Genomic DNA, 133,669 nt, shown 5'->3' on the forward strand with positions numbered 1-133,669 from the left:
TGGTGTTTGGAAACTTTTACTGAGGGCTATACAACTCCGATCCCTCAGAAAGCGACTTAGGGATTCTCTTTCTTAAAAAATAATTTTTATTGGACTTTTTTGAAAAATATATATGAACAGAACAATAACAATAATAAACACCCCCGGCACCCGTAACAACGCATATAACAACCCCCCCCCCCCCCCCCTCCCTCCACCTCCCGAACCCAACAAACAACAAAATAAATTAACAAGAAGCAAATTAACTTAAACACTATCCTGCAACTTACTGCGGATGCGTCAATAGGAAACAAAAACAGAAAACACAGGACAGTCTCAGCAGGACTGACAGCCTCTGTGGAGAGAGATGGCAAGTGTCGTTTCGAGTCTGGGTGACTCTGTCGAAGCTGGACAACTGGATCTTTGGTTAGGTTTAGTTTGGCGGTGGGGGTGGGGGGGAGGGGAGCGTGAAGCATTGGGCCTCGACAGACGGCCAGCGATGTGTGGAGAATAACAAAAATGTGTTGGGTCGAAAGAAAAAGGGAATGTAAATGTTTCTAATCAGTGTTAAGAACGGTGCTGACAGAGGCGATTAGAACATTAGAATGTGTTAATGGCAGATGACAATGAGGAACAAGGGGCGGATTTCCCAAGAGGGATGCGATTGGCTAGGGGAATGGGGAGGGGGAGACAATGGGAGAGGAAGAGATATCAATGGAAGCAATAAAAATAAGTTGATGGAAATCAACATGTGGTGAAGTGGGAAGAGTGATTTCACGGTGCGAAGTTGTTGAGCGTACTGTAAAATCCGCAAGGCTGTACCGAGCCCTTTCGGAGGATGGGGTGCTGTTCCTCGGCGTTGTGCTGAGCTACATGGGAACATTGCAGCAGGCCAAGATCGGACATGTGGACATGAGAGCAGGACAGTGAGTTCCAATAGCAAGCGATAGGAGAGTCTGCCACCAGCTTGTCGATGGAGCGAAGGTGTTTTGCAAAGCGGTCACCCAGTCGGCATTTAGTCTCTCCAATGCAGAGAAGATGGCATTGGGATCAGCAAATGCAACAGGCCAGATTGAAGGATGTCTTGTAGTAATGTGTACTGAAAAGGACAGACACAAACGAGACTGTAACTGACTGAGAGGAAATGCCAGAGACTTAACTGAACCAGCTTTGGTGAAGAAAAAACGGTCTTCCTGATGGAGAAACAGGAAAAGCCACTGTGGGAATCCAGGCTCAAAGTTGATTTGCAATTACCGCTCCTTTCCTATACGTGAACGGTATTTAGGCTGCAGCATTTTACACACCAAAACACAAAGAGGTCAAATATAAGAAACACATAGTTGTCAATTCTTAAACTCAACTCAAGCATTGAATAAGGAACAAATATTGTGTAAAGTCGGTTGTTTTTTTCTGTAGGATTTAAGAATGCTGCACTAATAACAGAAGAGAGCATTTCGCCGTTAGAGATTTGCTGAACACATGCTTCAGTTCAATATAGGTTCTTCTTTTGGCTTGTAAGTTTAGATATCTATTTTTATGAAACAGACGTGTTCTTGTAAGAAGTGACATGGCCTCTCAGCCAAACCATGCGAAGCTGCAACAAGGCAGTTGAGTTGAAGGAGACACAGGTCCGTTGGAGTGTGCGCTGCCAGCTGTTTCTGTAGTGTAGTGGTTATCACATTCGCTTTACACGCGAATGGTCCCCGGTCCGAAACCGGGCAGAAACATCTGGTGTTTCCAGTTTAGTCTGTCGCTAAATATCACCTCAATCTCGTAACTGGTCTTCATCATCGAGGAATAGTAAAAAACTATAACTGCTGTGGGCCAGTGGCGCAATGGATAACGCGTCTGACCACGAATCAGGAGATTCCAGGTTCGACTCCTGGCTGGCTCGCACTTCCTAGTTTTGGCGTCCCCTTTAGTTCAGTGTGTTGGACAGCTGGTTCCCGATGCAGAGCAAAGTGAGCAGGGCATCATCAATTCTCGTTTCAGCTGTGGTTACTTATGAAAGCCCTGCCCTCTCAATTTAACTTCAAGCAAAACATAACTTATCTCCGGTTCAGCAAAGTTCAATATCTAATCTTTTTATAAGTTGAGACATCAGTTTTAAAGAAACGGCTTCTTCCAATAAGTTACATGGCCTCTCAGCGGAACCGTTAGAAGCTGCAACAGTACATTGAGGTTCAACATTGCACAGAGCCACTGATTGCGATGCTACCAGCAGTTTCTGTGGTGTAGTGGTTATCACATTCGCCTAACACGCGAAAGGTCCCGGTTCGAAACCGGGCAGAAACATCGCGTGTTTCTCATTTTGTGTGACGAATGAAAAATGAAAATCGCATATTGTCATGAGGAGGCTTCAATGAAGTTACTGTGAAAAGCCCCTAGTCGCCACATTCCGGCGCCTGTTCGGGGAGGCTGTTACGGGAATGTTTGCACAAAATACCTTTCTTCCTCAATCTCGCACGTTCCAGGAACATGAGATTTGGTCTCTCATGAGATGTTAAAATTCCTGCAACAAAGTCAGAAATACGGAATATTCAAGACGCCAGGGGAAGAAAAGCCTTCCCTATTTTGCCACGATTCGGATATTAGCAGTTTGTTCATCCACCACAGAATCTTTTGGGTTCACAGACACAGTTGAACATATTTAATCACCATTTCAAACATGTCTAAATGTACCATAAAAGCAACTTACTGCGTATGCGTCAATGGGAAAGAAAAACAGAAAACACAGGACAATCTAATCAGGTCTGAGAGCCTCTGTGGAGAGAGATGGCAAGTGTAGTTTCGAGTCTGGGTGACTCTTTGTCGAAGCTGGACATCTGGATCTTTGGTCAGGTGTAGACTGGCGAAGTGTGTGGGGGAAGTGTGGGGGGGGGGGGTGGTGAGCGTGAAGCATTGGGCCTCGACAGACGGCCAGCGATGGGTGGAGAATAACAAAAATGTGTTGGGCCGAAAGAAAAAGGGAATGTAAATGTTTCTAATCAGTGTTAAGAACTGTGCTGACAGAGGCGATTGGAACATAATTGTCAATTCTTACACTCAACTACATCATTGAATAACGAAACAAATATTGTGTAAAGTCGGTTGCTTTTTTCTGTAGGATTTCAGAATGCTGCATTAATAATAGAAGAGAGCATTCCGCCGTTAGAGATTTGCTGAACAAATTCTTCAGTTCAATATAGGTTCTTCTACTGGCTTGTAAGTTTAGACATCTGTTTTAAAGAAATAGACGTGTTCTTGTGAGAAGTGACATGGCCTCTCAGCCGAACCATGCGAAGCTGCAACAAGGCAGTTGAGTTGAAGGTGACACAGGTCCGTTTGGAGTCTGCGCTGCCAGCTGTTTCTGTAGTGCAGTGGTTATCACATTCGCTCTACGCGCGAATGGTCCCTGGTTCGAAACCGGGCAGAAACATCTGGTGCTTCCAGTTTAGTCTGTCGCTAAATATTACCTCAATCTCGTAACTGGTCTTCATCATCGAGGAATAGCAAAAAACTATAACTGCTGTGGGCCAGTGGCGCAATGTATAACGCGTCTGATTACGAATCAGGAGATTCCAGGTTCGACTCCTGACTGGCTCGCAGTTCCCAGTTTTTTGAAAGGTGATGGTGAAAGACGAACTTTGTTGTCCTGTCGACAACTGCCGCCTGACTACTGAGATCTTGGAGTACTTTTGGCGTTCTCCGCAGATGTTAGATTGACTTTCGATGGCAACGACAGTATGCTTTGACTCATTTCGCGGGGCTCGTTGGTCTAGGGGTATGATTCTCGCTTTGGGTGTGTCGCTGTCGGAATTTGCGAGAAGTCTCGGGTTCAAATCCCGGACGAGCCCTTCGATGAGGTTTTCCGTTGGTCAAACCGCAGGTTTTCTTCATTTCTTTGCGGCGGAGACAGCGGGATTCATTCACATTGGGTTTGCTTTGAGAAGCTGAGCTCAAACTGCATGGAACCAATACGTTCCCGAGAAGCTTGTCGATGTGTGGGCGTTCACATTTCTATTGACTAATTCTGATGGACTCAGACAGCTCTTTGTCCCTTTCATTTTATCAGTTCAACAACTTCAGACAGTGAACTCTCACTTCCCCCTCCACCACATGTTTTTTCCATCAACTTTTCATTCCGTCCATTGCCCTCAACATTGCCCCCCTCCCCCCAGCCCATACCATCCTACTTGATCAATCAGATCCCTGTTTGTAATTGTTCTCTGACGCACTGCTTACCTTTGTTCTGCCATTAACACATTCTGACCGCTAAATGCACCATCAGCACCATTCATAGCCTTGATTAGCCTCATTTACATTCCCTTTTTCTTTCTGCCCTAGACATTTTCGTCATTTCCCACCTATTGCTAGCCCTCTATCGAGGCCCTTGACTGGAAACAACAGCTGCCATTTCGCTCCCCAGACGCTGTCAGACCTGCTGAGATTGTCCAGTATCTTCTGTTTTTGTTTACGTTTGAAGCATCCGCAGTAAGTTGCAGTTGTCACACATTTAGACATGTTTGAGATGGTGATTAAATATGTTCATTTGTAAATCGCTGAAACTCTGTTGTGGATGAACTAGCTGCAAATATCCGAGCTGTGCAAGGTCTGAAAATTCTTCACCTCTCATTGCCTACCGAAAATTCAGTGCTTGGGCCTTAATGTTCAATTCAGTGTAGTGGCTCATGTGAGACGAAATTTCATAGTCCTGGAACACACGAGATTCCGGCAACATTCAGGAACAGAATTATTTTGTGACCAATAATTGTGCAAACTTTTCTCACACGAAATGGTCGATGTTTCTGCCCGGTTTCGGACCGGGGACCTTTCGGGCGTGAGGCGAATGTGATAACCACTACACTACAGAAACCGCTGGCAATCAATGGACGTGCGGAATGTACAACCTCACTGTGTTGCTGCAGATTCTGATGGTCTGTTTGAGAGGCCAGGCCCCTTGTTACAGACGACAGCTGTTTCTTAAATTAACAGATGTCTCAACATATAAAGCCGTGAGATGTAGAAATTATATCGAAATTAACATAAGATATATTTTGCTTAATGTCGGTCTCAAATTTGTGCTCTTTGGTCTCGAGGTCTGGTTCTCGTTTAGGGATTTTCAATCAATGCCTATGGGAGCGGTCGTGGGTTTAAATCCAGGACAAGCCCTTTACTGCAGGTCAGAGATTATGAATTGTTTGCGATGCTGACGGCGGGGTTGATTTACATTGGCCCACTCTGAAAAAGATTTCTCAGGACTCGGAATGTTTACGTCGTTTCTCTCCCCACAGATGATGCTCGAGAGAGAGACAGTGTCTGAGCTGGAGTGCGTTTGGATAAAATTGATGCTCCAGATCTGTGTTAACCACAGGGACGTGACCCATCTGATCCACAGAGCCAAAGTGGAGAATTGAACTGGCTGGAGAGCTGGATCTTAACGCTGACATCCCGGACCTCGGCGTCGTGAAATGTTCCAAAGAAGCTCAACAGACACTCGAGGAACAGCAGCGCATCTTTCCACTGGGCTCAATACAGCTTTCACACTCAGTGTGTGTTCACAGTTTCACACTGTAAATGCTGCACCCATTTTGTGTGTCCTTACATCGCAGACTTGGGTTTCAATCTTGTTTCCACTTGTTCTTTGTGTCCAGGCGGTAGTTGTTGATCAATCTGCCATCGATAGCCACTCGAGACATACCTCTTGTTTCTTTGTTTCTTCCATTCCGCTAACAGGGAGCTGGCACAGACACGGCGGCCGGAATGGCCTCATACTGTTGTCTCATTCTTCTCTGATTTGATGCTAACCTAACTCTGTGGCCAGGGTCCCATGGCCTCTTCTCGTTTAATCTCTCCTGACTTGCCCCCTATTAGAGCCCTTTCCTGTTGTTCTGTTTCATCCCTCTGAGAGTTCAATTGGTTAAGACGTACTACATTTCTAACCTGTCCCGGTTTTAATGAAAGGTGATGGTGAAAGACGAACATTGTTGTCCTGTCGACAAATACCGCCTGATTACCTGAGATGGTGCAGTACTTTTGGCGTTCTCCGCAGATGTTAGATTGATTTTCGATAGCAATGACAGTATGCTTTGGCTCTTTTCGCGGGACGCGTTGGTCTAGGGGTATGATTCTCGCTTTGGGTGTCTCGCTGTCGGAATTTGCAAGAGGTCCAGCAGGCCGTATCCTTCAATGGTGCGGCGATCCCAATACCGCAGCCGGCTCACGGTACTTGTTATCACAACATTATCACATCTTGCTTTATTGCAGCAGAGAAATGCATTCCTCTGATTGCCAGTGACACGCCAGTGAAAGACAAGGCCAGTAAAATTGGGAGGCCAATACCTGGACATAAATATGTACGTAGAAATCCTGGAAGTTTGTCACTCGCGGAATTATTATAGTGTCAGGAATGTTATAGCAATCAGAATCAGAGATGCACAGAACCAAGCAATTCAGATGAGGCCTTCCGGTCAATTGAGTCTGCACCAACATGTGAAAAATACAGGACTAACTACAGGACCTCATTTGTCAGCACGTGTTCCATAGCCTTGAATGTGAAGACGTGCCATGTGTTCAGCCAGGTACTATTTAATGGATGTGAAGTACACTGCCTGTACCACCCTCCCACGTAGTTTACTCCAGACAGTCACCATCCTCTGGCTAAATAAGATTTTCCTCAAATTCACCTTAACCTCCTGCCCCTCACCTTGAACTTGTGTCCCCCCGTAACTGACCCTTCAACTAAGGGGAACAACTGCTCCCTAACCACCCTGCCATGCCCCTCATAATCCTGTACACCCAAAACTATGTAACGTCTCTTCATAACATAAATGGCGAAGTATGTCCCTGATCTGCGTGGGAATCGAACAGAAGACATGTCGTGTCAACAGAAATTTCAGGTATTTTCGATCGAAAAATTGATTTCTATTAAAGTCTAAACCTGGCACCATGTGCTTCCCATGTCCCAACTGATAGTAATTCTCATGTTGCTTGGCGGTTATTATACATTAAGCGTACATTGTCGTAATAATAATCTTCACTAGTGTCATAAGTAGGCTTACATTAACACTGCAATGAAGTTACTGTGAAAATTCCCGAGTCACCACACTCCGGCCCCTGTTCAGGTACCCAGAGGGAGAATTCAGAATGTCCAATTCACCTAACAGCACGTCTTTTCGGGACTTGAGGGAGGAAACCGGAGCACCCGGAGGAAACCCACGTAGACACGGGGAGGACGTGTAGACTCCGCACAGATAGAGAACTAAGCCGGGAATCGAACGTGGGTCCTTGGAGCATGAGGCAGCAGAGCAACCCACTGAGCCAAAGTGCCGCCCATTAAGTACCGTGTACATTTTATACCGCAGTACGTATTGATCCATTCTGCTTATCGTTAAAAGAACAGGTAACGAGGAGTCTTTGTCCTTGGACTTTCTGCAAGAGAAGGCCATTATTTTCGTCCATCTCCTCAGTTGATTGCCACCCTCTGCTGGTATGTAGATATTCTGGTTTTAAAGTTACAATACAATTTGCGGTATGATAGACCATAATAAGACCATAAGACTATTAGACATAGGAGCAGAATTAGGTCACTTGGCCCATCGAGTCCGCTCTGCCATTCAATCATGGCTGATATTTTCAACCATAGCTCTCAAGATTTCCCAAACTATTCCTCTCTTGATCTACACAAGGACAGAGACATGTCCGGTAAATAGACATGATTGCTTGCCTGAGCCTGGGATCAATTCCTTCTCGGAAAGGAACCTCAGTGATGCTGTAAACACTCACTCAGGGTTATGTACGGGGCTTTAGGTTTTCTCGAACGCTGTTTCTCAGTGCGCAGTAATAGACCTCCCCATCCTCCACATCGAATGCGCTTATACTGAGGTAACCGTTCTGTTTAGATCTGTCAGCAAACGCCAGATATCGTCCTGAACCCACATCTTTCTTCATTGCTGAGTTGTTGGTGATAATCCATCTCAGTGGCTGTGCCGGTTTCTCCTGATATCATTGCATTTTGTACATGTTGGGGCCTTTATATTGGCAATTTAACTTCACCGAAGCCCCTTCTGAGACTGTTATTGTCACTGGTGACTGAGCTACTGGATTGAACATTGCCGGCCTGCGAAAGTGAAGGACTGAAATGAACAGATTGTTGTTCCTTTATAAAGTTAGAGTTTGTTCAATTAAGAGGTGCTTTTTAGCGTGGCTAGTCCACTTAGCCTGTACATCTAGGTTGTGGGAGTGAGAATGTTCAAACACCACACGGACAGTGATCTGGGACCGGGATCGAACCTGTGTCCTCAGTGCAATGAGGCAGCAGTGCCAACCATTGCGCCACAGTCCCGCCCTGAGTTTAAACAGAGTTGATACAAATTTGCTTGTATTTGCGGCATTTTCTGGGACCTCTGATGAAGGCACTTCTTAGACATTCCCGATCGTTAATTATACTCTAGCCTATGTGTATTAATATGCTAATCTGGTTTAATTAACACTATAACTACTTACTGTGCCAAAGCGCCGCCAGTATTATCACAACCATGTCTGACTGAATCTCTCTCAGTGAACTGGACTGGACTGAGTCAGGGATTGTGTTGGAGAGAGGGAACTGAGTGCAGTGCAGGGAGAGGGTCTATTGTGACATCACTGGCCTCCCATCCTATCGGCTTGGCCGACACCATCAGGTGAGTTTCTGACGCCCGTGCTTGAATTTGGCGCCCTCTGCTGCCGGATTCGGTTTACTCCGTGTTAGAATTCGGCTGTTGAGTGGATTCAGTGTTGACTGCAATGCATATCAGGGCGAGAAACCTGGACAGAAATCTAAATTTCAGCTGTTAATACACTATCTTTGTCACTATAGGTGTTTCTAATCAAAAAATGATGCTTAATCTGTAGTTCTCGGTTCACACCATGGATGCGATGAAGTCGAAAGAATGCCAAGATTTTGGTGGACATGCGGAGGTTAGAACTCAGAATAATAGCAGTTTATTGTGGTTCTGACGAAGAAGGTACAAAAGGTGAACTGCTCTGAACATCGCTTTTTTCAGAGACCAGATTATCTGGGATTATTTTTATTATCTGAAGGTTAAATGTCCTATAAAGAAGATAGGTGAATGATATTTCATGCTGCAAGTGTTTGCGAGACAATTATTCTGAGTCTTTGAATGGATCAGCACCGAGGCACGGGCGGGATTTGAACCCGCGATTTTTGGTTTACGAAACCAACGCCTTTCCTCTTGGCCACCGCACCTTCTGCAAGCAAGTGAGGTTGATTGCACTGTGAGTTGTTATCATTTGGAGTCTGGCGAAACAATTGATGAGAGAAGAAGAATCAATAGAACATTTCAAAAAGCATTGTCAGAACTTGAGAACGGAAAACCCCGCGGGATTTAAATGCAGGTTGAAAAGGGCAATAGAAAAAGTTATTTCAAATAGGCGCAGGTAGCGTCAGTTCAATCTGCCCCCACCCCTCCGACACTATATTGTTCTCAGTGAGTTGAGCAGGTGCAGGACGGTCACGGGATGCTGGGTGCTCAACTGTCGCTATTTCCGCCCCATCACTTGTGACTGCAGCTGATGACCGCCGCACAATTTTCAGCTTTGAGTCTGCGGTGCCCCGGTCACAGTTTCCGTGTGATGCCCTCGCTCCAACACCATTGGGATATTCTAGACATTGCTGCCGCTGCTCGATTCCTGTCATTGGTTGGATCAGCAATGCAGTGGGACCTGAATCTGGATTGCTGCTCTGACAGATAATTGCCTGCCCTGAAGAGCGATTGATTCAGGAACGATCGCGGGGAACTGCCTCGTCACCCTCTTCGTTATGATCTTGCTACTCAGTATTTCCTTCAATGCAAAACCCCCATTCTCCCCTTACTGAGTAACCAGATATTATTGTTAATTAAATAATAATGAGTATGGTGCAGGTGACCGTTACGTTGGTCAATATGAGGCTGATTCTGAATTTTGAGATTATTATTGTTTTCTGTTCGTTTCTATCAGACTGGAGCCACCAAGACCCAGTGGAACATCTGGACGCTGAAATGAGGGTTGAAGAGGATACTGACGCCACACAGCAGTACAATCGATACTGACGATCCTGATACACAGTCAGCATCCGGGCAGCCTGCACGGTTCATATTCCGTCTGATTGGAGAGAATCTGCGTAGCAGCAAATGTAGAAGTGATCGCAATATGACACATATATAGAGAAATACCAGCACACAAATATAGAGATCCCTATATGTGTCTGTGCCGTCAATCACATTATAGCAGAAAGGCAGTGGGTCCCAGAAACAAACCGACACCAAGAGGGGTAGGAGTATATGTGTGTGTGTGTGTGTGTGGTGGGGGGGGGGGGGGGGGGGGGCTGATATTCATCTCTCAAGGTGGATGCGAGAGGGCGGTCAGAAAGACCATCGCCATTTAAGATTATGTGAAAATGGAGCAAGACGGGTTATTGGATTGGATTTGTTTATTACCGAGGTACAGTGAAAAGTATTTTTCTGCAAGCAGCTCAACAGATCATTCAGTACATGGAAGAAAAGGGAATTAAACAAATTTCAAGAAAATACATGGGACTACATAATAGGGCAACACAAGATATACAATGTAACTACATATGCATTGGCATCGGTTGAAGCACACAGGGTGTAGTGTTAATGAGGTCAGTCAATAAGAGAGTCATTTCGGAGTCTGGTGACAGTGGGGAAACTGCTAACCATCTCCACCTCGTCCACGTTGATGCTGATAGGGGTGTGTACAGTACTTTGCTTCCTGAAGTCGATGACCAGCTCTTTAGTTTTGCTGGCATTGAGGGAGAGATTGTTGTCGGTACACCACTCCACTAGGTTCTCTATCTCCCTCCTGTATTCGGACTCGTCGTTATTCAAGATCCGGCCCACTCTGGTCGTATCGTCAGCCAACTTGTAGATGGAGTTGGAACCAAGTTTTGCCACGCAGTCGTGTGTGTACAGAGAGTAGAGTAGGGGGCTAAGTACCCAACCTTGCGGGGCAACAGTTTTGAGGACTATTGTGGAGGATGTGTTGGTGTTCATTCTTACTGACTGTGGTCTGTTGGTCAGAAAGTCAAGAATCCAGTTGCAGAGTGGGGGTGCCAAGTCCTAGGTTTTGGAGCTTTGATATGAGCTTGGCTGGGATTATGGTGTTGAAGGCGGAGCTGCAGTCAATAAATAGGAGTCCTTGTTTTCGAAATGCTCTCGGGATGAGCGTCGGGCCAGGAAAATGACGTCTGATGTGGACCGGTTGCAACGGTATGCAAATTGAAGTGGGGCAAGGCATTCCAGGAGTATGGAGGTGATGCGCTTAATGATCAGCCTCTCTAACCCGCTTGGTCTGCTTTCAAAGCCAGCGATTTAGCCCTGTCTTAAACAGATATCATCCAGGAGTGGAACAACAATTCGTTTCTGGGTGGGATCGAACCACCAACCTTTCGGTTAACAGCCGAACGCGCTAACCGATTGCGCCACGGAGACGACCACAGGATCACAACTCTGTGCATTTCAACAGTGACCGCCAATCCTCTGATTGCCAGGGACCGAATGAGAATGCTGGCAATATTGGTCCCCTGAGGCAGTGCGGAAAATATCTGGAAGGAGCGTACACATGGTCCCGCGGGCATGGACATTTGTGAGACGTGGAATCATTACAGGCCCGTGGATTTTACAGAACTCACTTGGACAGCACCGCACTTTCGTTGAAACACGTCCCTTATCTGGGAACCTCCATAACAGAAAGCAGGAAATGTCAACATAGATTTGATGTATTTTCGATCAGAAAGTCGATGTTCCGCTGAAGACTACTGCGGGCTCAGACTCATTGGCATAAGGTCGACCTAAGTTAACGGTCCTGGAAGATTTTATTATCCCCACATCTGAGAACTTCCATTACTGCTGCTCGGAAGTGGATATTCCAAGCTTAAATTTACTGTGCATCGCGACATGCAGATTAATCTCACGAATCCGAAACGGCTTCTCTATTGACCTATACAAGGACAGAGACGGCAATGCAATTGTGGAGAAATAGACCTGAGTATTTTTCTGAATCCAGATCAAACCATCCTCCGGTACTGGATTGGAAAATACTCTCTGAGGCTTCCGTACGTGGTTGTAGCTGCTTTGTGACACTGTGCTCATTGCACAGTAATAGACCGCTCCATCCTCCACACTGAGCGCGTTTATATTGAGATAACCATTCTTTTTAGATTTGTTGGCAGCCGCCAGGTATCGTCCCGAGATCTCCTCTTTCTTCATCGTCAATATGTTAATGATAACCAATCTCGGCGGCTGTGCCGGCTTTTGCTGATACCATCGCATGTGGTACATCCGATCTGTATATCCGCAATCTAACTGCACTGAACCACCTTCTGATTTCTAACCTGTCCCGGTTTTTATGAAAGGTGATGGTGAAAGACGAACTTTGTTGTCCTGTCGACAAATGCCGCCTGACTACCTGAGATGGTGCAGTACTTTTGGCGTTCTCCGCAGATGTTAGATTGATTTTCGATGGCAATGACAGTATGCTTTGGCTCTTTTCGCGGGGCGCGTTGGTCTAGGGGTATGATTTTCGCTTTGGGTGTGTCGCTGTCGCAATTTGCGAGAGGTCCCGGGTTCAAATCCCGGACGAGCCCTTCGATGAGGTTTTCCGTTGGTCAAGCCGCATGTTTTCTTTATTTCTTTGCGGCGTAGACGGCGGGATTCCTTCACATTGGGTTTGCTTCGAGAAGCTGAGTTCAAACTGCATGGAACCAATACGTTCCCGAGAAGCTTGTGTGGCATTCACATTTCTATTGACTAATTCTGGTGGACTCAGACAGCTCTTTGTCCCTTTCATTTTATCAGTTCAACAACTTCAGACTGTGAACTCTCACTTCCCCCTCCACCACATGTTTTTTCCATCAACTTATCATCCCTTCCATTGATATGTTTTACCCTCAGCATCGCCCCCCTCCCACCAGCCCATACCATCCTACTTCAGCAATCTGATCCCTGTTTGTAGTTGTTCTCTGACGCACTGCTTACCTTTGTTCTGCCATTAACACATTCTGACCGCTTGATGCGCCATCAGCACCTTTCATAGCCTTGATTAGCCTCATTTACATTCCCTTTTTCTTTCTGCCCGAGACATTTTCGTCATTTCCCACCTATTGCTAGCCCTCTATCGAGGCCCAATACAGCACTCCACCACCCCGACCCCCACCCCGCACCCACAATCGTCTGAATCTCCAATTCCAGTTCTCCAGCTTTGACAAAGAGTCCACTTGACTGGAAACGACAGCTGCCATTTCGCTCCCCAGAGGCTGTCAGACCTGCTGAGATTATCCAGTATTTTCTGTTTTTGTTTCCGTTTGAAGCATCCGCAGTAAGTTGCATTTGTCACACATTTAGACATGTTTGAGATGGTGATTAAATGTGTTCATTTGTAAATCGCTGAAATTCTGTTGTGGATGAACTAGCTGCTAATATCCGAGCTGTGCCAATATATGGAAACTCTTCACCTCTCATTGCCTGCAGAAAATTCAGTGCTTGGGCCTTAACGTTCAATTCAGTTTGATGGCTCATGTGAGACGAAATCTCATAGTCCTGGAACACACGAGATTCCGGCAGCATTCAGGAAACAGAATTATTTTGTGCCCAATAATTGTGCAAACGTTTCTCACACGTGCCTATTCAGAGGATGGGGGCTGTTCCTCGGCGTTGTGCTGAGCCACATGGGAACATTGCAGCAGGCCAAGATCGGACATGTGGACATGAGAGCAGGACAGTGAGTTGAAATAGCAAGCGCCAGGAGAGTCTGCCAGCAGCTTGTCGATGGAGCGAAGGTGTTTTGCAAAGCGGTCACCCTGTCGGCATTTAGTCTCTCCAATGCAGAGCAGATGGCATTGGGATCAGCAAATGCAACAGGCCAGATTGAAGGCTGTCTGAAAGTAATGTGCGCTCAAAGGGACAGACACAAACAATACTGTAACTGACTTAGAGGATGTGCCAGAGACTTAACTGAACCAGCTTTGGGAAAGAAAAAACGCTCTTCCTCATGGAGAAACAGGAAAAGCCAGTGTGGGAATCCAGGCCCAATGTTGATTTGCAATTACCCCTCCTTTCTTCTACATGAACGGTATTTAGGCTGCAGCATTTTACACACCAAAACACAAAGAGGTCAAATATAAGAAGCACATAATTGTCAATTCTTAAACTCAACTCAAGCATTGAATAACGAAACAAATATTGTGTAAAGTCGGTTGCTTTTTTCTGTAGGATTTCAGAATGCTGCATTAATAATAGAAGAGAGCATTTCGCCGTTAGTGATTTGCTGAACAAATTCTTCAGCTCAATATAGGTTCTTCTACTGGCTTGTAAGTTTAGACATCTGTTTTAAAGAAATCGACGTGTTCTTGTGAGAAGTGACATGGCCTCTCAGCCAAACCATGCGAAGCTGTAACAAGGCAGTTGAGTTGAAGGTGACACAGGTCCGTTGGCGTTTGCGCTGCCAGCTGTTTCTGTAGTGTAGTGGTTATCACATTCGCTTTACACGCGAATGGTCCCCGGTTCGAAACCGGGCAGAAACATCTGGTGTTTCCAGTTTAGTCTATCGATAAATATTACCTCAATCTCGTAACTGGTCTTCATCATCGAGGAATAGCAAAAGCTTGCAACTCCTGTGGGCCAGTGGCGCAATGGATAACGCGTCTGACTACCAGGAAGTTCCAGGTTCGACTCCTGGCTGGCTCGCAGTTCCTAATTTTGGCGTCCCCTTTAGTTCAGTGGGTTGGACAGCTGGTTCCCGATGCAGAGCAAAGTGAGCAAGACATCATCAATTCTCGTTTCAGGTCTGGTTGCTTATGAAAGCCCTGCCCTCTCAATTTAACTTCAAGCAAAACATAACTTATCTCCAGTTCAGCAAAGTTCAATATCTGATCCTTTGATAAGTTGAGACATCAGTTTTAAAGAAACGGCTCCTTCCAATAAGTTACATGGCCTCTCAGCGGAACCATTAGAAGCTGCAACAGTACATTGAGGTTCAACATTGCACCGGGCCACTGATTGCGGTGCTGCCAGCAGTTTCTGTGGTGTAGTGGTTATCACATTCGCCTAACACGCGAAAGGCCCCCGGTTCGAAACCGGGCAGAAACATCGCGTGCTTCTCATTTTGTGTGACGAATGTTTGCACAAAATACCTTTCAACCTCAATCTCGCACGTTCGAGGAACATGAGATTTGGTCTCTCATGAGATATTAAAATTCCTGCAACAAAGTCAGAAATACGGAATATTCAAGATGCCAGGGGAAGAAAAGCCTTCCCTATTTTGCCACGATTCGGATATTAGCAGTTTGTTCATCCACCACAAAATCTTTGGGTTTACAGATGCAGATGAACATATTTAATCACCATTTCAAACATGTTTAAATGTACGATAAAAGCAACTTACTGCGCATGCGTCAATGGGAAAGAAAAACAGAAAACACAGGACAGTCTCAGCAGGTCTGACAGCCTCTGTGGAGAGAGATGGCAAGTGTCGTTTCGAGTCTGGGTAACTCTTTGTCGAAGCTGGACAACTGGATCTTTGGTCAGGTGTAGACTGGCGGAGTGTGTGGGGGAAGTGGGGGTGGGGGGGGTGGGGGCGGTGGGGGGGGGGGTGGGGGGAGGGGGGGAGGGTGGGGGGGGGGGTGGGGGGTGGGGGGAGGGGGGAGGGTGGGGGGGTGGGGGGAGGGGGGAGGGTGGGGGGGAGGGGTGGGGGGGGGTGGGGGGGGTGGGGGGGGTGGGGGGAGGGGGTGGGGGGGGTGGGGGGGGTGGGGGGGGGGTGGGGGGGGGGGGGTGGGGGGGGGTGGGGGGGGGGGTGGGGGGGGGGTGGGGGGGGGGTGGGGGGGGGTGGGGGGGGGGTGGGGGGGTGGGGGGGGTGGGGGGGGGTGGGGGGGGGGTGGGGGGGGGTGGGGGGGGGGGGTGCGGCGGGGGGGGGGGGGGTAGGGGGGGGAGGGGAGCGTGAAGCATTGGGCCTCGTTAGACGGCCAGCGATAGGTGGAGAATAACAAGAATGTGTTGTGCTGAAAGAAAAAGGGAATGTAAATGTTTCTATTCAGTGTTAAGAACGGTGCTGATAGAGGCGATAGAAGATTAGAATGTGTTAATGGCAGAGGACAATGAGGAACAAGGGGCGGATTTCCCAAGACGGATGCGATTGGCTAGGGGAATGGGGAGGGGGAGGCAATGGAAGAGGAAGACATATCAATGGAAGCAATGAAAATAGATTGATGGAAATAAACATGTGGTGAAGTGGGAAGAGTGATTTCACGGTGCGAAGTTGTTGACCGTACTGTAAAATCCGCAAGGCTGTACCGTGCCAATTCAGAGGCTGGGGGCTGTTCTTCGGAGTTGTGCTGAGCTACATGGGAACATTGCAGCAGGCCACGATCGGACATGTGGACCTGAGAGCAGGACAGTGAGTTCAAATAGTAAGCGACAGGAGAGTCTGCCACCAGCTTGTCGATGGAGCGAAGTTGTTTTGCAAAGCGGTCACCCAGTCGGCATTTAGTCTCTCCAATGCAGACTAGATGGCATGTGGATCAGCAAATGCAACAGGCCAGATTGAAGGATGTCTGAAAGTAATGTGTACTCAAAAGGACAGACACAAACGATATTGTAACTGACTTAGAGGAAATGCCAGAGACTTAACTGAACCAACTTTGGGAAAGTAAAACGGTCTTCCTGATGGAGAAACAGGAAAAGCCAGTGTGGGAATCCAGGCTCAAAGTTGATTTACAATTACCCCTCCTTTCTTCTACATGAACGGTATTTAGGCTGCAGCATTTTACACACCAAAACACGAAGAGGTCAAATATAAGATACACATAATTCTCAATTCTTCAACTCAACTCAAGCATTGAATAACGAAACAAATATTGTGTAAAGTCGGTTGCTTTTTTCTGTCGGATTTCAGAATGCTGCATTAATAATAGAAGAGAGCATTCCGCCGTTAGAGATTTGCTGAACAAATTCTTCAGTTCAATATAGGTTCTTTTACTTGCTTGTAAGTTTAGACATCTGTTTTAAAGAAATAGACGTGTTCTTGTTAGAAGTGACATGGCCTCTCAGCCGAACCATGCGAAGCTGCAACAAGGCAGTTGAGTTGAAGGTGACACAGGTCCGTTGGAGTGTGCGCTGCCAGCTGTTTCTGTAGTGTAGTGGTTATCACATTCGCTTTACACGCGAATGGTCCCCGGTTCGAAACCGGGCAGAAACATCTGGTGTTTCCAGTTTAGTCTATCGCTAAATATTACCTCAATCTCGTAACTGGTCGTCATCATCGAGGAACAGCAAAACTCTATAACTGCTGTGGCAGTGGCGCAATGGATAACGCGTCTGACGACGAATCAGGAGGTTCCAGGTTCGACTCCTGTCTGGTTCCTAGTTTTGGCGTCCCCTTTAGTTCAGTGGGTTGGACAGCTGGTTCCCGATGCAGAGCAAAGTGAGCAGGGCATTATCAATTCTCGTTTCAGCTGTGGTTGCTTATGAAAGCCCTGCCCTCTCAATTTAACTTCAAGCAAAACATAACTTATCTCCAGTTCAGCAAAGTTCAATATCTGATCCTTTGATAAGTTGAGACATCAGTTTTAAAGAAACGGCTTCTTCCAATAAGTTACATGGCCTCTCAGCGGAACCGTTAGAAGCTGCAACAGTACATTGAGGTTCAACATTGCACAGGGCCACTGATTGCGATGCTCCCAGCAGTTTCTGTGGTGTAGTGGTTATCACATTCGCCTAACACGCGAAAGGCCCCCGGTTCGAAACCGGGCAGAAACATCGCGTGCTTCTCATTTTGTGTGACGAATGTTTGCACAAAATACCTTTCAACCTCAATCTCGCACGTTCGAGAAACATGAGATTTGGTCTCTCATGAGATATTAAAATTCCTGCAACAAAGTCAGAAATACGGAATATTCAAGATGCCAGGGGAAGAAAAGCCTTCCCTATTTTGCCACGATTCGGATATTAGCAGTTTGTTCATCCACCACAAAATCTTTGGGTTTACAGATGCAGATGAACATATTTAATCACCATTTCAAACATGTTTAAATGTACGATAAAAGCAACTTACTGCGCATGCGTCAATGGGAAAGAAAAACAGAAAACACAGGACAGTCTCAGCAGGTCTGACAGCCTCTGTGGAGAGAGATGGCAAGTGTCGTTTCGAGTCTGGGTAACTCTTTGTCGAAGCTGGACAACTGGATCTTTGGTCAGGTGTAGACTGGTGGAGTGTGTGGGGGAAGTGGGGGTGGGGGTGGGGGGGTGGGGGGGTGGGGAGGGGGTGGGGGGTGGGGGGGGGTGGGGGGGGTGGGGGGTGGGGGGGGGGGGTGGGGGGGTTGGGGGGGGTGGGGGTGGGGAGGGTGGGGGGGTTGGGGGGGGGTGGGGGTGGGGAGGGTGGGGGCGGGGGAGCGTGAAGCATTGGGCCTCGACAGACGGCCAGCGATGGGTGGAGAATAACAAAAATGTGTTGGGTCGAAAGAAAAAGGGAATGTAAATGTTTCTAATCAGTGTTAGGAACGGTGCTGACAGAGGCGATTAGAAGATTAGAATGTGTTAATGGCAGATGACAATGAGGAACAAGGGGCGGATTACCCTCCTTTCTTCTACATGAACGGTATTTAGGCTGCAGCATTTTACACACCAAAACACAAAGAGGTCAAATATTTAAAAAAACATAATTGTCAATTCTTAAACTCAACTCAAGCATTGAATAACGAAACAAATATTGTGTAAAGTCGGTTGCTTTTTTCTGTAGGATTTAAGAATGCTGCATTAATGATAGAAGAGAGCTTTTCGCCGTTAGAGATTTGCTGAACAAATGCTTCCGTTCAATATAGGTTCTTCTTCTGGCTTGTAAGTTTAGACATCTGTTTTAAAGAAATAGACGTGTTCTTGTAAGAAGTGACATGGCCTCTCAGCCGAACCATGCGAAGCTGCAACAAGGCAGTTGAGTTGAAGGTGACACAGGTCCGTTGGCGTTTGCATTGCCAGCTTTTTCTGTAGTGTAGTGGTTATCACATTCGCTTCACACGCGTATGGTCCCCGGTTCGAAAGCGGTCACCCAGTCGGCATTTAGTCTCTGCAATGCAGAGAAGATGGCATTGGGATCAGCAAATGCAACAGGCCAGATTGAAGGATGTCTGAAGTTAGTGTGTACTCAAAAGGACAGACACAAACGACACTGTAACTGACTTAGAGGAAATGCCAGAGACTTAACTGAACCAGCTTTGGGAAAGAAAAAACGGTCTTCCTGATGGAGAAAAAGGAAAAGCCAGTGTGGGAGTCCAGGCTCAGTGCGGAATTACTGTCAGGCCTCCTTTCTCATACATGAACGGTATTTAGACTGCAGCATGTGACACACCATCCGGTATGGAACCTTTGCTATTTTGAATTAATCCTGCCGTCTGCGCCGCAAAGAAATGAAGAAAACATGTTGCTTCATCAACGGTCAACCTCATCAAGGGATTTGAACCCGGGACCTCTCGCAAATTCCGACAGCGAGACACCCAAAGCGAAAATCATACCCCCAGACCAACAAGGGAGCATCTGAAGCATGCTGATATTGCCATCAAAAGTCGATCTAACATGTGCGGTGAAACTACTGCAACAACTCAGGGAGTCAGGCAGCATTTATAGAATTTACAGTGCAGAAGGAGGCCACTCGGCCCATCGTGTCTGCACTGGCTCTTGGAAAGAGCGCCATGCCCAAGGTCAACATCTCCACCCTATCCCCATTACCCAGTAACCACACCCAACACTAAGGGCAATTTTGGACACTAAGGGCAATTTATCACGGCCAATCCACCTAACCTGCACATCTTTGGACTGTGGGAGGAAACCAGAGCACCCGGAGAAAACCCACGCACACACGGGGAGGATGTGCAGACTCCGCACAGACAGTGACCCAAGCCGGGAATCGAACCTTGGACCATGGAGCTGTGAAGCAATTGTGCTATCCACAATGCTACCGTGCTGTCCATTTGTAAGTTTAGTGGTGAAGAAAGGCAAAGCTAGGCATCATAGATCTAAACGGCTCAACAAGGCTTCCTCAACAGGACCTTCCAAACCCAGGACCACTACCAGCTGGAAGGTCGGGGGTTGCAGATGGTCAAGGAACGCTGTCACCTCAAATTCCACCCCCAATCCACACACTACACCCATATGAAACTATAATCACCTTTCTTCTGGAGTTACTGGGTCAAAGTTCAGGTGAACAGCAAAGATGTGAATGTTAGGTGTATTGACCATGTTACAAAACTGTTCAGTCCTGTCCAACGATGTTCAGGTTAGGTGGATTATCCATGTTAAATTCCCCCTCAGTGTGAGGGATATGCAGGTCAGATGATGTTACGGAGATAGAGTCGGAAATGGATAGGAGTAGAGTGCACATTTAGTAAATCGGGGGTAACACGATGGGCTGAATGGTCTCCTTCTCCACTGCTGGCATTCCAAAATAAATACTGGCCCAAATGGTGTTGCTTGCAACCCAGGACAGATTAAATCGCAAAGTCGTTATCTGGTATTTAAATAAATATTTTATTTCCACGAGGAATAGTGATAATGTGGGACTTTATCACATGCAGTGCCTACGGTGAGTAGTGGCTAAGATTTTCAGGCGTGGGCGAAAATAATAGACGGCTGTTCTGAAAGATTGGGAATAGGCTATGTTGGGGGAGGGGTTGATGAACGCCAGTATCAGCCCAATAGGTCAAATGGCCTGTTTCTGGGTTAACAAATTCAATGTGATTGCATCAAGTGTTATTCATCCACCCTCAACCCCCCACATGGCGGGTATTATTTCATGTTGCAGATGTTGCCCTGGCGAGCCAGCAGGTCACCCAATCTCCGCCTAGGCTGCTGGCGATGGAAGGCTCCTCCGTCACCATGAACTGCAGCACCAACATCTTGCTGAGTTTCGTACAGTGGTACCGATATCGTCGAGGGGGGAATCCACGACTGCTGGCCACCTCCAAGGGCAGCGCGGTGCCAACAGAGAGAATAGGGGCTACCCTCCACCGAGCCCAGAAACGCAGCAGTCTGACCATCCGAGATATCACGGGGACGGATACAGCCAGCTACATCTGTGTAGTCATAAGCACCGTGCTGCCACCTGAGGGAGAGACAATACAAAAACTCTGAAAGAGTAGAGCAAGTATCAACATGAGAAAGCAAGGCAGCTTGTCCTCTCTGACTATCACACTAAAAGGGAAAATGTAGAGAATGGGCCAGTTACTGTCTGTAGAGGATTGAACATCTGTTAGTTCCATTAATTACCATGTCCATACCATTGGAACTGGCCGAGGTCTACTCTCTACACCCAGTCAATATTATTTGGTAATAAAATGGCTGTAATGAGGAATAACTTTTCCTTCGCAAACTCCACTTCCATTAGTTATGCCATACTTGGAGTGTAGTGTTCAATTCTGGTCGCCACACTACCAGAAGGATGTGGAGCCTTTAGAGAAGGTGCAGAAGAGATTTACCAGAATGTTGTCTGGTATGGAGGGGATTAGCTATGAGGAGCGGTTGAATAAACTCGGTTTGTTCTCACTGGAACGACGGAGTTTGAGGGGCGTCCTGATAGAGGTCTACAAAATTATGAGGGGCATAGACATAGTGGATAGTCAGAGGCTTTTCCCCAGGGTAGAGGGGTCAATTACTAGGGGGCATAGGTTTAAGGTGCGAGGGGCAAGGTGTAGAGGAGATGTACGAGGGAAGTTTATTTACACAGAGAGTAGTGGGTGACTGGAACTCGCTGCCGGAGGAGGTGGTGGAAGCAGGGATGATAGTGACATTTAAGGGGCATCTTGACAAATAGATGAATAGGATGGGAATAGAGGGATACGGACCCGGGAAGTGTAGAAGATTGTAGTTTAGTTGGACAGCATGGTCGGCACGGGCTTGGAGGGCCGAAGGGCCTGTTCCTGCGCTGTACTTTTCTTTGTTCTTTGTTCTTTTTATTAATTTCCTTATCTTTCTTTCTATTTTGCTACCAGATTTCCAAGTCTATTATCTCCGAATTTGCAGATGATACAGCGTTGGGTGGGAGGGTAAACTGTGCAGAGGATGCATAGATTCTCCAGCGGGAGTTGGACAGGCTCAGTGAGTGGGTGTATGAATGACAGATGCAGTATATTGTGGATACACGTGTGGTTACAAATAGGAAGACAGATTATTGCATGTATGTGTGTAAATTGAGAGAGGGAGCGACTCATCAAGACCTTATTGACCACATCGCTGAAAGTAGGCACAGGGGTACAACAGGCTGTAAAGAAGGCAAATGGTACGTAGGCCTTCATAACCAGAGGATTGGAGTATAGGAGTAGATGTGTTTCACTGCAATTGTATTGGGCACTAGTGAGGCTGAACTCGCCCGTTTTGATGTCCTTATGTGAGGAAGGATGTTCTTGCTAAGGAGGGAACAAAGGTTGACCAAGCAAATTCCTGGGATGGAGGGACTCTCATATGAGGAGAGACTGCGTCATTATGGATTAGATTCCTTTGCATTTAGAGGGGATTAGGCTGGGTAGATTCAGAAAGAGTGTTCGCGATGATGGACGAGTCCTGGACTCGGGGTCAAACTTTGAGGACTGAAGTGAGGAGAACTGTCTCCTCCCAGAGAACATAGAAAATACAGCACAAAACAGGCCCTTCGGCCCACGATGTTGTGTCTTAGATTAAGAACAAATTAATCTACACCCCATTATTCTACCCTAATCCATGTACCTATCCAATAGCCGCTTGAAGGTCCCTAATGTTTCCGACTCAACTACTTCCACAGGCAGTGCATTCCATGCCCCACTACTCACTGGGTAAAGAACCTACATAGAACATAGAACGATACAGCGCAGTACAGGCCCTTCGGCCCTCGATGTTGCACCGACATGGAAAAAAAAACTAAAGGCCATCTAACCTACACTATGCCCTTATCATCCATATGCTTATCCAATAAATTTTTAAATGCCCTCAATGTTGGCGAGTTCACTACTGTTGCAGGTAGGGCATTCCACGGCCTCACCACTCTTTGCGTAAAAAACCCACCTCTGACCTCTGTCCTATATCTATTACCCCTCAATTTAAGGCTATGTCCCCTCGTGCTAGCCACCTCCATCCGCGGGAGAAGGCTCTCGCTGTCCACCCTATCTAACCCTCTGATCATTTTGTATGCCTCTATTAAGTCACCTCTTAACCTTCTTCTCTCTAACGAAAACAACCTCAAGTCCATCAGCCTTTCCTCATAAGATTTTCCCTCCATACCAGGCAACATCCTGGTAAATCTCCTCTGCACCCGTTCCAAAGCTTCCACGTCCTTCCTATAATGAGGCGACCAGAACTGTACGCAATACTCCAAATGCGGCCGTACCAGAGTTTGGTACAGCTGCATCATGACCTCATGGCTCCGGAACTCAATCCCTCTACCAATAAAGGCCAACACACCATAGGCCTTCTTCACAACCCTATCAACCTGGGTGGCAACTTTCAGGGATCTATGTACATGGACACCGAGATCCCTCTGCTCATCCACACTACCAAGAATTTTACCATTAGCCAAATATTCCGCATTCCTGTTATTCTTTCCAAAGTGAATCACCTCACACTTCTCCACATTAAACTCCATTTGCCACCTCTCAGCCCAGCTCTGCAGCTTATCTATGTCCCTCTGTAACCTGCAACATCCTTCCGCACTGTCTACAACTCCACCGACTTTAGTGTCGTCTGCAAATTTACTCACCCATCCTTCTGCGCCCTCCTCTAGGTCATTTATAAAAATGACAAACAGCAACGGCCCCAGAACAGATCCTTGTGGTACGCCACTCGTAACTGAACTCCATTCTGAACATTTCCCATCAACTACCACTCTCTGTCTTCTTTCAACTAGCCAATTTCTGATCCACATCTCTAAATCACCCTCAATCCCCAGCCTCCGTATTTTCTGCAATAGCCGACCGTGGGGAACCTTATCAAACGCTTTACTGAAATCCATATACACCACATCAACTGCTCTACCCTCGTCTACCTGTTCAGTCACCTTCTCAAAGAACTCGATAAGGTTTGTGAGGCATGACCTACCCTTCACAAAACCATGCTGACTATCCCTAATCATATTATTCCTATCTAGATGATTATAAATCGTATCTTTTATAATCCTCTCCAAGACTTTACCCACCACAGACGTTAGGCTCACCGGCCTATAGTTACCGGGGTTATCTCTACTCCCCTTCTTGAACAAAGGGACCACATTTGCTATCCTCCAGTCCTCTGGCACTATTCCTGTAGCCAATGATGACCTAAAAATCAAAGCCAAAGGCTCAGCAATCTCTTCCCTGGCTTCCCAGAGAATCCTAGGATAAATCCCATCCGGCCCCGGGGACTTATCTATTTTCACCTTGTCCAGAATTGCCAACACTTCTTCCCTACACACCTCAATGCCATCTATTCTAATAGCCTGGGTCTCAGCATTCTCCTCCTCAATATTATCTTTTTCTTGAGTGAATACTGACGAAAAGTATTCATTTAGTATCTCGCTTATCTCCTCAGCCTCCACACACAACTTCCCACCACTGTCCTTGACTGGCCCTACTCTTACCCTAGTCATTCTTTTATTCCTGACATACCTATAGAAAGCTTTTGGGTTTTCCTTGATCCTACCTGCCAAAGACTTCTCATGTCCCCTCCTTGCTCGTCTCAGCTCTCTCTTTAGATCCTTCCTCGCTTCCTTGTAACTATCAAGCGCCCCAACTGAAACTTCACGCCTCATCTTCACATAGGCCTCCTTCTTCCTCTTAACAAGAGATTCCACTTCTTTGGTAAACCACGGTTCCCTCGCTCGACCCCTTTCTCCCTGCCTGACTGGTACGTACTTATCAAGAACATGCAATAGCTGTTCCTTGAACAAGCTCCACATATCCAGTGTGCCCAACCCTTGCAGCCTACTTCTCCAACCAACACATCCTAAGTCATGTCTAATGGCATCATAATTGCCCTTCCCCCAGCTATAACTCTTGCTCTGCGGGGTATACTTATCCCTTTCCATCACTAACGTAAAGGTCACCGAATTGTGGTCACTGTCTCCAAAGTGTTCACCTACCTCCAGATCTAACACCTGGCCTGGTTCATTACCCAAAACCAAATCCAAAGTGGCCTCACCTCTTGTTGGCTTGTCAACATATTGTGTCAGAAAACCCTCCTGCACACATTGTACAAAGAACGACCCATCCAATGTACTCGAACTATATCTTTTCCAGTCAATATTAGGAAAGTTAAAGTCTCCCATAACAACTACCCTGTTACTTTCGCTCTTTTCCAGAATCATCTTCGCCATCCTTTCCTCTACATCTCTAGAACTATTAGGTGGCCTATAGAAAACTCCCAACAGGGTGACCTCTCCTTTCCTGTTTCTAACCTCAGCCCATACTACCTCGGAAGAAGAGTCCCCATCTTGCATCCTTTCTACCACCGTAATACTGTCCTTGACTAGCAGCGCCACACCTCCCCCTCTTTTGCCCCCTTCTCTGACCTTACTAAAGCACCTAAACCCCGGAACCTGCAACAACCATTCCTGTCCCTGCTCTATCCATGTCTCTGAAATGGCCACAACATCGAAGTCCCAGGTACCAACCCATGCTGCCAGTTCCCCTACCTTATTTCGTATACTCCTGGCATTGAAATAGACACACTTCAAACCACAGACCTGAACACTGCCGCCCTCCTGCGAAGTCAAAACTGTGCTCCTGACCTCTCTACTCTCAATCTCTCGCACCCCAAAACTACAATCCAGGTTCCCATGCCCCTGCTGAATTAGTTTAAACCCCCCCAAAGAGTACTAACAAATCTCCCCCCCAGGATATTGGTGCCCCTCAGGTTCAGATGTAGGCCATCCTGTCTATAGAGGTCCCACCTTCCCCAGAAAGAGCCCCAGTTATCCAGAAATCTGAATCCCTCCCGCCTGCACCATCCCTGACATCCCCCTATATCTTCCACCATTCACCTTAAATTTATGTCTCCTTGTAATGGTTTGTTCCACCCGGGGAAAAGGTCTCTGACTGTCTACTCTATCTATTCCCCGGTCATCTTAAAAACCTCTATCAAGTCGCCCCACATCCTTCTCCGTTCTAATGGGAAAAGGCCTAGCACCCTCAACCTTTCCTCATAAGACCTGCTCTCCATTCCAGGCAACATCCAGAGAGTGGTGAATCTGTGGAATTCGCGACTATAGAAAGTAGTTGAGGCCAAAATGTTGTGTAATTTCAAGAAGGGATTAGATACAGTTCTTGGGGCTAAAGGAGTAGGGATGTGTTATTGCAATTGAATAGGCATTGGTGAGGCCACACCTGGGCTACTGTGTCCCCTTTAGATATCCTTATCTGAGGAAGGATGTTCTTGCTATGGAGGGAGGGGAGGTTGACCAGGCTGATTCCTGGGGTGGCGGGACTGTTGTATGAGGAGAGACTAAGTCATTATGCTGGGCATTGCCCCGCTGTCTCTCCCCCCTCCTCCCCCTTCCAGAAAGTCTGATCTAAAGAGGGACTGGAACCTCCACTCAATTGTCTCCTCTGTCCTGCAGGCACCCTGACTGAATCAGCAGCCATTGACCAGCCAGAGGTAGAGCTGAGTGTCCAGCAGGGAGGCAGCGTCACCATCACCTGCTCCTACACAGGGGTGCGGAGAGCTTGCCTGTTTTGGTGCCGGGGCCCCCTCTCCCTGGGGGGGAGCCTCCAGTACATTCTCATCCGCTGCACAGATGGATTCAGTGACAGTGCCGGCTACTCCAGGAGCCGCTTCACCTCGTCCCTGACCAAAACCTACAGAGTCGTCAGTCTCACAGTCTCCCAGGTGTCGGCCGCGGACTCCGGGATGTATTTTTGTGTCTTAAGCACACAGTGGTGCATTCAGGGAAACAGACTGTACATAAACTGAAGGTGCTTCTCCCAGACAGCGAGAACTCTGGACCACATGTGTAATCCCAATGCCCAGTGTCAGTGTGTGGGCCTGTTGTAATGGTCCAGCGTGGACACGGGGATAGACAGGCAGACAGACAGGCAGATAGATTCGCAGACACTTAGAGAGAGCCACAGACACAGAGAGATTCAGACACTTAGTGGGATTTAGATACTTAGAGAGATTCACAGGCACTGAGAGAGATTGAAAGACACATAGAGAGATTTACAGACACTTAGAGAGAGACACAGGCACTGAGAGAGATTCACAGACACTGAGAGAGATTCACAGACACTTAGAGAGATTCACAGACACTTAGAGAGAGTCACAAACACTGAGAGAGAGTCACAGAAACTGGGAGAGAGTCACAGACACTTAGAGAGAGTCACAGAAACATAGAGAGATTCACACACACTGATAGAGAGTCACAGACACTTAGAGAGAGTCACAGAAACATAGAGAGATTCACACACACTGAGAGAGAGTCACAGACACATAGAGAGATTCACACACACTGAGAGAGAGTCACAGACACATAGAGAGGGTCACAGACACTTAGAGAGATTCAGACACTGAGAGAGAGTCACAGACACTGAGAGAGAGTCACAGACACGTAGAGAGAGTCACAGACACTTAGAGAGAGTCACAGACCCTGAGAGAGAGTCACAGACACTTAGAGAGAGTCACAGGCACTTAGAGAGAGTCACAGACACTGAGAGAGAGTCACAGACACAGAGAGATTCAGACACTTAGAAAGATTCACAGACACACCGACCGATGCGTTAACACACTAAACAGATATATGGTCACGACACAGATGGATATGTAGACACACCAACTGATGGATTATCAACCGAAGGAGATTTGGAGGGGATTTGTGAAGAAGTCCTTTTGTCCCATGGGGTACAGGGAGATTGGAAGCCACTGAATGAATGGCTGACAGAGGAGGAATCCTCACCACATTTAAGAAGTATTTCAAACGCCATAGCAGATAAGGTTAAGGGGAAATGCTGGAAACAGGAATTCAGAACGGATGGGTGTTTGATGATCCCTAACCATAGTTCTTGTCACAACATCTGACGAAGGAGCAGTGCACCGAAAGCTTGCGATTTCACATCAACCTGTTGGACTTTAACCTTGGGAGACTTCTCTGTCTGCAGCCTGAAACCCCCCCCCCCTTGCAGTGTCGAGTGGAGAGCGGTAGATGGCGCCGTCGCCCATGGATTTGTGGCGTCTCCACCCGCCCAATCCATCGCGCGGTGGATTAACACCAGCGATGTGTGAGTGTCGATATGGCGATTATTTTCTTTTATGAATTTAGAGTACCCGATTCATTTTTTCCAATTAAGGGGCAATTTAGTATGGCCAATCCACCTACCCTGCACATCTTTGGGTTGTGGGGGCGAAACCCACACAGACACGGGGAGAATGTGCAAACTCCACACGGACAGTGACCCAGAGCCGGGATCGAACCTGGGATCTCAGCGCCGAGAGGCTGCAGTGCTAACCCACTGCGCCACCCGTCTGCTCTTGATGTGGTCATTATCAACAATGAGAATGCGCTGGATTTGTTTAACAGAGACTTAGCTGACACTGACTCTGCATTGATGAGGATGTGGTCGAGTGTTGACAGTGTCTCCCAGTTCTGGCAGCCAATAGTGTGTGTCTTGTCAAACCCGCCCTCTCTGTACAAACCCTTGCGAGTGGAGGATGAGGATCCATCGATCTGCCCAGTGCTCTGTTCTGTGAGTGACTGGAGGGAGGCATAGAGGGGTGTGCCTCAACACAGGCTCTAGGAGCATGGAGTCAGTCCTAACTCTCAGTGTCTTTCTTCCCTTCTTAACCTGTGAGTAGATGGATATTTTCAAAGAATTTGCCACCTGTCTGTTTTGCATTAACCGCTCCTTGAGGAGTTACACAAACTGGATTCACCTCACTTTAATGTTTGCTTCTTCACTATTACAGGTATCCAGGCGGAAGTGGTGTTGACCCAGCCTGAGGCAGAGACGGGGATCGCAGGGAGTACCCTGACCCTGTCCTGTAAGACCAACGGGTTTGACCTTGGGGACTACGACATGTACTGGTACCGACACATTCCCGGGAAGGGCCTGGAATGGTTAGCTTATTACTATTCTGAAAATGACAAGAATTACAATCCAGCCCTTGATGGACGAGTTACTGCTTCCAAGGACCTTTCAAACAACATATTCTCCCTCTCTATCAGGACATTAACAGTAATAGACAAAGCTACTTACTACTGTGCACGTTGGCACAGTGAGACAGGTCACGTCCAGCCCTGTGCAAAAACCCACAATGAGGAAATGTGGTCATTTCCCGCAGTATCTCACAGCAATCACTCCACCATCCATATCATTTCATAGAAACAAATCGACCAGCTGGAGTTGACGGTTTAGTTTCAAAGAACAAAGAAGAATTACAGCACAGGAACAGGCCCTTCGGCCCTCCAAGCCTGCACTGATCCAGATCCTCTATCTAAAACTGTCGCCTATTTTCTAAGGATTTGTATCCCTCTGCTCCCCGCCCATTCATGAATCTGTCTAGATACATCTTAAATGAAGCTATCGTGCCCGCCTCTAGCACCTCCGCTAGCGATGCATTCCAGCCGCCCACCACCCTCTGCGTAAGGAACTTTCCATGCATATCTCCCTTAAACTTTTCCCCTCTCACCTTGAACTCGTGATCCCTAGTCATTGACTCCCCCACTCTGGGAAAAAGCTTGTTGCTATCCACCTTGTCTATACCTCTCATGATTTTGTAGACCTCAATGAGGTCCCCCCTTCAACCTCCGTCTTTCTAATGAAAATAATCCTAATCTACTCAACCTCTCTTCATAGCTAGCGCCCTCCATACCAGGCAACATCCTGGTGAACCTCCTCTGCACCCTCTCCAAAGCATCCACATCCTTCTGGTAATGTGGCGACCAGAACTGCACACAGTATTCCAAATGTGGCCTAACCAAAGTCCTATACAACTGTAACATGACCTGCCGACTCTTGTACTCAATACCCCGTCCGATGAAGGCAAGCGTGCTGTATGCCTTCTTGACCACTCTATCGTTTGTATGTTTCGCTCTATTTCGATGCAACTTTTGCCTCCCCACCCTAATAACGCCCAGCTGTGGGGAAGATGTGCTCAGCTTTGGGGAGCCAATAAACAAAGTATAGTCATTTTAAAAAAACAAATTAGGGACAGAGGGATTTGTGGACAAATCATTCACCCAGAGAGTTGGGAACCTGAACCTCTGCCTTGAAGGCAGGGTTTCAGGTTGCATGGACATTTGAAACATCATAGTGTATAAGGCTATCCAGTGTTGGGAAATAGGATTAGAGTAGAGAGTGTTTGATGGTCCCCAATCACAGCTATTCTCTTGGCAGCTATCTGCTCAATCTAGAAGATGCTCAACAGGAACGTCGAAAGGCACACGAGGCAAACCGTTCAGAACCATCGCCACTGCCATCTAGAAGGACAAGGGCAGTAGATACCTGGGAACAGCACCAACTAGAGGTTCCCCTCCGAGTCACTCACCAGGGGGACTAATAATATTCCCCAGACTCTCCACATAACTGCAAAATACAAGGTTTGTTGGCACAGTTGGGATACGGAATTCCCGAGCTAAATGGATGGTGGAGCAGATTCAGCAATAACTTGCATTGAATATTAAATATACGGTTGAACAGGTCAATTTTGTTGCCGGAGTGGGGTCTAATGCCCATCGAAGTTTACTTGTGTATCTCTGACAGATACAAACAGTAATTTTGATCTGACTGTAATTTTAACACCAAGCCGCATTAAAACATTCGACTAACACAGACGTGCACCAGTCACTAAAGGAGATTTAAGTTCCTGCTGGTATTGTTAACTGGAACATTAGGAATGTGCTTCAAATCGCTTCATTTAGCAATGGGTTATTGCTGACCTTATGTAACAGAGACTTTGCTGGGGCTCGCTCAGTATTGATGAGGATGTGGTCGTGTGTTGACAGTGTCTCCATGTTCAGGCAGCCAATAGTGTGTGTCTTGCCAAACCCGCCCTCTCTGTACAAACCCTTGCGAGTGGAGGATGAGGATCCATCAACCTGCCCAGCGCTCTGTTCAGTGAGTGACTGGAGGGAGGATAGAGGGGTGTCTGCCTCAACACAGGCTCTAGGAGTATGAAGTCAGTTATATCTCTCAGTGTGTTTCTATGCGTCTTATCCTGTGAGTTGATGGATATTTTCAGAATTTGTAAAGTCTCTGTGTTCCATTAATCTCTCCTTAGAGAGTTACAGAAACTGGATTCACCTCACTATAATATGTGCCTTATCCATTTTACAGGTGTCAAGGCGGAAGTCGTGCTGACCCAGCCAGAGGGAGAGAAGGGGGTCGCAGGCCAATCACTGACCCTGTCCTGTAGAACCAGCGAGTTTGACCTTGGGAGCTACTCCATGTACTGGTACCGACACAGTCCCAGGAAGGGCCCGGAATGGTTAGCTCGTTACTATTCTGAAAATGACAAGAACTACAATCCAGCCCTTGATGGACGAGTTACTGCTTCCAAGGACCTTTCAAACAACATATTCTCCCTCTCTATCAGGACATTAACAGTAATAGACAAAGCTACTTACTACTGTGCACGTTGGCACAGTGAGACAGGTCACGTCCAGCCCTGTGCAAAAACCCACAATGAGGAAATGTGGTCATTTCCCGCATTATCTCACAGCAATCACTCCACCATCCATATCATTTCATAGAAACAAATCGACCAACTGGAGTTGACGGTTCGATTTCAAAGAACAAAGAAGAATTACAGCACAGGAACAGGCCCTTCGGCACTCCAAGCCTGCACTGATCCAGATCCTCTATTTAAAACTGTCGCCTATTTTCTAAGGATCTGTATCCCTCTGCTCCCTGCCCATTCATGTATCTGTCCAGATACATCTTAAATGAAGCTATCGTGCCCACCTCTAGCACCTCCGCCGGCAATGCATTCCAGCCGCCCACCACCCTCTGCGTAAAGAACTCTCCACGCATATCTCCCTTAAACTTTTCCCCTCTCACCTTTAACTCGTGACCCCTAGTCATTGAGTTCCCCACACTGGGAAAAAGCTTGTTGCTATCCACCTTATCTATACCGCTCATGATTTTGTAGACGTCAATGAGGTCCCCCCTTCAACCTCTGTCTTTCTAATGAAAATAATCCTAATCTACTCAACCTCTGTTCATACATAGCGCTCTCCATACCAGGCAACATCCTGGTGAACCTCCTCTGCACCCTCTCCAAAGCATCCACATCCTTCTGGTAATGTGGCGACCAGAACTGCACGCAGTATTCCAAATGTGGCCTAACCAAAGTCCTATACAACTGTAACATGACCTGCCGACTCTTGTACTCAATACCCATCCGATGAAGGCAAGCATTCCGTATGCCTTCTTGACCACTCTATCGTTTGTATTTTTAGCTCTATTTCGATGCAACTTTTGCCTCCCCACCCTAATAACGACCAGCTGTGGGGAAGATGTGCTCAGCTTTGGGGAGCCAATAAACAAAGTATAGGCATTTAAAAAAAATAAATTAGGGACAGAGGGATTTGTGGACAAATCATTCACCCAGAGAGTTGGGAACCTGGAACTCTGCCTTGAAGGCTGGGCTTTGAGGTTGCATGGACATTTGAAACATCATAGTGTATAAGGCTATCCAGTGTTGGGAAATAGGATTAGAATAGAGAGTGTTTGATGGTCCCCAATCACAGCTATTCCCATGGCAGCTATCAGCTCAATCTAGAAGATGCTCAACAGGAGCGTCGAAAGGCACACGAGGCAAACCATTCAGAACCATCGCCACTGCCATCTAGAAGGACAAGGGCAGTAGATACCTGGGAACAGCACCATCTAGAGGTTCCCCTCCCAGTCACTCACCAGGGGAACTAAAAATATCCCCCAGACTCTCCACATAACTGCAAAATACAAGGTTTGTTGGCACAGTTGGGATACGGAATTCCCGTGCTAAATGGATGGTGGAGCAGATTCAGCAATAACGTGCATTGAATATTAAATATACGGTTGAATAGGAGCTCAATGCTGTTGACGGGGTGGGATCTAATGCCCATCGAAGTTTACTTGTGTATCTCTGACAGATACAAACAGTAATTTTGATCTGACTGTAATTTTAACACCAAGTCGCATTAAAACATTCGACTAAGACAGACGTGCACCAGTCACTAAAGGAGATTTAAGTTCCTGCTGGTATTGTTAATTGGAACAGTAGGAATGTGCTTCAAATCGCTTCATTTAACAATGGGTTATTGCTGACTTTATGTAACAGACTCTTTGCTGGGGCTCGCCCAGTACTGATGAGGATGTGGTCGTGTGTTGACAGTGTCTCCCTGTTCAGGCAGCCAATCGTGTGTGTCTTGCCAAACCCGCCCTCTCTGTACAAACCCTTGCGAGTGGAGGATGAGGATCCATCAACCTGCCCAGCGCTCTGTTCAGTGAGTGACTGGAGGGAGGGATAGAGGGGTGTCTGCCTCAACACAGGCTCTAGGAGTATGGAGTCAGTCATATCTCTCAGCGTGTTTCTATGCGTCTTATCCTGTGAGTTGATGGATATTTTCAGAATTTGTAAAGTCTCTGTGTTCCATTAATCTCTCCTTAGCGATTTACAGAAACTGGATTCACCTCACTATAATATGTGCCTTATCCATTTTACAGGTGTCAAGGCGGATGTGGTGCTGACCCAGCCAGAGGGAGAGAAGGGGGTCGCAGGCCAATCACTGACCCTGTCCTGTAGAACCAGCGGTTTCGACCTTGGGAGCAACTACATGTACTGGTACCGACAGATTCCCGGGAAGGGCCCGGAATGGTTAGCTTATTACTATTCTGAAAGTATCAATAATTACAACCCGGAGCTTGGTGGACGAGTTACTGCTTCCAAGGACCTTTCAAACAACATATTCTCTCTCTCTATTGGGAAACTGACAATAGCAGACAGAGCTACTTATTACTGTGCTCAGAGACACAGTGGAATGTATCACACTCAGCCCTGTGCAAAAACCCTGAATGAGGAAATGAGGTCATTCAATCTGATCATCAAACAGCAATCACTCCACCGCTGATATAATTTGTAGAAGCAAATTTCCGTGTTGGAGTTGAATCTTCTGACTCTTTATAACGTTTGCCTCCCCGCTCAAATAGTGACCAGCTGTGTCGAAGATGTGTCCCATTCTGGGGAGCCCAGAAATATTGTAAAGTGATAGAACAAAAAAGAAATCGCAATCGGCAAATTAAAGACATATGTGTTTACCGAGCAACCTGTAGGTGGATCTGCATTGTTACCAGCCAGGATACGGACCACGTGTTGGCGAATGGTATTCAAATCAGCGCCTAGTTTCATTTGATTGATTGATTTGATTTATTGTCACATGTACCGAAGTGCAGTGAAAAGTATTTTTCTGTGGCCGAGTGATCGTACACAGTCCGTACATAGTAGACAAAGTGAAGAATCCACAGAGTACATTGACTAATGGTACATCGACGAACAGTGATTGGTTACAGTGCGGAACAAGGGGCCAAACAAAGCAAATACTTGAGCAAGAGCAGCATAGGGCGTCGTGGATAGCGTTCTTACAGGGAACAGATCAGTCCGAGGGGGAGTCGTTGAGGAGTCTTGTAGCTGTGGGGAGGAAGCTGTTCCTATGTCTGGATGTGCGGATCTTCAGACTTGCATTTTTCTCTGCATTTTGGTCAATGCCCACCCGATAGGCTGAATGGCCTCTTTCTGAACCGTAGCCTCACAGACAATGACAAGCCGGGAATCGAACCTGGGACCCTAGAGTGTGTGAGTCCACACTGTGCTCCCGTGCTGCCCTTACAAGCCACATAGTTGAAGGGGTTGGCAACAGGCCTATCAGAGATGTACACATCCCATTAATGTACATGCGTTTGTTTCTCAAAGTGGAATATAAAGCCCTATGTTATCACAGTGCTGTACAGTAAGTTGATTCCATTAGGGACATACATTCTTGCTCTTATTATAGATGCGCTGGTACCAATGTGACTGCAGAGCTCGGAGTGTATCCGTCCCATGAAATGGTGAATAAAGTGGCCCATTCCTTCATACAGGAGAACTGATGGCGGTGTTGTAGATTGTGAAAGGGAGGGTAGATGCTGGGAAGCACCTTCCACATGTGGAGACGATCAAAACAGAGGTGTGGTTATTCAACATTGTAAAGAACCAATGCAGAGAGTGTTCCTGGAGGAACTTCCTTGCACAAAGAGTAGCGAGAACGTGGTAGGGTCTCTATGTGAAATGTATTATGGCTGATTATTTGGATGCATTCGTGGGGATGTCAGATGAACACATGGAATCACCACAGTGATATTGGAGGCCATTCAGCCAATCAAAGCTATACCGACCCTCTGAAAGAGCACCCTGACCCCAGGTCCCCACAACAGCCGTATCCCTGCAGCTGCAAATATCCTTTGTGGACATTTAGCTTGACCGCTCCCCCTGCACAACGTTGGACTGTTGGAAACCCTCACAGGCTCTGGGAAAACGTGCAAACTCCACGAGACAGTCACCTGTCATGATATGCAGACATGCAGATAATGATATACACACAGGCACAGGCAGGCAGCTAATGGACACACAGAACAGGACATGACCAATGAGCAGGCAGGACATTCAGGGGTGGTATCTCACTATAAATGGCACGAGGCACTCACACTCCGCCTCTTTCCACTGATGAACATCTACAGAGTGAGTCAGGGTGGATTTACAGTATCACACCTCACTCACGAGCTCGTCTGGTTCAATCAGAGAGTAACCACACTTAGGTTAGGAGAGATTCGAACTCATAGAGAACTGTGCTACAGTTTCAATAAATCAGATTGAAATAACTTCAAGATCTGGAGTACCTTTTCGTTAAAGCTGCATCTAGTTGCAGCCCGTGTTATCGCAGAATACATAACATGACATCATCCAAGGTTGGAATCGAACCCTGGCCCCCAGACTCTGTGAGGCAGCATCGCTAACCACTGAGCCACCGTGACGCCTGATAAGGCAGTAAAGAATAAAATGACATAGATATGGGATAAAGTAGGGAATGTGATGAGGCTCATGTGGAGTATTTTCAGCAACATATTAAATAAGAACTGCAATTGCTCATTCGTCACTTCGAGGTTGCAATGTTATTTAATAAGATTGTGGATGACCATCTGCAGCAAATCCACCATCGTGAACTCTCCCCGATCTGAAGGCTCCTTTTCGGAGGACGGGGGCTGTTCCTCGGCGTTGTGCTGAGCTACACGGGAACATTGCAGCAGGCCAAGATCGGACATGTGGACATGAGAGCAGGACAGTGAGTTCAAATAGCAAGCGACAGGAGAGTCTGCCACCAGTTTGTCGATGGAGCGAAGGTGTTTTGCAAAGTGGTCACCCAGTCAGCATTTAGTCTCTCCAATGCAGAGAAGATGGCATTGGGATCAGCAAATGCAACAGGCCAGATTGAAGGATGTCTTATAGTAATGTGTACTCAAAAGGACAGACACAAACGATACTGTAACTGACTTAGAGGAAATGCCAGAGACTTAACTGAACCAGCTTTGGGAAAGAAAAAACGGTTTTCCTGATGGAGAAACAGGAAAAGCCAGTGTGGGAATCCAGGCTCAATGTTGATTTCGAATTACCCCTCCTTTCTTATACATGAACGGTATTTAGGCTGCAGCATTTTACACACCAAAACACAAAGAGGTCAAATATAAGAAACACATAATTGTCAATTCTTAAACTCGGCTCAAGCATTGAATAAGGAAACAAATATTGTGTAAAGTCGGTTGTTTTTTTCTGTAGGATTTAAGAATGCTGCATTAATAATAGAAGAGAGCATTTCGCCGTTAGAGATTTGCTGAACAAATTGAAATGAAATGAAATGTAATCAAAATTGCTTATTGTCACGAGTAGGCTTCAATGAAGTTACTGTGAAAAGCCCCTTGTCGCCTGTTCGGGGAGGCTGTTACGGGAATCGAACCGTGCTCCTGGCCTGCTTGGTCTGCTTTCAAAGCCAGCGATTTAGCCCTGTGCTAAATAGCCCATGGATTTCATCATTTCAATATAGGTTCTTCTACTGGCTTGTAAGTTTCGACATCTGTTTTAAAGAAATAGACGTGTTCTTGTAAGAAGTGACATGGCCTCTCAGCCGAACCATGCGAAGCTGCAACAAGGCAGTTGAGTTGAAGGTGACACAGGTCCGTTGGCGCTTGCGTTGCCAGCTGTTTCTGTAGTGTAGTGGTTATTACATTCGCATTACACGCAAATGGTCCCTGGTTCGAAACCGGTTAGAAACATCTGGTGTGTCCAGTTTAGTCTGTCGCTAAATATTACCTCAATCTCGTAACTGGTCTTCATCATCGAGGAATAACAGCAGCCAATAACTGCTGTGGGCCAGTGACGCAATGGATAACGTGTCTGACTACGAATTAGGAGATTCCAGGTTCGACTCCTGGCTGGCTCGCAGTTCGTAGTTTTGGCGTCCCCTTTAGTTCAATGGGTCGTACAGCTGGTTCCGATGCAGAGCAAAGTGAGCAGGGCATCATCAATTCTCGTTTCAGCTGTGGTTAATTATGAAAGCCCTGAGGACTTCCGGTTGTGGCTATGACCAGCTAAGTCGCACGTTTGGCTGCTCCTGTTAGGAAGGTGTTTTCGGGCCGATTGGAGGGCCCTTAACGGCGCTGGAACGGCGATTCCCGGTGGGGGAAGGTTCCCAGAGGAGAACCCCGTCAAATTTATGGTCGTCACCCGAAGTGGGGCAGGAAAAAAACCGGCAGCAGCTCCCCGAAAAAAGCGGGGGAAGAAATCCAAAATGGCGGCCGGAGGCGCACCCGAGGACTGGAGGAAATGGGCGGAGGAGCAGCAGGCCGCTCTCCTGCGCTTCTTCACGGAGCTGAAAGTGGAGCTGCTGGAGTCGATGAACGCGACGATCACCAGGCTGATGGGGGCACAGGCGACCCAGGAGGCGTCAATTCGGGAGCTGCAGCAGGAGATGACTGTGAGGGAGGAGGAGGCCACGGTCCTCGTGGGTAAGGTGGAGGTGCACGAGGCACTCCACCTGAGATGGCAAAACCGATTGGAGGAGATGGATACCCGCATGAGGCGGAAAAACCTGAGGATCCTGGGTCTGGCAGAAGGGCTGGAGGGGTCGGACCTCCAGGGGTATGTGGCAGAAATGCTGGGCTCACTGATGGGGGCAGGGGCCGTCCCTTCGCCCCTGGAATTGGAGGAGGCCTACAGAGTAATGGCCAGGAAGCCAAGAGCAAACGAACCCCCGAGGGCGGTGCTGGTTCGGTTCCAGCGATTCAGTGACCGGGAGAGGGTGCTGAGGTGGGCCAAGAGAGAGAGGAGCAGCAAATGGGAGAACTCGACGGTGAGGATCTTTCAGGACTGGAGTGCGGAGGTGGCAAAGCGGCGGGCCCGGTTCAATCGGACGAAGGTGGTGCTGCATGCCAAGAGAATTAGATTCGGGATGCTGCAGCCAGCGCGCTTGTGGGTGACCTACAAGGACCAGCACCACTATTTCGAGTCCCCGGAGGAGGCATGGGCCTTTGTCCAGGAAGAAAAGCTGGACTCGAACTAGAACCAGGGGATACGTGGCGGTCGTTGCCGCTCTGGTACTTTAAGCTGGACACGTGGCTTTCTGTTGGTTGGATTTTCACTTGGCCGTATTTTTGGACCCTTTTTTGTTCTCTATACCAGTTTTTTCTCTCTTTTTCCTGTTATTTATAATGTTATGGTGGGAGGGCGGGGTGGGGGGGAGTGCCGGGGGTATGTGTTTCTTGTGGGGTGTTTGGTTGTTTTGTATTCATTGGTGGGAGATCGGGGACGGGGGTGGAACTGAAGATGGAGGGGCGGGGAGGGGCAGGGCGAAAGCGCGGGCTTCCTCTGGTTTCCCGCGCACGGGGCAGAGGAGGGAGGGGGGTGGGAGTAAGGGGCGTGGTCAGCAATGGCTCCCTTTCCCGCGCTGGAGCGGGGTCAAGGAGGGGTGGTAAGGGGGGGGACGTCCCCCATGCCGGGAGGAGCCGGAGTGTGGCAGGGGCAGCCGGGTCAGCGTAAACCAGCTGACTCACGGAAGTACTATGGAGGCTGCGTCGCGGCAAGGAAGGGTCCTAGCCTGGGGGGGAGGGGGGTGGGGGGGGAGGGCGAGGGGGGAAGGGGGGGCCACCGGGTTGCTGCTGAAAAGGCCAGGGAGGAGAAGTTGAGGACTGGAGGGGTGGGGGGGGGGGGCGCCATCGCCATGGGGAGCGGGTCAGAAAGGGAGGGCTGACTCGGGGCGAGCAGGTGACAGGATATGGCTAGTCGGCGGGGGAAAGGGGCTGGCTGCCCTTCGACCCGGCTGATCACTTGGAATGTGAGGGGGCTGAATGGGCCGGTCAAGAGAACGAGAGTAATCTCGCATTTGAAGGGGCTGAAGGCGGATGTAGCAATGCTACAAGAGACCCATTTGAAGGTGGCGGACCAGGTCCGCCTGAGAAGGGGGTGGGTGGGACAAGTGTTCCACTCAGGACTGGACGTAAAGAACCGAGGGGTGGCGATCCTGGTAGGGAAGAGGGTGTCGTTCGTGGCGGCGGAGGTGGTGGCGGATAAAGAGGGTAGATATGTCACGGTGAAGGGTAGGCTGCAGGGGGAGAAAGTGGTGATGGTTAACGTGTATGCCCCGAACTGGGACGACGCTGGCTTCATGAGGCGCCTACTGGGCCTCATTCCGGACCTGGAGGCAGGGGGCCTGATCATGGGGGGGGACTTCAACACAGTGCTGGACCCCGTGTTGGACAGATCGAGTTCAAGGACGAGTAGGAGGCCGGCAGCGGCAGAAGTGTTAAAGGGGTTTATGGAGCAGATGGGAGGGGTGGACCCCTGGAGGTTTGGGAGGCCGAGGGCGAGGGAGTATTCCTTTTTCTCCCATGTCCACAGAGTCTATTCTAGAATTGACTTTTTTGTATTAAGCAGGGGACTGATCCCGAAAGTACGGGAAGTGGAGTACTCGGCCATAGCGGTCTCAGACCACGCGCCACACTGGGTAGATTTGGAAATGGGAGAGGTGCGAGACCAGCGTCCGCTGTGGCGTCTGGATGTGGGGTTGCTGGCGGATGAGGAGGTGTATAAGAGGGTCCGGAAGAGCATTGAGAGATATCTGGACATTAATGACACGGGGGAGGTGCAGGTGGGGATGGTATGGGAGGCCCTGAAGGCGGTGATCCGGGGGGAGCTGATCTCCATACGGGCACATAGGGAAAGGAGGGAGAGACAGGAGAGGGAGAGGCTGGTGGGGGAGCTTCTGGACGTGGATAGGAAATACGCGGAGGCACCAGAGGAGGGGCTGCTGGGGGAACGACGTAGTTTGCAGGCTAAGTTTGACCTGTTGACCACCAGAAAGGCGGAGACACAGTGGAGGAGGGCGCAGGGCGCGATTTATGAGTATGGGGAGAAGGCGAGTAGGATGCTGGCGCATCAGCTCCGCAAGCGGGATGCGGCTAGAGAAATTGGGGGAGTGAGGGAGAGGGGTGGGAACATAGTGCAGAAGGGGCCAGAAGTAAATGGGGTTTTCAGAGACTTCTATAAGGAGCTGTATCGGTCAGAGCCGTCGAAGAGGGGAGGGGGGATGGAGGGCTTCTTGAACAAACTGAGGTTCCCCAAGGTACAAGAGGAGCTGGTAGAGGGGCTGGGGGCGCAGATAGGGCTAGAGGAGCTAGTCAAGGGGATTGGGCATATGCAGTCGGGGAAGGCGCCGGGGCCAGACGGGTTCCCGGTGGAATTTTACAAAAAATATGTGGATCTGGTGGGCCCTGTGCTGGTGCGAGCCTTCAACGAGGCATGGGAGGGGGGGGCTCTGCCCCCGACAATGTCGCAGGCACTGATCTCTCTGATCTTGAAGCGGGATAAGGACCCCGTGCAGTGTGGGTCATATAGGCCTATCTCGCTCCTGAATGTGGACGCCAAGCTGCTGGCAAAGATCCTGGCTACCAGGATAGAGGATTGTGTGCCAGGGGTGATACACGAGGACCAGACGGGTTTTGTGAAAGGGCGGCAGCTTAATACGAACGTGCGGAGACTGCTAAACGTCATCATGATGCCGGCAGTGGAGGGGGAGGCGGAGATAGTGGTGGCATTGGACGCGGAGAAAGCATTTGATAGGGTGGAGTGGAAGTACCTGTGGGAGACGCTGGAGCGGTTTGGATTTGGGGAGGGATTTATTAAATGGGTGAAGCTGCTCTATTCGGCCCCGACGGCAAGTGTAGTGACGAATGGTAGGAGATCGGAGTATTTTGGGCTCCACCGGGGGACCAGACAGGGGTGCCCCTTGTCCCCCCTGCTCTTCGCACTGGCAATTGAACCGTTGGCGATGGCACTGAGGGGCTCAGGGGGGTGGAGAGGGCTGACAAGGGGCGGGGAGGAGCACCGGGTATCGCTATACGCGGACGACCTGCTGCTATACGTGGCAGACCCAGAAGGGGGAATGCCGGAGGTGATGGAACTGCTAGCAGAATTCGGGGACTTTTCGGGGTACAAGCTAAACTTGGGTAAGAGTGAGGTATTTGTGATACACCCAGGGGACCAGGAAGAGGGAATCGGGAGACTCCCGTTGAAGAGGGCAGGAAAGAGTTTTAGATATTTAGGGGTGCAGGTGGCAAGGAACTGGGGGACTCTCCACAAGTTGAACTTCTCTAGGCTAGTGGAACAGATGGAGGAGGAATTTAAAAGGTGGGATATGGTGCCGCTGTCGCTGGCGGGCAGAGTGCAGTCCGTTAAAATGACGGTCCTCCCAAGGTTTTTGTTTTTATTTCAGTGCTTGCCCATCTTCCTCCCTAGGGCCTTCTTCAAAAAGGTGACGAGCAGCATCATGAGCTACGTGTGGGTGCATGGCACCCCAAGGGTGAGGAGGGTCTTCTTGGAGCGGAGTAGGGAGAGTAGAGGGCTGGCATTACGCAACCTTTCGGGGTATTACTGGGCGGCTAATGTGTCGATGGTGCGCAAGTGGATGATGGAAGGGGAGGGGGCAGCTTGGAAACGAATGGAGAGGGCGTCCTGTGGCAACATAAGCCTGGGGGCCCTAGTAACGGCGCCATGGCCGCTCCCTCCCACGAGGTACACCACGAGCCCGGTGGTGGCGGCCACCCTCAGGATCTGGGGGCAGTGGAGGCGACACAGGGGGGAAGTGGGAGGTCTGATGGAGGCACCGTTAAGAGGGAACCATAGATTCATCCCGGGGAACATGGACGGGGGATTTCAGAGCTGGCACAGGGTGGGCATCAGGCAGCTGAAGGATCTGTTTGTAGATGGGAGGTTTGCGAGCCTGAGAGAGCTGGAGGAGAAATTCGGGCTCCCCCCGGGAAACGTGTTTCGGCATTTGCAGGTGAAGGCATTTGCTAGCCGCCAGGTGGAAGGGTTCCCCTTGCTCCCCAGCGGGGGGGCGAGCGATAGGGTGCTCTCGGGGGTCTGGGTCGGAGGGGGGAGGATATCGGACATATACAAAGTAATGCAGGAGGCTGAGGAGGCATCAAGAGGAGCTGAAAGCCAAGTGGGAGGGGGAGCTGGGTGAGCAGATAGAGGATGGGACTTGGGCTGATGCCCTGGAGAGGGTTAATTCTTCCTCCTCGTGTGCGAGGCTTAGCCTCATTCAATTTAAGGTGCTCATAGAGCCCATATGACGGGGACAAGGATGAGTCGGTTCTTTGGGGGTGAGGACAGATGTGTCAGGTGTTCGGGAAGTCCAGCGAACCATGTCCATATGTTTTGGGCATGTCCGGCACTGGAGGAGTTCTGGAAGGGGGTGGCAAGGACGGTGTCGAGGGTGGTGGGATCCAGGGTCAAACCAGGATGGGGACTAGCGATCTTTGGGGTTGGGGTGGAGCCGGGGGTACAGGAGGCGAGAGAGGCCGGAATATTGGCCTTTGCGACCCTAGTTGCGCGAAGAAGGATACTGATACAGTGGAAGGACGCGAGGCCTCCAAGCGTGGAAACTTGGATTAATGACATGGCAAGCTTTATCCAGTTGGAAAGGGTCAAATTCGCCCTGAGAGGGTCGGTACAAGGGTTCTTCAGGCGGTGGCAGCCTTTCCTCGACTTTTTGGCTCAAAGATAGGGTGCAGAGGTCGCAGCAGCAGCAACCCGGGGGGGGGGGGGGGGGGAGGGGGGGGAGGGGGGGAGGGGGGGTGGCAACAACGGGTGTGGTGGGTTATTTAAGGTTGAAATGCGGGCAAATTTGTTCGCAGTTCATGTTTGATGTTAATTGTTGCTTGGTTTGTTTTTTTTGGGGGGGGGGAGGGGGGGGGGGGAGGGACAGCGCGCGCGGGGGGTCGGGCGGGGGGGAGATATCTGTTAAGAGGGAATGTTGTGTAATAGTCTATGGTTAGGGGGGGTAAATATTTTCATGTAAAAAATCTCTTCAATAAAAATTATTTAAAAAAAATAAAAATTATGAAAGCCCTGTCCTCTCAATTGAACTTCAAGCAAAACATAACTTATCTCCAGTTCAGCAAAGTTCAATATCTGATCCTTTGATAAGTTGAGACATCAGTTTTAAAGGAACGGCTTCTTCCAATAACTTGCATGGCCTCTCAGCGGAACCGTTAGAAGCTGCAACCGTTAGAAGCTGCAGCCCCCAGCAGTTTCTGTAGTGTAGTGGTTATCACATTCGCCTAACACGCGAAGGGTCCCTGGTTCGAGACCGGGCAGAAACATTGCGTGCTTCTCATTTTGTGTGATGAATGTTTGCACAAAATACCTTTCTTCCTCAATCTCGCACGTTCGAGGAACATGAGATTTGGTCTCTCATGAGATGTTAAAATTCCTGCAACAAAGTCAGATATACGGAATTTTCAAGACGCCGGGGGAAGAAAAGCCTTCCCTATTTTGCCACGATTCGGATATTAGCAGTTTGTTCATCCACCACAGAATCTATTGGGTTTACTGATGCAGATGAACATATTTAATCACCATTTCAAACATTTCTAAATGTACGATAAAAGCAACTTACTGCGGATGGGTCAATGGGAAACAAAAACAGAAAACACAGAACTGTCTCATCAGGTCTGACAGCCTCTGTGGAGAGAGATGGCAAGTGTCGTTTCGAGTCTGGGTGACTCTGTCGAAGCTGGACAACTGGATCTTTGGTCAGGTGTAGACTGGTGGAGTGTGTGGAGGACGTGTTGGGGGGGGGGGGGACGTGTTGGGGGGGGGGGGGGGGAGCGTGAAGCATTGGGCCTCGACAGACGGCCAGCGATGGGTGGGGAATAACAAAAATGTGTTGTGTCGAAAGAAAAAGGGAATTTAAATGTTTCTAATTAGTGTTAAGAACTGTGCTGACAGAGGCGATTAGAAGATTAGAATGTGTTAATGGCAGATGACAATGAAGAACAAGGGGCGGATTTCCCAAGAGGGATGCGATTGGCTAGGGGAATGGGGAGGGGGAGACAATGGGAGAGGAAGACATATCAATGGAAGCAGTTTGTTCATCCACCACAGAATCTTTTGGGTTTACAGATGCAGATGAACATTTTAATCACCATTTCAAACATGTCTAAATGAACAACTGCTCTCTATTCACCCTGCCATGCCCCTCATAATCTTGTACACCCAAAACTATGCAACGTCTCTTCATAACATAAATGGGCGAAGTATGTCCCTGATCTGCGTGGGAATCGAACAGAAGACATGTCGTGTCAACAGAATTTTCAGGTATTTTCGATCGAAAAATTGATTTCTGTTTAGTCTAAACCTGGCACCATGTGCTTCCCATGTCCCAACTGATAGTAATTCTCATGTTGCACGGCGGTTATTATACATTAAGCGTACATTGTCGTAATAATAATCTTCACTAGTGTCATAGGTAGGCTTAAATTAACACTGCAATGAAGTTACTGTGAAAATTCCCGAGTCACCACACTTCGACCCCTGTTCAGGTACACAGAGGGAGAATTCAGAATGTCCAATTCACCTAACAGCACGTCTTTTCGGGACTTGTGGGAGGAAACCGGAGCACCCGGAGGAAACCCACGCAGACACGGGGAGGACGTGCAGACTCCGCACAGATAGAGAACCATGCCGGGAATCGAACGCGGGTCCGAGGAGCATGAGGCAGCAGAGCAACCCACTGAACTACAGTGCCGCCTATTAAGTACCTTGTACATTTTGCAATTGATGCATTCTGCATTTCGCTAAAAGAACAGGTAACGAGGAGTCTTTGTCCTTGGACTTTCTGCGAGAGCAGGCCATGATTTTCGTCCATCTCCTCAGTTGAGTGCCACCCTCTGCTGGTAGGTAGATATTCTGATTTTAAAGTTACAATAAAATTTGCGGTATGATAGACCATAATAAGACCAGAAGACTATGAGACATAGGAGCAGAATTAGTCCACTTGGCCCATCGAGTCCGCTCTGCCATTCAATCATGGCTGATATTTTCAATCATAGCTCTCAAGATTTCCCAAACTATTCCTCTCTTGATCTACACAAGGACAGAGACATGTCCGGTAAATAGACCTGATTGCTTGCCTGAGCCTGGGATCAATTCCTTCTCGGAAAGGAACCTCAGTGATGATGTAAACACTGACTCAGGGTTGTGTACGGGGCTTTAGGTTTTCTCGAACGCTGTTCCTCAGTGAGCAGTAATAGACCACCCTGTCCTCCACATCGAATGCGCTTATACTGAGGTAACCGATCTGTTTAGATTTGTCATCAAACGCCAGATATCGTCCTGAACCCACATCTTTCTTCATTGCTGAGTTGTTGGTGATAATCCATCTCGGTGGCTGTGTCGGTTTCTCCTGATATCATTGCATTTTGTACATGTTGGGGCCTTTATATTGGCAGTTTAACTTCACCGAAGCCCCTTCTGAGACTGTTATTGTCACTGGTGACTGAGCGACTGGATTGAACATTGCCGGCCTGCGAAAGTGAAGGACTGAAATGAACAGATTGTTGTTCCTTTATAAAGTTAGAGTTTGTTCAACTAAGATGTGCTTTTTAGCGTGGCCACTCCACTGAGCCTGTACATCTAGGCTGTGGGAGTGAGAATGTTCAAACACCACACGGACAGTAATCTGGGACCGGGATCGAACCCCTGTCCTCAGTGCAATGAGGCAGCAGTGCCAACCATTGCGCCACCGTGCCGCCCTGAGTTTAAACAGAGTTGATATAAATCTACTTGTATCTGCGGCATTTTCTGGGACCTCTGATGCAGGCACTTCATAGACATTCCCGATCGTTAATTATACTCTAGCCTATGTGTATTACTATGCTAATTCGGTTTAATTAACACTATAACTACTTACTGTGCCAAAGCGCCGCCAGTATTATCACAACCATGTCTGACTGAATCTCTCCCAGTGAACTGAACTGAGTCAGGGATTGTGTAGGAGAGAGGGAACTTAGTGCAGTGCAGGGAGAGGGTCTATTGTGACATCACTCGCCTCCCATCCTATCGGTTTGGCCGACACCATCAGGTGAGTTTCTGACGCCCGTGCTTGAATTTGGCGCCCTCTGCTGCCGGATTCGGTTTACTCCGTGTTAGAATTCGGCTGTTGAGTGGATTCAGTGTTGACTGCAATGCATATCAGGACGGGAAACCTAGACAGAAATCTAAATTTCAGCTGTTTATACACTATCTTTGTCACTATAAGTGTTTCTAATCAAAAAAATGATGCTTAATCTGTGCAAATCATCCCTGGAGTTCTCGGTTCACACCATGGATGCGACAAAATCGAATGAATGCCAAGACTTTGGAGGACATGCGGACGTTAGAACTCAGAATAATAGCAGGGCTCGACAGGGTTCTGAACATCGCTTTTTTCAGAGACCAGATTGTCTGGAATTATTTTCATTAGGTTAAAATTCATGAAGGTTAAATGTTCTCTGAAGAAGATAGGTGAATGATATTTCATGCAATAAGTGTTTGTGAGACAATGAAACGACTTTAAATGGATCACAGAGGCACGAGCGGGATTCGAACACGCGATTTTTGGTTTACGAAACCAACGCCTTTCCTCTTGGCCACCTCACCTTATGCAAGCAAATCATGTTGATTGCACTGTGAGTTGTTATCATTTGGAGTCTGGCGCAACAATTGGCGAGAGAAGAAGAATCAATAGAACATTTCAAAAGGTATTGTCAGAACTTGAGAACGGAAAACCCCGCGGGATTTATATGCAGGGTGAAAAGGCAGCGATTCAGCCCTGTCCTAAACAGCCCCAAAAAACATAGCATCCAGGAGTGGAACAACAATTCGTCTCTGGGTGGGATCGAACCACCAACCTTTCGGTTAACAGCCGAACGCGCTAACCGATTGCGCCACGGAGACGACAACAGGATCACAACTCTGTGCATTTCAACAGTGACGGCCAATTCTCTGATTGCCAGGGACCGAATGAGAATGCTGGCAATATTGGTCCCCTGAGGCAGTGCGGAAAATATCTGGAAGGACCGTACACATGGTCCCGCGGACATAAAAAACGGTTTTTAATGAAAGGTGATGATGAAAGACGAATTTTGTTGTCCTGTCGACAAATGCCGCCTGACTCCCTGAGATGTTGCAGTACTTTTGACGTTCTCCGCAGATGTTAGATTGATATTCGATGTCAATGACAGTATGCATTAGCTTTTTTTCGCGGGGCTCGTTGGTCTAGAGGTATGATTCACGCTTCTGTTGTCTCGCTGTCGGAATCCCGGACGAGCCCTTCGATGAGGTTTTCCGTTGGTCAAACCGCGTGTTTTCTTCATTTCTTTGCAGCGTAGACGACAAGATTCATTCACATTGGGTTTGCTTTGAGAAGCTGAGCTCAAACTGCATGGAACCAATACGTTCCCGAGAAGTTTGTCCATGTGTGGGCATTCACATTTCTATTGACTAATTCAGCTGGACTCAGACAGCTCTCTGTCCCTTTCATTTTATCAGTTCAACGACTTCAGACTGTGAACTCTCACTTCCCCCTCCACCTCATGTTTTTTCCATTAACTTATCATCCCTTCCATTGATATATTTTACCCTCAGCATTACCCCCCTCCCCCAGCCCATACCATCCTACTTCAGCAATCTGATCCCTGTTTGTAATTGTTCTCTGACGCACTGCTTACCTTTGTTCTGCCATTGACACATTCTGACCGCTTGATGCACCATCAGCACCTTTCATAGCCTTGATTAGCCTCATTTACATTCCCTTTTTCTTTCTGCCCGAGACATTTTCGTCATTTCCCACCTATTGCTAGCCCCCTATCGAGGCCCAATAGAGCACTCCACCACCCCCACCCCCCACCCACAATCGTCTGAATCTCCAGTTCCAGTTCTCCAGCGTTGACAAAGAGTCCACTTGACTGGAAACGACAGCTGCCATTTCGCTCCCCAGAGGCTGTCAGACCTGCTGAGATTATCCAGTATTTTCTGTTTTTGTTTCCGTTTGAAGCATCCGCAGTAAGTTGCATTTGTCATACATTTAGACATGTTTGAGATGGTGATTAAATATGTTCATTTGTAAATCGCTGAAATTCTGTTGTGGATGAACTAGCTGCTAAAATCCGAGCTGTGCCAAGATATGATAAATTCTTCACCTCTCATTGCCTGCCGAAAATTCAGTGCTTGGGCCTTAATGTTCAATTCAGTGTAGTGGCTCATGTGAGACGAGATCTCATAATCCTGGAACACACGAGATTCCGGCAACATTCAGGAAACAGAATTATTTTGTGCCCAATAATGGTGCAAACTTTTCTCACACGAAATGCTAAATGTTCGATGTTTCGAACCGGGGACCTTTCGCGTGTGAGGCGAATGTGATAACCACTACACTACAGAAACCGCTGGCAACCACTGGACGTGCGGAATGTACAACCTCACTGTGTTGCTGCAGATTCTGATGGTCTGTTTGAGAGGCCAGGTCCCTTGGTGCAAGCGACAGCTGTTTCTTAAATTAACAGATGTCTCAACATATAAAGCCGTGAGATGTAGAAATTATATCGAAATTAACATAAGTTATATTTTGCTGAATGTCGGTCTCAAATTTGTGCTCTTTGGTCTCGAGGTCTGGTTCTCGTTTAAGGATTTTCAAGCAATGCCTATGGGAGTGGTCGTGGGTTTAAATCCAGGACAGGCTCTTTACTCCAGGTCAGGGATTACGAATTGTTTGCGATGCTGACGGCAGGATTGATTTACATTGGCCCACTCTGAAAAAGATTTCTCAGGACTCGGAATGTTTACGTCGTTTCTCTCCCCACAGATGATGTTCGAGAGAGAGAGAGACAGTGTCTGAGCCGGAGTGCGTTTGGATAAAATTGATGCTCCAGATCTGTGTTAACCACAGGGACGTGACCCATCTAATCCACAGAGCCAAAGTGGAGAATTGAACTGACTGGAGAGCTGGATCTTAACGCTGACCTCCCGGACCTCGGCGTCGTGAAATGTTCCAAAGAAGCTCAACAGCCACTCGAGGAACAGCAGCGCATCTTTCCGCTGGGCTCAATACAACTTTCACACTCAGTGTGTGTTCAGCAGTTTCACACTGTAAATGCTGCCCCCATTTTGTGTGTCCTTCCATCGCAGATTTGGGTTTCAATCTTGTTTCCACTTGTTCTTTGTGTCCGGGTGGCAGTTGTTGATCAATCTGCCATGGATAGCTCCTCCAGACATATCTTTTGTTTCTTTATTTCTTCCATTGCGCTAACAGAGAGCTGGCACAGACACGGCGGCCGGAATGGCCTCATACTGTGGTGTCATTATTCTCTGATTCGATGCTAACCACACTCTGTGGCCAGGGTCCCAAGGCCTTTTCTCATTTAATCTCTCCTGACTTGCCCCCCATTTGAGCCCTTTCCTGTTGTTCTGTTTCCTCCCTCCGGGATTTCACTTGCTTCTAATTTTCTACATTTCTAACCTTTCCAGGTTTCAATGGAAGGTCAAGGAGGTGAAAGATGAATTTTGTTTCCCTGTCCACAAATGCTGCCTGACTGCCTGAGATTTCCCAGCATTTTCCGCAGATATCTGATTGGCTGTGGATGGCAATGAAAGTGTCTGTTGGCTCAATCAAGTCGCTCCTACTGGCTTGTTGGTCTAGGGGTAAGATTCTCGCTTCGGGGTTTGTGCCGCAAGAAAATGTGAGAGGTCCCGGGTTCAAATCTCGGGCGAGCCCTTTGATGTTGTTTCTTATTGGCCAAGCTGCAGATTTTGTTCATTTCTTTCCGGTGCAGGCAGCGGGATCGGTTCACGTTGGGTTTGCTTTGAGAAGCTGAGCTCACACTGCAGGGAATCAATACGTCCCCGAGAAAATCGAAACATTTTCAAAAAGCTTGACTATGTGAGTGGGCATTCCCTTATCTCTATTCACTAATCCAGGTGACCCCATGATGGTGGATTCAGGCAGCTGTGTGTCTGTTTCATTTGATTCATTCGAGGATGTGAATATCGCTGGCGAGGCCAGGATTTATTGCCCAGAACTCTTTGCCCTTGAGAAGGTGATGGTGAGCTGTCTTCCTGAACCGCTGCAGTCTATTGGTGTAGGTACACCGACAGTGCTGTTAGGGAGGGACTTCCAGGATTATGTCCCAGTGACAGTGAAGGCACAACCGATATATTTCCAAGTAATAATAATCTTAATTATTGTCACAAGTCGTCTTACATTAATAACGCAATGAAGTTACTGTGAAAATGGTCAGCATGGGGAGTGGCTGGAAGGAAACTTTCACGGTGTCGGGGTCCTGGGTTTGGAAGGCGCTGTCTAAGATGCTTTTGGTGAGTTCCTGCAGCCATCCAGGCAAGTGGAGAGTATTCCATCACACTCCTGACTTGTGCCTTCTGGTGGTGGACAGGTTTTGTGGAGTTAGGAGGCGAGTTACTCGCTGCAGGATTTCCAGCACTCCTGACTTGTGCCTTGTAGATGGTGGGCAGGCTTTGTGGGGTTAGGATGTGAGTTACTCGCTGCAGGATTCCCAGCCTCTGACCTGCATTTGTCGACATTGAACAAACTGTTAATATTTGTGCCGAGTCAAAATAGGAGCATCTGTGTTCCAGCTCAGCGTGTCGGCAATTTTCAGCACATCTGCTTCTCCTGAATGCATTTTAAGGTACATGTCTGAGCAAATGACACATGCTTGTAAGTTATTATATTCGGGTAATATTGGATTCACTGGGGGAGTGGCTGGTGGTTGAATAGTGTAACTGGCTCTGGACCAGGTAATATTGGACAGTGGATTCACTGGGGGAGTGGCTGGTGGGTGAATAGTGTAACTGGCTCTGGACCAGGTAATATTGGACAGTGGATTCACTGGGGGAGTGGCTGGTGGGTGAATAGTGTAACTGGCTCTGGACCAGGTAATATTGGACAGTGGATTCACTGGGGGAGTGGCTGGTGGGTGAATAGTGTAACTGGCTCTGGACCAGGTAATATTGGACAGTGGATTCACTGGGGGAGTGGCTGGTGGGTGAATAGTGTAACTGGCTCTGGACCAGGTAATATTGGATAGTGGATTCACTGGGGTGTGGCTGGTGGGTGAATAGTGTAACTGGCTCTGGACCAGGTAATATTGGACAGTGGATTCACTGGGGGAGTGGCTGGTGGGTGAATAGTGTAACTGGCTCTGGACCAGGTAATATTGGACAGTGGATTCACTGGGGGGGTGGCTGGTGGGGGAATAGTGTAACTGGCTCTGGACCAGGTAATATTGGATAGTGGATTCACTGGGGGAGTGGCTGGTGGGTGAATAGTGTAACTGGCTCTGGACCAGGTAATATTGGACAGTGGATTCACTGGGGGGGGTGGCTGGTGGGTGAATAGTGTAACTGGCTCTGGACCAGGTAATATTGGACAGTGGATTCACTGGGGGAGGGGCTGGTGGGTGAATAGTGTAACTGGCTCTGGACCAGGTAATATTGGACAGTGGATTCACTGTGGGAGTGGCTGGTGGGTGAATAGTGTAACTGGCTCTGGACCAGGTAATATTGGACAGTGGATTCACTGGGGGAGTGGCTGGTGGGGGAATAGTGTAACTGGCTCTGGACCAGGTAATATTGGACAGTGGATTCACTGTGGGAGTGGCTGGTGGGGGAATAGTGTAACTGGCTCTGGACCAGTAAAGCAGTGAACCAGGCTGAAGCTCTGGGGACCGGGGTTCCACACGGCAGATTCACTCAGCGACTCAATTCAAGGGCAATTCAGGATGGGTGTAAATGGATAATGAAAATGTCAATCATGTAACTTTTCCACACATGGAAACCAATGGGGTTTGATAATGTTTCTGTGCGGGTTTAAACCGAAGGCCTTAATGTGTGTAAAACTCTAACAAAAATATAGACATTGAACAGAGCAAATCGATTAGTCTCAATGTCCTTCTCTCTCTCTGTGTTCTTGAAGTTTCTCCGTTCAAATTAATCTTCCAATTTGCTTTTGAAAAAGGAGTTTCTGCAGAATCCTTGCTCAGTTTGATTTAATGAAAACATTCCCATGGTCCAATGACCAGAAGATTTGGACATGAAGATGGCGTAGTTTACGATATAAACATTACGTAATCATGCAATTGGTTTCATAATGAATTTACAAAAGTGTATTTTCTGCTGAAGCATCGTCATTATTTCGGAGTTGATAACAATCTAATTACATTTGATCTACATCCTGTTTACAGAGTCTGTCTGTTAGAGAGGGAAAGGATTTGTGAAGCTTAACAAAGCCTTCTAGAGATCACTTTGCTGAAGTAGTTTACTTTATTTGATTTCAAATTAATTTTAAAATGTAGAAATGTGAGCTCAGCAAATATCTCCGGGTGAAATGGTTTCCTCTCATTCAATAATAACATCATTCTTATGTTCCTTCGAAAAATATCAAACAAATTTACTCAGGATTTGTTCCATTACTCAAAACTTGATATTATGTGATATTTATCTCCTCACCTGAAATTGAGACTCTCTGAAATAAACAACATTTAATTGCAAACATAAATGACGAAGAAAATAAATCGAGTCACTGGGTAATACAAGTTCCCTTGTTTTCATTTGAGATTGACCATAGTTAGTTTTTAAACACAAATACCTTCACAGGTCAGAGATTTAAGAATGATATGTTCATTATATTTGACCCTCTTTGCTCTGGATATGAAACATTCTGCTGCCTAAATCCCGTTCATGTATAAGAAAGGAAATCCACACTGAGCCTGGATTTCCTCATCTCCCTGAGTGGCTTTTCCACCCGATTTTCAAGAAGGTGGTTCAGTTAAATTTCTGCCATTTCCTCTAATTCAGTTACAGTATCGTTTGTGTCTGTCTGTATGAGCATACATTACTATTAGATCTGTTTCAGATGGTGATTTAAAATGTTAATCTACATCTGAAAATCTATTAAATTCTGTTGTGGACTGAACAAACTGAGAATATCCAAACTGTGTCAAAATGCGATCATCTTTTTCTGATCTTTGCTTCTTCAATATTCACTACCTTCGACTTCTCTGAATGAAGTTTGAGGCTGAGGAGGCCAAATATATATCTAATACATGGGATTCAGATGACATGTGAAACAATCGCATGTGATGCAAACTTTCCTCAAACTAAGCGAGAAGTATTCGATGTTCCTGCCCAGTTTTGAATGGAGGACATTTTGCTGCGTTAGATGAACGTGACAACCACTGCCCTGCAGAAACAGGTGGCAGCGGAGCAGGCAGTGGACCTGTCCTATGTTCAACTGCAGTGTCTTGCTGCAGCTTCCAATGGTAAGGCTGAGAGGCCATGTCACTTATTACTCTCCTCTACCTTCCCCACATGTTTATTTAGAACATAGAACAGTACAGCACAGAACAGGCCCTTCGGCCCTCAATGTTGTGCCGAGCAATGATCACCCTACTCAAACCCACGTATCCACCCTATACCCATAAACCAACAACCCCCCCTTAACCTTACTTTTATTAGGACACTACGGGCAATTTAGCATGGCCAATCCACCTAACCTGCACATCTTTGGACTGTGGGAGGAAACTGGAGCACCCGGAGGAAACCCACGCACACACGGGGAGGACATGCAGACTCCACACAGACAGTGACCCAGCCGGGAATCGAACCTGGGACCCTGGAGCTGTGAAGCATTTATGCTAACCACCTTGCTACCGTGCTGCCCCAAAATTTCTTTTTCTTTTTTTAACAAATATATTTAAACTCCATATCAAAGAGCTTTCAATACTAATGTTCTAGAATTCAAGAAATGTTTACAAATAAAACCTGAAGCAAAGAGCCACTATTGAACATTTACAATTAGAATTTTCTCTAGCAATTGGTTTAATATAGGCAACTCAATCAAAATAACACTTTGACATTTGCATTTCACTTCTACAATTTACTCTGCCCACTTGGAAGAAACACTGAAAGTTAAAATTTTATACAAGATGAAAAAAAGTATGAAAATTTCTAAACACTTTGGTCACACTATGTGTTCCAATTGGTATACTTCAATTGTATACGTTGGGTTTAAGTATACACTTTTTATTTCTAGCAACATTTTCATTACTTCCTGTAGGGGGACATTTTCTGATACTGGACCATGATATAAATTATATTTGTAGCTACATTGTGCTCCAATATTACTTTTGAATAGTTCTGATGAGACTAAAGTTGCTCATTGGCTAATATGCCTCTTTATAAGGGGCAATTTGTAGAAATAGATACTGTATACACAATGCTTGTTAATATCAGAAAGTACACAAAATGGCTGTTCGCTATTAAAGCAATACTAAAGACACAAAATGGCCGAACCAGCCACATTCCTGAACAATAAGTTACAAACTGTGTAAACCGCCTCATGAGAACCAAGCGTGGGTACTTATGGGGAGCATCTCAACAGCTGCTGATAACAGCTTCACAGAACAAGGAATACAATGTATCCATAATAGATCAAGTTCTCCAGCTGTAGATAGGACATATCCTTGTTTTAGTTTTGAATGACTTCTGTATGAAGTTAGTGGCAGGTAAGACAACACCCACTTTAACCATATATGTGATAACTGGAATGCTAAGAAAATTGATTGACTGCATATAATGAATTGTGACACGAATATAGTTGATTGATTGTCTGTAAATGAGAATACAACTAATTCCGCCCCTTGAATCTGTATATTAACCCAATGCGAACCTTAGCTCAAGTGAGAAAGAGTATTGCGAGATTGCGTAGTCTCCAAATCTTTCTCCCAGATCTGAAATAAACTGTTTCTTTACTTACTCAAACAGGCCTTTGTGTGAATATCTCCAGCTCTAACACTTCCATTGACGTCTCTACCCTTACCATTGTCTCTCTCTCTCTCCCCCCCACCCCCCCCCCCCCATGTTTCTGATTGAAGCATCCGCAATAAGTTGCTTTTATCTTACAATTAGACATGATTGACACAGTTATTTTGTTCATCTGCATCTGTTAATCCATTAAATACTGTTGTGGATGAACAAACTGCGAATATCCGAACTGTCTTAAAGCAGGGAAATCTTTATCAGCTCATTGCTTCTGGAAAATTCAGTACTTCAGACTTTACTGAATCAATTTTTGTGGCTTGTCCAATAATAACAGTGAGAGTCTCAGTGGGACAATCAGACAATAATAGTGGAGATGGGGCCCAGAGGAGAAACAACAAAGGATTCACTCACTTTGAGTGTAACAAACACAGAATATTTCCAGTAAGAAGTCAGACTGCAGTGTGTGAGTGAACATATCATTATATCCAATGTAGAATTATAAGAGACCCCTCAGTGCAGAAGGGGGGCATTCGGCCCATCGAATCTGCACCTGAGCTAAATCGCTGGCTTTTGAAGCAGACCAAGCAGGCCAGCAGCACGGTTCGATTCCCATACCAGCCTCCCCGGGCAGCCGCCGGAATGTGGCGACTAGGGGCTTTTCACAGTAACTTCGTTGAAGCCAACTCGTGACAATAAGTGATTTTCATTTCATTTAATTTCATATGAAATATCACCCTACCTGGGCCAATATAGGGTGGCATGGTAGCACAGTGGGTAGCACTGTTGCTTCCCAGATCCAGGGTCCCAGATAATAACTCTGTTACTGTTATTAGACAATAACCTGCCTGTTATTCCAATGCTGCTGTGTGTTACTCTGTCACTGTTATCATTAGACAATAATAGGAGGGCAAGATGCAAGGTGGCAATGATAATTTGATGTTTCTGTGTTATAGTCAGTGTCACTGGGAGGTGTGTGACAAAACAGGAATGGAAACATCGTGACAGAGGCACGTGTGACTGACTCCACCTGATTCAGAACTGTTCTACCCAAGGTGAGAGCAATGAGGACATGGGGAACTCCAGAGATTTCTGGTATCTGAGCTGCATCTGTAGAGGAACTGAAATCATTCTAGTGGTTCTCGATTTATACAGGAAATATACCTGACAGCTAAAACCAAAGTTTCAATCTTCTCTTTGAGACACATTGTGATTGAAAAGATCAAATGTTAAAACATCAGGAGCGGAAAATTCAGACTGTCACAAAGGGCATCATTGCTACCTCACAGCACCATGGACCCTGGTTCAATTCCAGCCTTGGGTGACTGTCTGTGTGGAGTTTGCACTTTCTCCCAGTGTCTGCATGCGTTTCCTACCACCATTCAAAGATTTGCAACTTAGGTGGGTTGGTCTTTTTTTAAAAAATAATTTTTATTCAAATTTTCACAATATATCAATAACAAAATACAAAAGGAAGAAAGAGAACAACCCCCCTCCCATATGTACAGAAATAAATAAATTAGCACCCGCCATTGACATTGAGCAAATATACACACCGCTTCAAAGCAAAACAAAAAGACGACACCACCCCCCGGATTGCTGTTGCTGTTGGCCTTCTTCTACCGTTCTGCCAGGAAATCTATGAATGGTTGCCACCTCCCGAAGAAGGCCTGCAACGATCCCCTGAGGGCAAATTGCACCCTCTCCATTTTAATAAACCCCGCCGTGTCATTGATCCAGGCCTCCACGCTTGGGGGTCTCGCATCCTTCCACTGAAGAAGAATCCTCCGCCGGGCTACCAGGGACGCAAAGGCCACAATACCGTCCTCTTTCGCCTCCTGCACTCCTGGCTCCTCTGCAACCCCAAATATTGCGAGCCCCCAGCCCGGCCTGACCCTGGATCCCACCACCCTCGACTACGCCCTTCCAAAAGTCCTCCAATGCTGGACATGCCCAAAACATATGAGTGTGATTCGCTGGGCTCCCTGAGCATCTAACACACCTGTCCTCACTCCCAAAAAACCGGCTCATCCTTGTCCCAGTCATGTGAGCCCTATGCAGCACCTTAAATTGTATGAGGCTGAGCCTCGCGCAAGAAGAGGAGGAGTTCACCCTTCCTAGGGTGTCCGCCCACGTCTCCTCCTCGATCTCCTCACCCGATCTGTGCCGTCTCCATTGCCCCCAAACTTTGAGGGTAGCCTCCACTACCGAGATCGTGGTATACCTCGTTGGAGGGAGCGGCAGCGGTGCCGTTACCAGCACCTCCAGGCTTGTGTCCACACAGGACGCCATCTCCATCCTTTTCCAGGCTGCCCCCTCCCCCTCCATCACCCATCTGCGCACCATCGCCACCTTGGCAGCCCAGTAATATCCACAGAGGTTGGGCACCGTTAGCCCCCCCCCCCCCCCACCTCGCTCCAGGAACACCCTTCTCACCCTTGGGGTTCCCTGCGCCCACACAAACCCCATAATACTCCTATTAACCCACCTGAAGAAGGCCTTTGGGGTAAGAATGGGGAGGCACTGGAACAGGAACAGAAATCCTGGGAGCACCGTCATCTTGACTGATTGCACCCTACCCGCCAGCGACAGCGGCAACATGTCCCACCTCTTAAACCCCTCCTCCATTTTCTCCACCAGCCTCGTGAGGTTAAGCTTGTGCAAGGCCCCCCAACTCCTGGCCACCTGAACCCCCAAGTACCTGAAGCTCCTCTCCTCCCTTTTTAGTGGGAGCTCACCAATCCCCCCCCCCCCCGGTCCCCTGGGTGAACTACGAACAACTCGCTCTTCCCCATGTTGAGCTTGTACCCTGAGAAGTCCCCAAACTCCCTGAGAATCCTCATCACCACCGGCATCCGCTCCACCGGGTCTGCCACATACAACAACAAGTCATCCGCATAGAGCGACACTCGGTGCTCTTCCCCAACCCGCACCAGCCCCCTCCAGTTCCTCGACTCCCTCAACGCCATGGCCAGGGGTTTAGTTGCCAGCGCAAAGAGCAGGGGGGAACAAGGGGCATGCCTGCCTCACCCTCGGTATAGCCGAAAATACTCCGACCTCCTCCTATTCGTGGCCACACTCGCCACTGGGGCCTCATATAACAGCCTCACCCACCTGACGAACCCCGCCCCAAACCCGAACCTTTCCAGCACCTCCCACAAGTAGCCCCACTCAACCCTATCGAAGGCCTTCTCCGCATCCATCGCCGCCACTATCTCCGCTTCCCCTTCTACCGCTGGCATCATTATTACATCAAGAGCCTCCGTATGTTAGTATTCAACCGCCTCCCTTTCACGAACCCCGTTTGATCCTCATGAATAACCTGCAGCACACAGTCCTCTACCATTGTGGCTGAAATCTTCACCAGCAACTTGGTGTCTACATTTAAAAGTGAGATCGGCCTGTATGACCCACACTGCAGGGGATCCTTGTCCCATTTAAGGATCAAGGAAATCAGCACCCGAGATGTCGTCGGAGGCAAAGCCCCTCTTTCTCTTGCCTCGTTGAAGGTCCTAACCAACAGAGGGTTCAGCAGGTTTGCATACGTCTTATAAAATTCGACCAGGAACCCATCCGGCCCCGGCGCCTCCCCGACTGCATGTTCCCTATCCCTTTAACCAGCTCCTCCAGCTCAACTGGTGCCCCCAGCCCCTCCACCTGTCGCTCCTCCACCCTCAGGAATCTCAGCCGGTCCAGACAATGCCCCATTCCCCCCTCCTCCAGTGGAGGTTCGGACCGATACAGTTTCTCGTAGAAGTCCCTGAAGACCCCATTGATGCCTACCCCACTTCGCACCACATTCCCTCCCCTATCCTTAACTCCACCGATCTCCCTTGCCACATACCGCGTACGGAGCTGGTGTGCCTGCATCCTACTCGCGTTCTCCCCATATTCATGCACCGCCCCCTGTGCCTTCCTCCACTGACCTTCCGCCTTCCTGGTGGTCAACAGGTCGAATTCGACCTGGAGACTACGACGCTCCCTAAGCAATCCCTCCTCCGGAGCCACCGCATACCTCCTGTCCATCCTCACCATCTCCCCGACCAATCTCTCCCTCTCTCTCTGCTCTCTCCTTTCCCTGTGGGCCCGAATGGAGACCAACTCTCCCCTAACCACCACCTTCAGCGCCTCCCAGACCGTCCCCACTCGCACTTCCCCATTGTCATTGGTCTCCAGGTACCTCTCAATGCATCCTCGGACCCGCCCGCCCACCTCTTCGTCCGCCAGCAACCCCACCTCTAAGTGCCAAAGCGGGCGCTGGTCCCTCTCCTCCCCCAGCTCGAGGCCCACCCAATGCGGAGCATGATCGGAAATGGCTATCACCGAATACTTAGCATCCTCCACCCTCACAATCAGCGCCCTACTCAATGAAAAAATCAATCCGGGAATAAGCCTTATGCACATGGGAGAAGAATGAAAATTCCCTGGCCCTCGGTCTCGCAAACCTCCATGGGTCAACCCCTCCCATCTGATCCATAAACCCCCTCAGCACCTTAGCTGGCTTCCTACCCGTCCTGGATCTGGATCGATCCAGTGCCAGAATCAGCACCGTGTTGAAATCCCCCCCCCCCCCCCCATTATCAGGCCCCCCGCCTCCAAATGTGGAATCCGGCCCAAAATGCGCCGCATGAAACCCGCATCGACGCATCGATCGACACCCTCTTTCCCACCAGGATCGCCACCCTCCCCGATTTGTTTGTATCCGGCCCCGAATTAAACACCTGGCCTACCCATCCCTTCCACAATCGAACCTGATCCGCCACCAGGTGCGTCTCCTGAAGCATGACCACATCCACCTACAGCCCTTTCAGATGCGCAAACACACGGGCCCGTTTGACCGGCCCATTCAGTCTCCTCACATTCCAGGTTATCAGCCAGATCAGGGGGCTACCTACTCCCCTCCCCCGCCGACTAGCCATTACCCTTCCTCAGCCCACCACGTGCCCGCGGCCCCCCTGCTCGGCCCGTTCCCCACGGCGGCAGACCCCCATCCCGACCCCTCTACCTGCTTCAGCTCCCTCTTGGCCATTCCAGCAGCAACCCGGTACCCCCCTCTCCCCCGTTCCCCTGCTAGGACCCCCCCTAGCTGCATTGCTCCCTACATTGCACTCCTGTAAGTCAGCTGATTCCTGCTGACCACGGCCACTCCCGGCACTAATGTCTTGTCCTCATTTTCGGAGACCTTTTGTCAGACCTCTCGGATCGCCACCCCCTGGGCCGTCTGGGTCTCCAGCAGCTTATCAATTGAAGCCTTCATCGGCTCCAGCAGGTCAGCTTTAAGCTCCCTGAAGCAGCGCTGAAGAGCCTCCTGTTGCTCCTGCACCCACTGCATCCACGCTGCCTGGTCTCCGCCACCTTGTGCTTCTTCCCTCGCACCTGCTTTGGCTTTGCTACCACTTTTTTACACGCCCCACTCCTGGCCCAGGCCATACACTGCTGTGGAAATGTTGCTGACTCCTTCCCACGTCGGGAAACGTCGAAAAAGTACCGCTGGGGGCCCTAAGAAGAGCCCAAAGGTCCGTTCCTAGCGGGAGCTGCCGACGGTGCGACTTAGCTCCGCATAGCTGCAACCGGAAGTCCAGGAAGCAGTTTATGCTACGTGAAGAATATAACAAAACAGGTACAACCCTTGCCTCCTTGAAAAGTCCATCGCCTTCTCGGGTTCCACAAAATAATGGTGCTGGCCCTCGTGCGTGACCCACAGATGCGCCGAGTAGAGCACTCCAAATTTCACCTGCTTCCTGTACAAAATCTGTAACCTGTAACTTGCCTGTAGCCTGCCCTCCTTCTGGCCACCTCCATGCTCAGGTTCTGGTAGACGCGCCGGATACTTTTGTCCCATTTGTAGTTCCGCGTACTCTTGGCCCAATGAAGAACCTGCTCCTTACCCAGGAACCTGTGGAATCGGACCACCATCGCCCGTGGGGGACCCCCTGGCCGCGGCTGTGCTCTATGTGCCCTGTCCACCTCCAGCGGTCGAGGGAATACCTCATTCCCCAGCAGCTTCTGGAACATGACTGCCATCTACTTGGCAGCATCCAACCCCTCAGCCCCCGCCGGGAGGCCAACGACTCTCAGGTTCTGCCAGCGGGACCTGTTCTCCAGGTTCTCCATCTTTTCCAAGAGCCTTTTTTGTTGCTCCCACAACTTTCCAATCTCCACGTCCGCCACCGTTTGAAAATCCGCCTGTTCCTCCGCTGTCCTCTCCAGCTCCTGGATCGTCGGATTCTAGGTGTCCAGCCTTTTCTCCAATCGACAAATGAACTCTGGAGCCGTTCCAAATTATCCTGTTTCAGTGCTGATAAGCTGTCCTGTATAACCTTCAACAAAGAACAAAGAAAATTACAGCACAGGAACAGGCCCTTCGGCCCTCCCAGCCTGCGCCGATCCAGATCCTTTATCTAAACCTGTCTCCTATTTTCCAAGGTCTACTTCCCTCTGTTCCCGCCCGTTCATATACCCATCTAGATGCATCTTAAATGATGCTATCGTGCCCGCCTCTACCATCTCCGCTGGTAAAGCGTTCCAGGTACCCACCACCCTCTGCGTAAAAAACTTTCCACGCACATCTCCCTTAAACTTTCCCCCTCTTACCTTGAAATCGTGACCCCTTGTAACTGACACCCCCACTAATGGGAAAACGTGTTGCTATCCACCCTGTCCATACCTCTCTTAATTTTGTAGACCTCAATCAGGTCCCCCCTCAACCTCCGTCTTTCCAACGAAAACAATCCTAATCTACTCAACCTTTCTTCATAGCTAGCACCCTCCATACCAGGCAACATCCTGGTGAACCTCCTCTGCACCCTCTCCAAGGCATCCACATCCTTCTGTTAATGTGGCGACCAGAACTGCATGCAGTATTCCAAATGTGGCCTAACCAAAGTCCTATACAACTGTAACATGATCTGCCTACTCTTGTACTCAATACCCCGTCCGATGAAGGCAAGCATGCTGTATGCCTCTTGACCACTCTATCAACCTGCGTTGCCACCTTCAGGGTACAATGGACCTGAACTCCCACATCTCTCTGTACATCAATTTTCCCCAGGACCCTTCCATTGACCATATAGTCCGCTCTTGAATTTGATCTTCCAAAATACATCACCTCGCATTTGCCTGGATTGAACCCCATCTGCCATTTCTCTGCCCAACTCTCCAAACTATCTATATTTTGTTGTATTCTCTGACAGTCCTCCTCGCTCTCTGCAACTCCACCAATCTTTGTATCATCTGCAAACTTGCTCATCAGGCCACCTATACCTTCCTCCAGGTCATTTATGTACATCACAAGCAACAGTGGTCCGAGCACGGATCCCTGTGGATCACCACTAGTCACCTTCTCCATTTTGAGACACTCCCTTCCACCACTACTCTCTGTCTCCTGTTGCCCAGCCAGTTCTTTATCCATCTAGCTAGTACACCCTGAACCCCATACGACTTCACTTTTTCCATCAACCTGCCATGGGAAACCTTATCAAACGCCTTACTAATGTCCATGAATATGACATCTACAGCCCTTCCCTCATCAATTAACTTTGTCACTTCCTCAAAGAATTATATTAGGTTTGTAAGACATGACCTTCCCTGCACAAAACCATGCTGCCTATCACTGATAAGTCTATTTTCTTCCAGATGTGAATAGATCCTATCCCTCAGTATCTTCTCCAACAGCTTGCCTACCAGTGACATCAAGCTCACAGGTCTGTAATTCCCTGGATTTTCCCTGCTACCCTTCTGAAACAAAGGGACAACATTAGCAATTCTCCAGTCCTCCGGGACCTCACCCGTGCTCAAGGATGCTGCAAAGATATCTGTTAAGGCCTCAGCTATTTCGACCCTCGCTTCCCTCAATAACCTGGGATAGATCTCATCTGGTCCTGGGGACCTGATCACCTTAATGTATTTTAGAATACCCAAAACTTCCCATTTCCGTTTGACAACTTGACCTAGAGTACTTAAACATCCATCTCTAGCCTCAACATTCGTCTTGTCCCTCTCCTTTGTGAATACCGATGCAAAGTACTCATTAAGAATCTCACCCATTTCCTCTGAGTCCACGCATAAATTCTCTCCCTTGTCTTTGAGTGGGCCAATCATTTCCCTAGTTACCCTCTTGCTCCTTACATACGAATAAAAGGCTTTGGGATTTTCCTTAACCCTGTTAGCCAAAGATATTTCATGACCCCTTTTAGCCCTTTTTATTGCGCGTTTGAGATTCGCCCAACTTTCCCGATATTCCTCCAAAGCTTCATCAGTTTTGAGTCGCCTCGATCTTACATATGCTTCCTTTTTCATCTTAGCTAGTTTCACAATTTCACGCGTCATCCATGGTTCCCTAATCTTGCCATTTCTATCTCTCATTTTCACAGGAACATGTCTGTCCTGCACTCTAATCAACCTTTCCTTAAAAGGCTCCCACATTTCAAATGTGGATTTACCCTTAAACAGCTGCTCCCAATCCACATTCCCTAGCTCCTGCCGAATTTTGTTATACTCTGCCTTTCCCCAATTTAGCACTCTTCCTTTCGGACCACTCTTGTCCTTGTCCATGAGTATTCTAAAACTTACGGAATTGTGATCGCTATTCCCAAAGTAATCACCGACTGAAACATCAACCACCTGGCCGGGATCATTCCCCAATACCAGGTCCAGTATGGACCCTTGGCGAGTTGGACTATTTACAGACTGCTCTACAAAACTCTCCTGGATGCTCCTTACAAACTCTGCTCCATCTACGCCTCCAACACTACACGAATCCCATTCAATGTTGGGGAAGTTAAAATCTCCCATCACAACCACCCTATTGCTCCTACATTTTTCTATAATCTGTCTGCATATTTGTACCTCTACTTCATGCTCGCTTTTGGGAGGCCTGTAGTAAAGTCCCAACAATGTTACTGCACCCTTCCTATTTCTCAGCTCCACCCATATTGCCTCAGTGCTCGAATCCTCCATCGTGCCCTCCTTAATCACAGCTGTGATATCATCTCTGACGAGTAATGCAACTCCTCCACCCCTTCTACCTCCCTCTCTATCCCTCCTGAAGCATCTATACCCTGGGATATTCAGTTGCCAGTCCTGCCCTTCCCTCAACCAAGTCTCAGTAATACCAATAACATCATATTCCCAGGTACTGATCCAAACCCTAAGTTCATCTCCCTTACCTGCTACACTTCTCGCATTAAAACAAATATACCTCAGACCACCTGTCCCTTTGCGTTCATCATCTCTTCCCTGTCTACTCTTCCCATTTGTCACATTGAGTTTATTGTCTCGTACCTTACTGGCTTTAGTTGCTGCTTCTTTACTGACCTCTAACTTCCTAATCCGGTTCCCATCCCCCTGCCACATTAATTTAAAACCTCCCCAACAGTGTTAGCAAAAGCACCCCCGAGGACATTGGTTCCAGTCCTGCCCAGGTGTAGACCATCCGGTTTGTAATGGTCCCACCACCCCCAGAACCGGTTCCAATGTCCCAAAAATCTGAACCCCTCCATCCTGCACCATCTCTCAAGCCACGTATTCATTCTGAATATTCTTGAATTTCTACTCTGACTGTCCCGTGGCACTGGTAGCAATCCTGAGATTACTACCTTTGAGGTCCTACTTTTTAACTTCTCTCCTAACTCCCTAAATTCTGATTGTAGGACCTCATCCTTTTGTTTACCTATATTGTTGGTGCCTATATGCACCACGACAACTGGCTGTTCACCTCCCCCTTCAGTATGTCCTGCAGCCGATCGGAGACAGCCCTGACCCGAGCACCCGGGAGGCAACATACCATTCGGGAATCTCATTTTCGACCACAGGAATGCCTGTCTACTCCCCTTACAATTGAATCCCCTATGACTATAGCCCTACCAGTCTTTTTACCGCCATTCTGTGCAGCAAAGCCACCCACGGTGCCATGAGCCTGGCTACTATTGCCTTGCCCTGGTGAGTCATCTCCCCCAACAGTATCCAAAACGGTATACCTGTTTTGGAGGGAGATGACCGCAGGGGACACCTGCACTACCTTCCTGCTCTTTCTCTGCCTTTTGTTCACCCATTCCCTGTCTCCCTCACCAATCCTAATCTGCGGTGTGACCAGCTCACTGAACGTGCTGTCCACGACCTCCTCAGGATCGTGGATGCTCCAAAGTGAGTCCACCCGCAGCTCCAGAGCCGCCATGCGGTCGAACAGGCGCTGCAGCTGGTCCAAACCACTTAATATCTTCTCACAGGGATTTACCTCAAGTGTATTTGCTAAATTACCTCCCAAGCATTTCGATAATGTCTTAATTAAAAAGACCAAACATTGCACAGAATTCCAGACCGGACTCCATTTCAGTCTTTCCCTCCACAAACCTCCCAATCCACCCTTGTATCTCATTGTGCTTTGCGCGTTTCCCAGAGATCATCCAATCTTTCTCTGCCTTTCAATGAAATGTTTCTTCCTGGTTCTGTATTAACTTTCTCCAGGTTTATATGGGTTCCCTAAGTTCCTGTTTCCCTCTGTTAAATTAGTATATAATTTCCACTCTCCCACTGCACTGCTTCAAAAGACCATAAGGCGATATGAAATTGGAACATAATTAGACCAATCGGCCCTTCAAGCCTTCCCCCCATTCAATCATGATTGATATTTTTTCTCAACCACATTCCCCTCCCTTCTACCTAATCCCGTTATTAATCAAAAACCTATCTACCTATCATGTCTCACCAAATTGAATGAGTTTTTTAAAGTGGTGATAAAGAAAGGTCTGTGGATGCAGTTTAAATGGACTTCAGAAAGGCCTTTGATAAGGTCCCACATGGCAGACTGTTACAAAAACTAAAATCACATGGGATTCGGGGTGGGCTGGCTGGCTGGATACAGAAGTGGCTTGGTTATGGGAGTCAGAGAGTAGTGGTGGAAGGGTATTTTTCTGAACAGAGATATGTAGCTAGTGGTATTCCGCAGGGGACAGTGCTGGGACCTCTGCTGTTTGCAGTGTATGTAAATGTTCTGGAGGAAAACGTGGATGGTCTAATCAGCAAGTTTGTGGATGACACGAAGATTGCTGATAGTTCCGAAGATTGGCAGATAATAAAACAGGATATGGATAGATTGGCGAACTGGGAACAGAGATGACAGATGGAGTTTAATTCGGACAAATGCGAGTTGATGCATTTTGGAGGATCTAATCTAGGTATAAATTATACTATAAATGGCAGAACCATTATGAACATTAACATACAGAGGGATCTGGGCATGAAGGTCCACAGTTCCGTAAAAGTGGCAATACGTGGGTTTGGAAAAGAGCAAGGTGATCATTGCTCGGCACAACATCGAGGGCCGAAGGGCCTGTTCTGTGCTGTACTGTTCTATGTTCTATGTAATATAGGTGGCCAAGGTGTTGAAGAAGGCATGTGGCATGCTTGCCTTCATCAGCCGGGGCATTGAGTACAATGAGTTGGGAAATGAAGTTGCAGAGCACGGAGAACTGTACAGAACTCTGAACATGGTGAGGATTATCGACACAGTGGTACAGCGTACAGACAAGCTATGCAAAACAGCCGACAGGGCGAAGATCATAGACACAGTGATACAATGCACAGTGAATGCTGTGCAAAACACTGAACAGGGTGAGGATTACTGACACGCTGTGGTAAAGACATAGGGTGATGTAAATCCAGCGGAGATTTCAGCAACTTTACCATTTTGGAAATTCAAGACACACATTTGAAAGTACAGCACGAACACACACACGAACACGCATATAACACAGAAACTCACACGAACAAACACATACATACAAAAGCACAGAAGTGCGCACACATTAACAATCACAAACACACACAAGCAAATACACAAACATAAGTAGAGACATACACACAAACTCACACACACACACACAAACACAGACAAAAATGCACACAGTAACACACACAGACAAACACACAGAATATATTTATCTAGAATAACGTATTTACAATTAGCCTTATGTGTTTGCAGGGCTGAATATAATAATTAAACACTCTGGGTTTTGACGTTCGTTCTTCTTTACTTGGGGAATTCATATTCGTCTTTCTGTCCCCCCAGAATTATTACTTCTGTTAAAGTTTCCAACGAATGAAGGAACAAGGAGCCCTAGAGTATTTGGGTGAGGTTCATTTCAGGTGGATCAGCAGGTTATGAAAGTGGTGATCAAAGCACATAGTTTCCTGACCTCCATAACAGAGCTGAGTGATACAAAAGAGAGGAAGCGTTGGCGATGCTGCATAAAAAAGAATGGTTCGCCCATTGGGGGGATTGTTGGGTTACGGGTTACGTGGGTTTAAGTAGGGTGATCATTGCTCGGCACAACATCGAGGGCCGAAGGGCCTGTTCTGTGCTGTACTGTTCTATGAACTGGAGTGCTGTGTACATTTCCGGGAATCGCACATTGGGAATGTTAAGAACGCTTCAGCAAGGGGGCCGAGAAGTTTTCCACAATTTTCCAGTGATTAAAAAAAACAGTTACTTGGAGAAGTTGGTGGTTCTTCTCTATGTCGGAAGCAAGGTTCAGATGAGATTTTGTAGAGCTGTTCAAAATCAAGTTTTTTTCGGGACCGAGTAGATAGAAATAAACGATTCCATTTTTTGGAAGATTCGAGAAGCAGAACAGGACGTTGTGTTTCCATTCACCTCCTTAGTGAATGGGCCGTGGCTCCAAAAACCCACTGTGGCACAAGGCGAATTGATCACACATTTTGCCGTTTACCAACTGCACTATTTTACCCATTTGGTGGTACCTTCATTTTGAAGTGAGTTGTCATATACTTTTTACCCAAAAGGGACGGCAGGTGTCCCCTCCCACAGAATGACACAAACATGTCCTATCATACGTCAAAGATACGTATCTTTACCGTTCTATCTTCGATGCAACATCGCAAAACACTGTCCGAACTTCGGGAGCACGGCGATCAGCTGTTTCTGTCATTAATGTGTGGTCAACAGGCGACAGATTATCTTCAAATGCGCACAGCATTAAAACAACCAGTTTCCAAAACCTAGTTAGTCTTGATCGAAATCTTGAAGGGGGCATAGACTCGGGTACCTGAACATCTTGTTCTCGTTTTTAAAATTATGTCAAAGGTGTCAGGAATGGTTTCAAAACGATTCGGAAGAACGTAATCTTTTTAATGCATTCACTCAGAAAGCAGGCTGAAGGTGAAACCCTTCTGTCGGCCAATTTAACATGATTTCATACAACAGTCAAAGCGGGATCAAATATCTTCAAGGAGTACATTTGATTTTGTAATAGCGCCACAATAGACAAACCTGATTTAATTTATCAATGGATCCGAAGAAAACAAAGCCTCAGGATTTGTCATCCAATAACAATCTGGTCATGGAGAGAATATAAAGTCAGAGCCCAGTGTGTTAATCAAGGACACAGAGACAGTAACACAATAATTAAGACCTTAAAACCATCAGAGGACAAGTCGAGAGTAAGAACCAAGGAAACGTATCCAGCTCATTAATTATGTGAATTCGGTGAAAAGTGACAAGAGAACGGGCCAGATGAAATAATCAAGGGACCTTGGACTTCGAAGAATATTCTAATATTTCCCTCAGTAATTTAGTCTCAATTTTGGTTGCCTGCTCCCATGTGAATTAAACTGGTCAGTTTTATGATAGTTAACGAGTTTTGTAAATAGAACATAGAACATAGAACACTACAGCGCAGTACGGGCCCTTCGGCCCTCGATGTTGCGCCGACCTGTGAAACCATCTGAAGCCTATCTGACCTACACTATTCCATTTTCATCCATATGTCTATCCAGTGACCACTTAAATACCCTTAAAGTTGGCGAGTCTACTACTATTGCAGGCAGGGCGTTCCACACCCCTACTACTCTCTGAGTAAAGAAACTGCCTCTGACATCTGTCCTATATCTCTCACCCCTCAATTTAAAGCTATGTCCCCTCGTGTTGGTCATCACCATCCGAGGAAAAAGACTCTCACTGTCCACCCTATCTAACCCTCTGACTATCTTATATGTCTCTATTAAGTCACCTCTCAGCCTTCTCCTCTCTAACGAAAACAACCTCAATTCCCTGAGCCTTTCCTCGTAAGACCTTCCCTCCATACCAGGCAACATCCTAGTAAATCTCCTCTGAACCCTTTCTAAAGCTTCCACATCCTTCCTATAATGTGGTGACCAGAACTGCACGCAGTACTCCAGGTGTGGCCACACCAGAGTTATGTACAGCTGCAGCATGACCTTGTGGTTCCGAAACTCAATCCCCCTGCTTATAAAGGCTAGCACACCATATGCCTTCTTAACAGCCCTATTAACCTGGGTGGCAACTTTCAGGGATTTATGTACCTGGATGCCGAGATCTCTCTGTTCATCTACACTACCAAGAATCTTGCCATTAGCCCAGTACTCTGCATTCCTGTTACTCCTTCCAAAGTGAACCACCTCACACTTTTCCGCATTAAACTCCATCTGCCACCTACAATGTAAGTTGTTTTTGATAATACACTTTGTATGATGTGGGGGGCAGCGCGGTAACACAATGGTTAGCACAGTTGCTTCACAGCTCCAGGGTCCCAGGTTCGATTACCTGCTTGGTCACTGTCTGTGTGGAGTCTGCACGTTCTCCCTGTGTCTGCGTGGGTTTCCTCCGGGTGCTCTGGTCTCCTCTCACAATCGAAAGACGCGCAGGTTAGACGGAATGGCCATGATGAATTGCACTTAGCATCCAAAAAAAGGCTAGCTGTTGGTTACTGGGTTACGGGGACAGGGTAGAGACGTGGACTTAAGTAGGGTGCTCTTTCCAGGAGCCGGTGCAGACTCTATGGGCAGAATAGCCTCCTTCTGCACTGTAACGTCTATGGATAGCCGCTGGTGTCTCCCGGTAGAATTTGTGTTGTGTGGGTATAATTTGCATTCTGTGAGGAACCTGTTTTTTGCATGCCAGTCTAACTTCTGTTATGTGAGTAAGTCCGACAGCATGTTGCTAACACTGTGTCAGGCTAATTCTCCCTGATTACACCATAAGACATAGAACCATAATTAGGCCACTCGGCCCATCGAGTTGCTCCGCCATTCAATCATGGCTGATATTTTTCTCATCCCCATTCTTCTGCCTTCTCCCCATAACCCCTGATCACCTTATTAATCAAGAACCTATCTATCTCTTCCTTCAAGACGTTCAGCGATTTGGCCTCAACAGCTTGCTGCAGCAAAAATATCCACAGATTCACTACCCTCTGGCTGAAGAAGTTCCTCCTCATCTCTGTTTTAACGGATCGTCCCTTTGGTCTGGGATTGTGTTCTCTGCTAATTTTTCCTACAAGTGGAATCATCCTCGCCATGAGCACTCTATCCAGACCTCGCAGTATCCTGTAAGTTTCAACAAGATCCCCCCTCATCCTTCTAAACTCCAATGACTACAGACCCAGAGTCCTCAACTGATCCTCATACGACAAGGTGTTCATTCCAAGGATTGTTCTTGTGGATCTCCTCTGGACCCTTTCCAGGGGCTGCACACCTTTTTTTTTGGTGGCAGCTAATTAATTTTTTTCAGGCAGGAACATAACATAAAAACAGCAGAAACCAACACTGAGCACTTCCCTAAGTGCCGAACTGAATGAAAAAAAACAATAAATTAAAAATCTGTCACCAACTTTTAAATTCCTCCCCTCCCACTTTTACAAGTTCCTCACTGCACATCTTCCAAATTGCGACTTTTTGGCAGGGAGGAGGGATGGTGGGGCGGGGTGGAGAAAAGAATGGCCCCAAAAAATGGCCCCTGGCTCACTCAAAATGGCCACTGCTTCATTTAAAATGGCCAGCCCCTCCTCACTCAAAATGCCCACCAACCCGCTCGCTCAGGTGACGAACGCGCTTTGCTTTTTACAAAAGAAAAGGGAACAAACATAGCAGTCATGCTCGAGCACCACCTAAAAAATGGGCGTGATTCTCCGAACCCGTGAGAAATCGTGAGGCTGGCGTCAAAAACGGGCGGGTTTGACGCCAGCCTCCGCCCCCCCCCCCCCCCCGACCGAGAACCGATTCTGGTCCCCGGTCGGGGCTAGCATAGAATTTCGTTAAGCCCGCTTGCCAGAGTTTGCGACGGCTGACGCGTCACATGACGTCAGCCGCGCATGCGCGTATTGGAAGACGCCACCCCGCGCATGCGCGGATGACGTCATCACGCATTTGCGTGAAACCGGCGCATGCGCGGGCCGGTATGCGCCTCAGCCGCCCCGCGAATGGATACAGCGGGGCAGCGGAAGGATAAAGAGTGCACGGGGTAAGTACCCGCTGCCCGCGATCGGTGCCCACCGATCGCGGGCCCATGGCACCCTTGGTACGGCCATGGTACTGCCATGCCAATCGGTGCCATGGTTCCCCAGAGCGCGACTTTATGGCCGTTTTAACGAACGGTCAGACCAGGTATGTTTGACGTTCCTAAAAACGGTCGTAAAGGGCTTGGAATTCGGCCCATCGGCCAACTGAGAATCGCTGCTCGCCGTAAATAAACGGCGGGCAGCGATTCGTGTTGGGAGGCGGGCGTGGGGGGGGGGGGAGGGAGAACAGCGGGAGGGCGTCAGACCAGCGTGGCCGTAAAAATTTACGACCCCCGCTATTCTCCGCACCGTCATGAGTGCGGAGAATCTCCCCCAACTTGTACTTCTCAGAATAAAAGGAGGAAAGCAATGTTGAATGGATGGGCTTCGAACCGTAACCCCGGGACGGGAATCCTGATGTGCGGCTCAAAATGGCCGCCACCCCTGCTCAAATCGGCCGTCAGCTCTCCCCCTGTCCCTTACTCCTGCTTAAAATGCTCATCTTTCCTTAGATACGGGGTCCAAAACTTCTCACAGTACTCCAAATGGGGCATGACCAGGGCCTCATACAGCCGCAGAAGTACGTCCCTGGTCTTGTATTCTAGCCCTCTTAACATGAATGCTGACATTGAATTTGCCTTCCTAACTTCTGACTGAACCTGCACGTTAACCTTAAGAGAATCGTGAAAACGGACAGCCATGTCCCTTTGTGCTTCTGGATTCCTGAACATTTCCCCATTTAGAAAATAGTCTATGTCGAAATTCCTCCTTCCAAAGTGCATAACCGAACTTTACCACGTTATATTTCATCTGCCACTTCATTGCCCACTCTTCTCGTCTGTCCAAATCCTTCTGCAGACCCCTTATTTCCTCAATGCTACCTGTCCCTCTACAGATAGTTGTATCATCTGCAAACTTAGCAGCAGTGCCTCCAGTTACTTCTTCCAGATCATTAATGTATATTGTGAAACACAGCACAGCACAGATCCTGCGGCAGACCACTAGTCACAGGCTGCCACCATGCATAAAAGTTATATCCCTCAATTTTACTCTACATTTAATGTCGGAGACGTACACCTGGACATGGGTTAAAAGTACACAATGCAATTATAGGATAAAGGAAATGCCTCTTACACACAAAGAGTGCTAAATGTGTGAAATTACCACTAGTCATCGGTTGCCATCCTAAAAAAAATCCTTTATCCCCACTCTCTGCCTTCTGTCAGTCAGTCAATCCCGTACCCATGCCAGGATCTGAGAATTAACACCATGGGCTCTTAACTTAATGATCAATCTCCTATGTGGCACCTTATCAAAGGCCTTCTCGAAATCTAAATAAATCACGTCCATTGGTTCTCCTTTGTCTCACTTCCTTGTTACCTCGTCAAAGACTCTAACAGATCTGTTAGACGTGACCTCCTTTTGAAAAAGCCATGCTGACTCGATCTTATTTTACCATGCACTTCCAAGTACTCCGCGATCTCATCTCTAATTATGGACTCTAAAATCCCACCAATGACTGAAGTCAAGCCAACCGGCCTCTAATTTCCCGTCTCCTGCCTCCCTCCCTTCTTAAACAGCGGTGTTACATTAGCCACCTTCCAGTCCTCTGGGACCCTTCCTGCCTCCAGTGATTTCTGAAAGATCACTACCATTGCCTCCACAATCTCCTCAGCTATCTCTTTTGGAACCCTGCGGTGCAGTCCATCCGGTCAGTTGACGTCTCCACTTTCAGAACTTTCAGTGTCCCCAGAACCTTCTCCTTCGTGATGGCCACTGCACTCACCTCTGCCCCTGTTTCTCCTGGAGCTTTGGCATTCCACTGGTATCTTCCACCTTGAAGACTGATGCAAAGTAGCTATTCAGTTCGTCTGCCATTTCTTTGTTTCCTATTATTACTTCTCCAGCCACATTGTCCAGTGGTCCAATGTCTATTTTTGCCTCTCTCTTTATATTGAAAATACTCTTCCCATCTTCATTTATATTAGTAGCTAGCTTGCACCCATATTTCATCTTCGCTCTCCTTATTGATATTTTAGCTGTCATCTGCTCGCTCTTAAAGGCTTCCCAATCCTCTGGCTTCTCACTAATCCTCGACACTTTTTATGTTTTTTCTTTTGCGTTTATACTGTCCTTGAGTTTAATGTCACTGAGATAAACTGGCTTCTGTGTGATTGCTATAATACTTCTTCATTGAGTCACAATAGTGAACATTCCACATGACTAAACAGGCCTTGCTATTGATCAATTCAATTACAAACTACGCTGAGCTGCACGAGATGTCGATACCCGCTCGGCGTCTCCCTGGAGTCACTCAACATTCTAACCCCCAACCAAACGAAAATGGAAAATGAATCCTGTGTCTGTTTTTCAAGTAACTGTGAATCACTCCTTTAATAAAAGTGGACGGCTGTTGCTGGAATCAGACTCAGAAAGAGAAAATACTGGGCACGGTACATCACATCCTTTCCCTCTCCACAGCTGCTGTAAGACCTTCTGGGATTGTCCACTCCTCAGCAGGTTAGTGTTGTCCGTGGTAACTAACCACATGATAGAATTATTTTAGAAAGCTGTGGTTCCTGGGCATCCTGCTAGAGGGACCAACTTGAGTATATATTTCCAAAAATCCAAACATTTGGCAGTTTCTGACTTTGCGTCTAAATCGGGCAGTATTGTGTGGATTACAATGTGTCACAATTGTGTTGAATTATTTTACCATTGTTTTGAGGTCGATTACATTCCTGTAGGAATGCGATATGTTCTGCAGATTCATTCTCAGCTATTTCACTTTCGCTTAAATTTAACATTCTCATGCTTGCAACAGTGGCGGACTGAGGTTGGATCCAAGCTGCGAAGGAACCTGACGGACAGTTTTACAGTCGATGTGGTTTTCTGTCCCAGAGGAGAAGTTAACCAGACTGAGTGTAAAACACGTGGCTCACTCACGCCAGCATGAAACCAATTTCATCCCCATGTTCGCGAGGCACTTGCCCAGCATCCGTATCACTAGGCCAGTGTCATAGCCACTTTACGAAAGTTTCTTATGGGTTCGGGAGTAGCAGTATTGTGCCTTGCAATCACTATTTCATGTTCTGCACTGTCACTGGGAAAGACAGCTCTTTTGACTCCCTCACAACCTGTCTCAGATACAATCCAGCAGCTATGTCCTTTAAGATTCGGCCTACTACGTCTATGCTGGTGCTTCCCGAGGTATTCTTGATGATGGACATTGAAGTCCCCCACCCAGAGTACATTTCGTCCCCTTGCCACCTCAGTGTTTCCTCCAAATGAATTTGGGCTCTCCCAGGGGAACACCCTCCCGGATGTATAGCGTTGTGCCGCCACCTCTGCTGAGTCTGTTCGACTGGTGGGACAAGGCATACGCAGGGATGGGAAGGACACGTTTCTAACCTTCTCTGTGTGTGAGGAGAACACTTGTTAACCGATTTGCTGATCACTTTCCCAGTGCCAAACAGAACAGTTAATCCAGGGGTTCCTGAAGTGTCGTTCTTCACAGTTTGATGTCTGTCAATCAGAAAATTCGTGTTCAGTCACATTGAAATTGCAGATTGGGACAAGATGACAAGCACAGTTTACTGGAAATCAAAAACCCATTCGGACTTTAAGCAATGTGTGGCCAACTCTCCCGCTTTATCTGTATGTTTCACTTCAAACTGAAGGAACGATCAGATACTCGGCGTGTTGAAGAAAATTGGCCTTTGTTTTCTCTGCTTCTCCTTCAGAACTCATCTGATTAAAACACAGCCTCCTCCGTCCTTGCTCGATACCAGATCTGGGCACCTGTCTGTGGAGTATGAACTAGGAAAAGCCATACCTTCTTTCTCCAAACATTCTACTGACGCCATAGGTTTCTGAACTGCATTACATTAGCACAGCCTTCGAAAAGTAATTGCGCAGGGAATAGGTAAATATTTGTATACTGGGATCATCAAGAACTTCGTGTTCCATTCCCTCATCATTCAATCTCACAAAGATGTCATTCAGCACATGGTGCCTGACTGACCTCTGAGGGGAGCGTTCAAATTACTCTGCCTCTATTGCCCCTGCCCCGCTGCCTTGCTGAAGGTTCGAAGTCAGGACGTTATCCTATTCCATTTTTGACATTTAAACCCGCTTCCACATGCCTTTCAGTCAGTGAACACGTCTCAAATTCACACATTGCAAAGCAAATACCAGCTCAAATTGTCTCTGGTTCTTTAGCAAATGTCAATCCTTCACATGCAAGTTCTCTGGTGACTGAACCTTCTGCCACTAGAGGCAATATCTCCTTATTTATTCAACCGGAATTGTTGACAGCTGTCAATATCAATCAAATCTTCTCTCAGACTTCCCAGTTTTACGGAGAACACATTCCCCAGTCTTTCCACAAAGCGGAAGCATTTCTTCATTGGTTCCATTTTAATGATGTCCCACCCCTCTCCATGGCCCTCAATCATTCATCAGATGTGGTGCACAGATTTGAACAATAATCTAGCCCAGATATTATCAACGTTATACAAATGTATAGCGTAACATTTTCACCTTTTGTATTGATAAAGGCAGTAATCTCAAATGCATTTCACAGAAGTCTCAACCTTCCCTCCCATCACATCACTTCTCTCGCTCTTTCCACAGTGCCTATAAAATTGTATAATTTACTATATATTACCTCTCCTCGTTCTTCCAAGCCCCTAACCCGATCCGACAATGTGCATTGTCCTTCTGAATATCTGTCCATTCTCTGTCACTGCAAATTAGAATTCTGAATATGACAGAACTGGAAAGTAATCGTTACTAAATTGAAGCATTGTTAGAATTGAAAAAAAACATAGACGGCGATGGTGCAGTAATCATTGTGTATATTGTAAATATCTACCTGGATATTATCAGTGGTCTGTATCATATTGTAACCTGATCATCAGTTTCTGGATTGAAGGAAGCTGCCGGCTCTGAGGCGTCGGCATTCTGATCAGTCATTTAAGCGAGGTTCCATGAACCGTTTCAGAGTTTTGTTAAAGGTATTACCGGCACCATTGCAATAATAGTGTAAATACGACCACCCAACAAAATCACATGGACCGATCTCCCAACTCATTTCTGAAATGAAAAGGGGGCGAGAGCATCTACTGACAGAACAACTCGTCCACCGAACCCCTGTTCAATAGACTGAGGTGGGAGAGGTTGGTTAATAATAATCATAATAATCGCTTCATTGTCAGAACTGGAAAGTAATCGTTACTAAATTGAAGCATTGTTAGAATTGAAAAAAACATAGACGGCGATGGTGCAGTAATCATTGTGTATGATTACTGGCGCCTGTTCAGGTACACAGAGGGATAATTCAGAATGTCCAATTAACCTAACAGCACGTCTTTCGGGACTTGTGGGAGGAAACCGGAGCACTCGGAGGAAACCCACGCAAACACGGGGAGAACGTGCCGACTCCGCACAGACAGTGACCCAAGCCAGGAATCGAACCTGGGACCCTGGCGCTGTACAGCAACGGTGCCAACCATTGTGCTACCATGCGGCGCAGTTTGAGCTCCGTTTAAACTGCAGCTCACAAAACTAATGAAGCGATAGGCAAGTGGAGGCTCCGTGGTAGCAAGAGCTGTGGATGTTCACAACCGGCTGCCCCGCTTAAATACTCAAGTTCTGTTGTGAGCTGCACTGTGGGCGTGGCCTAATTTACCGATTTAAGGGCGTAATTTAGTTTTAGTTCAGCTCTGAGGAGCAGTCTCCCAGAGCAGTCCAGGTTTGCAGTCTCCCGATCCCCGTCACTAAACCATCAGCTCCAGGCAGCAGAATGACGGGAATCCTCCTTGTTTTCACCCTGTATGTCTGTTTACCCCGTGAGTACCGATCAGACTAACCCAGATTGTGTGGATTTAATATAAAGCTGCCCGAGTCCATCCCAATTACAGACCCTGTCTGGGGTTTTAGCCCTGATCTGTGTTTCTGGCTGTGATGGTCCATTAAACTGTCTCTGTTTAATTTCCAGGATGTTTGAGTCAGTCAGTGACACAGGACCCAGAAGCGGTGACCAGCGAGGAGTGTCAGACTCTCACCGTTAACTGTGTGTATTCCGGTTATTATTTCGAAAATGGACATTTCTTCAGTCAAACCCAGCCCGGGGCAGATTGGGAGGTGATCTCCAGCGGAGAGATTTGTTGTGTCGGTGAATAAAGCAGAAAATACATTTTCGCTGGAAATTCGGGATGTGAGAGTTGAAGACAGCGCCACCTATTTCTGTAAAGCTCATTATAAATACTGGTACACAGACACAGTGATGGGTCTCGGCTTCCCGCGATACAAAATCCCTCACTGCGGATTATCACAGAAACAAATGTAAAAGCGGAGTTAATCTGCCCTGAAACCCCCACAGTTCCGCCTCACACTGTCTGTCCCGTGCTCTGGTTTATAACGAGACTGGATCATTCCCGTTAACATCTTGAGTTTTATAAACGCCGAGTTTGTGCGGATGTTGATACTTTTCCAGAAATTAGTGTCAGTGAATGGAGATTGGGAATAACTGATCTCAGTGACGAACCCTCAGACCATCCGGATCCTGTTCCAACAGAGGGAACTGGGAACCGCAGTCCCCACTGTTGAAGTTATGTCCCCACGTTCACCATATAGCCGGTGATTTTATATTGACTTGCCATACGGTGCTACAATGGATATTCACAGTGACAGAGACCGGGTCAATTTCCTCCGCACAAAGCAAGTAACAATTCGCCCGGCCTGGTGGCGAATTATCGGGATGATGTTATCATGGCTGTAACCTGGTTACGTTTCATTGTCATTTCCACCATTTCCATCTTTCTTTATCATTTTCGTCGGTTTATATGAAGCGAATATTTCCTGCCTCCGGCCATTTAGTCATAGCTCAGGGCCTCACAGAGAACGGTTTAAATCAACACAGTCTCTGAAACATTGGATGTTGTTTATGTATTTCAACCCCCCGAATAATTGGGCAGCTTCGAATGATTGGTGATCATTTTCTTGCTGTTTGAGGTGTCGGTGGTTATTGTACCGGGGAGTCTGAGAGCCGCGTCACTGGGGATATGCAGATGGATACGGGACGGTGGTGACTGTCACAGCCGGTAAGTGTCTCCAAACCCCGCTATTTTACAGAGCGTGTCCGCGAATGTTAACCCTCAGTTTATTATTATGATCCGTACTTCTTAAAACCGATTGAAACTGGAGCTGATCTGCTTTCTAAGTAATATTCTTGGCGGCAGATTTTGATTTCCGAGCAGAATATGATTCTGGAGTTGGGTCCAGGTCTTTCCTGTGGAAACTGTATATGGAGCAGGAGGTCAGAGGGATAGGGGTAGTGGTAATTGGGGTTGGGTGGTGGTGTTGGTGGGAGTTGACAGTATGTGGACCATTACTAGTTTAATGGCACATCATGTCCATGCTCAACATCACAGGCTCTCTCATTCCGAACTGTTTTTAATGAAAGCAGATTGTCGACGGTCCGGACTCCGCTGTCGGAGTTGGTCTGTGAGGGGGCTCTGTGTCTGTCCGTTTGGTCACCACATCGGCTCTTAGAGCTCTCTCCACGGCAGCCGTTCGTTCTCCGAACTGCGCAATGTGATTGATGCACCATGTGAAGAAACGCAACATTTGCGGAAACGCATGTACCGACATTTGAAACAGTCCAGAGAAAATTCACGAGGTTGGCCCCGTCTTTGGAGGTAATTTCTATAAAGGAGATTCGAAGAAAGAGACTTGACCTTATTGAGACAGATAGGATAATCTGGGGGTTTGACAGGCTGGATCCTGAGAGGATTTCCTTTTGTGTCTCGAACCAGAGGGCATAATCTCTGAGTCAAGGGGCGCCATGTAAAACAGAGATTACATAGAACAGTTCAGGCCCTTCGGCCCTCGATGTTGTGCCGAGCAATGATCACCCCTCTCAAACCCACGTATCCACCCTATACCCGTAACCCAACAACACCCCCCCCCCCCCTAACCTTACTTTTTAAGGACACTACGGGCAATTTAGCATGGCCAATCCACCTAACCCGCACATTTTTGGACTGTGGGAGGAAACCGGGGCACCCGGAGGAAACCCACGCACACACGGGGAGGACGTGCAGACTCCGCACAGACAGTGACCCAGCCGGGAACCGAACCTGGGACCCTGGAGCTGTGAAGCATTTATGCTAACCACCATGCTACCGTGCTGCGGGACGGTAGGAGGAATTACGATTAGGAGGAATTTGTTCTCTCAGACGGCCGTGAAACTGTGAAATATTGGCGCTAAGCATGTTCAAGGCTGAAAGAGACAGACATATATTCAGTGAGGGCGTCGAGCGTTAGGGGTATAAGGTGGGATAGTAGAGTTGAGGATTATCGTCATGAAAAATTTTAAGGTGGAAAAGTCCCCAGGGCCTGATGGGATCTACCCCAGAATACTGAAGAAGGCTAGCGAGGAAATTGCTGAGGCCTTGATAGAAATCTTTGGATCCTCACTGTCTTCAGGTATGTTCCAGAGGACTGGAGAATAGCCTATGTTGTTCTATTGTTTAAGAAGGGAGCAAGGATAATCCAGGAAACTACAAGCCGGTGAGCCTTGCATCAGTGGTAGGGAAATTAGTGGAGAGAATTCTTCGAGACAGGATCTACTCCCATTTGGAAGCAAGTAGATGTATGAGTGAAAGGCAGCATGGTTTTGTGAAGGGGAGGTCGTGTCTCACTAACTTAATAGAGTTTTTCAAGGAGATCACAATGGTGGTTGCTGCAGGTAGTGCAGTGGATGTTGTCTATATGGACTTCAGTAAGGCCTTTGACAAGGTCCCTCATGCAGACTGGTACAAAATGTGAAGTCATACGTGATCAGATGTGAGCTTGCAAGAAGGATACAGAACTGGCTAGCTCATAGAAGGCAGAGAGTAGCAATGGAAGGGTGCTTTGCTGAATGGAGGACTGTGACTACTGGTGGTGTTCCGCAGGGATCAGTGCTGGGACTACGGTCTGAAATGCTGCATAGGGTTCTGTCACCTCAGTTCAGAAATTATCTCCATGCTTGGGAGGAAATTTAACAAATATTCCTGAGATAAATTACTGTGAGTAGAAATTGAGTTATTTAGACCGAGATTCCATGTAATGTAGAGCCCTGAGATGTAACTTCATCAGAACATACCATATGTTCAAAGGGCTTGGCAGAACAGATACTGGGTAAGTGTATCCAGGCTGGCTAGGTTATAACTTGGGATCCCAGTTTCAGAATATGTGTTTCGGCAGTAGAGTTAAGAAGAGGACACATTTCTTTAGTTAACCAATTCTTGTGAATCTTTGATTTCTGTTTCTCAGAGAGTTCTGGATTCTCAGATGTGAGTTTATTCATAGACGTGTTCAATAGGTTATTAGATATAAAAGTAACAAAGGTTATGGCGACAATGGGGGGACTGGTTGTTGAGTAAGGGGATCAGCGAGCATATAATGAATGGCGGGTCAACTTTGAAAGGTGGTCTCGTCGGTATTACTTCTACCCGTTAGAAATTGTCTTTTGAATCTTGCGGTTCTGAGGACGGAAATCAGCTGCAATGCAAATCTCTCTGGAAAGGTTCAACATGTTGGGTCCACTTTCGCCGAGGGATGGAGAATCACGAGGAGGATTTCTAGGTGAATTAAATTATGAACATAAATCTGAATGGTGATTTGTGCGTTTTTCCAGAGAAAGGGACGGTGAACATGTAATAGTCATTAACAGAAAACAGACACAAATTGGAAACAGATATTTCTACACAGAGACATCAGGGTATACCAATCGCTGCCACATTGAGTGGTTGGCGCAGAGACTATTGTTTCAGAAATGGGTTGGATGGAAAATAAAGGAGGGGAAACAGAATGGAGCGACACAACGTGCTGGATTGAATGGCCAACTCGATTTCGGGTGGGTTAGGCTGACCTGGAGTATGCACAGACATAAATCAGTTGGGCCAAATCGTTCATTCCTCTTCAGTAGATTATACACAATATAAAACTTACAGAAATGTTCGCTCAGAGAACCCGAGAGACAATCAGTTAATAAACTGAAAGAATTGTAATTGTCAGAGTGCCGGAAGAGGCAGTTCCCAGTGAATAACAGTGAAACCCACTGCGGAAACTGAACAGACTGAACCCAACCGACAACTGAGAGACTTTGGGACAAGTTCCCACGATCACGAAAAGCACAAACAGCACAAAGTAAATGTAGAAATAAAATTAAACTAACAGTAAATGATTCAATTTAAAGAGAAACGGAGACAAATATTATTGATTGAAGAAAATAGACAGAGTAAAAGGCAATCAGAAACTCCGGGAAATGTTAAACTGCAGTCAGTGATTGACATCTAACTACGGATGTCCAACGTCGGTTTGTATCCATAGCCAATGAATCGCAATCATTTTCTGTTGGATCTTGCTGTGCTAAGTGATGAATGCAGTTCGGTTAAACTCGGCCAATTATATCAGGAAACAGATTGTCTCACTGATATGAAAATGTTCCCTCGCGTCTGGTCCTCAGCAAGGACAATAGGAGTAGAAATGTCACACCCATGGTAGAACCATGCAGAAGTAAGGATTGCATTAGGCCCCACGGGCAGATGCTGCCCTTTGTCAATGAAATACACTTCTTCCCATGAACCATTTAATTTTCCTATAACTCTGCATTTTCCTATTCCGGTCATTGACCATTGCCCGTTTATAAGTCTTTGTGGAATCAGTTCCCACCACATATATCGTGTGTGCATTGCGGAACTTTCGAGCTTGTGGCGGGAAAGATAATAACCACTCATTCCTCACTGGTTCATATTGCCATAAAAGTTAATACAGTTCAAGCAGAATTAAAATAAAAACAATACCACAAACAACTGAGCTGTTCACGTGATTAACAAATAATGGCTCTCCGAATAAAACAAATTACGTTTTTTTCATCCGCCAGATTCCAGTTCCTCGGTGTCCAAGAACCCGCCTATCCAAAACTCTGCTGCCGGTGACACAGTTACTTTAAATTGGGAATATTCAGGGTTGTGTCAGTACACAGTACACTGGTACCGTCAGTCCCCAGGACAGGCTCCGGAATTCCTGCTTCAGAGACACACTTCAGGAGGCGCGAATAAAGAAAACGCTGCCGGAGGGAGAATTTCTGCTTCTATCGACACTGCCAAGAAAACCAGCCGTTTAAAGATCTCCAAACTTCAACCGAGCGACTCTGCTGTGTACTACGCTGCACTGAGCCGGCACACAGCACAGTGATACAGAGCACGGAGAGAGCTGTACAGAAACCTGAACATGGTGAGTATCACACACACAGTGATACAGAGCACGGAGAGAGCTGTACAGAAACCTGAACATGGTGAGGATTACACACAGTGATACAGAGCACGGAGACAGCTGTACAAAAACCTGAACATGGTGAGGATTACACACAGTGATACAGAGCACGGAGAGAGCTGTACAGAAACCTGGACATGGTGAGGATTACAGACACAGTGATACAGAGCACGGACAGAGCTGTACAGAAACCTGAACATGGTGAGGATTACACACACAGTGATACAGAGCACGGGGAGAGCTGTACAGAAACCTGGACATGGTGAGGATTACACACATAGTGATACAGAGCACGGAGACAGCTGTAGAGAAACCTGACCATGGTGAGGATTACACACACAGTGATACAGAGCACGGAGAGAGCTGTACAGAAACCTGAACACGGTAAGGATTACACACACAGTGATACAGAGCACGGAGACAGCTGTACAGAAACCTGAGCATGGATCAAGAAAATGGTTTAACCACTGATTAACCTGGAGTATATGCCAATCGCGTGAATTGCTCAGTTTTTGTGGCAATGTTATCACTTTAATTGCATTTTAATTGTATTCACTGTTACAATACAATTGATACAATGCAAACCAATGGGGACTGAGGTGATGTTTTATTCCACCCAGTAAACTCTAACGATCTGAAATGCACTGTCAGAATGGGTGGTGGGAGCTGATTGAACAGTGATTTACAAACGGGTAAAGGTCAAATATGGGAAAAGGATAATAACAGGACTATGGGAAAATCATGGTCGAATAGTATTTCATTCATGAAGGAAAGGCATTCACCCGAGGTAGTGAATGTCATCCTTATTTCTGTTTGATTCTACCATGGATAGAACATAGAACAGTACAGCAACTGTACAGCACAGAACAGGCCCTTCGGCCCTCGATGTTGTGCCGAGCAATGATCATCCTACTCAAACCCACGTATCCACCCTATACCCGTAACCCAACAACCCCCCCTTCCCCCTTCCCCCCCCCCTCCCCCCTTCCCCCTTCCCCTTCCCCTTCCCCCCTTCCCCCCCCTTACCCCCTTCCCCGCCCCTTCCCCCCTCCCCCCTCCCCCCCTCTTCCCCCCCTTCCCCCCAATCACTGACTGTGGTTTAACATTTCCCAGAGTTTCTGATTGCATTTTCTCCGATTTGACCATTTTCTTCTTTCATTAATTTTTTTCTCCGTTTCTCTTTAAATTTATGTATTTACTGTTAGTTTCGATTTGTTTCTAACTTTAAACTTGCTGTTTGTGTTTCTTGTAATCGTGGGAACTTGTCCCAAAGTTTCTGAGTTGTCGGTTGGATTCAGTCTGCTCAGTTTCCGCAGTGGGTTTTACTGTTACTCACTGGGAACTGCCTCTTCCGGCTCTCTGACATTTTCACTTCTTTCCGCCCATGATTGATTCTCTCCGTGGTTGTCTGTACGCAGTATTCTCTGTGGTTTACATAGTATAGAAATTGGGGGAGAGGAATAGATCATTCGGCCCAACTAAATTGTGTCTGCGCATATACTCCAGACCAGACTGTCCTCCCCCCCCCCCCCCCCCCCACCCGATATCTAATTGACCATTTCCATCCAACTCCCTGTGTCGGTCTAGACTGTTCTCTTTCCAGTATTTCCAAATCTGCCCATAAATGTATCAATACTCTCTGCTCCAAGCTCCATGTGGCAACAGGTTCCATTTTCTCACAAACCTGTGTTTAAATCTCTTCAACTTCATATCTGCATTTGTTCGGTCACTGATATATATCAACATGGAAACATAGAAAACCGGTGCAGGAGTAGGTCATTCGGTTCTTCGAGCCTGCACCACCATTCAAATGTTCATGGCTGATAATGCAAATTCCGTTTCACACTCCCACTTTCTCTCCATTCCCCTGCTCCCTTTAGCCACAAGGGCCACGTCCAGCTCCCTCTTGAATATATCCAACGAACTGGCCCCCACGGCTTTCTGTGGTAGAGAATTCCACAAGTTGACAACTCTCTAAGAGAAGAAGTTCTGCCTCATCTCAGTGCTGAATGGCTCATTCTTTATACTTAGGCTGTGACCCCTAGTCCCAACATCGTGAACATTCGTCCCGCATCTGGCCCGTGCAGTCCCATCAGGATTGTATATGTTTCTATGAGATCCCCTCTCATTCTTCTCAACTCCAGTGAGTGCAAACCCAGCCGATCCAGTATTTCTTCATATGTCAGGCCTGCCATCCCGGAAATTAGTCTGGTGAACTTTCGCTGGACATGCTCAAAAGCAAGAATGTCCTTCCTCAAACTAAAACTACACACAATACTTAAGGTGCGGCCTCACCAAGGCTCCATATAACTGTTGAAAGCAATCCCATCTCCTATGCTCAAACCTTCTCTATCTGAAGGCCAGCATATCACAGGCTTTCCTCGTCGCCTGCTGTACCTGCATGCCAATCTCCAACGAATGTACATGTGAGGTTACCCTCCTTGGTGGCAAAGACAAAAAGGCAGATTATTCTCTGAATGATGGCAGTTTAGGAAACTGGGAAATGCAGCGAGACCTGGGTGTCCGGTGGGACAGTTGTTATTGATACTCCACGAGGGCGACATGCTGGCGCAGTGGTTAGCACTGCTACCTCACGGTGCCGAGGACCTGGGTTCGAACCGCCGGGGCCACTGCTGTATAGAGTTTGCACATTCTCCGCGTGTCTGCGTGGATCTCACCCCAACCCAAACAGGGGCGGATTTAGCTCACTCGGCTAAATCGCTAGCTTACCAAGCAGGTCAGCAGCACGATTCGATTCCCGTACCAGCCTCCCGAACAGGCGCCGGAATGTGGTCACTATGGGCTTTTCACAGTAACTTCATTGAAGCCTACTCGGGACAATAAGCGATTTTTATTTCATTTTCATTGCATGTGCAGGATAGGTGAATTGGCCATGCTAAATTACCACTTGATTTGAAAAATTTAAAATAAAGTCCACGAGACCATATGTATTTTTATATTGCATTAGATCTTGTCACCACCATGCCTCCTTCGTGGAGTATTAATAACAACGTTGCACAGTGTAGTATAAACAGTGGCCAAATCAAGTGCGATATGAGCAGTGGCATGGTGTTACAGCAGTAACTGATACTGCACCTACGATAATGAAATAAAAGAGAAAATGCTGGAAAATCTCAGCAGGTCTGACATCATCTGTAGGGAGAGAAAAGAGCTAACGTTTCGAGTCCAATGACTGCTTTGACAAAGAGTCATTCGACTCGAAACGTTAGCTCTTTTCTCTCCCTATAGATGCTGCCAGACCTGCTGAGATTTTCCAGCATTATCTCTTGTGTTTCAGATTGCAGCATCCGCAGTAATTTGCCTTCATACTACAATGAAATGATACACTAAGCCAGACAATGCCTCTGTAGTTTACGAGGTGCAATCTCAGGTAATACCACACAGCACCGTGCATCATCGAAATATAAAAACATTTTAGATAGTAGTAGGAGAAGGAGAAGTAGGAATAGATGGAGGTTCCTCCATCCAACGTGATCACAATGGGTTCTCTATCAAAACCCCAATACATTTTCCACACACTTTGACACATTTAGTGTTCTATTTCCTTCTTAAATATATTCAGTAATATTGCCTGAAAAATGTTCATTTTTAGATTTTATGGATCGTGCCTCCATTTTCACTGCACTTCTTGTTATTGCTTCTGAGTCATGTCTCGGTAATTACTTGCCCAATGTTATCGAAATTGATATTCCACCAGCCACCTATCAATTGTTTATTCACTAGAAACTTTAAACTCATACTGGAACATCTGAAGGCACTTTCAGAATGGATGGTTTCCGAGGAGAAACAAGGGGGTCTGCTGTGTGCACACGGTGCAGCATTTGCCTGCGATCGGCTCGATCTCATACGTCCTTCCATGTTTGTGATTAGTTATTTCAAGTTCTTTCCTCGCAAATATATTTCAATATTTGTGTATCAATACAGCACTAAACACCAGAACACTTACAAATACGCAAACCACGTCAACGTATCCGTCAACTAAAAGCACAATATGTCAGATATTGAAAGAGACAGATTTTTATCATAGATCAGACTTCAGCTCAGAGTTAACAAGAGGTGTTTTGATTGATGGAGGGGCACAGAATTATCTTGGGGCTGGGAGGGACCGCAAAAGTTGCAGTCAGCAGTTCACCCCAGGGAACAAATTAAAGGCATGGACTCGTCTCTTAATTTGTTTATTCACCGATCTGTAACTAAAGGGCATGTTGGAATTTAATTGCCCCTCTGGAGACTCTCACTGGTATAAATGAGGGACCCTTTGGAAGTCTTGCAGACCTAGTATGTGCACCTTGCAGAATTCAATTGGTTCCTGAAAGACGATGCATGGACCAGCGAATGGACCATTTTATGCCATTTATTACCCGGCACTCGCTATTATTGGTGTCCCAGGTAAGAGCGGAATCTCAACTGCAATATTTATTTTTCTTCTGAATCTTCTTAACTCTTCCCTTTAAGGATCGTGCTGAAAGGTTTATTGCATTACGATATATTAGAGTGCATCACTTAATTTTGTATTACAGAGCAGGACAATAAATAGTCAATAAGTTACCCTTCACACTTATAGAACAATTGTTTATTAGACTGCAGAAATATGAGTTATAATGTTTAGCATTGTACGGACGTTATATTGTTAAACAGTGCAACACATTTGCTACAAATCGTTATTGAGCTGCAGGATGGCACAGGAATGGGGAGGGACTAGTCTAATAAGCCGCATGAGGTAATGGAGGCGATTCGAACATGTACCAAACTCTGAAAAGAGTACTGCGCACAGGCTCAGTCCCCTGCGCTTTCCCAATAACCCCTTCGCCTCACCTAACCTACACATCTGCTTTAGACACTGAGGGGCAATTTAGAATAGCCAATCCAGCTAAACTGCACATTGTTGGGCTGTGAGAGGCACCCAGGGGAAACCAGACAGATACAGGGAGAAAGTTAAAAATCTCCACACAGACAGTAACCCAAGGTCATAATTGAACCCAGGGCCCTGGCACTGTGATCGAAGGCAGTACATTTGCAATGGCTGAACGGGATGTGGTATGCGTTATTCATTAGGAAAAACAGTTTTGGATCATTGAATCATAACATTTACAGTGCACAAGGAGGCCATTCGGCCCATCGAATCTGCACTGGACCTTGAAAAGAGCACCCCACCCAAGCCCACACCTCCACCGTATCCCCATAACCCAGTAACACCACCCAACCTTCCTGGACACGTAAGGGCAATTTCGCATGGCCAATCCACTTAACCTGCACATCTTTGGAATGTAGGAGGAAACCGGAGCACTTGGAGGAGACCCACGCACACACATGGAGGATGTGAAGACTCTGCACAGACAGTGACCCAAGCCGGGAATGGAACCTGAGACCCTGGAGCTGTGAAGCAACTGTGCTAACCACTATGCTACCGTACCGCCCCTTTCAGTTGAGTTCACTGGCGATGCAAATTGGGAGTATAGACATATGAAAGTGGTAAATAAGGGTTTGAGCAGCTCTTAAGCTAAGGCAGACTTTCAGACCGGCGATAAAATGGGCTGTGGAGAAATGTCGAAATATGCAGTGTCGGTGCTTATGACCGACGGGTTTGGGAATGTGGGCGTTTGGAAGTTCAGCCCACCGTCAAACAAGACTTGAATATTGTAAATGGTCTCTAACTTTAGAGGATGGCCAGCCACGGGAATCGACCCAGTGGCCAGAGAGCGGAGTTTGTTGCAGGGACTGATTGAGATATTTTATGAATTGACAAACGTTTAATCCAGCATTGGATTTGCATCAAGTAGTAATGGTTTTGGAATAATTGAAATCTGGAGGTGCGAAATGGACAGGTCAGGAGGGTTTCGGTAGCGGAATGTATCAGGGAGTCGCTGGTTTTTGGAGTCTGCTCAGTGACGCCATTCTCTTTTCTCTTTTACAGCCAACTTGATGGCGATCATCATCCTATCCCGAGGACGGTGCGGACTCTCTCGGTGTATCACCTACTACCTGGTAGCGATAGCAGTGACTGATTTCCTTGTCATGGTCACCGCTGTTATCCTCAACCGGATTGGTGGCATTTACTGTAGGTACAGCGTCCTATCGATCACCCCCGGATGCGCTGTCAGCACCGTGCTCGTTTATGCGACCCGTGATGGTTCAGTCTGGCTGACCGTGGCCTTCACCTTCGACCGTTTTGTATCCATCTGCTGTCAGAGACTGAAGACCCGATACTGCACCGAGAAAACTGCATTGCTGGTCATAGGAATGGTCATTACCTTGAGCTACGTCAAGAACATCCCTTTTTACTTCACCTACCAGCCCTTGTACGTATTGGACGAGATTTCCTGGTTCTGTGATATTAAGTCCAGCTATTACACGATCCCGTCGTGGCAAGCTTATGACTGGCTCGACCACATATTAACCCCCTTTCTTCCGTTCTTCTTTATTCTGATGCTCAACGCCCTGACTGTAAGGCACATTGTAGAGGCCAGCAGAGCCCGCAGGAGGCTCAAGGGCTCAGAGAGTGACGGAGATCCAGAGATAGCCAACCGCAAGTAGTCGATTGTCCTGCTCTTCGCCATCTCGCTCAGCTTCCTCCTCCTCTGGGTCACATATGTTGGACATTTCCTGTACGTTCGGGTTACAGCTGAGGTCTACTTCACGGGTCTGGATTTCAATGATCCACACTTCATCTTTCAAGAAACGACCAACATGCTTCAGTTACTCAGTTCCTGCAACAACACCTTCATCTATGCAGTAGCGCAGACCAAGTTCCGAAATGAGCTGAAGAAGTTTCTCATTTTTCCCTTCGCCATTATCACTGGTTGCTTTAGGTTGAACAGTGCTTCATGATCATGTTAAAGACTATTAATATATTTAGATGTCGACAGAATCTGAAATCATATTTGTTTACAAAGATGTTACAGCCACACTATTTCATGCTCCTGAACAAAATAAACTATTTGCAAGACAATTTTATACTCCAGCTTTCGGAATTAACAGGAGGTACATATGAAATAGCAGGCAAAGAGTGGTCGAACAAACCACACTGCACGTTCAATGGCAGATGTAACAATTTTTTAAAAATGCTTATATTACAGTTTTTTATATCATACATTGTACAATGGACAAGGTTATGTGATGCGATTACAATATACAAGGACTTTACACCCACCCGCACCCACTCCTTGACCACCTCTGGCCCCTGTTTTTGTTGTTTAGAGATACTTTATTCGATCAGATAACGTAAAATAGGTGAAAGTCATCTATTTACATCAATGCAGCTCTTTCCCCTTCGCCTTCTCTTCTCCCACTTTTTAGATTGGCCCCGCTCCCCCTACCCCCGCCCCCATCCTTCGTCTCTATTTTGGTGTTTCTTTGGGAGTTCTTTTCTTTGTGGCCTTGCTCTAGGCCCCCGATTATCCGTTCTGGTGTTGCTCCAGCCTCCCCTCCTCTCTCCCTAACCTCCCTCCAAATCTCGTCCCCTCCCTATTTGTTCTCTGTTGTCTCGTTCGTTCGGTCCGCCCCCCCCCCCACAAACACACACACACATGCACAAACTTACCCTCCCCGCGCTCTTTTGGCTGTTGGCTTCGTAAAGATGTTGGAACGCGTGGTGAATTGTCTCCTCGTTTTTTGGAAGCCCTCCTCCTACCCTCAAATGGCAAATTTTATTTAATCCAGGTGGAGAAATTACGACACGTCTGCCACCCAGTCTGCTGTTGTGAGTCATGCTGTTGATCTTCAGCTGAGCAGGATTCCTCGGCGGACGATTAGGGAAGCAAAGGCAAGGGGGTCGACCCCTTTCCCTATGAATAGTTCTGGCTGGTTCGATACACCGAAGACTGCCATTCACCGGGCACGCGTCCACCCTCACAACCTTGGACATTGCCTCAATGAAGGCTGTCCAAAATCCGTCAAGTCTGGGGCATGCCCACAACATGTGGGTGTGGTTGGCTGCGGCTCCCTGGTGCCGTTCACATTTGTCCTCCACCTCCTTATTGTGGTTCTTGTCAGGTGCGATCTGTGCACTACTTTCAGTTGCATGAGGTTTAGCCTTGCATAAGCGAAGTTGGCCCTGTTCAGAGCTTCGGTCCAGAGTCTCCACTCGATTTCTGGTTTAGCTGACTCGGCTAAACTGTGGGTTCACCGCGCCAGGATCCCAGGTTCCATTCCTCGCTGGGTCACTCTCTGTGCGGAGTCTGCACATCCTCCCCGTGTGTGCGTGGGTTTCCACCGGGTGCTCCGGTTTCCTCCCACAGACCAAAGACGTGCAGTGTAGGTGGATTGGGCAAGCTAAATTACCCTTAGTGACCACAAAGGTTAGAAGGTTTATTGGGTTACGGGGATAGGCTGGAAGTGAGGGCTTAAGTGGGTTGCTGCAGTCTCGATGGCCGACTGGCCTCCTTCTGCAATGTATGTTCTATGTCCAGACCAGGTTAAAGTCCAACTGCTTTGTTTCAAACACTTGCTTTTGGAGAGCAGCTCCTTGGAGCAGTGCTCCGAAGGCTAGTGTTTGAAATAAACCTGTTGGACTTTAACCTGGTGTTGTAAGACTTCTTACTGTGCTCACCCCAGTCCAACACCGGCTTCTCCATATCGATGTTCCAGTGTTTGTTCCCGTTGGCAGCTGCAGCCTCTCTGTCAGTTCCGCTAAGATCGCTCGCCTGTCCTCTGTGTAGAAGTCCCCAACGGTCCCTGAGGAGATGGAAACAAGGCAGATCCCATGGATGCTCAGTTATTTTAGGCAGATGGTATCAGAGGGTTTTGAGCAGGCAGAGCATCCCGGAATTATGTCCAGTAAGTTCGTACGTTCATGGAGATGGTAGCAGAGTGAATGTGTCGATAGTTCAGTTGGCTGGCTGGCTGGTCGTGAAGCACACAGCGTGAGTTCAATTCCTGTGATTCATGCCCTCTCAACCTTGTCCCTCTGCTGAAGTGCATAGAACATAGAACATTACAGCGCAGTACAGGCCCTTCGGCCCACGATGTTGCGCCGTCCTGTGAAACCCCTCCAAAGTCCCTCTACACTATTCTGTTATCGTCCATATGTGTAGTGCAAATCTAAAGAGCTGGTCATCGACTTCAGGAAGCAAAGTACTGTAGACACCCCTGTCAGCGTCAACGGGGCCGAGGTGGAGATGGTTAGCAGTTTCAAATTCCTAGGGGTGCACATCACCAAAAATCTATCCTGGTCCACTCACGTCGACGCTATCACCAAGAAAGCACAACAGCACCTATACTTCCTCAGGAAACTAAGGGAATTCGGCATGTCCACATTAATCCTTACCAACTTTTACAGATGCACTATAGAAAGCATCCTATCGGGCTGCATCACAGCCTGGTATGGCAACTGCTCGGCCCAGGACCGCAAGGAACTTCAGAGAGTCGTGAATACCGCCCAGTCCATCACACGAACCTGCCTCCCATCCATGGACTCCATCTACACCTCCCGCCGCCGGGGGAAAGCGGGCAGCATAATCAAGGATCCCTCCCACCCGGCTTACTCACTTTTCCAACTTCTTCCATCGGGCAGGAGATACAGAAGTCTGAGAACACGCACGAACAGGCTCAAAAACAGCTTCTTCCCCACTGTCACCAGACTCCTAAATGACCCTCTTATTGACTGACCTCATTAACACTACACCCTGTATGCTTCAACCGATGCCAATGCTTATGTAGTTACATTGTATATCTTGTGTTGCCCTATTATGTATTCTCATGTATTTTCTAGAATTTTGTTTAATTCCCTTTTCTTCCATGTACTGAATGATCTGCTGAGCTGCTTGCAGCAAAATACTTTTCACTGTATCTCGGTAAACGTGACAATAAACAAATCCAGTCCAATCCAAACTCTCAGCTAAAATCACCATGAATCAGCTCTCTCGCAAAACGAAAGAGCAGCCATGGCCCTCGGGAACTTTTGTTACCTTTGATCGGAGGGAATTGAGCATCAAGAGAGGCACCCTGGAGTGAGTGCAGGGGGATGGTGTCAGAGGGAATGTAGCCGGGAGAGAAGATCCCTGGGGTGATATTCAGTGAGTTCAGGGGATGGTATCAAAGTGAATGGAGCAGGGAGAGAGGATCCCTGGTGTGATGATCAGCGAGTTCAGCGGGATGGTATCAGAGGGAATGGAGCAGGGAGAGAGGATCCCTGGTGTGATGATCAGCGAGTTCAGCGGGATGGTATCAGAGGGAATGGAGCAGGGAGAGAGGATTCCTGGTATGATGATCAGCGAGTTCAGCGGGATGGTATCAGAGGGAATGGAACAGGGAGAGAGGATCCCTGGAGTGATGGTCAGAGAGTTCAGGGGGATGATATCGGAGGGAATGGAGCAGGGAGAGAGGATCCCTGGGGTGATGTTCAGTGAGTTCAGGGGGATGATAGCAGAGTGAATGGAGCAGGGCGAGAGGATCCCTGGTGTGATGTTCAGTGAGTTCAGGAGGATGGTATCAGAGAGAATGGAGCAGGGAGAGAGGATCCCTGGTGTGATGATCAGTGAGTTCAGGAGGATGGTATCAGAGGGAATGGAGCCGGGAGAGAGGATCCCTGGTGTGATGATCAGTGAGTTCAGGAGGATGGTATCAGAGGGAATGGAGCAGGGAGAGAGGGTCCCTGGGGTGATGATCATTGAGTTCAGGAGGATGGTATCAGAGGGAATGGAGCCGGGAGAGAGGATCCCTGGTGTGATGATCAGTGAGTTCAGGGGGATGGTATCAGAAGGAATGGAGCCGGGAGAGAGGATCCCTGGGGTGATGTTCAGTGAGTTCAGGGCAATGGTATCAGAGGGAATGGAGCAGGGAGAGAGGATACCTGGGGTGATGCTCAGTGAGTTCAGGGCAATGGTATCAGAGGGAATGATCAGGGAGAGAGGATCCCTGGGTGATGTTCAGTGAGTTCAGGATGATGGTATCACAGTGAATGGAGCAAGGAGAGAGGATATCTCGGGTCATGCTCAGTGAGTTCAGGGGGATGATAGCAGAGTGAATGGAGCCGGGAGAGAGGATCCCTGGGGTGTTCAGTGAGTTCAGCGGGATGATATCAGAGGGACTGAAGCCGGGAAAGTGGATCCCTGGGGTGATGTCCAGTGAGTTCAGCGGGATGATAGCAGAGTGAATGGAGCAGGGCGAGAGGCAGGAGAATGGGGATGAGAAAACATCAGCTATGATTGAATGGCGGAGCAGACTTGCTGGGCCGAGTGGCCGAATTCTGCTCCTATGTCTTGTTGTTTTATGGTGTTATACCTGGGGTGATGTTCAGTGTGTTCAGCGGGATAGTATCAGGCAGAATGGCGCAGGGAGATGCCTGGCTGATACTCAATGAGTTCAGGGCGATGGTATCAGAGGGAATGGAGGTTATTATCGATCAATGCATCCTCGAAAATGGAGACAGTGTCAGTTTTAAATGGGCCAAAATGTAAAGTTTGAAGCAGTCAGTGATTTTGTTTGAACCAGAAAGTGCAGTTTGCGCATGTGCCAGGACAGGGCGATAAAGTGTCTATTTGTATGTTTCAAAGGGAATTTCGAGTTGATTCTCTCTATTGGATCGGCCATATTCTCTGGCCGTTTCTGCTCTCTAGTGTATCTTTTCGGCCCCAAACTCAAGTAATATTTGGAAATTCGTACTCGATTTTATGTTGTGTGCGATATACTTTCTAGCCTTTACGGCTCTCCCAAGGGTTTACGCCCTCTGTTCTGTCTGCCTTATATACATAGCCTGCCTTGGGATTATTTATTCGGTCAACATGGAGAATGTTAACCCGTGCTGCAGCGACCCTGGAAGTGTTTAATGAGACAGTGTGAAGGAAACGTTTCTTCTCCATTCACTGGCTTGATTCGGTGTCTGAAGAAGCAGAGCCCCCTCTCTTCAGAATTACCTGACATGTGACTGTGACTGACCAGAGTACGACTGAAATCACCTCGATTCTCCTCGCTCTGCAATGATTCTGTCTCCGGGGTACACGCAGGTGATGCAGTGATTCTTTCACAACAGGGGAAATATTTGTCTGGGAAAGCGAAACACTGCAATAAGGGGAATGGGCCGTCGTCAGGGGACTTTGGAGAAAGGAGTTCAGAAAAGTCACATTTGGTTCATTTTTCATTCAGGATTTATTGAAAAATTTGGAGAAAGTTTAACAGAAATGTTAATTTTCAAGTTAACAAAGAGCAAGATTACGATTGAGCGTGACATTGAGAAGAGAACACATCAGCTCTGAGCTGCCAAATGAATGTACAACAGACACCAGAAAGAGGGAACAGGAGCTCAAAATATAGGGAAGGCAATAATTGAGAATAAGGAATTAAAAACGTTACTTATTTTCAAATGGAAATCAAACTACAGGACAATTATAATCGAAAATTGCAATACGTCCATATTATTTCGTATTTTTCAAACAGAAAAATATTATAAAGTCACCAGAGGGCATTTCATGATTTCGTAACAGAGATCTTGATAAACAGCTGAATAAAATGTACGACATCCATATCAATAAATACGACATCCAAAATTCAGCCGATCACTTGATCTGTAAAAACAGAAAAAACAATGAAGCAGATGTTTGTGATCTGGGACATTAATATTTTATATATGAAAAGTTCAGTGAGTTGTCAAACTGCTTCGATCAGCTAAAGTGTGAGTGGATCGAATGCTCTCACCTTCACTAGGGTGACTGCAGCGCTGTAGGACATGCTCAGGAAGAACAGGGTGATGAATGTGGAAGCGGTTGTCAAGATGTTACCATTATCATCCTCATAGTCTTCAGTCCGGATGCTGTCTATAGAATCGAAGGGGATATAGCCGAAAATTGTTAAATTGCACTTTCATTCAGGGTATCTTTCAGAATTATATATAAATATTATCCTTTATCTTTCTGAAGTAATTTTAGTAATTTACTTTTCATTGTACATTGTTAAATTCGCGATACTCAGAAACCGATCTCTGCATCAATCTCCACAGCCGTTCGTCCTTTACGTTGCTCAAACAGTCCGTGTCACAAAACACAGCCGCTTTTGTTCAATTTCAGTTTGTTTTAGAACAATTTGGTATAATTGGAGATTATTATGATTGATACTGAGGGACGTTCATTCAGCTTCTTATTTCGACACTGTGAATGTTGCCGCTAAGAACCCGGACGTCAGTTCCCATCTTATTTGTTTATTTGCGATGGAAACATTTGTTATGTCGTTTACTGCAGCCAATTTCTCAGTCAGAACATTGTTTCAGTGCGTCGTGGGATCATTATGGAATGGGGATATGTTTTGATTGGTATGCCCATTCAAACAGTTACATTAGAAATAAACTGTCATCTTGTTGTTTCTTTTTGTGCTTAAGTAACTCGTGATTTGCCTTTATCTGTTTGTCTCTCGCAATGTGTGTTTGAACATTAATGTGAGTGTTGATGTGCAATGTGTTTTCATCTGTGATTGCCTGTATATTTTGTGATTCTATCAATGTGTATGTACGAATGAGTTATTTTTGTCTTAAAACCTTTGTTTATTTACGAATAGTTGTGTTAATGCGTGCTTATGTGTTCATGCCTGCTAATATATGTAGTAATATGTTTATTTGTGCGCCATCTATCTATCAATGTGTGTATGCACATGCGTGTGCATGTGTGTCTCCGTGAGTGCATTCATGTGTATATTAACGTGTTGATAGATTTATATGCCTATGTTTGTAAATGTGTTTATGTCCCCTTGTATGCTACTATGCATTTTAGTGTTCTTGAACATAGAACATAGAGTCCCTCCAATGCAGAAAGAGGCCATTTGGTCCTTTGAGTCTGTACCGACCCTCAGAAAGGGCACTCTACACTCTGTGTTTGTGCGTCCATATAGGCCATTAATGTGCGTGTTCATGTGTTTATACATTTGTGTTAATGTGTATGACAGTGGACGTCATTGTGTCTGCACGAATGTATCAGACAGCGTGTGCTAATGTATATTTTCATGGTTACATCTGTGTTTCGGTCCTTTTGTGATTCTGCTTCTCTTGCAAATAATATATTTGCTTTTGCGTCTGTTCGTACGCATGTGTGAATCTGCATGATGGTTATTACTGTGTGAGCGAGCGTGTGTTTGTCTGTGTGCGTGTGTGTATTTTATGCGGGTCTGCATGTGCTCGCATACGACAAACGCACTGTGTTAGCATATGAGGCAGCATGGTAGCACAGTGGTTCTCAGCACCAGGGTCCCAGGTTTGATTCCCGGCTTGGGTCACTGTCTGTGCGGAGTCTGCACGTGCTCCCCATGTCTGCGTGAGTTTCCTCCGGGTGCTCCAGTTACCTCCCACATGTCTCGAAAGACGTGCTGTTCGGTGAATTGGACATTCTGAATTCTCTCTGTCTCCGCGAGCAGGCGCCGGAATGTGGCAACTAGGGGATTTTTACAGTAACTTCATTGCAGTGTTATTGTAAGCCTACTTGTGACAAGAAAGATTATTTTTTTAAAACAGTAAATGGGGCATTACACGTTTGAAAAATTGTGTTGTTTGAAGGTATATTTACACCATGGTTTGTCTGATGCAAGGTTACAACCTATGACCAGTAAGTAAGAAACGACTTGCATTGTTGAAAGCTGAGTCCTTACATTAAAGACTCACTCCCTTCCGAATTCTCCGCTCGGGGAATGGGAGGGGAGAAATATTGAAACATTGAAAACAGGTGCATGAGGCGGCCACTCAGCCCTTCGATCCTGCACCACCATTCAATATGATCATGGCTGATGATGCAAATTCAGTATCCCACACCCGCTTTCTCGCCATTATCCTTGCATGTTAGCACAGTGGTTAGCACTGTTGCTTGCAGGTTCGATTCCCGCCTTGGGCCACTGTCTGTGAGAAGTCTGCACGTTTTCCCCGTGTGTGCATGGGTTTCCTCCGGGGGCCCCAGTTTGCTCCCGCAAGTCCCGAAAGACGTGCTTGTTAGTTAATTTGGACATTCTGAATTCTCCCTCTGTGTACCCAAACAGGCGCCGGAATGTAGCGACTAGGGGCTTTTCACATCAACTTCACTGCAGTGTTAATGTAAGCCTACTTGTGACAATAAATATCATTATTATCCCTTTAGTCGCAAGGGCCACGTCCAGCTCCCTCTTGAATATATCCAAGGAACTGGCCCCAACAGCTTTCTGTGGTAGAGAATTCCACAAGTTCAGAACTTTCTGAGAGAAGCTGGATTCTCTGTCGGACGGATGCTCCGTTTTGCTGGCAGCTTGGGGGGGGGGGGGGGTTTCCCGACGGCGTAGGACAGCACCACAATGGAAAACCCCATTGACCAGCCGGCGTAACAAAGCATCCGGCCGGCGGGATGAAACAGAAATGTGACACGGCAGGGTGGATAATCCACCATTCTTCCTCACCTCAACCCTGAATGGCGTCCTGCTTATTCTTAGGCTGCGACCCCTATTTCTGGACGTCCCCAACATTGGGAACTTTCTTCACGCATCTAGCCAGTCCAGTCCCATCAGGATATTATATGTTTCTTTGACATTCCCTCTCATTCTTCTAACCTCCAGCGAGTACAAACCCAGTTGATCATGTCTTTTTTCATATGTCAGTCCTCCCACCCCGGTGATTACTCTGGTGAACCTTCGCTGGACACCGTCAGTAGCAAGAATTTCCTACCTCAAACTGGACCAAAACTGCACACAATGTTCAAGGTGTGGTTTCACCAAGTCCTGTATAACTGCAGCAATACATTCCAACTCTTATACACAAATCCTCTCGCTATGAAGGCTAGCTTGCCATTAACTTTCCTCACCTGCTGTACCCGCGCCACAATCTTAGGCGACCATTCCACCATGACACCCAGGTCTCGTTGCAATTCTACTTTTCCTAAACTGCCACAATTCAGATAATAATTTGTCTTTCTGTTTTTTCCATCAAAGCGGATAACCTCACATTTAACCACATTATATTGCATTTGCCAAGTGGTTTCTCACTCATCCAGCCTGTCCAAGTAACCATGAAGCCTCTCTTGACAGCACACACTGCCAGCAAACTTAGTATTCTTTGCAAATCTTGAAATATTGCCTGCAATTCCTTCGTCAAAACAATTAATGAATATTGGGCAGTGTGGTAGCACAAGTGGATCGCACCGTGGTCCCAGGTTCGATACCCCGCGGGGTCACTGTCTGTGCAGAGTCTGCAGGTTTTCCCCATGTCTGCTTAGGTTTCCTCCGAATGCTCCGATTTCCTCCCACAGTCCAAAGGTGGATTGACCATTCTATATTGCCCTTAGTCAACAAAAAGGTTAGGAGGGATTATTAGGCTACGGGACAGGGTAGACGTGAGGGTTTAAGTGGGTCGGTGCAGACTCGATGGGCAAAATAGTCTCCTTCTGCACTGTATGTTCTATGTATTCTGAACAGCTGGGGGTCCCAGCACTGAAACCTGCGGTAAATAACCTGTGAGTTCATTGTTTCTTTCTCCCTGCTGGGTTCAGCAGTTTCCTTTTCGATTCGCGGCTTTGAGGAGATGGCCATACAATCAGCTGCCTAATGCACTTTCTCCTCTCTTTCTTTGTGACGTGCAGCAAAATAGTTTCAGGCTTTGCTCTTCAGTTTTCTCTGTTGGGGAAGTGGTGTACGATGGATTAGCTAATACCCCTCCCCTCCCTCTGTTGGGGAAGTGGGGTACAGTGGATTAATTTATGCCCTCCCACGCTCTTTTTTGGGGAAGTGGGGATACAGTGGATTAACTAATGCCCCTCCACTCTCTGTATTGGTGAAGTGTGCGTATGGTAGATTAACAAATGCCCTTCCCTATCTCGTTGTTGGGGAGTGGCGGTCTAGTAGATTAACAAATTTCCCTCCGGTTCTCTTAGTTGGGGAAGTATAGTGGATTAACTATTGCCCCTCCACCTCTCTTTGTAGTGGTGTGCGGGTACTATAGCTATAGATTAAGTAATGCCAATCCCCCTTTCTTTGTAGGGGATATGGCGGATCACTGGCTTCTCTAATGCCCCTCCCCCTCTCTATACTGGGGAGTGTGGGTCCAGTAGATTAGCAAACGCCCTCCCCCTCAATTTGTTGGGGAATTAACTACATTAAATACAGTGAATGAACTGGTGCCCCTCCTCGAGCTCTGTTGAGGAAGTTGTGGTACAGTGGTTTAAGCATTTACCCTCCAATTTGTTTGTTGTGGAAGCGGAGATACAGTGCAAAGCTAATGGCCTTCACCGATATATTTTGTGGAAATGGAATTACAGTGAGTTAACTAAAGCCCCTCATCCTCCCTTTGTTGGGGTACAGTGGGGGTAAGTGGAATCACTAATATCCCTCGCCTCTCTATGTTGGGAAAGTGGGGTTACAGTGGATTAACTAATGCTAATCCCCAGCTCATTGCTGGTGACGTGGGGTAAAGCACAACTAAAAATGCCCCTCCCACGCGCTTCTGGGGAAGTGGGCTATATTTGGTTAAATAATCCCCTTCCACTATCTTTTTTGGTGAAGGGGGCACAATGGATTGTCTAGTTATCCTGCCCGTCTCTGTGTCGGGGTAATGGCGGATCAATGGGTTAACTAATGGCCCTCCCCAGCTCTTTGTTGGGGAAGCGCGGGTACAGTGGATTAGCTAATGTTCCTCCTCCCTGTATTTGTTGGGTGAATGGGGGGACCGTCGATTAACTAATGCCCAACATCTTTCTTGGGGAAATGTGGTTACAATGCATAAAGTAATACCCCTCCCCATCTCTTTGTTGGGGAAGCGCAGATTTGTGAGGCAAGCGGGTTACTACGGAGTAGGTAATGTCCCTCTCCCTCTCTTTGTTGGAAAAGTGGGGAGCAGTGCATTAACAATTCCCCTTTCCCCTCTCTTTGACGGTGGATTGATGGTCCATGTTTCTGTTTGATCCTCAATTCAATTCCAGTGGGTGTGATGCAACATAGAACATAGAACATAGAACGATACAGCGCAGTACAGGCCCTTCGGCCCTCGATGTTGCACCGACATGGAAAAAATCTAAAGGCCATCTAACCTACACTATGCCCTTATCATCCATATGCTTATCTAATAAATTTTTAAATGCCCTCAATGTTGGCGTGTTCACTACTGTTGCAGGTAGGGCATTCCACGGCCTCACCACTCTTTGCGTAAAAAACCCACCTCTGACCTCTGTCCTATATCTATTACCCCTCAATTTAAGGCTATGTCCCCTCGTGCTAGCCACCTCCATCCGTGGGAGAAGGCTCTCGCTGTCCACCCTATCTAACCCTCTGATCATTTTGTATGCCTCTATTAAGTCACCTCTTAACCTTCTTCTCTCTAATGAAAACAACCTCAAGTCCATCAGCCTTTCCTCATAAGATTTTCCCTCCATACCAGGCAACATCCTGGTAAATCTCCTCTGCACCCGTTCCAACGCTTCCACGTCCTTCCTATAATGAGGCGACCAGAACTGTACGCAATACTCCAAATGCGGCCGTACTAGAGTTTTGTACAACTGCAACATGACCTCATGGCTCCGGAACTCAATCCCTCTACCAATAAAGGCCAACACACCATAGGCCTTCTTCACAACCCTATCAACCTGGGTGGCAACTTTCAGGGATCTATGTACATGGACACCGAGATCCCTCTGCTCATCCACACTACCAAGAATTTTACCATTAGCCAAATATTCCGCATTCCTGTTATTCTTTCCAAAGTGAATCACCTCACACTTCTCCACATTAAACTCCATTTGCCACCTCTCAGCCCAGCTCTGCAGCTTATCTATGTCCCTCTGTAACCTGCAACATCCTTCCGCACTGTCTACAACTCCACCGACTTTAGTGTCGTCTGCAAATTTACTCACCCATCCTTCTGCGCCCTCCTCTAGGTCATTTATAAAAATGACAAACAGCAACGGCCCCAGAACAGATCCTTGTGGTACGCCACTCGTAACTGAACTCCATTCTGAACATTTCCCATCAACTACCGCTCTCTGTCTTCTTTCAACTAGCCAATTTCTGATCCACATCTCTAAATCACCCTCAATCCCCAGCCTCCGTATTTTCTGCAATAGCCGACCGTGGGGAACCTTATCAAACGCTTTACTGAAATCCATATACACCACATCAACTGCTCTACCCTCGTCTACCTGTTCAGTCACCTTCTCAAAGAACTCGATAAGGTTTGTGAGGCATGACCTACCCTTCACAAAACCATGCTGACTGTCCCTAATCATATTATTCCTATCTAGATGATTATAAATCGTATCTTTTATAATCCTCTCCAAGACTTTACCCACCACAGACGTTAGGCTCACCGGCCTATAGTTACCGGGGTTATCTCTACTCCCCTTCTTGAACAAAGGGACCACATTTGCTATCCTCCAGTCCTCTGGCACTATTCCTGTAGCCAATGATGACCTAAAAATCAAAATTTGAAACTACCATCAATTATAACGAGATAGACAATGAGAGTAGGAGGAACACGGAAATCTAAATGTGATGTGTTTATCTGAAATGGGATTTTTAAAAAAATAAGCTTAGAACACTCAACTTTTTCCCAATTAAGGGGCAATTTAGCTTTGCAAATCCATCTATCTTGTAAACGTTGGAGTTGTGGGGGCGAAACCCACGCAGACACGGAGAGAATGTGAAAACTCCACATGGACAGAGACGGGATTTGAAACCTGGTCTTCATCATTGCAGGCAGCAGTGCTAACCACTGCACCACTACGCCACCGTGCCACTCGCGCCTAAAATGGGAACTTGTCTGATTTCCCATCAATAAATATACTTTGCGCAATCCTGTTATGAATTAGTTTGACTCTGCCTGTACACCAGGTGATTTCTATTTTTTTCATGTACCCACTTGTTTATGTTCCAATCTACCGGCTCGTATATCTTTGGGCTGTGGGGGTGAGACCCACACAGATACGGGGAGAATGAGCAACTCGACATAATAGTAACCCGAGGTGGGATAGAACAGGCTCCTCGGGACCGTGAGGCAGCAGTTCTAAACATTACGCCACTGTGTCATTCCCTGCACTGAACATGGGTCCGAGATCTGTACAAATCTGAGTCTAATTGAAGATGTCTGACACCAGGAAAGCGGATGCACTATTAATAAAACGCTGTGTCGTTCAATCACATTTGGAGGGGGATCAAAAAAATCTTTATTCTTTCTATTGTAGTTCGAAATATAACCAATAGTTTCTCATTTACATTAATTAACGGTGTCAATTAGAGCCAAGGGAAACGCTTAAAAAACTCAGTTTACCGCTGGATTTATTAACCGTTCTGTTGATGATCTTCAAGGGGATGGCTTCATGTCCCACCACACAGGAGTAAGAAGCGCCGCTGGCCCACTCCTCCGCTGCAATGGATAACAGGCTGTACATGAAGAAGGAGCTATTGTCGTTCTCCGCCATCACCTCGGTGTTCTTGTAGTTCCCGGGATTCACCGGCATGTCATTGACGGTCCACTTGACGAAGATCTCTCGGGGGGAGAAACCTCTCACTAAGCAGCTGAGGGAGACGAATCTCTGAGCGGAGACGTCTTCAGTCGGGGGCAGGAGGACAGAAACGGACGGTTCCCGCGGGTTGGGATCTGCAGAAATGTACAATAAATGTTAATAAAATGGGGAATTCCGGAGACAATGGAACCGCGGGTTAGATGTGGGAGAAATGTGTTTTGTGTTGGATTTTAAAGGTTTCCATTTCCCACTTTGGGATCTGTCCGGTTTCCCAGCTCGGAGCAGAGGTGGACACAATCCTTTTCCCTGAGAATTTACGGACTGGAACAGAAAGTTTCAGAAAGTGTATGGCATGGAAACAGGCCATTCGGACCCACTGTCCTGTGCTGATGTATCAGCTCCACACACCGGAACCCCGCCCGCCCCTACGCCACCCCCCCCCTCCCCCCGCCCCCCGCCATCGCCGCCACCACATTACTCCCAGAGGATTGTAAAACTGCCAATGGAACACCCTGATTGATTCCAAAAGGGAGTCAAGAGCATGTAACTGTAGGCCACTGACATTAACATCTGTCAGTGGCAATCCCTTAGTGTCCATTATAACGATGTAATAGCACAGCATTTAGAAATACACAATATCATCAAATGGAGTCAGCACAGTTTCCTGACACAAAATTGGCAGAGTTGCTGATAGTGCCGAGGATGGTTTAGCACAGAGGGCTAAACAACGGGTTTATAATGCCCATCAATGCCACCGGAGCGTGTTCAATTTATTACCGGCCTCTCTGAACAGCCGCCGGAATGTGGCGACTAAGTGCTTTTCACAGTAACTTCAGTGAAGCCTACTGGCTATTATTATTATGAAGGGGAAATCATTCTCAACAAATTGATTGCAATTAATTGAGGTGATAACAAGCAGCCTAGAGAAAGCGGAGCCAGTAGATATAATATACATTAATTTCGAAACAGCGTTTGATAAGTTAATGTACTATTGCCACGTTTGCAGGGGGTAGGTTTTCAGGACTGGAGGTAATCGATGAAGTATACGGATTGCCTAAGAGAAATGGGTTCAGATACCTGCAGGTAAGGTGGTGGTGGCGGTGGGGCGGGGGGGGGGGGGGGGTCGGGGGGTTCCGGTGGGAGGAGCGAGGTGTGGTCCTTCCCAGAGCTGCCACCTCCGGTGTTGCACGATAAGCTGCTGACTGAGGATAATATTGGAGAGGGGAGTGTCCAACATGTATGAAGAGCTGATAGACATAGAGGCCGTTCTGGAGGAGAAGATCAAGCGCAAATGGTAGGAGGGGTTGGTGAGGGGGTGCGGTCCGGGGCATGGAAGGTACCTTCAGGAGGGTGAGCGCATCCTCGTCGTGTGCAGGTTGAGCCTCATCCAATTTAAGGCGGTGCACAACCCCCACATGAGGGTCACGAGGATGAGCCGTTTTTTTGCTGCGGTGGACGAAGAATGAGTGGCCCACCTTGGCATTTGCCTCCCTGATAGCCCGGGGACGGATTTTGCTCAGCTGGCGATTCTGACCGCTGCCATAGATGGGGATGTGGTTGAGCAAGCTGGCAGATTTCCTGCATTTGGAGAAGATAAAGTTCGCCTTACGTGAAGCTGAACAGGGGTTCACCCGGTGTGGAAGGCATTTATTATTTCTTCATGGTGAATTAAAGTTTCAGCCGGAGGAGAGTTAGGGGTTGTTCTCGTTGTGCGGGGGTGGGGGTGGGGGCAAAAATTGAAGGGGCGGGTAGATTGGTGGGATGGGTGTTAGGGAATATGGTAGATCTGGGGTGTTTATTGTACCTGGGGGGAGTTTTTTCCATCTTTTAATTTCTTACAATTAAGGGCCAGTATAGCGTGGTCAACCCACCTACCCTGCAACCTTGGGGTTGTGGGGGTGAAACTCACGCAGACGCAGGGAGAATGCGCAAAATCCACACGGACAGTGACCCGGGTCCAGGATCAAATCCAGATCCTCTACACCATGAGAAAGCCGTGCTAACCACTGCGCCACCATGTCACCCTTGGAGTTATTTCTATCATAATGTTATTGTGATGTTTTCTATGATTTTTATATTTGTATGCAAAACGCCCTTTACTGAAAATATTTTTTTAAATAAGGAAAGCAAGTGGCGAGAATGACACAGGTAATCTACACAGGGATAGTCAGATTAAGTGATTGGGGGGAAACTTACCAAAAGGAACATGATGTAGGAAAATGTGAGATTATACCTCCTTCGATAGGAGGAATAAAGGAGCTGAATGTTATTTAGATGGAGAAAGGCAGCAGAAAACTGTACCGAAGAAGGATTTGTCATCCTCCTGCAGACATCGCAAAAAGCTAGCATGATAGTTGTTGGGTAACAGGGAAGGTGCATTGAATGTTGAGCTTTATTTTGAAGGGAATGCTATATAAAAATAGCGAAGTGTTGATAAAACTACACAGTGCACCAGCAAAATCACACCTGATGTTCTTTGAACACTTTGGGAAGGATGACATATTGGTTTTCGAAGCAGTCCAGAGAATGTTCATGATGTTGATCCCGGGTATGGATTTTCTTATGAAGAGTGGCTGAGTAGATTGGGCCTATACTCACTGGAGATTAAAAATATGAAGGCGACCTAATTGCGACATAAATCATTCTCAGACGGTTTGACAGGGTAAATGCCGAAAGGTTCCTATCCCTTGTGGAAGATTCTTGGACCTGAGGATTTAATCTTAAATGAAGGCATCGCCATTTAAGGCAGACATGAGGAGGAATTTTTTTTCTCGGTTGGCAGCGTATCTGTGGAATTCTGTGGTGCGAAAGGTGTAGGAATTGCATCGTTCAGTGTGTTCAAGGCTGAGATAGGTGGATTTTGAATCAGTAAGGAAATAAAGGGATATGGGGTTAAGGCAGGAAAGTGGAATTGAGGATTGCCTGAGATCAGTCACGGTCTCGCTGAATGCCAGCCAGTCTCAATGGACCCAATGGCCTTGATCTGCTCTTACATCTTCTAGTCGATGGCCTTGCTCCATCTAAACCCAATATCACCGCCTTCAATTCACTGTTCAGTCGTCTGCATATTATTTTCCACCTTATCGTCTGCCACTCCAGATTGTTTAGTTAGTGGAATTATCAATCAAAGTAGATCAGAAATACACTGAATGCGAAATATTGACCGTTGCACTGACACTAGAAATAGACACAATGGCTCACTTATTGCTTTAATCTCAACGCTCACCTATTTTCTTATGGATCGAATTACTCAAAGGAGTTGGCAGGTCCTGATGTCTCGCCACACAGTCAAACACAGCCCCACTTAGCCAAGCTTGTGTCGAGATGTTTAATTTGCTGACCACGCTCTCAGTATCTGCCCCAGGCTGGTCGGCAATCTCTGATTTCAGCGGCTTCTTCGCTTCACTCCAGGACACGTTGACTCCATAAGGAGCATTCGAAATGACGCAGGTTATGGTTACAGTCGTCTCCAGTAAGACCTGTTCTATTGGTGGTGGCAGTATTGTTACTGAGGCAATAGTGCAAAGGGAAGGATCTGTGAATGAAAACATGAAAATCAACCCACGTTTCATCTTCAGAATCAGGACAGTGGTATTCAACCTTGACTCTCTAAATGGGAATGAATCAACTTCGAAATAACAACCTCGAAAGATCGTCGATGAACAGAACTGGCTTTGTTATAGAAGACACAGAGTAATGGTGGAAGGGTTTTTTTTCTAAATGGATATCTGTAATTAGTGGTGTTCAGCAGAGATCAAAGATCTGGAGACAAATGTGGGTGGTCTGTTAACAAGTTTGCGGATGACACAAAATTGGCGGAATTGCCGATTGTTCCGAGGGTGGTCAGAGGGTATAAGTGGGATAGATAGATTGGAGACTTGGGCACAGAAATAGCAGACGGAGTTTAATCCGGACAAATGTGAGGTGATGCATTTTGGAAGATCATATGTGGTTATGAATTATACCGTAAATGGCAGAACGCTTGGACCATTAACATACAAAGGGACCTTGGCATGCAGGTCCACAGTTCTCTAGTGGCAACATAGGTGGCCAAGGTGATTATGAAGGCAAATGGCATGCTTCCCTTCATCAGCCAGGGCATTGAGTGCAGGAGTTTGGAAATCATGTTGCAGCTATATAAAAGTTTGGTTCGGCTGCATTTGGAGTATTGCATGCAGTTCTGGTCACGACATTATCAGAAGAACGTGGAAGCTTTGGAGAGAGTGCAAAGAAGGTTCACCAAGATGTTGCCTGCTCTTGAAGGTGTTGGCTATGAGGAGCATTTGAAAAAAACTAGGAATGCTTTTACTGCCAAGACGGAGGCTGAGGGGACACCGGATAGAGGTCTACAAAATTATGAGAGAATTAGGCAGGTTTGCTGTCAGAGGCTTTTTTCAAGGATGGAGTGTCAATTACAAGGGGCCACAGGTTAAAGATGAGAGAGGGAAAGTTTACGGGAGATGTGCGGATAGGTTTTATCGCGCAGAGAGTGGTGGATGTCTGGTATGCACTGCCAAAGGATGTGGTGGAACCCGGCACATTAGCAACATTTAAGAACTATCTGGATGGATACATGAATAGGGAGTAAATAGAGGGATATGGACCGAGTAAGGACAGAGGGTTCTTTTTAGATAGGGCACATTGAGCGGCGCAGGCGTGGAGGACTTTGCTGTACTTTTCTTTGTTCTTTGTACAGTGGTAAGCAGCGTGTCTGTGAAACCTATTATAGAATAGGGGCTGGTTTAGCTCACAAGGCTCACAAGCTCACAAGGCTAAATCGCTGGCTTTTAAAGCAGACCAAGCAGGTCAGCAGCACGGTTCGATTCCCGTACCAGCCTCTCCGGACAGGCGCCGGAATGTGGCGACTAGGGGCTTTTCACAGTAACTTCATTGAAGCCTACTCGTGACAATAAGCGATTTTCATTTTCATTTCAGAATCACTACCGTGAAGAAGTGCACCAATCGGTCCATCGAGTCTGCACCGACCCTCGAAAGAGCACCCTACCAACAACCACTCCCCCGCCCTTCCCCATAACCCTATGGCCCCATGGAACCGTTAGACTCTAAGGGACAATTGTGCACGGCCAATCTACCTAACCTGCCCATCTTTGGACTGTGGGAGGAAACGGAGCACCCGGAGGAAACCCAAGCAGACTCGGGGAGAATGTAGAAACTCCTTACAGGCAGTCAGCCAAAACCAAAATCGAAACCAGGGTCGTGGCGCTAAGATGTAGCAGTGCTAATCGCTATTCTCATTGTCAAAGTCGTTCAGCCCTGGAATCCTTCTAACAACTGCATTGCAGTATTCCCAATGCAGAATACACTGTTCCTGATCTCTGGAATGGAGTAATGAAGGCTGATTTATAAATAGGTTGGATGAACTTTCCAACACTTTCCCCCGGAGCTGTCAGCAGTAAAGCGTTCCAGACACCCGCTGCCTCTCAAATCCAAGATTCTTGGTAGTGAGGATGAGCAGAGAGATCTCTGTGTCCATGTACATAGATCCCTGAAAGTTGCCACCCAGGTTGAGAGGGTTGTTAAGAAGGCGTACCGTGTGTTAGCTTTTATTGGTAGAGGGATTGAGCTTCTGAGCCATGAGGTCACGTTGCAGTTGCAGGGGCTGTTTAGCTCACTGGGCTAATCGCTGGCTTTGAAAGCAGACCAAAGCAAGCCACAAACATGGTTCGTATTCCCATAACAGCCTCCCTGAACAGGCGCCGGAATGTGGCAACTAGGGGCTTTTCACAGTAACTTCATTTGAAGCCTACTCGTGACAGTAAGCAATTTTCATTTTTTTCATTTCCGTTGTACATAACTCTGGTGCGGCCGCATTTGGAGTATTGCGTGCAGTTCTGGTCACCGCATTATAGTAAGGATGTGGGATCATTGGAAAGGGTGCAGAGGAGATTTACCAGGATGTTGCCTGGTATGGAGGGAAGATCTTTTGAGGGAAAATGAGGGACTTGAGGCTGTTTTCGTTAGAGAGAAGAAGGTTAAGAGGTGACTTAATTGAGGCATACAAGATGATCAGAGGATTAGATAGGGTGGACAGTGAGAGCATTTTTCCTCGGATGGAGATGTCTAGCACGAGGGGACATAGCTTTAAATTGAGGGGAGATAGATATAGGACAGATGTCAGAGGTAGGTTCTTTACTCAGAGAGTGGTAAGTGCGTGGAATGCCCTGCCTGCAACAGTAGTGGACTCGCCAACATTAATGGCATTTAAATGGTCATTGGACAAACATATGGATGTTAAGGCAATAGCGTAGATGAGCTTTAGAGTGGTTTCACAGGTCGGTGCAACATCGAGGTCGCTGTAATGTTCTATGTTCTAATCCGCTGTCTCAGGATAAAGCTGATATCAAGTCCACCTCACTCACTAAAGGTCTTCAAAGTAAAGGGAAGTATTCTTTGCTGTTCTGATAAAATCTTGAATGGTGAGCAAGTCCAATGCAGCTCTTACATTAGAATGAATCACAAAGTACATGGCAGTAAATTAGAAATTGATCTGTGCTTTGCATTAACTTCAATACATTTCTGGTGTTGATTAACATCAGAGTGCAGGATGATCTATAGTTTCCCCTGTCTGTGTCTCTTACCCGACGAGGCGAGGTTGAGACTTTGGGTGACCTCTTGATGAGTGACCTGGCAGGTATAGACCGCTTTGCTGAACCATTCCCCAGCGGAGACTGTCAGCCGACTGCTCGCCGAGAAGTTCCCGTTCACTTCACAGGCGGGAGAGGTGACAATTCCTGAACCCACGGATTGTCCATTCTTCAGCCACTTCACCGTGATTGAATTTGGCTGGAAATCGATGATTGAACAGATGATGGTTGCAAATTTCTGTCTTGTGATTTCTTCATTGGGACTCACGGTGAGGAGAACATGTGGATGGATGTCATTTCTAGGAACTTCAAGGACCATAAGTTAGACATTATTGCAGAAGATGTTGTAACAAATAAACTGACTTATTATTTTTTCACAGTTACTCTGCGCTCAATATTATTTTCTGGAATCCGAACTGTGTAATGTTCCATAAATGTGTCATAACCAAAGTTATAAATAAATTAATCACAGCGTTTCTGTTTTCACATGTTCGACAACACTTACGCATTTCAATGCTCTTGTCTGAGCCGCTGTGTCGAACCTCACAGCTGATGTTGCTGCATCCCCCCTCTGACTCGGTGATGGTTAACTGGCTGCTCAGGGTGTAGGTTCCCTTCTTGTTTCTCACTGACGGATATTTCTTAACTCCAGTGGTGATCGGCTGCCCATCTTTCTTCCAGGAAAGGCTGGTGATTTCTGGGGAGTAGTCCATCGCCAAACAGCCGTAGGTCACGGAGCCGTCGGTGTTGTGTTGTTGACAGGAGGAGACCAGGCTGTAGAGAGTGGGCGGAGTCGGTGTCGCTGGGAGAGAATGGCCCATTCAACAAGTTAGACTCTATATTTGAGTTTAAGTAACCAAACATTTCAAAATGTGCCTCAAGCTATGCGTTTATGCTAACATTTCCCCATTAAAAGTTACATCGACATTTAAGCTTCTATTAGTCTCTCATTTGAGATTCATACCTCTTTGCCTCCTCACTCGGAGCTCACATCTTACTCCTGCTCTCCCACAGGATAAAAAATGGCATTTTGGTGCCATATGAATGGGGTAACGTTTATTAAAATGAAAGAGAAGCAGGAGGTTTCCCCACTATTTCAACAATGCAAATGGTGCCGTAGTCACGGAGACTGCGCTCTCCTTTTGAGAGCTGACTAGTGGTGCTTTAACCTGAGGGTCACTATACCTGAGGTGAGTGGCAAGGTTGAGAATGGGGCCCTTTATGAATAAGGTCAGCTGGTACAATAATCGAACCCGCGCTGTTGGGATCGTTCCTCATCACGAATCAGCCGTCCAGCTAACTGAGCTGTGTACGTCACAATCCAGCTAACTGGGTTGTGTGTACGTCACAATCCAGCTGACTGGGTTGTGTGTACGTCACAATCTAACTAACTGAGCTGTGTACATCACAATCCAGCTAACTGAGCTGTGTACGTCACAATCTAACTAACTGAGCTGTGGACGTCACAGTCCAGCTAACCGAGCTGTGTACATCACAATCCAGCTAACCGAGCTGTGTACGTCACAATCCAGCAAACAGATGTGTACGTCACAATCCACCTAACTGAGATGTGTACGTCACAATCCAGCTAACTGAGATGTGTACTTCACAATCAGCAGCACTTGTGATAAAGAACGGTGTGAGGGAGTGAGATAGCGTCCGTCTGTAAGTCAGTATGCGTCTCTGGGAGAGAGAGTAGGCGTGGATCTGAGTCTGTCTGTATGTGTTTGCGTGGTCGGGAGAGTATGCATGTGAGAGAGTGTTTAATGGAACGTGTGTGTGGTAGGGAGTGTGTGAGCGAGATACTGTTTATGTGAGGGATGTTGTGTGAGAGAGACCCTTTGTGTGAGAGTGTGTCTGAGTAAGTGTGTGAGAGAGACCGAATGTGTGTGTGATAGAGTGTGGGAGAGAGCGGGCGGATGAAAGACAGAGATAAATTGTGTGCGTTTGTCCCTGAGAGTGTGCATGTGGGAGAGAGAGCACGTGAGAGGATGTATTTTATATGAAGAGGGCATGTGCCTAGCAGAGAGTCTGTGAGAGACGGGTAGTGTGTGTGAGAGGGAGAGTGAGAGAGAAAATGTGTCGGTAAAAAGGTGAATTTGTGAGAGTGTGTCTGTTTGTAAGAGAGTGTGAGTATGTGCGTCTGTGCTTTCTCCGTCACCATGTGAGTGTATGGGAGAACGTGATTACATGTTTGTGTTTTGAGAGAGAGTGCGTGTGAGAGACAGAAGCACAGGTGTAATTCATAGTCTGTGCGGGGGTGCGTGAGGGAGGGAATGTCTAAGAGTGAGAATGTAACTGTGATAGGATGAGTGAGTGTGTGTAAGGGAGAATATGTCAGAGTATGAGTGTGTGTGTGTGTTTGCGGGTGAGAGAGTGTAATGTGTGTGTGTGTGTCAGGATGGCTCACTCCCAGTTTCCATAGTCTCATTCACCCGCACACTCCACACATACTCGCATCCACTCTCACGGTGAGCATAATCCGGCTTGCAGAACATGAGTTGGAGAATCATTTCGGTCTTTGGCAGCTGCGGCACGGTCGTATGGTTGCTTCACAGCTCCAGGGTCCGAGGTTCCCTGGCTTGGCTCACTGCGCGGAGTCTGCACGTTCTCTCCGTGTCTGCGTGGGTTTCCTCCGGGTGCTCCGGTTTCCTCCCACAGTCCAAAGACATGCTATGACGTGAATTGGACATTCTGAATTTTCTCTCAGTGTACCCGAACAGGCGCCGTATTTTGGCAACCAGGGGGTTTTCACGGTAACTTCATTGCAGTTTTAATGTAAGCCTGCTTGTGACAATAATAAAGATTATCGTTATCAAAATGTCGTCCACTGACTTATTGTTAAATAAGAAAGATTGTTAAAATGCGCGTAATTTCACCCAGCAATGGAACAATTTATTTCCCGATATCTGATTGGATAACTCCAGCTCGTTAGTTCGATGTTCCGCCTACTTGACCTCTGCGGGGAAAGGCTCTCATGTCAGGTACAGGCCACGTTAAGATATAGAGTAAAATTTCCACCCCATCCCACAAAAGTTCCTGTCTCTTACTGCAAGAATGGAGACACGACATTGGTTTGATACAAAATGCAACATGGACTCCCTCCAGCGCAGAAGGAGGCATTCGGCCCATTGAGCCTGCACCGACCCTCTGAGAGATCACACTACCTAGACACAATTTCTCACCCTATCCCCGTAGCTCCACCTTGGAACAATTTAGCATGTCCAATCCAAATAGCATGCATATCTTTAGATTGTAAGAGGAAAGTGCAGCACCCGGAAGAAGCCCACACAAACACTGGAAGAATGTGCAATCTCCACCCGAGGTCTGAATCGAACACGGGTCTCTAACACTGAGGCGGCAGTACTAACCCCTGTGCCACCGCACCTCCGATCTTTAACATTATCACCTAAAGGAACGTCACCACCTACACGTCAGGTCTGTGATTGAAGATTTGGAACTTGCTGCACTGAGTGAAATTCTAAAAAAACTCAAGAAATTCAACACGGTCGAGGACAAAGCGTCCCGCCAAATTAGCCCCCATTCACCGTCTTAAAAAATCACTCCCCCATCACCGACAAGCAGTGGCAACTGTGTCTATGATGTACAAGATGAACTGCAGCAACTTTCCAAGACTCCATCGAAAGCACCTTCCAAATTGCAATGTCAACCACCTACCGCCGAGGCAGCACGATAGAACAAGTGGATAGCATTCTGGCTTCACAGCGCCAGGGTCACAACTGGATTGCATTCTGGGTCACTGTCTGTGTGGAGTCTGCACGTTCTCTCCGTGGCTGCGTGGGTTTCGTCCGGATGCTCCTGTTTCCTCCCACAGTCCAAAGATGTGCAGGTTAGGTGGATTGGCCATGATAAATGCCCTTAGTGACGAGAAAGTTCAGGAAGGGTTATTGGGTTCCGGGGATAGGGTGGAACTGAGAGCTAAAGTGGGTCGGTGCAGACTCGATGGGCCGAATGGCCTCCTTCTGCACTGTATGTTCTATGTTGCAGAACGACAGGAACACCAGATGCACGGGAGCACCAGCAATTGGTTGTGCCCTTCCCTGCCACACACTATCCACCCTAACTGGAAACTATACTGCCGTTCCTTCACTCTCGTTTGGTCAAAATCCTGGAACACTCTCCATCACAACACTGCGGGTGTACCTGCGCCATATGGACTACAGTTATTCAAGAATTATTCAAGTCACCACTTTCTCAATGGGCAATTAAGCAGAGACAGCAAATGTTAGTCATACCACAGACTCTACAGTTCCTGAATAAGATGATCATTAATATTCAGACTAATTGCCCCCTTTCCACTGCCCCAGTAAATAGGTCAAGGACTGGTGCAGCACTGAATAAAATAGAATAAAGCTCCATCTGCATTGCGTCGTCTAACATTCCAAAGCTAGATACATCAGTGGTTAAAATGTACCCACATCTCCTCCAGTCTGTATTGAGTTTCTTCTTCTATCAATTTAGAGTACCCAATTCTTCCTGTTTTCATGAAGGGGCAGTTTAGCGTCGCCAAACCAACTACTCTGAACAGCTTTGGGTTGTGGGGGTGAGGCACGCGCAGACATGGGGAGAATATGCAAAGTCCACACAGACAGTGACCCAGGGCTCGGATCGAATGCGGGTCCTCAGCCCTGGGAGGCGGCAGTGCTAAACACTGCACCACCATGCCACCCTTGTCTGGTGTTGCTGAGTTGTTCATTATGACTGTCACAATCTGGGGTAAGGATCTCAGTTCAGAGGCGGCTTAACTAACATAAAGTCAAATTTTCGCAATCCTCACAGATACACGTTTTTGAAGAAATAAATCAAAGCACAGTCCCTGAAATACGAGACGATGAATTATTCACACTGCTTTATTCTAATTGATAAGTGGTCAACTTTAGACAACAACAATAACCTCTTTGAAATTAAACTGATATTTATTAAAAACTCCCTTTGCCTTGTAACTAATTCTGTCTGTCCGAACTGTGCAACATTTATATTGGCTGAAAACAATCACATCAAATATTCTTTTCCAATTAAGGGGCACTTTAACGTGTCCAATTCCCCTATCCTGCACAATTTTGGAGCCGTGGATCTCCACCTAGACACAGGGTGCACGTGCAACTCCAAAGCGGAGCGACTCAGGGCGGAGATCGAATCGAGATTCACGGTGCTGTGAGGCAGCAATGCTGCCCACTGCACCACCATGCCATCCTGTTCCTATTGACGATAACAGATTGCATTCAGTTTAACGTCATTGATAAAGATTCGAAGATATGAAAGAAACAAACAAAAGAGTAACCCGATTACCTGATTGACCTAATTTCTTAAGTAAATGTAACCACAAAATAATCGAGACAAAGCACATCATCGGCCTGAGCATAGAAATGTATTGCTTTCTAAATTAATTTTGGATACAATAAAAATTTCTCTAAAAGCTGAACTGTAGCATTTATGTTTGATTTGTTCGAACTGTCATTGCATTGCACGTTGTTTTTAATTGCCAGTTAGCCTTGTTGGATGATTTGTACTCTATAATAAAAAAATGAAAAATTTATATAATTCAAAGCGAGATCTTGCCTGGAACTTTGCTTATAAATTGCGTTTAATTAAATGTCAAGCAATGCTAAACAATAAACCTCAAATAACCGGATGGAAACATTCAGACCAGGATATTTTAAATTAAATCTAATAACATTTAACATTTTACTTTTTGGTAATAATCGTCCTGTTTGAACCTGCAAAAATGTGAAATATGAATATTTCTGAACTCATGGAATTCCATCTATTGACAGAGTCTAATTCGCACGATAAATCTATAAGCGTCTCGCTCTTTATATATACATAAATATATCTTACTTTCAGCTTGGATACATAAAGTATGTATATCTATCTATATATATATATAATGTGTGTGTGTATTTCTGACAATAATTTTGACAATCCAGACAACTGAATTATTAAAACTGCTGCTCAATGAAAGGAGATCCAAAATTAATCTGTGTAAAACACAGTTAAAATTGTTCATTCAGATCCTCTCCAAAACTGAAACATAATAAGCAAATGGAGCAGAGATTTTGTTGTTTAATTTAATATTCAATATAAATAAGCTTGAGAATCAGATATAATCTTTTCTTTATTCTGTCATTTGTTTTTACTATAATTCTATACTGTGTACAGCACAGTTATGCCAGACTGGCTGTTGTTAATTATTGCAAAGCTCATATTGGCATTTTCGGATTAAATTAATCTCTTTGAATTTCAAGCTGTTACTTGTCAATCTCCAGCCCTGCGCAGTCTGAACATTCCTACAATTTAAATAGAATCATTAGAAAAATGTCTTCACTGTCAGCGACTTCCAGATCACAGAAAACTGTTTATGATTAGATTAGCGACAATTATCTCACTATCCATCTACAAATGACATTGAAGGAATCATGAATCACAGTGAACAATATGGAATCATATTGTTGTGGCTGCACAGAAAGAATATAATAACCGGATACATAAATTGCCAAACTGAAATATAAAATTCCTATTTAAGTAACTGCAAACGTAATCAGGGATCTAAAAATTAATCCAAAATCTCTTGTGCAACTGAACACCTGTGTAGAATCAGTATGTTATTGTTAAAATAGTTCCAGGCACAATTAGATTATATTTTCAGGCTAGAAAATGTTCCGGTCATGCAAATAGTGTGCAGCGTGCAGCAGAATTGTGAAAGGCGATTGCTGATTAATTATATTAATATGAAAACATCTTTGGATAATATGGGGTTATATTACCACATTATAATAACTACTCTCCAATTTGAACAATTGTTAAATAAGAAGTATGAGCTTGCAGTAAATTGTTATGTTCTGAATGACGCAATCTTTTGGTTTAATCATCATAGAATTTACAGTGCAGAAGGAGGCCATTCGGCCCATCGAGTCTGCACCGGCTCCTGGAAAGAGCACCCTACCCAAGGTTAACACCTCCACCCTATCCCCATAACCCAGAAACCCCACCCAACACTAAGGGCAATTTATCATGTCCATAAGGTTTCCCATGGCAGGTTGATGGAAAAAGTGAAGTCGTATGGGGTTCAGGATGTACTAGCTAGATGGACAAAGAACTCGCTGGGCACCAGGAGACAGAGAGTAGTGATGGAAGGGAGTGTCTCAAAATGGAGAAGGGTGACTAGTGGTATTCCACAGGGATCCGTGCTCGGACCACTGATGTTTGTGATCTACATAAATGACCTGGAGGAAGGTATAGGTGGTCTGATTAGCAAGTTTTCAGATGATACTAATATTGGTGGAGTTGCAGATAGCGAGGAGGACTGTCAGAGAATACAACAAAATATAGATCGGAGAGTTGGGCAGAGAAATGGCAGATGGAGTTCATCCAGGCAAATGCGAGGTGATGCATTTTGGAAGATCAAATTCAAGAGCGGACTATATGATCAATGGAAGGGTCTTGGGGAAAATTGATGTGCAGAGAGATCTGGGAGTTCAGGTCCATTGTACCCTGAAGGTGGCAACGCAGGTTGATAGAGTGGTCAAAAAGGCATACAGCATGCTTGCCTTCATCGGACGGGGTATTGAGTACAAGAGTTGGCAGGTCATGTTACAGTTGTATAGGACTTTGGTTCGGCCACGTTTGGAATACTGCGTGCAGTTCTGGTCGCCACATTACCAGAAGGATGTGGATGCCTTGGAAAGGGTGCAGAGGAGGTTCACCAGGATGTTGCCTGGTATGGAGGGTGCTAGCTATGAAGAAAGGTTGAGTAGATTAGGATTGTTTTCGTTGGAAAGATGGAGGTTGAGGGGGGACCTGATTGAGGTCTACAAAATTATGAGAGGTATGGACAGGGTGGATAGCAACAAGCTTTTCCCAAGAGTGGGGGTGTCAGTTACAAGGGGTCACGATTTCAAGGTGAGAGGGGGAAAGTTTAAGGGAGATGTGCGTGGAAAGTTTTTTACGCAGAGGGTGGTGGGTGCCTGGAACACTTTACCAGCGGAGGTGGTAGAGGCGGGTACGATAGCATCATTTAAGAAGCATCTAGACAGTTATATGAATGGGCGGGAACAGAGGGAAGTAGGCCTTGGAAAATAGGAGACAGGTTTAGATAAAGGATCTGGATCGGCGCAGGCTGGGAGGGCCGAAGGGCCTGTACCTGTGCTGTAATTTTCTTTGTTCTTTGTTCTTTGTTCTAATCCACGTAACCTGCACATCTTTGGACTTGCAGAGGAAACTGGAGCACCCGGAGGAAACCCACGCACACACGGGGAGGATGTGCAGACTCCGCACAGTCAGTGACCCAAACCGGAATCGAATCTGGGACCCTGGAGCTGTGAAGCGATTGTGCTATCCACAATGCTACCGTGTAATCATCAGTTAATAAAATACTAATATACCTTTATTCCATTCTGAATTTCCAACGCCTGCTTGTTTTCTACCTGTAATCGTGTTTCAAGCAGATTTAAACACGTAGACCGTTGGCATTTAACCACAAATCATGTAACCGCTTAATATCACTGAGTATAAACAATGCAGAGACTCCAAACCTCTTCACAAATTGTACTTAATCAAAGTCACCCAGACACACATTATCCTCAGCAGTTAAACATCAAACTCATCATCGAGGAGTCGAACCCCGTTTCATGGAGAAGCAGGTCAATTCTACATTGAACAGAATAAAACTTAACATTTCAAAAACATCTCAACATCGAGTCCAGCTCGCCACCAAATGTATCAATTTTCAAACTAAATAAAAATCTGTAATAACAGCAATATAATTGTGAGGAGCTGCAATGTGTCCAAAACAAATATTGAAAGTTTACCGCGTTTTATTCATATTGGACCATATTTTAAACATATTTAAACACTTAATATTTGCAGTAGCTGTAACCATCAATCTCACCTAGACGAAACATTGCAGAAGCCACAGGCTGCGATTGCAGTAATAATTTATGTTCAGAAAGAACGCCTTGAACCCTGCCTTAGTTTAATGTCCAAACTGCTCTAAAATCCTGCTTTTTTTCTGCCGACAATCATGCATCAAGCAACTTCAAACATTCCATTCAAAAACATGGAACTGCTCAATGTCACCGAGTTTGAACAATGCAGAAACAATGCAGAAACGGCAAACCGTTTCAAACATCTTATTTATTCAAAGTCACCCAGATACAATCTATTCGTCAGAAAACCACCAAATCACATCACCAAAGGCCTGGGACTCGTTTCATGGAGAAGCAGCTCAATTCAAAACACTTCCAACAAAATCAAACATAACGTTTTAAGAAATTATCAATCCAGAAGCCACCAAATCCACCTGTCATCAAATGAATGAATAATTAAACAGAAACTTAGAAGAATATCATCAGCATTGTGAATACGCAGAACATGTTCAATAAAGTAACACATAAACCTCAGCATATTTTGTTGGGTTCGATTTCTAACACTTGTGCAGGAGGTGGTAAAACTTGCAGCCACCAGATGTCACCGAGATTAAACATTGCAGAAACGCTGCGTTGGGTATTTAAAATAACCCGGCCACACAGTACCCTCAGCAAATAAACACTAAATCACAGCAACCGGGGGCAGCACGGTGGCGCAGTGGTCAGCCCTGTTGCCTCACAGTGCCGAGGTCCTAGGTTCGATCCCGGCTCTGGGTGATCGTCCGCGTGGAGCTTGCACATTCTCCCCATGTTTGCGTGGGTTTCACCCCCAGAACCCAAAGATGTGCACATAGGTGGATTGGTCATACTGAATTGCCCCTTAATTGGAAATAAATGAATTGGATACTCTAAAACATTTTTTTAAAATCACAACAACCATGGACTGAATCCCTGAGCAGCGACTTTTGTCAAGAGGCAGAGTAATTCTATAACCTTTTTCATCAGAATCGCATGAAACATTGCGACAAAATCCCAATACAGAATCACCAAACCCACGATTCAGTGAACGAATTAATTGTTTTTTTAAATTTAGAGTACCCAATTGTTTTTCCAAACAAGCAGCATTTTACTATGGCCAATCCATTTAGCCTGCACATCGTTTGGTTGTGGGACTGAGACCCACGCAGACACGGCGAGAATGTGTAAACTCTTGCGTGGGTTTCGCCCCCACAACACAACCATATGCACACTGGGTGGATTGGCCACGCTAAATTGCCCCTTAATTGGAAAAAATCAATTGGGTACTCTAAATTTACTTTTAAAAAAGAGAATGTGTAAACTCCACACAGACAGTGACCTGGGGCGGGGTTTCAATCTCGGACATCTGCGCCCTGAGATATCCGCTAACAACTGCGCAACCGTGTTGCCCTGAATAAATTGTGAATATACAAAAAAGTACAAAACTACGACTGAAATAAAACAGTTGGAAATAATTGACTGGTGCTTACCTGCAGGCACCGTCACCATGGTCCCCTGTCCCCAGTAGTCCATCCCACCCACTATGTCCACTGTACAATAATAGATGGCGGTATCTTCGGCCTTCAGGTTCGTCATGGCCAAAGATAAGATATTGTTCGAAGTGTCTGTGGAAGCAGTGAATCGATCTTGAATTCCTGCGGCGTAGCCATTGCTGGAAGAAGTGTCGTACCAAAGCAGCCACTCCAGCCCCTGTCCGGGAACCTGTCGGATCCAATGCATGGTGTCGCTGCCAAGGCTGAAGCCGCTGGTTTTACACGTCAGTGTCAGGGAGCCTCCGGGACGCCCGGTCTCTGCCTCTGGCTGAGTCAACACAACATCCGACTGGACACCTGTAAAAATATATCAAAAAGCCCGAGGATTAATGCTGGTGAAATGATTGGTGACTCTGGAACATTCCATAGAGACTAACACTGAGACAGTAACAGTGAGAGACTTGGACAATAAAAACTACTCACGGGATAAGAAAGTCAGCAACAAACTGAGAGAAATGGCCCACCTCATCCTTCTGGTAATTTGGGGGAAATGGTTGTGTCAGGAACTCAGTGAACAAACCAGCTCCCGGACTGTTGGATTCGGGTCCCAGTGAGCGGCATTTAAATACCCGGCAGAAGGGGGCGGCTTTCCAGGCGCCGCCTGTTGATTCCCTGGTGGAGGCGGCGCCTGGATCCACATCCCACCTTCCACACCCCCAACAGAATGGACTCAGAGATTTTTTACAGATTATTGTTAAAAGTTAGCATTTATCTGTATTGAGGCATTTATTTGTCTGAATGGATAATTTGGAATGTCTGCATTGGTTCTAATGGTGAAATTACATTTGAGCATCTGTTAATATAATAGAATAATCTTTTTTGTCACAAGTAGGCTTACATTAACACTGCAATGAAGTTACTGTGAAAAAACGAATTCCATTGTAAGCTAAGTCCCTTTTTTTCTACTGTTCAACATAATTGGATGAACAGAAATAAATTCAACTATATTAACAGTGAATAAGTCGACTGTTCGTCTGATTTGAAACACGGCGAGTTTTTAATCCGTGACAGCAATAAAGTATAATTCATCAGTGGAATTTTTTTTTCGATTTCTGTAACCAAATGCGGGAGATGAACAAAGTGATTCTCTTGCAGTGTAGGTGGCTATCCGTGTACAATGTGGGTCTGTAGAAACGAAAAAATGTCACATTATGCAATATCACTCCTGGAACTTCTCAACCTCCCCCTGAGCCTAGGACACTGAACATTCGCGGTAAAAGAAGCCGCTTGCCTGATAATGAAGCAGTAAATTGACCGAGAAACATAAAATTCACATGAAGTTTTGACAGAGAAAGGACGGCAGTGGTTTGCCCAGCTGCCTCACGGCGCCGAGGATCCGGGATTGACTCCCGTCCCGGGTAACCGTCCGTCAGTAGTTTGCACATTCTCCTGTGTGTCTCACCCTCACAACCTTAAGATGTGCAGCGTAGGTGGATTGGCCGCACTAAAGTGCCCCTTAAGTTGAAAAATAACTTTCAACTCAAAAATAAATTTAAAACCTTTTGACAGAGAAGTTAATGAATCAGAAAGGACACGGCGACCAGCAAAGTTATCCTTCAGCATCCAAATCATTGCAGCTAATTTTACTGACCACCGGCTATCTAACATTCACTGGTGTTGGGAACACAGGATATCAGGACTTTGCGGCATATTACACAATATCACAGGAATAAATGTTTTATTCTCCACTGAAGCAGGAACCAGGTCATAAACTGGTCATTTCTCTGAGCGGGACTGTCAAATAAAGGAAATCAGCACAAATTAGAACATAGATTGCAGAAGGAGGCCATTCGGCCCATCGAGTCCGCACCGACCCATTTAAGCCATCACTTGCACCCTATCCCTGCAACCCAAAAATCCCTCCCGAAGCTTTTTGTTGATTAGGGGGAATTTAGCAGGCAAAACCACCTAACCTGCACGTCTTTGGACTGTGGGAAGAAACCGGAGGAAACCCATGCAGACACGTGCAGACTCTGCACAGTGACCCAACAGGGAATCGAACCTGGGACCCTGTGAAGCCACAGGGCTAATCACTTGTATTACCGTGCCGCCAAATTAAACTGTACAGAGCGGGGAGTTCATCAGGTATAAGAGACGCGTCCACTTAAATGACTCGGAGAATATTCCAGGAATTCCCGCGGGTTCAAGGCAGATTCATGATTTTCTTTTTATTTAATTAAGTTTCTTTGTAATTACAATCAAATGATTAGGCTTGTGGATTGGGTCCATCAATACCACTCACTCTCACTTCATTAGGTTCTTAACAAACGGACTTCAATAACTAGAGTGACCTTTACTCAGAACTAATATAAATGGAATAGCATCTGATCAGTTCACTATTTTCCGATCATGTTTAATCTCAGAGTGAACAGAACATTAACTGAAAATATGTATTTCGATGCAACACAATTTAAAACGTTTACTTAACGTGCGATTGAAACATTTAATGTTCGAATTGCTTAATGCCATCGTGTCCATTCATATTCAGGCTAATCTGTCCCACACAGTATTTGGCAGCAATCCAGCCGCCTGCTGTCAGGGAGGCTCGAATGTTCAATGTTGTTTACAGGAAACATCTGGATTTTCTTTCAAAGATCTGTTTTCTCAGTACTGACCGCTTGGCTGCAAGTCAACTTGTCAATGAGGACTATTTATAAACAAATCTACCCAGCAACAATACTGGAGATAATTTTAGGTTTTAGAGCCTATTTGAACTGCTCCCATCACAAAGGAAAGGAGAGGTATCCAGCTTCTCTGACCCGTCTTAGCAACAATAGCCGGCTGGAGGATCCCTCTCACGTCTCATAATATGAACATAGAACATACAGTGCAGAAGGAGGCGATTCGGCCCATCGAGTGTGTACCGACCCACTTAAGTCCATGCTAACACATATTAACATGAAAACAGAAATATTGTGAAACTCAGAGGCCATCTGCAAATGTTGAATTACTTCCCAAACAGTGTAACTTATAGCCCATTAAAGATATTACATTTACATTAGGTATAGCTAACTTTAAAAATCAGTGCAAAATCCAGTTACAGATCTGATGTTTCTGTGTGACGATGATGCAATTACTTGTCAATATCGCTCAGAGACTGCTGGGTGGCTGCTCATTATCCTTGCTCTGGTTTAATTCTATTCACATTGAATTATGGGACAGATGTGATTCCTTACTGGCAGAATGGTCAATGCTATCTTAATAAAGATCAATCTCAATAAATTATATTAAATTAATTGCAATTACATTTTGCATGAAATAAAATGCTGAAAATAATTGGTGAATACAACAGTTTATGTTTGTCGACGATAATTGGTGAATATATTTTTAAATTTTTGTTGGTTGATGATAATTGAATATAATTATTTAACTTCGTGAATTGTTTCAATTGATAATATTCACGCTACAGAAGGGCCAGGCAATGCCCATCTCCAGCAAAATGGAATGTAACCATTGCCCCATGACATTTAGTGATATTGCCATTGCTGAATCCCTCGCTATCCAAACGCTGTCGTTATCATTGACCAGAAAATGAACTGCTCTGGCCATCTAAATGCTCAGGCTACAAGAGCCGGTCGGGACTCGGAAACGTGCGGTGAATAACTCCCCTCTGCTTTCCTTGTTCACGAATTGCAAGTCAGGAGTGTAACTGAATAACCTCTACTTGACTGGCTGGGTGCAGCTTGAACAACTTCCGAGAAGCTTAACATCATCCAGGCCAAAGCTTGATCGTCACCCCCCGTGCAAATATTCAATCCACCCATCACCAACGAAAAATGGCTACACTGCATTAATTGCAAGATGCACTCCAGGAACGTAACAAGGCTCCTTTTGAAACACCTTCTACACACAGGACCATTATATTGTCGAAGAAAAAGCCAGCTGACAGATGGGAATCGGCACCTGGAAAACTCCCGGACCCTAAAATCGCTCACTATCCCGACTTGGAGGCGTATCGTAATTTCTTTAATTTCACTGGTTCAAATGTATAGAAACTACTCCCTAATAGTACTGTCAGCACCTCTAAACCTGGGGGTCTGGAGAGTTTCACACAGGCAGCACACCACCACGTTCTCAGGGGCAATTGTGATACGCAATAAATTACAACCTCGCCTGAGACGCCCACATCGTTTAACACAATTTAAATCTGTGTCAAACTGTATCAATGGATGCGAATTGGTGAATATAATTATTTATATTCGTGAATGGACGAGAATTGGTGTATGTGATTACAATATTTCTGAACATTTGTGGCCTGCTCCTTCTCTGCCAGAAAGTATGATCCATTCCACAGGAGACACATGATGCAAAGACATCACCACTATCTGTAAACACCTGCAGACATATCTCACTCATAGCATCACTGATAGCATCACTGGGAAGGCCATTGCTAGGTTCACACTTTGAATACTTCATCTTCTTTCAGACCGAATGTAACCAAAAGCAAGATGTGGTGTTTCTGTCGGAAGAATTACCCTGGACATGATCTGCCTCCTCTGACACATGTATACCTCGCCACCTTACTTTCATAAATCTCACTAATACATTCGATGCTGTAAACAGAGCCGGGACTACAAGATTTTGGGAAAAATTGGTTGCCCATCAAAGTTCCCCAGGCCATTCACGCCTTCCGTGACAACATGTGCTGCACTGTACAGATTGATGATTCTACTTCTGACAGATTGTAAGTGAAGAATTGAGTGAACAGGACCATGTTCGAGATTAAACTCTATTCGACATCATCTTCTCCATGCTACTGATCTTCACCGTCCCTGGTGATATAGCTGGAATGCACAGGCCCGCTACGTGAGACCACAAGCTGTACAATCTTTCAAGTTGAAGGATAAAGTCGCCGACTGGGAGAACCGATCGCGTCGGCAAAACCTGAGAATCGCGGGGCTGCCGCAGGGAATGGAGGGGAGAAACTGCACAACATCTGCAGCCTCGATGCTCGGGAAACTGATCGGCGAGGAGGACTTCGCCAAACCCCCGGGAGTAGACCGCACCCACATGTCGCTTTTTTCCATGGCTGCGAAACCACTGTGGGCGATAATCGTGAGGCTCCACAGGTACCAGGACTAGGCGCGGATCCTGAGGTGGGTGAAGAGTGCGAGAGGGGGCAAGTGGGACGGACATTCCATTCGCCTGCACCAGGACATTGCTGCTCACTTGGGCAGAATGGAACGGCGTAAAGCCACCCTGTTCGAAGGTGGGGTGCAGCTTGGTGTCCCCCATCCTGCAAGTTGTGGGTGACATTCCAGGGTAAAGAACACTACATTGACACCCCGGAGGAAGCCAGTCCAGACAAATGGACTGGACAACCAACGATAGAGGTCAATGGCCAGAACGCGGGTGGAAAGACATCGAGAGAGGCAGGGCGAACACAGGCAGAGGCGGGGAGAGAGGGGGAGGGGAGAGAGGCAGACGGAGATTAAATAGAGGAACCCAACTCTTAGGAGAGCCGTTACACTGGCGAGCAAGCTGAAGTACCGAGGTACAGGGAAGGAGGAGGCCTCGGGGCGCCGCCCGAGAGGGAGGGAGCTCTTGGTATGAAAAACAGAACTTCGGGGGAATCAACGAACAAAAGGGGGGTGGTCGAGGAGGGGGTAAAGCCAAACGGGAGGGGGACTAGGAGCGGATAACAGATGGGTAGGCCGTACAGTGGGTGAAGCAGAGCGGGTAGGGGGTTAGAGTGGGGAGGGGAGGTCGCTGGTTGCAGCTGACAACATGTGGAGATGGCGCAAATAAGGAAGTCGTGGGCGGTCATCTTGAATGGCCCGTGAGCAAGCGCAGGCCGGGACGAACAGGGCCAGGCCCACAGGGTAAGTATGGTTGACCCCACAGGAAGTGGTGGCAGGCCCAGGCCATCCACCAATCTGGATAGTAACATGGAATGTGAGGGCCCTCGAGGGGCCGGTGAAGAGGTACAGTGTCCTCGCCGATTTCTAGAGTCTGAGGGTGGACGTAGCCTTCCTGCAAGAGACACAATTAAGACTGTGGGTAAGGACGGGCTGGGTGGGACAGACGTTTCACTCATGTTTCGGCATTCGGACAAGGGTGGAGGGGGTGCATACTAATCAACAGGACAATTTCATTTATGGTGATGAGCACCGTGAGGGACCCGATGGTAGAGGGGGGTTGGGGTGAAAGGTTATGGGGAGCCTGACCATGGAAGGGACTCTGGTTGTCTTGGTAATCATATATGCCCAGAACTGGGACGATGCAGATTTCGTCAAGAAAGCAATGAGCGAATTCCCGAACCTAGACACCCAGTGACATATCGCACAGGCGGACTTTAACTGTGTACAGGACCCGACAATGCACAGATCCAACCCCAGGGCAGGAACCGTGCCAGGCATGGCACCAGAATTGAACCCATTAATGGAGCAGATGGGGGAGAGGGGCGACCCCCAGGGTTACAATCACCCGAGAGTAAAATAATCAATCTTCTCCCATGAGCACAAAGCCTACTCACGTGCGGACTTCTTTGTCGCAGGGGTAAAATGTGGGAATACTCCACGATTCTAATCTCCGACCACACGCCACGAGGCTCGAGAAGGGTCCTGATGCTAGAGATGGGCAGGGCCCAAAGCCCCCTATGGAGGCTGGACGCAGCTCCCTTGCCCGATAAGGAATTCTGTACAACGGTACCCAAGCCATCGACGGTTATGTAACCTTTAACCAGAACGGGGAGGTCTCACCTTCCACGTTCTGGTAGGCGCTGAAGGCGGTGGTCACAGGCGAAATCATAGCTCATGGGGCCCTTCGGGTCAGGAAATACATGTCAGCCAAGCAGCGGCTGATTGACCCCATGCTGGGTGTTGATCGGCAGCGGATAACCGTGGAACTGCTGGTGGACAGTGAAAAGCTGCAGATAGAATTTGATCTGCTCTCCAGAAGGAATGATGTGGAGATGCCGGCGTTGGACTGGGGTGAGCACAGTAAGAAGTCTTACAACACCAGGTTAAAGTCCAACAGGTTTGTTTCAAACACGAGCTTTCGGAGCACGGCTCCTTCTTCAGGTGAATGGAGAGGCTTGTTCCAGAAATGTTTATATAGACACAGTCAGAGATGCCCCGGAATGCGAGCACCTGCAGGCAATCAAATCATCAAAGATGCAGAGAGAGAGGTAACTCCAGGTTAAAGAGGTGTGAATTGTCCCAAGCCAGTTCAGTCGGTAGGCCTCTGCAAGTCCAGGCTTGTTGGTGGGGGCCGAATGTAATGCGACATGAATCCCAGATCCCGGTTGAGTCCGCATTCATGCGTGCGGAACTTAGCTATAAGTTTTTGCTCAGCAATTTTGCGTTGTCGCGTCTCCTGAAGGCCTCCTTGTAGAATGCTGACCCGGAGATCAGAGGCTGAATGTCCTTGACTGCTGAAGTGTTCCCCAACTGGAAGGGAACAGTCCTGCCTGTTGATAGTCGCACGATGCCCGTTTATTCGTTGTCGCAGTGTCTGCATGGTCTCGCCAATGTACCACGCTTCGGGACATCCTTTCCTGCAGCGTATGAGGTAGACTACATTGGTCGAGTCGCACGAGTATGCGCCGCATACCTGGTGGGTGGTGTTTCCACGTGTAATGGTGGTGTCCATGTCGATGATCTGGCATGTCTTGCAGAGATTACCCTGGCAGGGTTTTGTGGTGTTGTGGTTGCTGTTCTGAAGGCTGGGTAATTTGCTGCAAACAATGGTTTGTTTGAGGTTGCGCGGTTGTTTGAAGGCCAGTAGTGGGGGTGTGGGGATGACCTTGGCAAGATGTCCATCCTCGCTGATGATGTGTTGGAGGCTGCGAAGAAGATGTCGTAGTTTCTCCGCCCCAGGAAAGTACTGGACGACGAAGGGTACTCTGTCAGTGGTGTCCCGTGTTTGTCTTCTGAGGAGGTCGGTGCGGTTTTTTGCTGTGGCGCGGTGGAACTGTCGATCAATGAGTCGAGCGCCATATCCCGTTCGTACGAGGGCATCTTTCAGCATCTGTAGGTGTCTGTTGCGCTCCTTCTTGTCTGAGCAGATCCTGTGTATACGGAGGGCTTGTCCATAGGGGATGGCTTCTTTAATGTGTTTCGGGTGAAAGCTGGAGAAGTGGAGCATCGTGAGATTATCTGTGGGCTTGCGGTAAAGCGAGGTGCTGAGGTGACCGTCCTTGATGGAGACGAGTGTGTCCAAGAATGGAACTGAATTTGGAGAATAGTCCATGGTGAGTTTGATGGTGGGATGGAACTTATTGATGTCATCGTGTAGTCGTTTCAGTGATGTCTCGCCGTGGGTCCAAAGGAAAAAAATGTCATCGATGTATCTGGTGTATAGCATCGGTTGAAAGTCCTGTGTGGTGAGGAAGTCCTGTTCAAACTTGTGCATGAAGATGTTGGCATATTGAGGTGCAAATTTGGTCCCCATGGCTGTTCCGTGCGTCTGGATGAAGAATTTGTTGTCGAAGGTGAAGACGTTGTGGTCTAGAATGAAACGGATGAGTTGCAGAATTGCGTCTGGAGATTGGCAGTTGTCGGTGTTGAGGACTGAGGCTGTTGCAGCAATGCCGTCGTCATGGGGGATGCTGGTGTAGAGTGCCGAGACATCCATCGTGACGAGGAATGTTCCTGGTTCAACTGGTCCATGGGTGCTGAGTTTCTGTAGGAAGTCCGTCGTGTCGCGACAGAAGCTGGGTGTACCTTGTACGATGGGTTTCAAGATGCCCTCGATGTGGCCACAGAGGTTCTCACACAGGGTCCCATTGCCTGAAACGATAGGACGGCCTGGTGTGTTGGCCTTGTGTATTTTCGGGAGGCAGTAGAGATCTCCAATGCGGGGATTACGTGGGATGAGAGCACGTAGGGTGTTCTGAAGGTCTGGATCTAAGGTCTTGATCAGTCTGCTGAGTTGGCGGATGTGTTCCTTGGTTGGATCTGCGGGTAACTGCCTGTAGTGTTCCTGGTTGTCGAGTTGTCGGTATACTTCTTTGCAGTAGTCTGTTCTGTTCAGTATGACGGTGGCCCCTCCTTTGTCTGCTGGTTTGATGACGATGTTGCGGTTGGTCTTGAGAGTGCGGATGGCGTTGCGTTGTGCTTGGGTGACGTTTGAGGCTGCCTTGTGATTGCGAGTGATGAATCTGGCATTGACACGACTTCTGACGGCTTGAGAATACATGTCGAGTCTAGGGCAGCGGCCTTCCGGAGGGGTCCAATTTGACTCTTTCCTTTTCGGTTGCTGCACTGCAGATCTCGCGGTCTGCTGTTCCGGTTCATTGGTCGTGTCCCTGGGTTCGCTGTCGGCCTCTTGGGGTCTGTGGAAGAATTCCCGGAGCCTCATTCGCCTGATGAATTCCTCCGTATCTGCCGCGAGACTGATGGGGTCCATTTTGGTGGTGGTGCAGAAATTGAGCCCTCTGCTGAGGACTTCGATTTCGTCTGGTTGAAGGGTGTAGTCTGACAAGTTGACAATGGATTTCCCTGTATTGTTTTCGACTGTTGTACCGGGAGAAGCTTGATTGCTGCTGGTGGTGATGCCAAGTTTCTCAAGCTTCCTGTTCTTGGTGTGCATGTAGGTGGCATAGTATTGCTGTCTCATCTGTTTGGCGGTGTTCCGCAGCTGGTCTGCTGTGTCCTGAGCGCAAGTTGAGAATATGGCCTCTCTCTTGGTTTCCAGGTTGCGTCGACTGCTGTAGAGTTGGTGTACGAGGTGTTTGAGGAGTGTGACAGAGGTGCGGTGGCAGAGTCTTTCAGCGTAGTCTGTGTTGTAAGTCGACTTGAGTGGGTTTTTGATCTGTAGTCCTTTCGGGATCTTGTCTGCTTTTTTGCATCTTTGTAGAAACTGAATGTCAGTGTCTATATGCGCGATCTTCCTGGAGATCCTCTCCACTTTGAGCCGGCAGTTTGCGGTGTCAATGGTAGCCATGATGTGGAGATGCCGGCGTTGGACTGGGGTGAGCACAGTAAGAAGTCTTACAACACCAGGTTAAAGTCCAACAGGTTTGTTTCAAACACGAGCTTTCGGAGCACGGCTCCTTCTTCAGGTGAATGGAGAGGCTTGTTCCAGAAATGTTTATATAGACACAGTCAGAGATGCCCCGGAATGCGAGCACCTGCAGGCAATCAAATCATCAAAGATGCAGAGAGAGAGGTAACTCCAGGTTAAAGAGGTGTGAATTGTCCCAAGCCAGTTCAGTCGGTAGGCCTCTGCAAGTCCAGGCTTGTTGGTGGGGGCCGAATGTAATGCGACATGAATCCCAGATCCCGGTTGAGTCCGCATTCATGCGTGCGGAACTTAGCTATAAGTTTTTGCTCAGCAATTTTGCGTTGTCGCGTCTCCTGAAGGCCTCCTTGTAGAATGCTGACCCGGAGATCAGATGCTGAATGTCCTTGACTGCTGAAGTGTTCCCCAACTGGAAGGGAACAGTCCTGCCTGTTGATAGTCGCACGATGCCCGTTTATTCGTTGTCGCAGTGTCTGCATGGTCTCGCCAATGTACCACGCTTCGGGACATCCTTTCCTACAGCGTATGAGGTAGACTACATTGGTCGAGTCGCACGAGTATGCGCCGCGTACCTGGTGGGTGGTGTTTCCACGTGTAATGGTGGTGTCCATGTCGATGATCTGGCATGTCTTGCAGAGATTACCCTGGCAGGGTTTTGTGGTGTTGTGGTTGCTGTTCTGAAGGCTGGGTAATTTGCTGCAAACAATGGTTTGTTTGAGGTTGCGCGGTTGTTTGAAGGCCAGTAGTGGGGGTGTGGGGATGACCTTGGCAAGATGTCCATCCTCGCTGATGATGTGTTGGAGGCTGCGAAGAAGATGTCGTAGTTTCTCCGCCCCAGGAAAGTACTGGACGACGAAGGGTACTCTGTCAGTGGTGTCCCGTGTTTGTCTTCTGAGGAGGTCGGTGCGGTTTTTTGCTGTGGCGCGGTGGAACTGTCGATCAATGAGTCGAGCGCCATATCCCGTTCGTACGAGGGCATCTTTCAGCATCTGTAGGTGTCTGTTGCGCTCCTTCTTGTCTGAGCAGATCCTGTGTATACGGAGGGCTTGTCCATAGGGGATGGCTTCTTTAATGTGTTTCGGGTGAAAGCTGGAGAAGTGGAGCATCGTGAGATTATCTGTGGGCTTGCGGTAAAGCGAGGTGCTGAGGTGACCGTCCTTGATGGAGACGAGTGTGTCCAAGAATGGAACTGAATTTGGAGAATAGTCCATGGTGAGTTTGATGGTGGGATGGAACTTATTGATGTCATCGTGTAGTCGTTTCAGTGATGTCTCGCCGTGGGTCCAAAGGAAAAAAATGTCATCGATGTATCTGGTGTATAGCATCGGTTGAAAGTCCTGTGTGGTGAGGAAGTCCTGTTCAAACTTGTGCATGAAGATGTTGGCATATTGAGGTGCAAATTTGGTCCCCATGGCTGTTCCGTGCGTCTGGATGAAGAATTTGTTGTCGAAGGTGAAGACGTTGTGGTCTAGAATGAAACGGATGAGTTGCAGAATTGCGTCTGGAGATTGGCAGTTGTCGGTGTTGAGGACTGAGGCTGTTGCAGCAATGCCGTCGTCATGGGGGATGCTGGTGTAGAGTGCCGAGACATCCATCGTGACGAGGAATGTTCCTGGTTCAACTGGTCCATGGGTGCTGAGTTTCTGTAGGAAGTCCGTCGTGTCGCGACAGAAGCTGGGTGTACCTTGTACGATGGGTTTCAAGATGCCCTCGATGTGGCCACAGAGGTTCTCACACAGGGTCCCATTGCCTGAAACGATAGGACGGCCTGGTGTGTTGGCCTTGTGTATTTTCGGGAGGCAGTAGAGATCTCCAATGCGGGGATTACGTGGGATGAGAGCACGTAGGGTGTTCTGAAGGTCTGGATCTAAGGTCTTGATCAGTCTGCTGAGTTGGCGGATGTGTTCCTTGGTTGGATCTGCGGGTAACTGCCTGTAGTGTTCCTGGTTGTCGAGTTGTCGGTATACTTCTTTGCAGTAGTCTGTTCTGTTCAGTATGACGGTGGCCCCTCCTTTGTCTGCTGGTTTGATGACGATGTTGCGGTTGGTCTTGAGAGTGCGGATGGCGTTGCGTTGTGCTTGGGTGACGTTTGAGGCTGCCTTGTGATTGCGAGTGATGAATCTGGCATTGACACGACTTCTGACGGCTTGAGCATACATGTCGAGTCTAGGGCAGCGGCCTTCCGGAGGGGTCCAATTTGACTCTTTCCTTTTCGGTTGCTGCACTGCAGATCTCGCGGTCTGCTGTTCCGGTTCATTGGTCGTGTCCCTGGGTTCGCTGTCGGCCTCTTGGGGTCTGTGGAAGAATTCCCGGAGCCTCATTCGCCTGATGAATTCCTCCGTATCTGCCGCGAGACTGATGGGGTCCATTTTGGTGGTGGTGCAGAAATTGAGCCCTCTGCTGAGGACTTCGATTTCGTCTGGTTGAAGGGTGTAGTCTGACAAGTTGACAATGGATTTCCCTGTATTGTTTTCGACTGTTGTACCGGGAGAAGCTTGATTGCTGCTGGTGGTGATGCCAAGTTTCTCAAGCTTCCTGTTCTTGGTGTGCATGTAGGTGGCATAGTATTGCTGTCTCATCTGTTTGGCGGTGTTCCGCAGCTGGTCTGCTGTGTCCTGAGCGCAAGTTGAGAATATGGCCTCTCTCTTGGTTTCCAGGTTGCGTCGACTGCTGTAGAGTTGGTGTACGAGGTGTTTGAGGAGTGTGACAGAGGTGCGGTGGCAGAGTCTTTCAGCGTAGTCTGTGTTGTAAGTCGACTTGAGTGGGTTTTTGATCTGTAGTCCTTTCGGGATCTTGTCTGCTTTTTTGCATCTTTGTAGAAACTGAATGTCAGTGTCTATATGCGCGATCTTCCTGGAGATCCTCTCCACTTTGAGCCGGCAGTTTGCGGTGTCAATGGTAGCCATGATGTGGAGATGCCGGCGTTGGACTGGGGTGAGCACAGTAAGAAGTCTTACAACACCAGGTTAAAGTCCAACAGGTTTGTTTCAAACACGAGCTTTCGGAGCACGGCTCCTTCTTCAGGTGAATGGAGAGGCTTGTTCCAGAAATGTTTATATAGACACAGTCAGAGATGCCCCGGAATGCGAGCACCTGCAGGCAATCAAATCATCAAAGATGCAGAGAGAGAGGTAACTCCAGGTTAAAGAGGTGTGAATTGTCCCAAGCCAGTTCAGTCGGTAGGCCTCTGCAAGTCCAGGCTTGTTGGTGGGGGCCGAATGTAATGCGACATGAATCCCAGATCCCGGTTGAGTCCGCATTCATGCGTGCGGAACTTAGCTATAAGTTTTTGCTCAGCAATTTTGCGTTGTCACGTCTCCTGAAGGCCTCCTTGTAGAATGCTGACCCGGAGATCAGAGGCTGAATGTCCTTGACTGCTGAAGTGTTCCCCAACTGGAAGGGAACAGTCCTGCCTGTTGATAGTCGCACGATGCCCGTTTATTCGTTGTCGCAG

The 133,669-nt window shown here is 47.1% G+C and overlaps 14 non-coding genes, 1 pseudogene and 2 gene segments (V, D, J or C); 12 read left to right on the plus strand and 5 right to left on the minus strand.

Moving 5' to 3' along the window:
• The first annotated feature begins 1,633 nt into the window (after positions 1–1,633).
• On the plus strand, positions 1,634–1,706 carry trnav-uac. The gene has a single exon. It is a non-coding gene; the product is annotated as a tRNA-Val (tRNA).
• Positions 1,707–1,800: 94 nt separating this feature from the next.
• Positions 1,801–1,873, plus strand: trnar-acg. The gene has a single exon. It is a non-coding gene; the product is annotated as a tRNA-Arg (tRNA).
• A 329-nt stretch (positions 1,874–2,202) lies between these two features.
• On the plus strand, positions 2,203–2,274 carry trnav-aac. Its single transcript has one exon. It is a non-coding gene; the product is annotated as a tRNA-Val (tRNA).
• Positions 2,275–3,324: 1,050 nt separating this feature from the next.
• Positions 3,325–3,397, plus strand: trnav-uac. The gene has a single exon. It is a non-coding gene; the product is annotated as a tRNA-Val (tRNA).
• A 1,364-nt stretch (positions 3,398–4,761) lies between these two features.
• Positions 4,762–4,834, minus strand: trnav-cac. Its single transcript has one exon. It is a non-coding gene; the product is annotated as a tRNA-Val (tRNA).
• A 4,299-nt stretch (positions 4,835–9,133) lies between these two features.
• trnat-cgu lies at positions 9,134–9,205 on the minus strand. The gene has a single exon. It is a non-coding gene; the product is annotated as a tRNA-Thr (tRNA).
• A 2,171-nt stretch (positions 9,206–11,376) lies between these two features.
• On the minus strand, positions 11,377–11,450 carry trnan-guu. Its single transcript has one exon. It is a non-coding gene; the product is annotated as a tRNA-Asn (tRNA).
• A 3,016-nt stretch (positions 11,451–14,466) lies between these two features.
• trnav-uac lies at positions 14,467–14,539 on the plus strand. The gene has a single exon. It is a non-coding gene; the product is annotated as a tRNA-Val (tRNA).
• Positions 14,540–15,031: 492 nt separating this feature from the next.
• trnav-aac lies at positions 15,032–15,104 on the plus strand. The gene has a single exon. It is a non-coding gene; the product is annotated as a tRNA-Val (tRNA).
• A 2,031-nt stretch (positions 15,105–17,135) lies between these two features.
• On the plus strand, positions 17,136–17,208 carry trnav-uac. Its single transcript has one exon. It is a non-coding gene; the product is annotated as a tRNA-Val (tRNA).
• A 487-nt stretch (positions 17,209–17,695) lies between these two features.
• On the plus strand, positions 17,696–17,768 carry trnav-aac. Its single transcript has one exon. It is a non-coding gene; the product is annotated as a tRNA-Val (tRNA).
• A 15,706-nt stretch (positions 17,769–33,474) lies between these two features.
• On the plus strand, positions 33,475–34,082 carry LOC119960118. The segment is given in 2 exon segments: positions 33,475–33,520; positions 33,638–34,082. Coding segments are annotated over 2 exon segments (450 nt in total).
• A 3,282-nt stretch (positions 34,083–37,364) lies between these two features.
• On the plus strand, positions 37,365–37,437 carry trnar-acg. Its single transcript has one exon. It is a non-coding gene; the product is annotated as a tRNA-Arg (tRNA).
• A 6,147-nt stretch (positions 37,438–43,584) lies between these two features.
• trnav-aac lies at positions 43,585–43,657 on the plus strand. Its single transcript has one exon. It is a non-coding gene; the product is annotated as a tRNA-Val (tRNA).
• A 3,542-nt stretch (positions 43,658–47,199) lies between these two features.
• On the minus strand, positions 47,200–47,273 carry trnan-guu. Its single transcript has one exon. It is a non-coding gene; the product is annotated as a tRNA-Asn (tRNA).
• A 6,277-nt stretch (positions 47,274–53,550) lies between these two features.
• On the plus strand, positions 53,551–82,711 carry LOC119960122 (annotated as a pseudogene).
• A 20,185-nt stretch (positions 82,712–102,896) lies between these two features.
• Positions 102,897–120,718, minus strand: LOC119960119. The segment is given in 6 exon segments: positions 102,897–103,322; positions 106,415–106,723; positions 109,788–110,099; positions 110,299–110,595; positions 120,187–120,546; positions 120,673–120,718. Coding segments are annotated over 6 exon segments (1,695 nt in total).
• Between the last annotated feature and the right edge of the window lie 12,951 nt (positions 120,719–133,669).

Source organism: Scyliorhinus canicula, unplaced genomic scaffold, assembly GCF_902713615.1.
Source record: "Scyliorhinus canicula unplaced genomic scaffold, sScyCan1.1, whole genome shotgun sequence".
NCBI lineage: Eukaryota > Metazoa > Chordata > Chondrichthyes > Carcharhiniformes > Scyliorhinidae > Scyliorhinus > Scyliorhinus canicula.